Here is a 133,187-nt window from a genome sequence, read left to right as displayed (position 1 = left end):
TTCATAGGAGACGCCAGTGGTCCTCCCAAGAGTCTGCTCTGACTTCCGTTCCCTGCAGTCAACAACAGTGCTTTTTCCTCTCCATTCTCGCAATAATGTGACGTTTGGATCTTTTTTTATGTTGCGCGTCTGAAGAGCAAAAATGAGAACAAAACTGTTTGCCGTTTGTTTATTTGATTGTTGGTGATATTTATTTTCCTTTCATACTTTTATTGATTGACTTTATTTCTTCTGTGAATGTACCGGTTGTAATTTTGTCTGGTTTGCTTTTTGTTCGGTTGGTTGTACTTTATAGAAACTCTTCATCCATTTGGGATAGTAACCCCTCGTTAAGTATGTATGTGGTAAATATGTTTCCCTGATCTGTTTTCCAATTTCATTTGTGGGGTCTTTCAACACTAAGGCTTTTTAATTTTTACGTGTCAGATCGGTTGTTTTTCTTTATGGTGTTTGCGAGCTGTGGCAAGCATAGGAAAGACATTTCTATTTTGAATTTTTTTTAATTGTATTCAGGTACTTCTATTGTTTCGGTGTTTGTTTTTACTTCACCTGAAATTTATTTTTGTGTTGGTAGAAACGTATCCTTATATATTTTCAAAATGGGAAACCAGTCATTCTGTATTGCTTGAATACAAACACAACTTTCATCAAATGCTGAATTCCTGACTTATCACATCCTCGCTGTGGTTCTAACCATCAGTTCCCACCCCCCTTCCACCATGTTTTAATGATGGTAGCTTTACAGTGTGTTTTGGTACCTGCTAGGGAGCAATCCGCTGGTGTTATTCTCAATCAAAATATCTGTGTCTATTCTCCACCATTGAGATGAGATGGTTGGATGGCATCACCGACTCAGTGAACGTGAGTTTGAGTAAGCTCTGGGAGTTGGTGGTGGACAGGGAAGCCTGGTGTGCTGCAGTTCGTGGGGTCGCAAAGAGTCGGACATGACTGAGCGACTGAACTGAACTGAGTTCCACAATTATTCTTACTGTTGGACTTTAGAACTGGCTCACTGATTTTTAAAAATATTTACTTATTTGGCTGCGCTGGGTCTGAGCTGCGGCACTCTGGACCTTTAGTTGCGACTTACAGACTCTTAGTTGCAGTATGTGGGTTCTAGCTTCCTGACCAGGGGTCGAACCCAGGCCCCCTGCATTGGGAGCTTGGAGTCTCAGCCACGGGACCACCAGGGAAGTCCAAAATTATTCCTTTGATGTTGTGCTTGTAATTTTATGGAGTACGTGGGTTCACTTGAGGGGAATTGATGTCTTTGCTGCTGTGTCCGTTCATTAGGTTGTGCTATATTTTATCCTCACAGATCTTGTACATTCCATGTTAAGTTTATTCCTGGGGCTTTCAATAGAACTGTTATCGAGATTGTCAGTGCTTCTGCCATTTTGTATTCTCAATCATTACTGCCTGTATAGAAGAAAACCTGCTGAGTTTTGCCTAGCCTGCTTGTATTCGATCACAGGTTAACTCTTGTACCAGTTCTAATAGTCCTTCAGTTCATCTTGAGCTTGTTTTTTTTTTTTTTTTTTTAAAGTAAACTAGCCCATCACCTGCAAAAACCAATTTTATCTCATTTTTCCTAACACTCACACTCTTCCCCCCATTTTGTGTCATGGGCTTGAATCTGTAGCATATATTAAATAGTAAAAGTAAGCGTGGGAACCCTGGCCTCTAAAATGGTTTTGCCTTTAAATGTGAAGCATGCTGTAAGTTTCAGGAGATACTGTTCATTGAGTTGAGGATGTTTCTTTAGTTAATTAACTTAGTAACAGGCTGGATATTTGCTTTCTTTAATCAGAAATAAGTGCTGAATTTACATTGCTGTCCTGTTAAATTTTGTTTCAAAAATAGTATGTGCATTCCTTAAACACAACCATGACCCAAAAGTTCTACTGCTGAATTAAAAGAATGCTGGACCCAGTGCAGTACGGGTTACCTTCCTACTTAGATTCTCTACGTAGGGAGATGAGGGCTCGATAAAGGACAGAAATGGTATGGACCTAACAGAAGCAGAAGATATTAAGAAGAGGTGGCAAGAATACACAGAAGAACTGTACAAAAAAGAGCTTCACGACCCAGATAATCATGATAGTGTGATCACTCACCTAGAGCCAGACATCCTGGAATGTGAAGTCAAGTGGGCCTTAGAGAGCATCACTATGAACAAAGCTAGTGGAGGTGATGGAATTCCAGTGGAGCAATTTCAAATCCTGAAAGATGATGCTGTGAAAGTGCTGCACTCAATATGCCAGCAAATTGGGAAAACTCAACAGTGGCCACAGGACTGGAAAAGGTCAGTTTTCATTCCAATCCCAAAGAACGGCAATGCCAAAGAATGCTCAAACTACTGCACAATTGCACTCATCTCACACGCTAGCAAAGTAATGCTCAAAATTCTCCAAGCCAGGCTTCAGCAATACATGAACCGTGAACTTCCTGATGTTCAAGCTGGTTTTAGAAAAGGCAGAGGAACCAGAGATCAAATTGCCAATATCCACTGGATCATTGAAAAAGCAAGAGAGTTCCAGAAAAACATCTATTTCTGCTTTATTGACTATGCCAAAGCCTTTGACTGTGTGGATCACAATAAACTGTGGAAAATTCTGAAAGAGATGGGCATACCAGACCACCTGACCTGCCTCTTGAGAAATCTGTGTGCAGGTCAGGAAGCAACAGTTAGAACTGGACATGGAACAACGACTGGTTCCAAATAGGAAAAGGAGTACGTCAAGGCTGTATATTATCACCCTGCTTATTTAACTTATATGCAGAGTACATCAAGAGAAACGCTGGACTGGAAGAAACACAAGCTGTAATCAATATTGCCGGGAGAAATATCAATAACCTCAGATATGCAGATGACACCACCCTTATGGCAGAAAGTGAAGAGGAACTACAAAGCCTCTTGATGAAAATGAAAGTGGAGAGTGAAAAAGTTGGCTTAAAGCTCAGCATTCAGAAAACAAAGATCATGGCATCCGGTCCCATCACTTCATGGGAAATAGATGGGAAAACAGTGTCAGACTTTATTTTTTGGGGCTCCAAAATCACTGCAGATGGTGATTGCAGCCATGAAATTAAAAGACACTTACTCCTTGGAAGGAAAGTTATGACCAACCTAGATAGCATATTCAAAAGCAGAGACATTACTTTGCCAACAAAGGTCCGTCTAGTCAAGGTTATGGTTTTTCCTGTGGTCATGTATGGATGTGAGAGTTGGACTGTGAAGAAGGCTGAGAGCCGAAGAATTGATGCTTTTGAACTGTGGTGTTGGAGAAGACTCTTGAGAGTCCCTTGGACTGCAAGGAGATCCAACCAGTCCATTCTGAAGGAGATCAGCCCTGGAATTTCTTTGGAGGGAATGATACTGAAGCTGAAACTCCAGTACTTTGGCCACCTCATGCGAAGAGTTGACTCATTAGAAAAGACTCTGATGCTGGGAGGGATTGGGGGCAGGAGGAGAAGGGGACGACAGAGGGAGATGGCTGGATGGCATCACTGACTTGATGGACGTGAGTCTGAGTGAACTCCGGGAGTTGGTGATGGACAGGGAGGCCTGGCGTGCTGCGATTCATGGGGTCACGAAGAGTCGGACATGACTGAGCGACTGAACTGAACTGAGGATTCTTGTCATCATAAACTCTGACAGTGAAATCTGGGTGCTTTTTTTGTTCTTCTGAGATTTTTAAGGGTATGTTTTGTTATGGTAGGACACAGAGGCTGACTCAATGAGGGGCAAGCATTATGGGATGAGTCCAGGCCTCTGGCTTGTGAAGAAATCTACCTAATTGAGAACATTGCGGGGGACCAGGTCTGCAAGGACCTGGGAGCAGTTTCGATGGAAGATGCTGAGTCTGAGGAGGCTGTGGGACACTCAAGCTGAGAAGCATCCAGGAGGCAGAATGTGTATAAATCCAGAGCCCAAAAAAAGAGGTCAGGAAGGAAATAGGGATGCAAGGGCCCTGGGTGGTTGTCCGAGTGCACAGTGTGGGTCAGAAGCAGAGAGAGTGGAAGAGCACTGGGGGCTGCGGGGGGACCTCAGACTAGACGGGATGGGACCTTGTTAGACTTGACCCCAGAAGTTTCAGGGAGAGATGGGGGTGGAGGGGGAGGGCTCCCCCCACCAAGTCCCAGCGTGTGAAACAGGGCTTGGCAGACAGGTGCTTGATGGCCACTGTTGGACAAACAGATGCAAGATGGACAGATGGATGGATGATGGATGGATGGATGGATGTTGGATCGATGGATGGACAAACAGATGTACAGAAAGACAGTGATCTGACAGCAGAGAATGTTGATCGAAGAGAACAAACTGAACTGCGTCTCCGTGGGTGGAGAAACAGGGCAGGTTCCCCACTTGGGGCCTGAGGAATAGCCCGGTGTCCACAGCCCCAGGAAGGAAGCTGCCTGGCTGGACTGTGAGGAACTGTGGGGAAGGAACACCCAGCGGCCTTACAGTGAGGCCAGGAGCGGTCGGGCAGGTCCGAGCCAGGCCGGTACTCCTCTACCGCTCCACGTCTCCATCAGCGCTGAGGCGTCAGTGGTGGCCAGGACAGCCTCCGAGTGAGGGGGCACTGGGTGAGCCCGAGGCGTGTGTGGCCACTGCCTCAGCCAGGGGGCTGGACACGGGGCATCTCCAGCACACAAGTTGCCCCAGCCTCTGGAAGGCTGGCTCCACAGCACCCCTCAGCCCAAGGACACAGCCCCGCCGACTGCAGCCCTGCGCCCGCCACGCCCAGCAGGTGCCCGCTCGGCCCAGCCCCCCCGGGGGACAGGCCCCAGGCGCTGGCCTGGCGGGTTTTGGTCCGAGGCTCAGTCTCTGTGTCTCGTCTTAGGTGGCGGGACCTGGCTCACCGTCCTGGGTAAGTGGCTCCCGCCCCTACCCCAGCCTGTCTCACCCTCTGCTCTCTCAGGAAAGTCACTTCTCTTGCTCTGGGGGCGGCTTCCTCTCTGTCCCCCCGGCCTTAAGGGCCGATCCCCACCTTTCTCCGTGGGGCTGGGAGGGGAGGCGGGTTGGTCTTGGGGTAACCAGCAGGAGCGTCCAGAGGCCGACCGTCCAATGGGGCCAGTTGGGGTGCCGGGGCTGGTGTTTGGTCGAGGAATGCAGGGACTTGTTCCCCTCTTGCAGGGCAGACACTGGGGTGCGGGCCAGAGGCTGGTGCTGACTAGAGGCATCTCCAAGCCCCGGGCTCCATGCTGTGAGCTCCATGCCCTGGCTGGGAGGGCCAGACAGGAGCTTAGGGGCTCGGCGGGGGCTATGACCAGGCCCCAGGAACACAGAGGGCAGCCTGAGGGAAGGCCCTGGACGTCAGAGAGAGAGGGGTCTCACCCACTCTGGGCTGAGGGGCCGGGTGGACACAGCTGAGACAGGGCGAGCTGACCAGAGGATCTCAGGACAGCGGTCAGAAAGAAGCGGGTCCCCTGGGGCAGAAACTTGTCAGTCCGGAAGACCTGATCCCCTGGGACCCAGGGGTCACACCTGTCCGAGGGTCGGCCTCTGCTGGCCTCGAAGCGAGCATTAGACTTAGGAGATATGAAGAGGGCTCTGACCCCCACAAAATCGGGGTCTTCGGAGGTGCTGTGTGGGGGCACCGTCCCCTGAAGGCAGGTGAGGCGAGGGGCCCTGCACTCAGGCAGGGGGGACGGTAGACAGGCAGGGTCTCAGAGGAGCCCCAAGCCTTGGCCAGGAGAGCTGAGGCTGGGCTGGGCGAGGAGAGGGAGGCCCGGGCCCAGCTCCACACATGCCCCTGGCCCGCTTGTCCCCACATCTCCCATTAGGACCGTCCTGGCAGGTGGGCAGGGGAACCCGGGTTCACGGAGGAGGCACCTGGGCTGCATGAGCGGAAGGTCACGGAGGGGTCTGGCAGGGGCTGAGGGCTCAAGGGGTCAGGGCCAAGAGCAGACACAGACTCCCGGGGCCAGGAGGATGGAGGAGAGCAGCCCTGGTCGCAGTCGGGGACTCTGAGGCCACGCTTGGCTGGTCACTGGGAGAGTGGCATGCAACGGCTTCTGAGGGGCTGTCTGCCACCCAGGGGCTGAGAGCAAGGGTCGGGGGGCACAGAGAAAGCAAGCAGGGCTACCGTGGGGACAAGGTCAGAACCTCCCCAGCGTCTTACACCCCCTCCTCCATCCACACAGGTCAGCCCAAGTCCGCACCCTCGGTCACCCTGTTCCCGCCCTCCACAGAGGAGCTCAGCGTCAACAAGGCCACCCTGGTGTGTCTCATCAGCGACTTCTACCCGGGTAGCGTGACCGTGGCCAGGAAGGCAGACGGCAGCACCATCACCCGGAACGTGGAGACCACCCGGGCCTCCAAACAGAGCAACAGCAAGTACGCGGCCAGCAGCTACCTGAGCCTGACGGGCACCGACTGGAAATCGAAAGGCAGTTACAGCTGCGAGGTCACGCACGAGGGGAGCACCGTGACGAAGACAGTGAAGCCCTCAGAGTGTTCTTAGGGCCCTGGACCCCCACCCTCGGGGGCCCTCTGGCCCACACCCCATCCCCCAGCTCGCCATGGACCCCTGAGCCCCACCCAGGTCGCCTCACACCAGGGACCACTTCTCCCTCCCTATTCCTGCTTCTCCTGAATAAAGACCTTCTCATTTATCAGCCAACCTGTCTGAAGTGCTTTCTGGGTCTGGCCAAGTGTCGGGGTTTAGGGTCAGTTCCTTAGGGAAGGGACAGGTGTGACCTAAGAGTCCATCCACTTCTCATCACCCCAACCCATCCCCAGGGACCAGGGAGCTCTGAGAGCCAGGGGAGTGGTGACCCACAGCAGGACATTGTGAGTGGCGCAGGCTCGGCGGGGCAAGCTTGCCCTCCCACACGCCCCATCCCCCCGGGAAGGGACAGGGCCTGTGAAAGGGGCAAGGGATGCCTATGGGGTTGGTGGCTGGGGATTGGGGAGAAATGAGGAGGGTTCCAGGTGAGACTGAGCCTCACACAGCAGGCTTGGGGCCTAGTGGGGAGCAGGGCCTCCCGCAGGAGGACTGTAGGCATCTGAAGCTAGGCCAGGGGTGGACTTAGCTCTGGGGGGAGTCTGCAGGGACCAGGTGCCATCTTCCTGTATGGTGGGGGGGTGGGAGGTGGTCAGGAGAGCCGGGTCAGCGGAAAAGGACACCACCGGGGATAAAGAGGCCATCCAGTGATGGCCGCATGGAGAGAGTCCATTGGAATTCAGGAGGAGAGTCAGACCGATGAACCCAGCTCTTGCCAGGCTTAGAGTGTGGGCAGAGTGCTCCCAGAAGGCCGGGCTCTCGGAGGAGTCAGAGGGCCCGATCCCTGCCCAGGGTGCCCTCCCCCATAATGTAGTCGCTCACCTGAGCGCACCTGCAGCTGGACATATGAGCTCAGGGCCCGGGGCGAGGGGCCACCCGCTCAGAGCTGCAGCCCCACTGCCTCTGTCGTCCTCAGGACCCCGGCCTCGCAGCCCGTCTGTGCCTCCAGCTTCAGCCTCCAGCAGACCGCCGGGTCAGCCCAGGGACAAAGTCCACATGGACAGAGGACTCTGCGGCCTCCCTGCAGCTGATGAGACGCCCCCCCCACCAAGGTCTTCATCCCTGGTACCCCAAACCAAAATCACAGACGAGGAGGTGAGAGAAGCCAGGGTTGCGGTGTTCCATGGCTGCTGCCTGATCCCATTTCCATGATGAAAACTAAGACCCCAAGGGAGAAGGGGACCACCCAGGTCACCCTCATCTTGATGGCCCTGCTGGGCACAATGCCATCGTGTCCCCCACCCAGAGTTGTGCCCGCCCAAATCTAACTCCCCTGTATTGTCATACGTTTTCATCATGAAGAACCGAGAACAAGACATGAGAAGGCAGAGGAATAATAATACCCCCAGTTCTTGTCATCTGGATTCCAAGTCATCATTCAGGGGTGCTGCCAACTCCTGCCCACAACAGAATCCCTCTGCCCCAGTGGGGGCCTCGGCCATCCATCCCCCACTATGTCGTGTCATCTGAAAATATGGAGCTCAAGGCCTGGAAAGAAAGAACCTAAACTGTAACTAAATTATCATGAGCAAACCCAAACAGAAATTGTCCAGAATTCCTGAAGACCGGAAAACAGCTGCTCATGAAACGACTCACAATTGTCATACTATATTTACTTGGTTGTGTTTTGTTTTCATTCATTTTTTTTAATATCTTTTTTCTTCTGTTATCATGTTAATAGTGATCAGTTTTTAAAGTCTTCCTTTATTTTTCTTATTCATTTTTGGTGTCTCTGGGTCTTCACTGCTTCCCAGGTTTTTCTCTGGTTGCAGAGAGCACGGCCTTCTCTGTCCTTGCAGTGTGCAGGCTGCTCATTTCAGTGGCTCCTCCTGTTGCAGAGCACAGGCTCTGAGCCCAGGCTCAACCGCTGTGCTGTGAGGACTTAGGCGCTATGAGGCCCGTGGGACCTTCTCAGACCCGGGAAGATCAAATCCAGGTCTCCTGTACCGGCAGGCGGACTCTTAACCACTGGACCACCAAGAAAACCCTGTGTTCACTCATTTTTATTGAGCTACGGTTGACTTACAGTGTTGGATTACTTTCTGCTGCACAACAAAGCGAATCAGATATATATATATATATATATATATACACGCACATGCACCCCCACTTTTTAGATTCCTTTTCCATCCAAGTCATCACAGAGGACTGCCTCGCCTCCTCTGTGCTGTGTAGTAGCTTCTCATTAGTCGTCTACTTTATACATAGACCTTACAAGGGCAGCATGTGTATGTCAATCTTGATCTTCCAGTTTATCCCTCCCCTTTCGTCCCCCTTGGTAACCAGAATTTTGTTTCCTACATCTGTGACTTCATTTCTGTTTTGTAAATCAGTCCCTCTGACCATCTTCTTAGATTCCACATTTAAGCCGTATCGAGAGCTCTTTGTCCTTTGCTATCTGACTTCACTCTGGATGACAAGCTCCAGGTCCATCCATGTCTCTACACATGGCATTGCTTCATTCTTCTTTACGGGTGACGCATATTCCCTTGCATATATGTACCACATCCTCTTTGTCCAGTCATCTGTCGACGGACATTTCACTGTTTCCACGCCCCGGCTATTGTAAACAGTGCTGCAATGAACGCTGGAGTTCACGTGTCTCTTTGAACAGTGGTTTTCTCAGGGTGTATGCTCAGTGCTGGGATTGCTGGATCATATACAGTAGCTCTGTTTTTGGATTTTAAGGAAGCTTCATGCTCTTCTCCCTAGGGCCTGCACCAGTTGACACTCCTGCAAGCAGCACAAGAGTGTTCCCTTTTCATCACACCCTCTCCAGCAATCACTCTTCGTAGACATTTTGATGTTGGCCATTCTGACCATTTGGAGGTGTACTCACTGTAGCTTTGATTTACATTTCTCTAATAATTAGTGATGTTGAGCATCTTTCCATGTGCCTCTTGGTTACTTGGTTGTGTTTTGGGCACTGTTTGATTTGGTGTATTTTGTGTTCTTTCCAAGAGGGTGGAAAGCCTTGAGCCTTTGATTGGTGGGTGTGTCTAGGGCCTGGTGGGTCCTTCAGTCTCTCTCAAATCGCTCTGGCCTTTTCTGGCTAGAAGAGGCTGCCAGAGTGCGGTTGCTGGTGCTGGACTCCCCCAGGGTTGGGGTGCAGCCCCCAGCCCCTCCACCACAAGCTGTATCTGGGAAGTTCTCACTGCTCTACGTGCCTGCAAAGTGGTTCTAGCTAGAAAGCGCTAGCAGGTTTCTGGGGGATAATTTGGCCAGAGGCAATCCTAGGACCGTTGGCCATTTCCCTCCACAGTGCCCTTTTGGGATCATCGGTCATTTATCCAAGCTATCTTCCTTGGACGCTCCAATCCCAGCTCCCTCAGGTGGGATGGGAAGCCAGGGGCAATTGTAGTTCTGTCCTCCTTGACCTAGTGAAAGCAGTAAGTGAAAGAAAGTGAAGGCGCTCAGCCCTGTCTGACTCTTTGGGACTCCATGGACTATAGCCTACCAGGCTCCTCTACCCATGGGATTTTCCAGGCAAAGCTTCTGGAGTGGGTTGCCATTTCCTTCTCCAGGAGTGAAAGCAGTAATTGGTCCACAAAGGGAGGCCCTTGAGATGCTCTTCACGTCTCCAGGAGTAGGTTTCGGGTCTTATTTCTGTCCTTTCGTGGAGCACTTTTACAAAATAATGAGTGGTCTCTGCCATCTTCTGAAGAACAGTCCGTCTTATCACGGGGAAGTCTAGGGTACGTGCAGGCGATGTTTGAATCCGCCCTGGTTATACTCTCTTGGTGCTGGAGTTCCCACCTTTGTCCAGGGCAGCCTCCGCTGGTGGCCCCAGGTCCTCCTGCTCAGGCACAGGAGACCTCACAACTTCCTGCTTTCTGTGGGGACCATGTGTTCCAGGCCCATCTGGTGCCTGGCCCGACTCAGGCCTGGGATGGCCCATGTAGCCCAGCAGCCTGATTCTCTTTAAAGAGATGCTGTCTCAGGACCACAGCGAGGGGCTTGCTCACATCTCTGTTCTGAATAAGATGCTTCCAGATGCATCCAAACGTCAGATGAGAACCTGAGGTCTGGCCAGGACACTGTCAAGTTCCCCTTGCAGAAGGAGGCCGGACTTGGACAGCAACCAGCCCAAGCCTCACTAGAGATGCCCGTTTGAAGCTGGGTAACCCCGGGGAACTGGGGGTGAGCCCCTGGAGACCAAGTTAGGGTCAGATGGAATACGATAGCGGCAAATCCATTCCACCCGTGTCCGTGAGGGGATGGGGACGCCCCTGCCCTCAGCCTGTGCTCTCTCCACGGGGTCAGGCTGCTGCCAACTCCTCAGAGAAGAGAAGGGGCTTTCTCGTCCCGGATACTTCACTCTTGGGGCGGTTAAGACCCCGCCCCACCCCCCCAATATTCCATTCCCACCCTTGGCCACCTGGTGGAAAGAGTGCATCCAACACGCCACCTGTTTAGAGAACCTGCCTTCCAAGGCTCCTGCTGCTTGTCACAGGTTCCCTGTCCTGTCATCTGCTAAAGGGGAGGGTGCTGAAGCCCCTCTGTGAGCAGACGCCAGCCTGGGGCAGTGACCCACGTCCTCCAGCGCAGCTGCAGATGGGGCTGGGGCGGGCCTTCCAGGGAGGGGTTTTTGTGCCAGCCTGTGTCACTGTGTGATTATTTCGGCGGCGGGACCCGGCTGACCGTCCTGGGTGAGTCTCCCTCCTGCCTTCTCTCCCTCTTCTTTCCCCCAGGTTTGTACACTTTTCTGTCACTCTGCTCTTTTCTGTGCCCGGTGTCAGCCTGTGTCAAGCCTTCAACCAGGACCCACCTCTGGGGCCCTGACCTCCTCCCTTCCCCTGACCCCAGGCTTGTCCTACTTGGCACTGAGGTCAACACCACAGCCTCCCCTCTGACCCCACAGGCAGGGGAATGAGCAGGCCGACCTACTGACTTGTGTGTCTGGCTCCCGGACCTCGCTATCTGCTGTCCCACCAACCCCCAGTCTGGGCTCTATGCCACCCAGCTTTGTCTCTGAGGGTCACTTGGGGTCCCCATCTCATGGTGAAGAGGGAACTAGACTGCAGATGAGGGACCATGGGGAGACATCAGAGGGACACAGAACCCTCAGGGCTGGGGACCAGAGTCAGAGGGCCAGGAAGGGCTGGGGACCTTAGGTCTAGGGATCCGGGTCAGGGACTAGGCAGAGGAGGAGGGGCTCCCCCAGGCCTCAGTGGGGCTGCCATGCAGATCCTGGGCCGGCCAGGGACCCAGGGAAAGTGCAAGGGGAAGACGGGGGAGGAGAAGGTGCTGAACTCAGAACTGGGGAAAGAGATAGGAGGTCAGGACACAGGGGACGCAGATGCCTGAGTCTGCAGGACACACTCCTCAGAAGCAGGAGTCCCTGAGGAAGCAGAGAGACAGGTACCAGGGTAGGAAACCTCCAGACCCAAGAAGAATCAGAGAGGAACCTGAACTCAGATCTACGGATGGGGGAACCGAGGACAGGCAGACAGGCTCCCCCTCGACCCAGGACAGAGCCTCCAAGGGACACAGACTTGGAGACCAACGGACCCCTTCAGGCAAAGGCGCGAACAGACATGTCAGCTCAAAATAAACCTGGACTGATTCACAGGAGGCCAGGGAGGCCACATCATCCACTCAGGGGACAGACAGACTGCCAGCCCCAGGCAGACCCCCATCAACCGTCAGACAGGCAGGCAAGGACAGTGAAGGTCAGATGTCTGTGTGGGAAACCAAGACCCAGGGGGACTCAGGACAGCGCTGGCAGGGGTCCAGGCTCAGGCTTTCCCAGGAAGATGGGGAGGTGCCTGAGAAAACCCCACCCACCTTCCCTGGCACAGACCCTCTGGCTCACAGTGGTGCCTGGACTCCGGGTCCTGCTGGGCTCCCAAAGGATCCTGTGTCCCCCTGTGACACAGACTCAGGGGCTCCCATGACAGGCACTGGACCTCTGATTGAGTGATCTTCTTCCCCTCCCCCACTTTGCAGGTCAGCCCAAGTCCGCACCCTCGGTCACCCTGTTCCCGCCCTCCACGGAGGAGCTCAGCGCCAACAAGGCCACCCTGGTGTGTCTCATCAGCGACTTCTACCTGGGTAGCGTGACTGTGGCCAGGAAGGCAGACGGCATCCCCATCACCCGGAACGTGGAGACCACCCGGGCCTCCAAACAGAGCAACAGCAAGTACGCGGCCAGCAGCTACCTGAGCCTGACGGGCACCGACTGGAAATCGAAAGGCAGTTACAGCTGCGAGGTCACGCACGAGGGGAGCACCGTGACGAAGACAGTGAAGCCCTCAGAGTGTTCTTAGGGCCCTGGACCCCCACCCTCGGGGGCCCTCTGGCCCACAAACACTCCCCCAACTCTCCATGGACCCCTGAGCCCCACCCAGGTCGCCTCACACCAGGGTCCTCTCCTTCCTCCCTGTTCCTGCTTCTCCTGAATAAAGACCTTCTCATTTATCAGCCGACATGTCTGAAGTGCTTTCTGCGTCTGGCCGAGTGTCGGGGTTAAGGGTCAGTTCCTTAAGGAAGGGACAGGTGTGACCTGAGAGTCCATCCACTTATCATCACCCCAACCCATCCCCAGGGACCACGGAGCTCTGAGAGCCAGGGGAGCAGTGATCCAGAGCAGGACATTGTGAGTGGCACAGGCTCGGGGGGGCAGGCTTGCCCTCCCACACACCCCGTCCCCCCGGGAAGGGACAAGGGCCAGTAAAAGGGGCAAGGGATGTCTCTGGGGTTGGGGGCTGAGGATCAGGGACAAATGAGGAGGGGTCCAGGTAAGACTGAGCCTCACACAGAAGGCTTAGGGCCTAGTGGGGAGCTGGGCCTCCCGCAGGAGGACTGTAGGCATCTGAAGCTAGGCCAGGGGTGGACTTAGCTCTGGGGGGAGTCTGCAGGGACCAGGTGCCATCTTCCTGTATGGTGGGGGGGTGGGAGGTGGTAGGAGAGCCAGGTCAGTGGAAAAGGACACCACCGGGGATAAAGAGGCCATCCAGTGATGGCCGCATGGAGAGAGTCCATTGGAATTCAGGAGGAGAGTCAGACCGACGAACCCAGCTCTTGCCAGGCTTAGAGTGTGGGCAGAGTGCTCCCAGAAGGCTGGGCTCTCGGAGGAGTCAGCAGGCCCGATCCCTGCCCAGGGTGCCCTTCCCCATAATGTAGTCGCTCACCTGAGCGCACCTGCAGCTGGACACACGAGCTCAGGGCCCGGGGCGAGGGGCCACCCGCTCAGAGCTGCAGCCCCACTGCCTCTGTCGTCCTTAGGACCCCGGCCTCGCAGCCCGTCTGTGCCTCCAGCTTCAGCCTCCAGCAGACCGCCGGGTCAGCCCAGGGACAAAGTCCACATGGACAGAGGACTCTGCGGCCTCCCTGCGGCTGATGAGACGCCCCCCCCACCAAGGTCTTCATCCCTGGTACCCCGACCCAAAATCACAGACGAGGAGGTGAGAGAAGCCAGGGTTGCGGTGTTCCATGGCTGCTGCCTGATCCCATTTCCATGATGAAAACTAAGACCCCAAGGGAGAAGGGGACCACCCAGGTCACCCTCATCTTGATGGCCCTGCTGGGCACAATGCCATCGTGTCCCCCACCCAGAGTTGTGCCCGCCCAAATCTAACTCCCCTGTATTGCCATACGTTTTCATCATGAAGAACTGAGAACAAGACATGAGAAGGCAGAGGAATAATAATACCCCCAGTTCTTGTCGCCTGGATCCCAGGTCATCAATTCAGGGGTGCTGCCAACTCCTCCCCACAACAGAATCCCTCCTCCCCAGTGGGGGCCTCTGCCGCCCATCTCCCACTACGTCGTCTCCTCTGAAAATATGTCACTCGTGGCCTGGAAAGAAAGAACCTAAACTGTAACTAAATTATCATGAGCAAACCCAAACAAAATCATCCATAATTCCTGAAGACCGAAAAATAGCTTTTCCTGAAGTGACTCACAATTGTCATAGAATACTTACTTGGTTGTATTTTGTTTTCATTCTTTTTTTTTTTTAATCTCTCTTTTTTCTGGTAATTTTTCATGTTAATAGTGATCAGTTTTTAAAGTCTTCCTTTATTTTATCGTATTCATTTTTGTGTTCCTGGGTCTTCACTGCTTCCTAGGTTTTTCTCTGGTTGCAGAGAGCACGGCCTGCTCTGTCCTTGCGGTGTGCAGGCTGCTCGTTCCAGTGGCTCCTCCTGTTGCAGAGCACAGGCTCTGAGCCCAGGCTCAACCGCTGTGCTGTGAGGACTTAGGCGCTCCGAGGCCCGTGGGACCTCCTCAGACCAGGGAAGATCAAACCCGTGCCTCCTGCACCGGCAGGTGGATTCTTAACCACTGGACCTCCAGGAAAACCCTGTGTTCACTCATTTTTATTGAGCTACGGTTGACTTACAGTGTTGGATTACTTTCTGCTGCACAACAAAGCGAATCAGATATATATATATATATATACACTCACATGTACCCCCACTTTTTAGATTCCTTTTCCATCCAAGTCATCACAGAGGACTGCCTCGCCTCCTCTGTGCTGTGTAGTAGCTTCTCATTAGTCGTCTACTTTATACATAGACCTTACAAGGGCAGCATATGTATGTCAATCTCGATCTTCCAGTTTATCCCTCCCCTTCTGTCCCCCTTGGTAACCAGAATTTTGTTTCCTACATGTGACTTCATTTCTGTTTTGTAAATCAGTCCCTCTGACCACCTTCTTAGATTCCACATTTAAGCCGTTTCGAGAGCTACTTGTCCTTTGCTATCTGACTTCACTCAGGATGACAAGCTCCAGGTCCAACCATGTCTCTGCACATGGCATTGCTTCATTCTTCTTTACGGGTGACGCATATTCCCTTGCATGTATGAACCACATCCTCTTTGTCCAGTCATCTGTCGACGGACATTTCAGCTGTTTCCACGCCCCGGCTATTGTAAACAGTGCTGCAATGAACGCTGGAGTTCACGTGTCTCTTTGAACTGTGGTTTTCTCAGGGTGTATGCCCAGTGCTGGGATTGCTGGATCGCATATGGTATGTTAAGGAGCCTTCATGCTCTTCTCCCTAGGGCCTGCACCAGTTGACATTCCTGCAAGCAGCACAAGAGTGTTCCCTTTTCATCACACCCTCTCCAGCATTCACTCTTCGTAGACATTTTGATGTTGGCCATTCTGACAATTTGGAGGTGTACTCACTGTAGCTTTGATTTACATTTCTCTAATAATTAGTGATGTTAAGCTTTCCATGTGCCTCTTGGTTACTTGGTTGTGTTTTGGGCACTGTTTGATTTGGTGTATTTTGTGTTCTTTCCAAGAGGGTTGGAAAGCCTTGAGCCTTTGATTGGTGGGTGTGTCTAGGGCCTGGTGGGTCCTTCAGTCTCTCCCAAATCGCTCTGGCCTTTTCTGGCTAGAAGAGGCTGCAAGAGTGCAGTTGCTGATGCAGGACTCCCCCAGGGTTGGGGTGCAGCCCCCAGCCCCTCCACCACAAGCTGTATCTGGGAAGTTCTCACTGCTCTACGTGCCTACAAAGTGGTTCTAGCTAGAAAGCGCTAGCAGGTTTCTGGGGGATAATTTGGCCAGAGGCAATCCTAGGACCGTTGGCCATTTCCCTCCACAGTGCCCTTTTGGGATCATCGGTCATTTATCCAAGCTATCTTCCTTGGACTCTCCAATCCCAGGTCCCTCAGGTGGGATGGGAAGCCAAGGGCAATTGTAGTTCTGTCCTCCTTGACCTAGTGAAAGCAGTAAGTGAAAGAAAGTGAAGGCACTCAGCCCTGTCTGACTCTTTGGGACTCCATGGACTATAGCCTACCAGGCTCCTCTACCCATGGGATTTTCCGGGCAAAGCTACGGGAGTGGGTTGCCATTTCCTTCTCCAGGAGTGAAAGCAGTAATTGGTCCACAAAGGGAGGCCCTTCAGACGCTCTTCACTTCTCCAGGACTAGCTTTCAGGTCTTATTTTTGTCCTTTAGTGGAGCACTTTTACAAAATAATGAGTGGTCTCTGCCATCTTCTGAAGGAGAACAGTCCTTTGTATCGCGGGTAAGTCTAGGGTACGTGCAGGCGATGTTTGAATACACCCTGGTTATACTCTCTTGGTGCTGGAGTTCCCACCTTTGTCCAGGGCAGCCTCCGCTGGTGGCCCCAGGTCCTCCTGCTCAGGCACAGGAGACCTCACAACTTCCTGCGTTCTGTGGAGACCATGTGTTCCAAGCCGATCTGGTGCCTGGCCCGACTCAGGCCTGGGATGGCCCATGTAGCCAGCAGCCTGATTCTCTTTAAAGCGATGCTGTCTGTCTCAGGACCACAGTGAGGGGCTTGCTCGCAACTCTGTTCTGAATAAGATGCTCCCAGGTGCACCCAAACGTCAGATGAGACCCTGAGGGCTGGCCAGGACACTGTCCAGTCCTCCCTGCAGATGGAGGCCGGACTTGGATGGCAACCAGCCCAAGCCTCACTACAGATGCCCATTTGAAGCCAGGAGAACCCCGGGGAACTGGGGGTGAGCCCCTGGAGCCCCAGTTAGGGTCAGATGGAAGATGTTCGTGGCAAATCCATTCCAGCCCTGTCCGTGGGAGGATGGGAACACCCCTGCCCTCAGCCTGTGCTCTCACCACGCAGTCAGGCTGCTGCCAACTCCACAGAGAAGAGAAGCGGCTTTCTCCTCCGAGGCACTTCGCTCTTGGGGCGGTGAAGGCCCCCGCCCCCCTATTATTCCATTCCCACCCCTTGCTGCCTGGTGGGAAGACGGCATCCAAAACAAAAACCTGCTTAGGGAACCTGCCTTCCAAGGCTCCTGCTGCTTGGCATGGGGTCCCTGTCCTGTCGTCTGCTGTGGGGGAGGGTGCTGAAGCCCCTCTGTGAGCAGACGCCAGCCTGGGGCGGTGACCCACGTCCTCCAGCACAGCTGCAGGTGGGGGCTGGGGCGGGCCTCCCAGGAGGGGGTTTTTGTGCCAGCCTGTGTCACTGTGTGGTGTTTTCGGCAGCGGGACCCGGCTGACCGTCCTGGGTGAGTCTCCCTCCTGCCTTCTCTCCCTCTTCTTCCCCCCGGTTTGGACACTTTTCTGTCACTCTGCTCTTTTCTGTGCCCAGTGTCAGCCTGTGGTCAACCCTTCAACCAGGACCCACCTCTAGGGCCCTGACCCCAGACCTCTCCTACTTGTCTGAGGTCCCAACAGAGCCTCCCCTCTGACCCCAGAGGCAGTAGAATGAGCAGGCTGACCTACTGACTTTCTGTCTGGCTCCCGGACCTCGCTCTCCTCTGTCCCCCCAACCCCCAGTCTGGGCTCTATGCTGACCCAACTTTGTCTCTGAGGGTCACTTGGGGTCCCCATCTCATGGGGAAGCAGGAACCAGACTACAGATGAGGGACCCTAGGGAGACATCAGAGGGACACAGAACCCTCAGAACTGGGGACTGGAGTCAGAGGGCCAGGACAGGCTAGGGACCTTGGGTCTAGGGATCCAGGTCAGGGACTCGGCAGAGGTGGAGGGGCTCCCCCAGGCCTCCATGGGGCTGCCGTGCAGATCCTGGGCCGGCCAGGGACCCAGGGAAAGTGCAAGGGGAAGACGGGGGAGGAGAAGGTGCTGAACTCAGAACTGGGGAAAGAGATAGGAGGTCAGGACACAGGGGACGCAGACGCCTGAGTCTGCAGGACACACTCCTCAGAAGCAGGAGTCTCTGAAGAAGCAGAGAGACAGGTACCAGGGTAGGAAACCTCCACCCAAGAAGAATCAGAGAGGAACCTGAACTCAGATCTGCGGATGGGGGCACTGAGGACAGGCAGACAGGCTCCCCCTCGACCCAGCACAGAGCCTCCAAGGGACACAGACTTGGAGACCAACGGACCCCTTCGGGCAAAGGCGCAAACAGACATGTCAGCTCAAAATATACCTGAACTGACTCACAGGCAACCAGGGAGGCCACATCATCCACTCAGGGGACAGACAGACTGCCAGCCCCAGGCAGACCCCCATCAACCGTCAGACAGGCAGGCAAGGACAGTGAGGGTCAGATGTCTGTGTGGGAAACCAAGACCCAGGGGGACTCAGGACAGCGCTGGCAGGGGTCCAGGCTCAGGCTTTCCCAGGAAGATGGGGAGGTGCCTGAGAAAACCCCACCCACCTTCCCTGGCACAGACCCTCTGGCTCACAGTGATGCCTGGACTCCGGGTCCTGCTGGGCTCCCAAAGGATCCTGTGTCCCCCTGTGACACAGACTCAGGGGCTCCCATGACAGGCACTGGACCTCTGATTGAGTGATCTTCTTCCCCTCCCCCACTTTGCAGGTCAGCCCAAGTCCGCACCCTCGGTCACCCTGTTCCCGCCCTCCACGGAGGAGCTCAACGCCAACAAGGCCACCCTGGTGTGTCTCATCAGCGACTTCTACCCGGGTAGTGTGACCGTGACCTGGAAGGCAGATGGCAGCACCATCACCCGGAACGTGGAGACCACCCGGGCCTCCAAACAGAGCAACAGCAAGTACGCGGCCAGCAGCTACCTGAGCCTGACGAGCACCGACTGGAAATCGAAAGGCAGTTACAGCTGCGAGGTCACGCACGAGGGGAGCACCGTGACGAAGACAGTGAAGCCCTCAGAGTGTTCTTAGGGCCCTGGACCCCACCCCGGAAAGTTCTACCCTCCCACCCTGGTTCCCCCACCCTGGTTCCCCCTAGCCCTTCCTCCTGCATGCAATCAGCTCTTAATAAAATGTCCTCATTGTCATTCAGAAATGAATGCTCTCTGCTCATTTTTGTTGATACCTTTGGTGCCCTGAGCTCAGTTATCCTCAAAGGAAACAAATCCTCTTAGCCTTTGGGAATCAGGAGAGAGGGCGGAAGCTTGGGGGTTTGGGGAGGGATGATTTCACTGTCATCCAGAATCCCCCAGAGAACATTCTGGAACAGGGGATGGGGCCACTGCAGGAGTGGAAGTCTGTCCACCCTCCCCATCAGCCACCATGCTTCCTCCTCTGTGTGGGCCGTGTCCAGCTCTGATGGTCCAGGTCACACACTCTGGTTGCCACGGCCCCAGGGCAGTATCTAGGCTCCCTCCACTGGGTGCTCAGCAATCACATCTGGAAGCTGCTCCTGCTCAAGCGGCCCTCTGTCCACTTAGATGATGACCCCCCTGAAGTCATGCGTGTTTTGGCTGAAACCCCACCCTGGTGATTCCCAGTCGTCACAGCCAAGACTCCCCCCGTCTCGACCTTTCCAAGGCCACTGCCCTCTGCCCCTCCCCCAGGCCTCTCCCTCACATTCTTCAGGGGACCGGCAAGCCCCCAACCCTGGTCACTCATCTCACAGTCCCCCCAGGTCGCCCTCCTCCCACTTGTGTGTCAGGAGGGTCCCAGCTGCCTTCGAGGTCTCTGACCAGCCCAGCTCTGCTCTCTGCAACCCCTTAGAACTCAGCCCACCACGGAGCCCAGCACTATCTCAGGTCCAAGTGCCCATTTCAGTTGATGTGTTCCGCGAGCTCAAGCCAAGAATCAGGTTAGGGAGGTCGTGGTGTGTTCATCTCTGACCTTGGGCCCTTTCTTAGGAGCTCAGAATGGGATCTGAGACCCGGATAGACTGTGCTAGGCACTCACACGGGACCACACGTGAGCACCGTTACACACACACACACACACACACACACACACACGAGTCCCTGCTAACACGGCCATGGTGGTTGGATGCATCTCTAGGACCAGAGGCATTTCCAGAATCCGCCATGGCCTCACTCTGCGGAGACCACAGCTCCATCCACTCCGGGCTGTAAACCGTCTCCTCACCCTCCCACCGGGGTGACCCCCAAAGCTGCTTACGAGGAGCCCCCACCTCCTCCAGGAGAAGTTCCCTGGGACCCGGTGTGACACCCAGCCGTCCCTCCTGCCCCTCCCCCGCCTGGAGATGGCCGGCGCCCCATTTCCCAGGGGTGAACTCACAGGACGGGAGGGGTCGCTCCCCTCACCCGCCCGGAGGGTCAAGCAGCCCCTCTGATGTGGGGGGGGGGGAGGCGGCCCTGGGGCTCCGAGTGCAGCTGCAGGCGGGCCCCCGGGGGTGGCAGGGCTGGCAGCAGGGTTTATGCTCGGGGCTGTGTCACTGTGTGTGTTTGCTCGGTGGAGGGACCCAGCCGGCCATCGGGGTGAGTCTCCCCTTTCCAGCTTTCCGGAGTCAGGAGTGACAACTGGGTAGATTCTTGTGTTTTTCTTACCCATCTGGGGCTGAGGTCTCCGCCGCCCTAGGCCTGTAACCCTCCCCCTTTTAGCCTGTTCCCTCTGGGCTTCTTCACGTTTCCTTGAGGGACAGTTTCACTGTCACCCAGCAAAGCCCAGAGAATACCCAGATGGGGCAGGCAATATGGGACGGCAGGCTAGTCCACCGCCAGCCCCCCGGGCCCTCTCACCCTGGGCTCCCCGCGGCCTCCAGATAATGTCTGAGCTGCCTCCCTGGATGCTTCCCCTTCTGAGACTGTGAGGCAAGAAACCCCCTCCCCAAAAGGGAGGAGACCCGACCCCAGTGCAGATGACCGTGCTGTGTGGGGACCCTGAGGGTAAGTGGGGTCTGGGGGGGACCGTGGTCACTGCAGACTGATGCCCCAGGAAGGGTGAGAGGTCGTGGCCGCCGATGCCAGCAGCTGCAGGGAGCACAGGCCGGGGGCAAGTTATGCAGACAGCACAGGACGTGAGACCCTGAAGAGTCAGAGTGACGCAGAGGGGGAGCCCGGAGCTCCCGAGATTAGGGCTTGGGTCCTAACAGGATCCAGGAGGGTCCACAGGCCCACCCCAGCCCTCTCCCTGCACCCAAGAACTTGCAATAAAACGTCCTCATTGTCATTCAGAAACCCTGCTCTCCGCTCATGTTTTTCCTTGTCCCGTATTTAATCGTCAACCTCTCCAGGATTCTGGAACTGGGGTGGGGAAACCCAGGCACCAAGGAGGAAAATACCCCAAGGGGAGCAGCTTACAGTGTCGGGGTAGGGGGCAGCGTCTCTGGGAGACTGGTTGGGACCCACCCCCACCCGCCCTCTCCTCCTCCAGCTCAGGGCCTTGCCCACCCCGCCCCCTTTCTGGACTGGTGCCGTCCAGATGAGCCCTCCCTCCCTGCCCTGCTCGAGACCCTCTAGACGGCGACCCCGCCACCGCCACCACTGTGTCATCTCTTTCCTGCCCCGGCCCTGCCCCTGGAACGCCCCCCTCCCTCGCCGCGCAGTTCATCTCCTGCCCACCCCCACGTCTTCCTTGTCACTCCCAAGGGCTGGATCACCCGCGGGGGCCAGGCCACTCCAGTACTGTCAGCGCCATAGGCTCTTAAATCTAGGGTGTGTCTCAGTTCTCCACCCGACAACAGGCTCAGGGGTGCAAGAGGCTGGAAGGAAGCCAGGAAGGAAAACGATTGCATGAAAGACCCACCTGGAGGAGGCTTGAGCCCGCGACAGAGATGAGCTCTGAGCTCCTCAGGAAGGCGGCAAGAGGTGCCTCGGAAGCTCCGAGATTCGCAACAAAGCCTTCGCTGGAGGGAAACTGGTGTCTCTGTGCCGAAGCCAGGCACCTTGTACCGCAGTTAAAAGTAGGGTCATGTTTTACCAGAGACCTCAGCCCTGCCGGGAGCCAGGCTCTGACACACACACACACACACACACACAGGTGATGGTCCGGCAGCCTCGGGATGGGGCCAAGACCGTGAGCTGGCACGGCTGCCCCTGCACAGGGAGCCCGCCGTGTTCCTGTCTCAGGTACCATCTGGGGCCAGGCGACGGCTACATAGTAATGGTCCCTGGGTTTGGCCCCTGGGAGGTGCACCAGGTAAGCTCCTGCCTCTGGACCCAGGGTGGACCCTTGGAACAAAAACCCACCACCCTGCACACATCGCACACCTAAGGCCTCTCCCACCCCTGCCTGAGACCCCTTGGGTGTCCCCGGGCCCCCAAGCTGTCCCCCAACTCACCACCCAGCTCTGCCAGGTGGGAGCAAAGAGGAAAGGGCTGCTCTCCCAGGCCTGAGGCCCAGGAAGGCACCTGCCACCTCCCCGGGGCTTGTCCACTGGCCACTTGCTCCCTTCCACTATGACGTCAGGACTCACTCCCTCTGTGAGGCCCCCAGGGTCGGGGGGTCCAGGGGCTCTGACGACAAGGGGTGTGATGAGCCCCAAACAAGCCCTCCATGCTGGGGCCCTGGGTGGTGCCCCCCTCCCACTGCACTTGGGGGCTAGAAAGGTAGGCTGTGGTCAGGGCTCGGGATGTCCCTTGGTGACTCTGTCCCTTGGCTCTTGCATTAGCGGCTATAATGAGTCACCCAAACACAGAGGCTTTAAGCAATCAATACACATTTATTCTTACAGGTCAGGGGGCAGAAGTACAAAATGAGTCCTACAGGAGAAATTCAAGGTATCTCAGGCTGAGCTCCTTCCGGGGGTTTTTTCCAGCCTCTGTTGTTTGTTGTTCAGTCGCTAAGTCGTGTCCAACTCTTTGCAAACCCATGAACTGCAGCAGGACAGGCCCGCCTGTCCTTCACCATCTCCTGGAGTTTGATCAAATTAATGTCCATTGAGTCGGTGATGCCATCTAACCATCTCATCCTCTGGCGTCCCCTTCTCCCCCTGCCCTCAATCTTTCCCAGCGTCAGGGTCTTTTCCAATGAGTCAGTTCTTTGCATCAGGTGGCCAAAGTATTGGAGCTTCAGCATCAGTCCTTCCAATGAATATCCAGGCTTGATTTCCTTTAGGATTGACTGGCTTGATCTCCTTGCTGTCCAACAGACTCTCAAGAGTCTTCTGCAGCACCACAACTTAAAAGCATCAGTTCTTTGGCTCTCAGCCTTCTTTGTGGTCCAGCTCTCACATCCGTACATGACTACTGGAAAACCATGGCACTGACTATACTGATCTTTGTCAGCAAAGTGATGTCTCTGCTTTTTAATACACTGTCTAGGTTTGCTACAGCTTTCCTTTCACAGAGCAAGCGTCTTTTAATTTCATGGCTGCAGTCACTCGCCACAGTGATTTTGGAGCCCGCCCTAAAAAAAAGAATCTATCACTGCTTCCACTTTTTCCCCTTCTATTTGCCATCAAGTGATGGGACCGGATACCATGATCTTAGATTTTTGAATGTTAAGCTTTAAGCCAGTTTTTCCACTCTTCTCGTTCACCCTCCTGAAGAGGCTCTTTAGTTCCTCTTCACTTTCTGCCATTAAAGTGGCTCCCAATAATCTTAATTCCAGCTTGTGATTCATTCAACCCAGAATGTCACATAATGTACTCTGCATATAAGTTAAATAAGCAGGGTGACAATATACAGCCTTGACATACTCCTTTCCCAATTTGGAGCCAGTCCATTGTTCCATGTCCGGTTCTAACTGTTGCTTCTCGACCTGCATACAGGTTTCTCAGAAGGCAGGTAAGATGGCCCAGTACTCCCATCTCTTTAATAAGAATTTTTTACAGTTTGTTGTGACCCACACAGTCAAAGGCTTTGGCATAGTCAGTGAAGCAGAAGTATTAAATTATGTCCTTTTGGAATTCCCTTGCTTTCTCTATGATCCAATGGATGTTGGCAATTTGATCTCTGGTTCCTCTGCTTTTTCTAAATCCAGCTTGTACATCTGGAAGTTCTCGGTTCACATACTGCTGAAGGCTAGCTTGAAGTAGTAGGAAACATTACTATGAACAAAGCTAGTGGAGGTGACGGAATTCCAGCTGAACTATTCAAAATCCTCACAGATGATGCTTTTAACATGCTGCACTCGAGAAGTGAAAGTTGCTCAGTCGTGTCTGACTCTTTGCAACCCCATGGTCTATACAGTCCATGGAATTCTCTAGGCCAGAACACTGGAGTGGGTAGCCCTTCTCCTCTCCAGGGGATCTGCCCAACCCAGGGACTGAACCCAGGTCTCCCGCATTGCAGGTGGGTTCTTTACCAGCTGAGCCACAAGGGGAGCCCATACTGCTGCACTCAATGTCAGCAAATTTGAGAAACTCAGCAGGGGCCGCAGGACTGGAAATGGTCAGCTTTCATTGGATTGGTCAGTGTCAGTGTCCAATCCCAAAGAAGGGCAACGCCAAAGACTATTCAAACTATCATACAATTGCGACCGTGCTGGTAAGCTGTGCTGAGAATCCTTCAGGCTGGGCTTCAGCAATCGTGAACTGAGAACCGAGACCTTCCAGCATCCAGATGAGTCCAGTCCTCCGCTCAACCCTCCCCCTCTGCTTCTGCAGCAGCTTCTCACCTCTCTCCTTTCCCCTTTGACCTCTGCCCCCAACTCACCCCTCAAGGAGGTGTTATAGCCATGCGTTCCAGGAAACAAACTCACTCAGAAGGACAATGCAGATAGTGGAGTGCAGTTTATTACACCGGCAGGCCCAAGGCAGAGTCTCCTCTTAGCCAAGGACCCCGACCAGCATTTGTGAAAATCTTTTATACCCACGTGTACGTGTCTGAACTCAACACCCCAATTTCCTTGAGACTTACATAAACAAAGGAAGGGTAAATACAATCGCAATAACCCCATCATTCGAGTGTTAGGTGGTCAAACAGTTAATAATCAATAAGCCTGCACTCCCATAGACACAGAAAGAATTTATGACCTGTTTGGAGGCAGGGGTGATTAGAGTATGTTTTCTCTTAGGCGATGAGTAACCTGGATGTGATCTTCAAGATTCCCCTGTCCAGAGGGGGTCTTATCCTCCTACTGAGGTTTCCACAGGCTCTAAACACAGAGTTCAGAGTCCGTTGGAGAGGTGGCCGAGCATGAGCAGCACAAACAGGCCTGAGATGGGCTCCAGGCCCTGTGAATCCCTTCTTCAGAGGCTCCAGGTCCATCAGGGCTGCCGTTGCCCACTTCAGAGGTGTCAGCTACAAACTGGCGCTTGCCGTGGGCACTCGCCACCTGCTCCTACAGGATTAAAGCACATGCTGCTGCAGCTGCCGACCGTCAACACCCGCCGAAAGGAGTTCAGGGCAGAAAGCAGAACGGAGGCCCTCTGTGTGGGAGCAGGGGGTCTTCAGAGAGTTAGACATTCTCAGGAGCTGACTTTAGGAGCCCAATTCTTGTATGTCCTCATATCTAGAAAAGCACCAAATCCTTCATGGTGATGATTGCTCCTCGTGCCTGGCAAAAGCTTCACAAGACTGGTAGAAATCTGGAAAGATACGTGCTCGGCTGCATGTCTTCCCCTTCACCGAAATCACACATATACTGGCCTTTCTCCCCTGCCTCTTCGGGGCAGTTTCTCAGAGCTATCTGAGGGGCTATCTCCTGGGCCACAGTCCTCATATTGTCCCAGATGAAACTTGCAACTCTCACGCTGTGCTTTTTTTTTTAAGTTGACAGAGGGCACATTGACCAAGTTCAAACACACCAGGCTTGCCCTGCTCAGCCAAGCGCTGGCGCAGCCTCTGAGGACTGAAGGCCCCAGAGCGCTGGCTTGAGCGGTCCCAGCTCATGGCCCCTGGAGGAACAGAGAAGACGGTCAGGTCAGAAGAGGGGGCTTGGCCTGGCCCTGCCCTGCCTCGCTGAGCCACGCTGGGCAGCACCCTTGGCCCGGCCTTGCTTGCTGAGGCCAAGGCAGGGAGAGGCGATTGCGTTGGGTGGGGGAGGGGGGCTGTGACTTCCTCCACTGCCGGAAAGAGGCCTAGAATAGCCTCGGGCTGTGGGGGCAGGGGGGAGGGGAAGCGACTGCTGGGCCCTGGGGCAGGCCCAGGAGTTTCTACCTTGCTGAGCTGGGTGCCTCTCCCGACTGCCCAACCCCCTGAGAGTCAACGGGAGAGCGCAGCCTGGCCAAACCTGGGCAGGGCACACGTGTCCTTCACCCCGCAGTGGTTACCGAGCCCAGCATGGTCCCTGCGTCTGGCGGGAAACACAGACCCTCACACCCCGCACAAGGGTCTAAACCCAGGTTTCCGGCCGCTTTGAAATTACAGCAGCCGTGCCCTCTGGGCCAGTGACCCGGACACAGAGAGATGAAGTCCGCGTCTCTCAGAGCGCGCTGTCCTCCGCCCAGTCAGGCCCGGGTCCCCGGCCCGTCTGTGGCTGTGACGGGGCATCGTCAGCCTCCTCCCTGCAGCTCCTGAGCAGGACGCATGGGAGGAACTGGCCAGGTCTCCAGGGCCCCTGGCAACACACACAGGAGCATCACCCACCAGCACCCGCGGCCAGGCTGCTCCGCCACACTGCCAGGCAGGAGCCTTTTTGAAAGGCTTCGAGGGGCCGCACGCTCCTGGGGTGGCCAGGGATCCCCTGCTTCTCTGAGGTCACCTGGAGGGATTGCACGTGGGTCTCGGGGACACAGGTTCAGTGATGTGACAGAGGGTAGTGGGTCCCGGCAGGGCCGGTCTTTGGACCCGTTTTTCTGAAAAGCCAGTTGGTGACCTGGGGTCACAGCAAAGCTGATCCTGTTTGGCCAGGAGTCTCCCAGTGACGGCCTCCCCCAGAACGTTGGGCCCAGTGGGGGCTCCAGGGGGTAGACTTGCCTCCTGTATTTCCCCTACATTCCCAGCTCATGCCTGTGTCTTGACAAGTCCATGATTTGGTAAAATTAATTTGTGTTGGAGTGTAGTTGATTTACAGTGTTATGTGGGTTTCTGCTGTACAGCAAAGTGAATCAGTTACGCATATACATGTATCCAGCTCTTCTTAAGATTCTGTTCCCATATAGGTCATTATGGAGTATCAGGCAGCGTTTCCTGTGCTACGCAGTAGGGCCTTATTCAGTTCAGCTCAGTCGTGTCCGACTCCTTGTGACCCCATGGACTGCAGCACGCCAGGCTCCCCTGTCCATCACCAACTCTTGGAGCTTATTCAAACTCATGTCCATCGAGTCGGTGATGCCATCCAACCATCTCATCCTCTGTCGTCCCCTTCTCCTCCTGCCTTCAGTCTTTCCCAGTATCCCCTAGAGAAGGGAATGGCAAACCACTTCGGTATTCTTGCCCTGAGAACCCCATGAACAGTACGGAAAGTCCTTATTAGTTTTCTATTTTATATATAGCAGTGCGCACGTGTCAGCCCCAATCTCGCAATTTATCACCACCCCGCCCCGCCGCCGATTGGTAGTCATAAGTTTGTTTTCTACATCTGCGACTCTATTTCTGTTTTGTAAACAAGTTCATTTACACCACTTTTTTAGATTCTGCACATACGTGACAAGCCCACAGCCAACATGCTCAATGGTGAAAGACTGAAAGCATTTCCTCTAAGATCAAAAACAAGACGAGGATGTCCACTCACTCCGTTTTTACTCAACACAGCCCTGAACGTCCTAGCCATGGCAATCAGAGAAGAGAAAGAAATTAAGGAATCCAAATTGGAAAAGAAGAAGTAAAGCTGTCAGTGTTTGCAAATGACATGACACTCATACACAGAAAGTCCTAGAGATGCTACCAGATAACTACTAGAGCTCATCAGTGAATTTGTTGCAGGATACAAAATTAATACACAGAAATCTCCTGCATTCCTATAGACTGACAACGAAAGATCTGAGAGAGAAATTAAGGAAACCATCCCACGGCATCCAAAAGAGTAAAATACCTAGGAATAAGTCTACCTAAAGAGGCAAAAGACCTGTACTCAGAAAACTATAAAATACTGACAAAAGAAATCAGACGGCACAGAGAGAGAGAGATACCAGGCTCTTGGATTAGAAGAATCAATAGTGTGACAATGAGTATACTACCCAGAGAAACATATAGATTCAGCACAGCCCCTATCAAATTCCCAATGGCATTTTTCACAGAATCAGAATTAGAACAAAAAGTTTTACAAGTTGCAGGGAAACAAGAAAGATCCTAAAGAGCCAAAGCAATCTTGAGAAAGAAAAATGGAGCTGGAAGAGTCAGGCTCCCTGAGTTCAGACTATGTATACAAAGCTGGCATGATTTTTAGCAGCGGGGGTGCAGAGAGGGTGGGTGGGGCGGGCTTCCCTGGTGGCTCCGCTGGTAAAGAATCCTCCTGCAATGCAGGAGACCTGTGTTCGATCCCTAGGCTGGGAAGATCCCCTGGAGAAGGGAAAGGCTACCCACTCCAGTATTCTGGCCTGGAAAATTCCAAGGACCATATAGTCCATGGGTTTGCAAAGAGTCGGACACGACTGAGCGACTTCCAATCCTGGAAATGTCCCATTGTGGACGGTGAACTGGGGTTGTCCAAGCTCAGGGTAACCGTTTGCTGAGTGACTGACACTCCTTCTCATGGGTTAAAATGTGGGGCCCAAGGCCAGGACCAGACCCGCAGTCAGCCGGGCAGACCCTGTGCAGCCCCATCGAGTGTGTGGCCGCCATGGGGTTCCTGGCCCCCGTGGGCCTTGACTGGAGCCCCTGGAGTGAGCCCACCCGCTCCCAGCCCGTGAGAGACCTGGGTGCAGCCCTAACCATTTCCCACCCAGTGACAGATCTGCCTGTGTGGAAACCTGCTCTTGTCCCCAGGGGACCTGGCAGGACTCAGGGAGAATGTCTCAGGGCAGCCACAGATCAGGGGCCCAGGGGGCAGGGCTGGGTCCAGCAGAGGCCCTGTGCCCACTCCCGGGAAAAAGCAGCTGACGGTCAGCACGACCCACCAGGGCACCGAAGCGTGCTTCCACACAGGCCACCCCTCATGGTGACACTCTTTTCCTGTGGCCACATTACACCCCCCCAGGTCCCTCCTGCTCCCCAGCTCCTGGCCTGGGAACCTCTTCTCCCGCCCTGGGGACATCAGGGCTGGCGTCCACTGAGCACCCCGTGCCCGGGACTGTGCTGGTCACCAGCGCCTGCACCCACTCTCGGGTCTCACCAGGACAGGCAACTCCTGCCCATCCAGCACCCGGCCTCCTGGGTACACATCGGGGGAGGAGGGAGAAGCCTGGGCCAGACCCCCAGTGGGCTCCCTAAGGAGGACAGAAAGGCTGCTGTGGGCCGGCCGAGAGCAGCTCTCTGAGAGACGGGGACCCCAGACCACCTGTGAGCCACCCGCAGCGTCTCTGCTCACACAGGCCGCCAGCCCAGCACTGGTGTGGACGAGGGCGAGTGGGTGAGGCCCGGGTAGACCAGGGTGAGGGGGTGAGGCCCAGGTAGACCAGGGCCCATGTGGGTGAGGCCCGGGTGGACCAGGGCCCATGTGGGTGAGGCCCGGGTGGACCAGGGCCCATGTGGGTGAGGCCCGGGTGGACCAGGGCCCATGTGGGTGAGGCCCGGGTGGACCAGGGCCCATGTGGGTGAGGCCCGGGTGGACCAGGGCCCATGTGGGTGATGCCCGGGTGGACCAGGGGGAGTGGGTGAGGCTCGGGAGGACCAGGGCGAGTGGGTGAGGCCCGGGTGGACCAGGGTGAGTGGGTGAGGCCCGGGTAGACCAGGGCCCATGTGGGTGAGGCCCGGGTGGACCAGGGTGAGTGGGTGAGGCCCAGGTGGACCAGGCCCCATGTGGGTGAGGCCCGGGTGGGCCAGGATGAGTGGGTGAGGCCCGGGTGGACAGGGTGAGTGGATGAGGCCCGGGTGGACCAGGGCGAGTGGGTGAGGCTCGGGAAGACCAGGGCGAGTGGGTGAGGCCCAGGTGGACCAGGCCCCATGTGGGTGAGGCCCGGGTGGGCCAGGATGAGTGGGTGAGGCCCGGGTGGACAGGGTGAGTGGATGAGGCCCGGGTGGACCAGGGCGAGTGGGTGAGGCTCGGGAAGACCAGGGCGAGTGGGTGAGTGGGTGAGGCTCGGGAAGACCAGGGCGAGTGGGTGAGGCCCAGGTGGACAGGGTGAGTGGGTGAGGCCCAGGTGGACAGGGTGAGTGGGTGAGGCCCAGGTAGACCAGGGCGAGTGGGTGAGGCCCGGGTGGACCAGGGTGAGTGGGTGAGGCCCGGGTAGACCAGGGCCCATGTGGGTGAGGCCCAGGTGGACCAGGGCAAGTGGGTGAGGCCCAGGTGGACAGGGTGAGTGGGTGAGGCCCAGGTGGACAGGGTGAGTGGGTGAGGCCCGGGTAGACCAGGGCCCATGTGGGTGAGGCCTGGGTGGACCAGGGCCCATGTGGGTGAGGCCCAGGTGGACCAGGGCAAGTGGGTGAGGCCCGGGTAGACCAGGGCTCATGTGGGTGAGGCCCGGGTGGACCAGGGCGAGTGGGTAAGGCCTGGGTAGACCAGGGCGAGTGGGTGAGGCCTGGGTAGACCAGGGCCCATGTGGGTGAGGCCCGGGTGGACCAGGGTCAGTGGGTGAGGCCCGGGTAGACCAGGGCCCATGTGGGTGAGGCCTGGGTGGACCAGGGCGAGTGGGTAAGGCCTGGGTAGACCAGGGGGAGTGGGTGAGGCCTGGGTAGACCAGGGCCCATGTGGGTGAGGCCCGGGTGGACCAGGGTCAGTGGGTGAGGCCTGGGTAGACCAGGGCGAGTGGGTGAGGCCTGGGTGGACCATGGCCCATGTGGGTGAGGCCCAGGTGGACCAGGGTGAGCTGGTGAGGCCCGGGTGGACCGGGGCCCAGTGCAAAGCCCCAGCTCAGCAGTGATTTCCTGAGTGCCCACTGCTTGCAGGGACCTCGGCGATGGCAAGGCAGCCCTGTTGGGGGCTCCCGACTGGGGACAGGGGCCAGGGGACAGCATGCGGAAAGCGAGCGGTGCCCTGGAGAAACAGCCAGGGGATTGCCGGGTGCCCTGCCAGGCTGCCCCAGGGGCCACAGCTGAGCCCAGAGGCGGCCAGGGGCTGGGACAGCCCTGATTCTGGGTTGGGGGCTGGGGGCCAGGGTGCCCTCTGTGCAGCTGGGCCGGTGACAGTGGAACCTCGCTCCCTGGGGCCTGGGAGGGACGGTCAGGTGGAAAATGGACGTTTGTGGGTCTCTGGAGTTGATAGTTGTTGCCGTTGGCACTGGGCTGTTTGGGCCCAGCAGCCTCAGGCCAGCACCCCTGGGGCTCCCCGAAGGCCCCACACCCTCACCCCACGCAGCTGGCCTGGCGAAACCAAGAGGCCCTGACGCCCGAAATAGCCAGGAAACCCCGACCGACCGCCCAGCCCTGGCAGCAGGTGCCTCCCTCTCCCTGGGGTTGGGGGAGGGGTTGCTCCAGTTCTGGAAGCTTCCACCAGCCCAGCTGGAGAAGGGCCCACATCCCAGCACCCAGGCCGCCCAGGCCCCTGTGTCCAGGCTGGCCACCTGAGACCACGTCCATCAGAAGCAGCATCTCTTGTCCCACGATCATGTGTCTGGGATCCTGGAGGTCGTGGCCCCTCTCGGGGCCCCAAGAGCCCATCTAAGTGCCAGGCTCAGAGCTGAGGCTGCCGCGGGACCCAGCGGAGCTGGGGCTGGCCTGGGGCACCACGGTCACACTTCCCCTGCCGCCCCTCACTTGGGACTCTTTGTGGGGAGGGACTGAGCCAAGTATGGGGATGGGGAGGAAAATGGGGACTCTCATGATCGCTGCCCTGGGAGCCCTGGTGTGTCTGGAGTAACAATGCGGTGACTCGAAGCACAGCTGTTCCCCACGAGGCCTCACAGGGTCCTTCTCCAGGGGACAGGACCTCAGATGGGCCAGTCACTCATCCATTCCCCACGAGGCCTCACAGGGTCCTTCTTCAGGGGACAGGACCTCAGATGGGCCAGTCACTCATCCATTCCCCACGAGGCCTCACAGCGTCCTTCTTCAGCAGACAGGACCTCAGATGGGCCAGTCACTCATCCATTCCCCACGAGGCCTCACAGCGTCCTTCTTCAGCAGACAGGACCTCAGATGGGCCAGTCACTCATCCATTCCCCACGAGGCCTCACAGCGTCCTTCTTCAGCAGACAGGACCTCAGATGGGCCAGTCACTCATCCATTCCCCATGAGGCCTCACAGCGTCCTTCTTCAGAGGACAGGACCTCAGATGGGCCAGTCACTCATCCATACCCCACGAGGCCTCACAGGGTCCTTCTCCAGGGGACGGGACCTCAGATGGGCCAGTCACTCATCCATCCGTCTGTCCGCCCATCTGTCCAACCATCACCCTTCCCTCCATCTATCTGAAAGCTTCCCTGAGGCCTCCCCGGGGGCCCAGCCTGCATGCAGCTCTCAGCTGCTCATCCAGGCCAGTCAGGCCCAGCACAGTCAAGGCCAAAGTCAGACCTGGAAGGTGCCTGCTTCACCACTGGAGGAGGGGGGCTGTGGACACAGGGTGCCCCATGCCCTGCCCAGCCTGCCCCCCGTGCTCGGCCGAGATGCTGAGGGCAACGCGGGGGCAGGAGGTGGGACAGACAGGCCAGCGTGGGGGGGCCAGCTGCCCCCCTGGCTGCGGGTGAGCAGACTGCCCACCTAACCCCAGTTACAGGCCTCCCTGATGCCACCTGCCCTCCTCGCCTCCCTGTCCGGCTCCAATCAGAGAGGTCCCGGGACATTCCAGGGCTCCGTGGTCCTCATGGGAGTAAAAGGTGGGGAACAAGTACCCGGCACGCTCTCCTGAGCCCACCCCCAAACACACACACAAAAAAATCCCTCCACCGGTGGGACTTCACCAGCTCGTTCTCAGGGGAGCTGCCAGGGGGTCCCCCAGCCCCAGGAAGCCAGGGGCCAGGCCTGCAAGTCCACAGCCATAACACCATGTCAGCTGACACAGAGAGACACAGTGTCCGGTGGACAGGTGCCCCCACCCGCGAGCCTGGAGACTATGGCCCTCGCCCGCCCCAGCCGCGGTCAGTCGGCTCAGCAACCACTGTCCACTCCCAGTACCCTGCCCTCCCCTGTGGGCCCAGGTCAAGTCCTGGGGGTCAAGCTAAGTCAGGGAGCCTCATCCATGCCCAGCCCGGAGCCCACGGCGCCGTCAAGAAATGCTTCTTCCCTCCGTCAGGAAACATTAGTGGGAAAGACAAGAGCCGGGGGGTTCTGGGGTCCTGGGGGATCAGATTAGGGGGTCTGGGAGCAGCAGCAGCCTCAGGCACCCCAAAACAAGGCCCAGGAGCTGGACTCCCAGGGCTGAGGGGCAGAGGGAAGGAGGGCCTCCTGGGGGGTTGGCATGAGCATAGGCACCCGGGTGGGGGCTGAGCACCCCTCAGCTGGCACATAGAGGCCCCCACTGCAGCACCCTTCCCCCTCGGAGACCCTGGGCTCCCGTCTCCCGCCTGGCCTGCCATCCTGCTCACCACCCAGAAATCCCTGAGTGCGGTGCCATGTGACTGGGCCCTGCCCTGGGGAGGAAGGCGATTCAGACAGACAGGATGCCAGGGCAGAGAGGGGTGAGCAGAGGATGCTGGGAGGGGGCCCGTGGAGGCCTGGGGGGCAGGGGCAGGAGTTCTCCAGGGTGGACGGCGCTGTGCTGTGCTCGGTGAGCACAGAGGCCCCGGATGTCCCAGGCCTGGGAACCCAGCAGAGGGGCAGCGACGGGGCTCCAAGGACCCGAAGGCCGAGCCCTGACCAGACCTGTGGGTCCAGAAGGCAGCTGCGCCCTGAGGCCACTGAGCGGCCCCCTGTCCCGAACCACCTCTGAAACGTGGGACACACGCTCCCAGGCGGAGCCACTCGTGCCTTCCGGGAGGCTCCCAGCGGGCTCATCGCTCCATCCCACAGGGAGGGAAACCGAGGCCCAGATGACGAACATCCCGGTGAGCGGGTCAGAGCCAGCCCCTGGGGTCCCTCCTCCCGGCCTGGGGTCTCCCCTCTGTGGGGTGGGAAACCGAGGCCACACAGGGGCTCCACGGGGGCTGCCCTTTGCCAGGCCCTGGACACCCCGTGGGTGACCCCCGCCTCTATCATCCCAGCCCTGGGGGGCAGAGGGGAGGCCCAAGGGTGGACCCCCTGGCCACCCCCAACCCCACAGCTGGGAGGAGCCGGGAGCTGGTGGACAAGGGCCTAGAGGAGCCCAGACCCCAGGGTGGTGGGGGGGGTGTCCCCCACCCACAGCCCTTCTCAGACTTGACCTGGGGCCACTTCCCTTCCTCTAAGTTCAGTTCCCTCTTCACAAGGGGCAGGGGGTGCGGTTAGTGAGTCTCCCTGAAGGGGGGCCTGGGGATTAAGGGAGATGATGCCCGTGATGTGCTTGGACCCCAGTGACCCTCACCCACCCCAGTCACTCCGTCCCCTCCTGGGCTCCTTGTCCAGGGCCTGCCTCTGCCGTGCTGTGTGACCCTGGGCAAAACGCTTCCCCTCTCTGGGCCTCAGCCTTCCCCTCTGCTTGGGGAGAAGCGGGTGGGGGGACTTGCAGGCCAGAAGCAGCAGGAAGACCGTTAGATTCCTGGGTCAGGGAGCCGGGCAGCCAGGCCCTGGGCCTGAAGGGGCAGTGGGGCCGGAGGTAGGAGCAGGGAGGGGACCGGGTTGGGTGGAGGCTCTGCCTGCAGCTGGCTGCCCCTGGGAATCCCCAGGCTAAAGTTAACCCTGCCCTGGCTGAAACCAGAACTGCGGGTGCCAGCCGGGAGCCGTAAGGGGAAGAGAAACCGAGCCGCGGTCGGCGGGGCGTGGGACGGGGCACAAACAGTGCCAGGTGTGGCCCGCGCGGCGGGACAGGCCAGTTTCAGGGCTGACGTTGTCGGATGTTTGTGCAGCTCGCAGGTGGGGGTGCGCAGACCCCCCCACCTGCCTGCGCCCAGCCCCTGCCCAGCCCCGGTCTGGGCCTGATGCCGCCCCCTAGCTGCCTCCTCAACATCCTTGACATCCTGGGTCCTGGGATCCTGGAGGGCTGGACCCCAGGGGAATCTCAGAACTGGCCGGGGTGGCCCCCGCGGTCAGCAGGGCCCCAGGGAGGGGGCGGCAGGGTCACCTAGCCCGTCAGCACAGCAGGGAGGGGCTCCGGCCCCGGCGTCCCAGCCCCGGGCCCTCCTGGCTGCAAAGTGAGCCATGGGTGGGCAAGGGGGTGAGCAGAGGCCTCCCCACTGCCCATGACTCCAACGGGCCCCAGGGGGAGACAGTCTAGCCCTTCAGCAGGAAATGTATCCCCTTGTCCATGGCCTGGGGACGCACTGCCCTTTGGCCCAGCAGCCCTGCTCCTGGGAGCTCCTCACTGGCCCAGGACCCAGGGGCAACGTGGTGCCCAGCCCTGGGTCCCCACCAGCAGTACGTCCACACAGCCTAATGTCCACAGCCCCAAAGGGCCTTGGAGACAGGCCATGGGTGGGTTCCGTTGTAGGGAACGGGGACAGGGACGGGGGATGGGAGGCGGTCTTGTCTGAGCCCACCTTCGGGAAAAGGGCATGACTGTCACAGAGAAAAGACTGCCAGCGTGCACACCAAGTGCCCCCTGGAAGCAAGGCCACGTGTTTACTTTCTTCCTTATGCGCCCCTGTTCCTTCTCATATCTCGAAGAACGTGACACTTTCAAAATCAGAAAACACAGCACTGAACTGATTTACGATGAACGACCCTCTAAAAATGGTGTGGTAGAAGGTTTGAATGGCATCGTGAAAATAACATCATCCCCAAGAGGTCACAAGACAAGACCCAGCATATGCGAGCGTGTGTCTCTGTATCTACACGCCCATCCGTGTCCACACCTCTTACCTGGGGCTACCCGGGCCGGTGGACGTACCGGGAATGGTGGTTTTCACTTGGCCCTTGCCACTTTTCTGATTTTTTTCTACAATGATTATATGTTTACCGTATAATTATAAAACCACATGTTTTTAAGTGTTTTTTTTTTCACTTGTGTTATTTCAATTCACTTAACATTCAACAAATATTTATTGCTTACCTGCTACATCCATGACAGGCCGGGTGCAAGTTTGGGACTGACCACGCTGATGACAAGAGAGAGAACCATCTCTCTTGATCAGTGGTCCAGGGTGGTGGGGGTGGTTGTTGGAAAGAGGTCATTACAGCGCTAAGATGGAGTCTTACCTCTACGTCTTAGGTCATGTCAGAATCCACGAAACTCTCTTACAACCCCAGCTCCACGGCCAGGCAGAAAGGCTACTGAGCCCCTAAGAACAGACAGAAGGTATTGCAGGGGTGCTGAATCCCTACCAGCAGGCAGGGAGCAAAGAGGATTGGAGAGAAGCAACCCCTTTCAGAAGCTCTCTGGTGGTTCAACCTTGCCGTCCAGTGCAAGGGGTGTGGGTTGGACCCCTGGTAGGGGAGCTAAACCCATAGGCCTCATGGCCAGACCAGCAGAAAATAAAACAGAAATGATGCTACAAGTTTAATAAAGACTTTAAAAACGGTCCACGTCCAAAAAGCTTTAAAAACAAAGAAAAGCAACCCCTTTTAATACAGCTAAAACCATAAGAGTGAGCCATTGCACACCAAAAGTGGAAGCAATTTCTGCAGAGTTTAAAAAAAAAAAAAGACCAAAAAAACCTTCCCACAAATAAAGTAGACGGGCCTGGGACAAAGTCCAGGATTGGCGGAACTTATAAAGGAAAGAGGCACTTTTGGAAGCAGACCAGAATACGCTTCAGGAGCGTTTAACCAGTTCTTCGGACGGGAAGGATTACGTGGTAGACGAAAGCACAGTCTGTGTGGGTGGAAGACCTAGGCTGACAAACTTCCCTGCCACAGAGGAGACAGTGCGTCTCAGCAATTCTCTCTCCCTGGGTCTGACCTGGTCGATGGTGGTAGTATTCGAGGCCACCTCACAGCTCCATCCTGAGGAATGCAGAAGAGGAGGTAACTACGCCCTCTCACAGGATACCTGGCTCAGTGAGTGAAAGAAACAGATTAGCAATAATTACTGGCAACTCACTCACATAGGGCTTGTTAATTCTAATCGTAGTTACAGGAGCTGAAGGATCTTGTATAGACGTGCTTTCTTTCTCTTATACTCCTAAACACTCTATTTAGATCCTCCACTTAAGGGGCTTCCCTGGTGGCTCAGACAAGAAAGAAGCTGCCTGCAATGCGGGAGACTCAGGTTTGATTCTTGGGTCAGGAAGATCCCCTGGAGACGAGAATGGCTACCCACTCTAGTATTCTTGCCTGGAGAATTCCACGGACAGAGGAGCCTGGCGGGTTACAGTCCATGAAGTCGTAAAGAGTCGGACACGACTGAGCAACGAGCACAACACACACAAAGTCACTGCAGATGACATGAGCACGCCTCAGTCGCTCATTCTACACTCTCTCCCCAGAAAAATATGAGTATTTAGCCCAATTCAGTGAGTCTGGCACTGTGACTGCGAGTCCAAACGGGCTGGAAGTCAACAGCCATCTCTCCAGCCTGCCTGTCTCCTGCCTCAGCTCCCACTCCTCGACCCCCTCCACAAAGGAGGAGGCCCAGCGCCCTCCCTGGGCGTCTCACCCCCAGCCCCGTGCCTGACCACTTCAAGGCTCTCGGCAAAGAGTTTGAACGAGGGTGGGAAGGAAGGAAGGGAGATGTGACGGGCGGGCGGATGAGTGGGTGGGTGCACGGTTGTGTGGGTAGTTGGGTGGGTGAGTGGATGAATGGCTAGCTGGGTGGGCAGGTGAATGGATGGGATAGTAGGTGAACGACTGCTGGATATGTAGGTGGATGGGTAGGTGTGTGGTTAGATGGATGGATGGTGGCTGTGAGGGTGGATGGGTCAGTGGTTGGGTGGGTAGATGAGTTATTGGACTGGGGGTTCATGAGCAGGTTAGTAGTCAGATGGGTGACTGGATAGTTGAGTTTGTGGGTAGGCCCTAGTCATGAAGAACACAGACCCTTAGCACCGGGCCGCTCTGTAGAAAGGGGCTGAACTCAACACGCAGGTTCCAAACCCAGCTCTGATCCTGACTTGGTGTGACCTTGGCCATTTCCTTAGTGCCTCGAAGCCTTGCCCCTTGCAGGCCAAAAGGACCCCAGCCCCTGCCCTGCCCACCTCACAGGCTGGCAGGAAGGACAGACTGCATGGAGATGCTTTAGAAGCCCGAGAGACTCTTCAGGCACACTCAGGCCCTTTAAGGGAGTTGAGCCGACAACCCTGCACCCCGACCCCGGGCTTGGATCACATCTGCAGTGGGAAGAGTCTGCGCTTGGGGCCCAGACAGACCTGGGTTCCAGCCCTGGCTCCACCCTTTTCCAAGTATGTGACCTTGGGCAGATGACAGTCCTCCTCTGGGAGGTGGACACGATGACTGCTCAGGGCTGTGGGAGGATTCAGGGGGATCGTTCGGGAAGGCACTTAGCACAGCGCCCACCAAGGGCACAGGGATGGATCTGGGGTCCCGAAGAAGAGGCCCAATCCCGCCTCTCGGCAGCAAGGAGCCCTGGAGACCGGGAAGTGTTCCAGGACACTGACCCAGGGGTTCGAGAAACCCCCAAGTATGTCTGTGAAGATGTGTTTTGTGGGGGGACAGGTCCAGAGCTTTGAGCAGAAAAGCGGCCATGGCCTGTGGAGGGCTAACCACGCTGATCTTTTTTAAAAGATTTTTTTTTTTGATGTGGACCATTTTTAAAGTCTTCATTGAATTTGCTACAATATTGCTTCTGGTTTATGCTCTGGTTTTTTCGGCTGCAAGGTTTGTGTGATCGAATCTCCTCAATCAGGGACTGAACCCACAGCCCCTGCATTGGAAGGCGAAGTCTTAACCACCAGACCGCCAGGGACGTCCCTCCCCTCACTGATCTAATCCAAGACCCTCATTAAGGAAAAACCGAGATTCAAAGCTCCCCCAGGAGGACTCGGTGGGGAGGAGAGAGCCAAGCACACAGCACTCAGTCCAGCACAGCGCCCTCCCTGCCCACGAGCAGGGGCGCCCCCGACCCCAGGACGAGGGCACGGCTGAAGGACCGCAGGAGACCTTGTCGGATTCAGCAGTAGGATTGTGAGGCATTTCAACTTACTTTTTAAATCTGTCTCTCAAGGCTGTTACAAGAGGACTTTACCAGTAACTTAAAAGTTGAAAGGGACTTCCCAGGTACACCTGTGGTAAAGAACCCGCCGGCTGGTTTTAGAGATGTGGGTTCGATCCCTGGTTCAGGAAGATTCCCCTGGAGAAGGAAATGGCAACCCACTTCAGTATTCTTGCCTGGAAAGCCTCACGGACAGAGGAGCCTGGCGGGCTACAGTTAACGGGCTCGCACACGACTGAATCGACTTAGCTTCAAGTTGAGACAGGAAGAGGCAGTGACTGGTGGCTAAACACCGCACCCACGCTCCCAGGGGACCTGCAGTGCTCTGGTTCATGAGCTGTGCTAACAAAAATCAACCCAACAAGAGGCCCAGACAGAGGGCAACTGAGTTTATCAAACATGGGCGTGATGTGGAGGAGATAATCCAGGAAGGGACCTGCCAAGCCCGTGACAGACCGGTGTCCTGTCTCAGGGCTGTCCTGGCAGAACTCCAGACCTGGCTGGGGGCTACAGGGTGGGGCTGAGCTGCAAGGACTCTGCTGTGAGCCCCACGTCAGGGAGAATCACTTTGTTTGTTTTCTGAGTTTCTCTTAAAATAGCCTTTATGGGTCCTGGTCTTTGGTTTTAAAATAACAACTGTTCTCCGTAAACAACGTGAAAAGAAACAAACAAGAGGAAAACACGCAGCCCGGGTATTTCACCCAGAAGAGCCGCCTCTAACACTTTGATGGGTTGCCTTCTATTTTAATCCTATTTTCATTGTAAACTCTAAAAACCACATCATAAATAAATTAAAGGTCTCTGTGAAGTTTAAAAAGTAAGCATGGCGGTGGCGATGGCGGTGCCGCGCTGTGAACGCTCGTTTCAAAATAAATTCTAGGGACTCCCCGGTGGTCCCAGTGGCTGAGATTTTGCTTCCATTGCAGGAGCCTTGGGTTTGATCCCTGGTTGGGGAACTAAGATCCCACATGCCATAGGGAGTGGCCAAAAAGAATTTTTTGTAAATGGTGAGTTTTAGGTGATATGAATTTCCCATTGATTCACTTCACAGGCTCAGAATGCAGCCAGGCCCTCAGGAAGCCCAAGTCCACTGTTCCTTTACTTTTCCTTAGAGTTTCATGTCTTCTGTATCTGCTCTTAAACCCACCATGTTTCAGCTTCATCTGACTTTATAATAAAGTTAGACTGTGTTTCAGGAAACTTTGCTCAGTATTCTGTAATAATCTAAATGGAAAGAATTTGAAAAAAGAACAGACACTTGTACATGCATAACTGAATCACTTTGCTATACACCTGAAACTCGAGTGCAGTCGCTCAGTCGTGTCCGACTCTGCGACCCCATGGACTGCAGCACACCAGGCTTCCCTGCCCATCACCAACTCCCGGAGTTCACTCAAACACATGTCCGTCGACTCGGTGATGCCGTCCAACCGTCTCATCCTCTGTCGTCCCCTTCTCCTCCCACCTTCAATCTTTCCCAGCATCAGGGTCTTTTCCAAGGAGTCAGTTCTTCACATCAGGGGGCCAAAGTATTGGAGTTTCAGCTTCAGCACCAGCCCTTCCAACAACCCCCCACACCTGAAGCTAACACAGTGCTAATCCACTATGCTCCAACATGAAAGAAAAACACATTTTTTAAGTGTAGACTGTGTGTGTCTTCCTTCTCTCAACACTGCGTCTGACGCCCACCCACGCTGCCCAGCGCTGCATTCACTGTGGACGGGAGGCCCCCTGCCCCACAGCTGCGTGCCCGGCCGGTCACCGCCGAGCAGGCCTGCCCCCCAGAGCAGGGCCCCCGACACTGGGGACAAGGCAGGGGCTCCTCCAGGGCCAGTCACTGTCCACTGTTCCTACTGGTTTTGTTTTCAAAAGTGGAGGCAGTGTAATATTTCCCTGATTATAAAAAGAAGTACACAGGTTCTCCACAAATAAAACAGGGGAAAAGTATAAAGAACAGAAGTTCCCAGCACAGCCTGGAGATCACGCCGGGTGCACCTGGGGTGTCCTTCCAGGCTGGACCTCACATTCCACGCAGACATCAGAAGGCTGTGAGATCTACCCAGAAGGCTGGGTAGATGGGGGATAGGTCGATGACAGACAGTAGACAGAGAGATATACAGACAGATGATGGATAGAAAGACGCTAAGACACTGAGCGAGGGGACAGACGGACGGGAGACACCGTCCTTTGTCACTGGCTGCACACCCACACGGGTGTGGTGAGCCGGCTGTCACACTTGTGAACCTGCTGCTCTCACAACACCAGCTGGGTCCCTCCAGCCCCAGCGTCCCACACAGCAGACTCCCGGCTCCATCCCCAGGCAGGAATCCCACTGAACCCTCCCCGCAGGAAGGTCGTGCTGTCTAAGGCCTCCAGAGCAAGTTACAGACCTTCTGGGAAGACAGCACACAACCGCCTACCCCGCAGAGCCCAGGAGGACCCCCGAGTCCTAGGGAAGGGACTGCACGGCCTGGACGGTGAGCGGCCCAGGGCGCTGCCCCCAACCTGTCCCACCTGACTCCTGCTCTGCTCTCAGGCGGGGCGCAGAGAGGGGCCCCGAGGCCTCTTCCCAGTTCTTGGGAGCACCCGCTGGGTGCTCCAGGCCGGGAGCCCCCTCCTCAAGGTGTCCCCGGACCACTCCCCTCCACCTCTGGTTGCTCTGTCTCCTGGCAGCAGGGAGCCCCAGTGAGAAGATAGAGCTCCAGGCTGTGATCTCGGTCCCTGGCAGCTCTGGGAGTGTGGGGGGGGGTGGTCACTGGGAGGCCATGAGTGTGGGGGCGGGGCTGTGGAGGCAGCTCGAGGTCAGTGTGCGGTCGGTCAGGCTCTGTGAGGTCCGCACGGGTGGAGCTGTGCCAGGAAACAGGAGGCCCGGTCAGTGGTCCCCAGAGTCGGGGCCAAAGGAAGGGGTTCGGGCCCCTCTGGTTCCTCAGCTTCTGAGGCCGGGGACCCCAGTCTGGCCTTGGTAGGGTGGGATTGGTGGGGAGGCCCCCAGCCCCAGGACCTCCAGGAGCGGGACCTGGTTCCCCAACCCACCGGGCCCTGATCTCAGAGTCTGGGCTCGGCAGGTCCATCGACGGTCCCGGCTACTCTCTCTGGCTGACTCAGAAGTCAATGGGCAGGTGGGGGTTACCAAGGGACCAGGAAGGGAGGCTTAGAGATCAGGGGCCACCACCCAGCTTTCACAGGAGAAACGGAGGCCCACAGGGTGCAAGGGACTCACCAGGGTCACACTGTGAGCCCAGCTGCTGGACTCAAGGCCCAGGGCTGTCCCCCACCCATGATGGCCCTGAGTGCCCCCTCAACTCGGACAGGGTCAAGCCCCCTGACCTGCACCCCCAAGACTCAGGCTTGGCCGTTCTAAGCTGAGGAGCCCTCAGGGTCTGCAGTCAAGGCCACAGGGCCCAGCCGCCCCACTCCGTGCAGGCCTCTGGCCAGGCTCCTGTCCGCTCAGTGGGCCAGGGCCTGGCTGGGTTCCTGTAGGCCTCGCTCCGTCTTCTTCCTCTGCAGCCCCGGTGTGACAGCCCTGTAGCTGAGGCTCCGGCCTCCCCGAGCAGGCAGCTCCCACCGGGGCCACAGGCATGGGGCACTGTGCTTACCCACCACAACTGCGAGGGTATGCGATGCCAGAGAGGAGGGGCCTGCCAGGCCTCCAGGAGCAGAGTGAGCCCCCCAGACCGAGGTCCCCTCTCACAGGCCGGGGCCTGGGCGCCTCAGTCCACACCTGGGGCCTAGAGCTGGGCCTGTCGGGAGCCGGCCCCGGGGGCAGGATGGCTGAGCTCAGGAGCCCAGCCAGGCAGTCACGATGCACCACGTTCGCGGGGGGAGGGTGGGTCACCCACACAGCGGAGCCACGACCCTCACCTGACGGTACTCGTGGGCCACGTGGAGGTGTCCCGGCTGCATTCCTGACCACGTACCCGCGGCCCCGCACCGTGCGCCCCCCACAGATGCACACACGTGTGCGTACACGCTCACATACGTGCACGCACATAGGGCCCGGCGGACAGCGCCCTCTAGCGGCCACAGAGCTAGAGTCACAAAGCTCGCAGGCACGTCTGTAAAGACCAGGATGCCCGAGTCTGGGAAGACTGTTCTCTCCTTTCACAGCCTGGGGGGTGTGACCTGGCTAAGGTCACACAGCAGGTAAGCAGCGCGGCCCTGACCCCTGACCCCGCGTGCGTGCATGGTAAGTCGCTTCAGTCGTGTCCGACTCCTTGCCACCCCAGAGACTGTAGCCCACCAGGCTCCTCTGTCCAAGGGATTCTTCAGTCAAGAATACTGGGGTGGGTTGCCATGCCCTCCTCTAGGGGATCTTCCCGACCCAGGGATCGAACCCGCATCTCTTATGCCTCCTGCATGGGCAGGCGGGTTCTTTACCAACAGGGAAGCCCCCACTGGCCCAGATTCCAGCTCATTCCAGCTCCCAAGGTGCTGCCAGAGCCCCCTGGGACAGAAAAGCTGGGGGTCTTGAAAAGCCTCCACCCTTCTCACACACGGTGCCTGCCTGCCCCAGGAGGGGGAAGTCACGTGCGGAGAGGAATCTCAGGACCCAAGCCCAGTCTCCTCTGTGCTGATGGGATGGGGTATCAGGAGGGGAGGGGCTGGGTTCACAGAAACCCCGAAATGCCAAGATGACGGACACAGACGGGACACACCTGCCACACAGGAGCAAGACACGCTGACCTGTGTCCACTCGCTCGGCTCCTCTCCCGAGGGAGGAGATCTGGTCACACCAGGTCCCCTTGACCCCAGGCCCAGGTCTCTCCTTCCCCAGAAGAAGCAAGCACCATCCACTCCACACACATAGTCCCTGATCAGACTCGCAGCCCAGCACTGCTCTGGGCCCTGGGGACATGGCAGGGGCCTCAGAGACCAAGACCTGCAGCAAAGTCCCAGGAGGTGAAGCAGGCAGACAAGCAACACATTACATTCTAATGGGAGGTGTGATGAGCTCTTTAGGAAAGGAAGCGGTTGGGGTAACAACTGCTGGTTTAAACTAAGATCATGGCATCCAGTCCCCTCACTTCATAGCAAATAGAAGGGGAAAAAGTGGAAACAGTGGCAGATTTTATTTTCTTGGGCTCCAAAATCACTATGGATGGTTACTGCAGCCAGGAAATTAAAAGATGTTTGCTCTTTGGAAGGAAAGCTACGACAAACCTAGATGGTGTATTAAAAAGCAGGGCCAATGAAGGCCCATCACTTTGCCAGTGAAGGTCCATCTAATCAAAGCTATGGGTTTTCCAATAGTCATGTACCGATGTGAGAGCTGGGCTATAAAGAAACCTGAGCACTGAAGAATTGATGCTCCCCAACTGTGGTGCTGGAGAAGACTCTTGAGAGTCCTCTGGACAGGAAGGAGATCCAACCAGTCAATTCTAAGGGAAATCAACCCTGAATATTCACTGGAAGGACTGATTCTGAAGCTCCAGTACTTTGGCCTCCTGATGCAGAGAGCTGACTCACTGGAAAAGACCCTGATGCTGGGAAAGATTGAGAGCAGGAGAAGTGGGCAGCAAAGGATGAGATGGTTGGATAGCATCATTGACTCAATGGACATGAGTTTGAGCAAACTCCAGGAGCTAGTGAAGGACAAGGAAGCCTGGCGTGCTGCAGTCCATGGGGTTGCAAAGACTGGGCACAACTGAGCCACTGAACAACAAGAGAGGCCACCCCCGAATGAAGAAGGGGAACCCCAGCAAGAGCCTGGGGAGGAGCAGTCCTGGCAGAAGGGACAGCAAGTGCAAAGGCCCTGGGGTCAGGCGTGTCTGACAAGCCGCAGGAACAGCAAGGCGGTCAGTGTGGCCGAATTCAAGGCAGGGGTCCAGGGAGGGGGCCGGCCCTTGGGGCCTCACAGAGCGGGCTGAGCCCCCTGAGGTTTGTCCAGGTTCTCAGATGACGCTGAATGGCACCGTGTCACCACACCTGCCCCTTCTAACTTCCTGCATTCTCAGGTCCTGGGTGTATGTCAAGCAAGGGGAGCCAGATGGCTCAGCGTGTGGACACACGGCGGGTGCCTGCCGGTCAGTGAGGACGGACATGGCGCGGTTCCGGCCCTTCCATCGAAGACATGGCTGGGGGAGCCCTGTGCCTCCCCGGTGCACAGGTCAGCACTTCTGGGGGGCACAGGCCCACCTGGAGCCGCAGAGTGGGGCGTCTCTGTGAGGGTCACTGCGACCTGCTGCCGCCTCTGCAAAGCAGCTGGACTCACGCCCCGGGACAGGCCGAGCCCGGGCCTACATCGCGCCCCTGCTCGGACTGTGGCCCCTGGACACTGTGCCCAGCGCACCCCCGCGGTGTCAAATGAGAACCGGGGGGAGGCCCCTGACCCCGCCCCCGGGCCCCCACTGCCCCTGCCTGGGGTGCTCCGGCGCTCGGAGTCCCAGGGTGTCACTCGGAGGCTCCGAGTCCCTCCGTCTGGGGCCCTTCCTCCGGGTCAGCGCTCTGGGGCCCTCAGCACTTCCAGCGGGGGGACAGCGACGCCTTGCGGCCGCGGAGGGCACGGCCGGCCCCGGAGCCAGGTGCGAGCGCCCAGGTAGAGGGGGCGGGGCGGGCAACTCGGCTGAAACAGGGGCGGCTGTGCCCGCGGGGCCCCTCCAGGCTGCCTCCTAGGCGGCGGGCAGGACGCCCAGCTTCTGAGTCCTTGGGACGGAGAGGGAGACTTCTGAGTGCGCGACACAGGGAACCAAGTCCTTCTGGTCGTGGCCTCGAAACTGCCCAGGCAACCGGGAGCAAGAAGGCTGCTCTCCCGCAGGAGGACCTGAGCTTCTCTCAACCAGAATCGGCTCCTTGGCTTCTGTCTCTTAAAAAAAAGGTAAAGGGAATTTTGCGCCTTGAACAGCTCCTGGGGAATTTACCAATCAGTTTGGGGGAAACTGGCAACTTGACCACATTGAATCTTTCAATCCATGAATATCCTGGCACTCTCTCCCTTTAATAGGTTTAATAATTCTCAGTGAAGCTGTGTGTGGAATTTTCCTCATAAACGAATGTCTTGGGCATCTCTGTAGATTCATCGCTAGTAAACTTATACATTTGAAAGTGAAAGTGTTAGTCGCTGGGTTATGTCCGACTCATTGCAATCCTCTACCCATGGGATCCTCCAGACAAGAATACTGGGGTGCAAGAAACGGAGTGGGTTGCCATCTCCATCTCCAGGAAACTTGTATATTTGGGGGGGTGGATTCTATTGAAATATCGATTTACAATGTTGTGTTAATTTCTTCTGTACAGCAAAGTGACTCAAGTACGTATGTATATATATACTTTTTCTCAGTCTTGTCAGTTATGGTCTCTCACAAGCTACTGAGTATAGTTCCCGGTGCCACACAGTAGGACATTGTTGTTTATCCTTTTTATCCATCTTCTATATAACAGCTCGCTTCTGCTGATCCCAAATGCCCACTCTGTCCCTACCCACCCTCTCCCCGGGAACAAGTCTGTTCTCTACAAGCTGATATTTTTTATGCAATGGTAAAATATATCCTCGTAAATATTATTCTCTATTCATTTGCTATTCTATTCATATACTGTGCTGTTGGAGAAGACTCTTGAGAGTCCCTTGGACTGCAAAGAGATCCAACCAGTCCATCCTAAAGGAAATCAGTCCTGAATATTCATCAGAAGGACTGATGCTGAAGCTGAAACTCCAATACTTGGACCACCTGATGCAAAGAACTGACTCACTGGGAAAGACCCTGATGCTGGGAAAGATTGAAGGCAGGAGGAGAAGGGGACGCCAGAGGATGAGATGACTGGATGGCATCACTGACTCGATGGACGTGAGTTTGAGTGAACTCTGGGAGTTGGTGATGGACAGAGAGGCCTGGCGTGCTGCGGTTCATGGGGTCTCAAAGAGTCGGACACGACTGAGTGACTGAACTGAACTGAGACCCAGTAAGTTTTTATACTTGAAATCGCACCTGGTAAATTTGCTACACTATTTTTAATAGACTATATTAATCTGTCTACATTCTGCAGGACTTGCTACACACTCGAGCACACCCTCTGTGAAGAATGGCAGCTCTGTTGCTACCTTCCCGATGCTTATGCCTTCCATCGCTTTCCCAGTCATTTCAAAAGCCGGTTTGGGAGGGGAGAGCTCCACTTCAGGAACAGTAGCACGAAGACGTCCACAAACACACCCCCAAGCCAAAGGGCTTAAAATTATTTTTTAATTTATGTTTATAACAATATTTAAATACATTTATCATATGTTTCTAATTATTTATAATATCTGAATATGTTTATAAATATATATATACAATATATAAGTAAATTTATTTATATACATGTGTTAGTCACTCTGTTGTATACAGCTCTTTGCGACCCCATGGACTGTAACCTGCCAGGCTCCTCTGTCCCTGGAATTCTCCAGGCAAACGTGTTGGAGTTGGTTGCCATTCCCTTCTCCAGGGAATTTTCCCAAACCAGGGATCGAACCCGGTCTCCTGTACTGCAGGCAGATTCTTTACTGTCTGAGCCACCAGGAAAGCCCAAAGTTACTTCTACTTATAATTATGTTTATAATAATATATACTTGCTTATAAATACATTATAAAGTATTATAAATATAACATATACTTGCTTATAATTATGCATTTATAATATAAATATATGCTTATAATTGCATGTATTTGTTTTATATATTAATTTTAAATTTATGTATCAGTTCAGTTCAGTCACTCAGTCATGTCCGACTCTTTGCGACCCCATGAACCGCAGCATGCCAGGCCTCCCTGTCCATCACCAACTCCCGGAGTTCACTCAGACTCACGTCCATCGAGTCAGTGATGCAATCCAGCCATCTCATCCTCTGTTGTCTCCTTCTCCTCCCACCTTCAATCTTTCCCAGCATCAGGATCTTTTCCAATGAGTCAGCTCTTCGCATTAGGTAGCCAAAGTACTGGAGTTTCAGCTTCAACATCAGTCCTTCCAATGAACACCCAGGACTGATCTCCTTTACGATGGACTGGTTGGATCTCCTTGCAGTCCAAGGGACTCTCGAGAGTCTTCTCCAACACCACAGTTCAAAAGCATCACTTCTTCGGTGCTCAGCTTTCTTTATAGTCCAACTCTCACATCCATACATGACCACTGGAAAAACCACAGCCTTGACTAGATGGACCTTTGTTGGCAAAGTAGTGTCTCTGCTTTTTAATATGCTGTCTAGGTTGGTCATAACTTTCCTTCCAAGAAGTAAGCGTCTTTTAATTTCATGGCTGCAGTCACCATCTGCAGTGATTTTGGAGCCCCAAAAAATAAAGTCTGACACTGTCTCAACTGTTTCCCCATCTATTTCCATGAAGTGATGGGACCAGATGCCATGATCTTCGTTTTCCAAATGTTGAGCTTTAAGCCAACTTTTTCACTCTCCTCTTTCACCTTCATCAGGAGGCTTTTGAGTTCCTCTTCACTTTCTGCCATAAGGGTGGTGTCATCTGCATATCTGAGGTTATTGATATTTCTCCCAGTAATCTTGATTCCAGCTTGTGTTTCTTCCAGTCCAGCGTTTCTCATGATGTACTCTGCATATAAGTTAAATAAGCAGGGTGACAATATACAGCCTTGACGTCCTCTTTTTCCTATTTGGAACCAGTCTGCTGTTCCATGTCCAGTTCTAACTGTTCCTTTTATACAGGCTATAAATAATATTTTTATATAAATATTTAAAGTCTTTCAATATATTTAAAGTGTCTGGAAATAGACCTAAGGGCATACCAAAAAATGGAATATTTATTAAAGACAATCTTCTGAAATTTGGCAAGAGCAGGGACAGTCTGTCTAGAGCCTCTCAATCATGACCTGTTTCCTTCCTCCCGTTCCCAGCCCAACATGAGGCACGTCCACTCCAAGCAGTTGCGGAAAGAACACAGGGCACCCTCTCCACCGAGCTCCGGGTCAAGGTCGCATCTTCTCGACATTGTCCCCAGGGGAACTGCTGAGAGGTGAGATCTCCGAGACAAGGATGGGGACATGCAAGCCGGACCCCGAGGTTTGGCCAGCGGGTGTAATGCCGCCTTCTGCCGGCAGACGGTGCTAGAGGAACGCGAAACACAAAAGCGGCCATAAAGCGCCTTTGCTTTCCTGGCTTCCCTTCCTTCTATCGAGCACAGGAGCCAGTGATGATGGGCCCGTGCCTGCTCAGCAGCCCTGACGGACCAGTTCAGCAGGCACTCAGGCCCCACTCTGTCCGCCAGGCGACCCCTTCTGCAGTAGACCAGCCCTGGGCTCCCACACCTTCTGACCAGTTGGGGGCCGCTTCTGAGCACCCGCCCGGGCCACGCCCTCCACGCTGTCTAGCCCGGGGCCAGGTAGGTTTTTCCTGCACCCTAGGACCTGGAATCGGCCCCCTGTCCTAAGACTTCACCTGATTTTATGTGTCACCCCAGATCTCAGCACCGATGCCCCCACCTTTGGTAGGGTAGGTGGGGGTGAGGGCGGCCCCTGAGATGGTGAAACTGCGGGTCGTGATCAGTCAAATCCATCCCGCCTCCCTGCACTAATCAAGGGTGTTTTAAGACTTGAACGTCCTCCAGTCACGAAGCCAAAACAATAAAATACCCGCCCGGAGTGTTCTCTAGAAAGCCGGACTCTGCGGCGTCTAGTTGGAGCTGAACTGTTAGGACTGGATGGACCGCTGACCCTCCCACTGGGCGCGGCCGCGTGTCCCTGGAAGCTCCGCCTCCAACTCGCGCTGGAGGTCCCGCACCTCGTCCATCGCTTTCCCAGGCTCCCCACGCCCCACGCCCCCTGCTGCTCGGTCTTCATTCGTGAGCGCCCAGCCCGTGCCGCAGGGGGGCAGATTCCAGAGCGTTCTCTGGTCTCCCTGCCTGGTTGCCTTGTGGATGAACCCGCTCTTTGCTGCAAACCTGGCATCTCAGTATTTTGGCCTGCTGTTTGTAGGGGGGAAAAAATGTTCCCTAACAATAGTAAAACCATTACATGTAGCATTCAGAATCCCCTCACCGCCGAATCCCCCACAGATTGCTGACCACCCTAGTTTTGTCTTTGACTCCCTGCAATGGTGAATCTTCTAGAAAAGTTTGGTCTAGCCCAGGCCTCTGAAAGGACCCCAAAACAGCCCCTTTTCCAGGTCACTTCACTGCTGACCAGCAAACCTGGGCGGAGGACAGTGCTGAGATGCCTCAATACATCCTTTAGGGTCGCCCCTACATCTGATGAGGCCGCTGCACAAGTCCACAACCAAGAGGGCAACGCTGGACACTGACCTGGGAGGGACAGTGGGCCAGAGACTGGGGGAAGCCCATGTCAGGACAGCCCACAGCTGACCCGGCCCAGGGGGACGCGATGCCTGTGGGCGCGATGCAGGCTAATAGCTCGGCCCCTGAGCCGACACGCCCCAAACGTGCCTCCTGGTAAAGGACCATCGTCGTCACGCGAGCATCATCACTAATAAAATACAGCCCAATGACTGGGAACACCAGGCGGAGATCTTTCCACACTAGAGGGCGCCAGAGACCGCGGGGTCGCACCCGGGCTCCCGGGGCTGCCGCGCAGAGTCTGTCCGCCAGGGGGCGCTAGCTCTGGCCATGGGCTGGCCCTTCTGGTCAGCTGTGATGGGCAGAGAAGGGTCTAGTCCCAAGGGTTAGCTCTCGAGGTTAGGGGTGCTCCTCACCCCAGAGGGCTCAGAAAGTTAGGAGTCAAGAAACAAAGGCTTTGGTGCATGAACTAATGAGTGACCAGCAAAAAATATATATTTTAAAAATAAGGTTAGATTTGAAGATTAGGCAGTATTTGGGACATACTTAGACTAAAATTATTCACTGGGCATTCTGTGTTTTATCTGCCATCCTACTCATGAGAGATGAACAAAACAGAACTGCGAGGACTCTGTCTTTTTTCTTTGCTCCTTATTGTTGTATGCCTTTGTATTTATCAACCACGTTCTTTTCTTCTCAGTATTGCTTTATGTAGGAGTTGTCAGAAGTTAGCAGAATGTTCCGTGGAACTGTGAGTGGACTTGAGCAGGAATTAACACAGTTAATTGATTGTGATTATAATGACTCTTGGGAGCAGGTGTCCTTCATTTTGGACGGAGAGGGGGGGCACCCAAACGGACACCGAGGTTTCTGTGCAGCGGGTGCCATGCCGGGCTCTGCCAGCAGATGGCGATGGAGGAACGCGCAAGGCCACCGCGGCCAGAAAGCGCTTTTCCCGCTTTCCTTCCTTTTATTGAGCACAGGGGCCAGTGGCGGTGTGAGGGTGGCCCCGGGTCCGCTCAGCAGCAGCGCTGACCGACGGTCTAGGGCACGTGTGGCCCCGATCTCAGCACCTTTGGCAGGATAGGTGGGTGGGAGGGCGGCCCCTGAGATGGTGAAACTGCGGGTCGTGATCAGTCAAATCCATTCCGCCTGCCCGCACTAATCAAGGCCCTTGATTAGATTTAACCAAGTGTTAAAAAAGACTCGGGTGTCCTACAGTCACGAAGTCAAAACAATAAAATACTCGCCGGGGTTGCTCTCTAGAAAGCCGGACTCAGCTGCGTCTAGTTGGAGCTGAGCTGTTAGGACTGGATGGACCGCTGACCCTCCCACTGGGCGTGGCCGCGTGTCCCTGGAAGCTCCGCCTCCAACTCGCGCTGGAGGTCCCCTACCTCGTCCATCGCTTCCCCAGGCTCCCCACGCCCCACGCCCCCTGCTGCTCGGTCTTCATTCGTGAGCGCCCAGCCCGTGCCCGCAGGGGGGCAGATTCCAGAGCGTTCTCTGGCCTCCCTGCCTGGTTGCCTTGTGGATGAACCCGCTCTTTGCGGCTAACCTCAGCATCTCGGTGTTTGGGTCTGCTTCTTGAAGGGGGAAACAAATCAAAACTGGTCCAGTAGCAACAGTAAAACCGTTACACGTAGAACTCACCCCTCCATCCCCCACAGATTACTGACCACCTAAGTTTATCTTCGAATCCCTTCAATAAAGAATCTTGCAGGAAGCTTCCATCTAGCCCAGGCCTCCGTTTTCCAGATCCCTGGAGGGGCAGTGGGGGAAAGATTATAATTCAAACAGAAGTCCCGGGTCCAGGAAGAACCCAATCACCATTCACTACGGGGAGGAATTCACATAGCAGATCAGGCTGATCGCCTGGGGTGGCCTCTATTGAAGGTTTCATGGGAAACTGCCTTCCAGGGACACAGCCCAGTATTTTGCCTCTGGCCCCTCGAGACTCCGGGGGCTCACCTCCCCGCTCCATTCCCGTCCTCTGGACTCTGATGGGGCTTCTCCTGGCCAGGGCCCCACACCTGCAGACAACCAGCGGCCCAGGGAACAGCAGGAGGCAGGTGGGGACCCCAGGCCGGCCCACCCACACGGGGTTAGACCAGAGGGGAGGGGCCAGCCGTGAGGACACAGGCAGCTGCTCTGGGATGGCCTTGGGTGCGGGGGTAGCAAACGTGGGTGAGTCTCCAGCGCTCAGCCCCACTGGAGTCCTGGAGGCTGGGTGTGTGGCCTGTGGTGTGGGAGACACCCCGCTCAGCACCCCCAGACCACCTTCTGACTTGGTTTTCTCGTTATCAGACACTGAAGATGGGGTCCCCCAAAAGAAAGGGGCTGCCTTTCCCCACCCCTTACCCCCGAAGGTGGTGCATGTCCATGGCGCACACATCCAGATACCCGTGATCCCAGCGAAACTCTGCGTGGCCCCAGGAGCCGCGCAAGAGGCCATTTGGTTTCCACCTGGGCTGAGGTGACTGAACCCCCTTGTCACCTCTGAGAAGTCCCAGCAGCTGTAGTGGGGGCTCCTGCCTCCCACTGAACTGTCCCCCCGACCCCGCGGTGGCCGGCTGAGCTGATCCGAGACCACTACACCCGCGGTAAGCTCCTGCCCTCGCGTCCCTCCTGCCACGGGAGCCGCCAGGGCGACCCCCTTCTTGAGCCTCTGCAGCTGTGACGCTGGCCGGCCCCCGCCACAGGAGGCCAGGGGAGAGAGCGGGCAGGTGAGGGGACCATCCTGGGACAGACAGATGGGAGAGGGTCCCCGTCGCCCACGCCTGTGTGGGCTCCCTCACGCAGGCGGCCTGACCTGTGAGGTCTAGTTCTTTGCTGCATCTCGTGGTGTCTGCTGAAACTTTTCTAAAAAGTAATAAAGCACTACGTAGCATTCTAGCTTATGTTGAACGGCCTTTGGAGTTAGGGCAGAAAATCAAAGGAATATTTCAAAATGCTGACAGTGTGAGAAGCACCTGTGCCCTCAGTCTGCCGGGCAGGTGTGCACCCTTTAGTCCTCCAAGCCCCACGGGGCTGGGCAGCGCCATCACAGCCGAGGTCGCTGAAGCACCAGCCTGTGACGTCAGGAGTGGACTCAGGACAGAGCCCGGCACTGACCAGGCCGGGAGGAGGGGCAGGTGTGCCTGATGGTGGGTCTCTCGTCGGCCTAGACGGGGCGCTCCACACTCGGACAATAACTCACAGAGATGGGGCGGGGATAAGCATGACCTTTGGGGGTTAACCGACCCAATACATACTAAGCTGGAAGTAAATCATGCCTCACTCTAAACAGTACTGTTACTAATAGGAGAACTTCTTATGTAAGAAGAATTACAGAAAGAATCAGAAAGCAAAATCCAATAATTTGCTGTTTATAAGTTACAGATATATAGCAAAAATATATACACAAATTTTAAAAATAAAATGCCGAGCTAAATAAACTCTCATGCAAATGCAAATTAAAAAAAAAAAAAAGCAAGGGGTTTCCATTATGACGTTTGGAAAAGAGAAGCTGAAGCTAGAAGCATTAGAAGAGGCAAAGAGGCGTGCAAAGGCACGGGTTCTCAGTTCATCTCTGTTAAATAGACATCTGCTCCAAATACGGTAATCACTTGATCACGTATATACCCTGTCTATCGAGATAACGGCATGACTAGCAAAGCGTAAACGGCACTCATAGAACAGAATAGAAACCAAGGCAAAACAGAAACACGTCAGGGAAAAACACACAAAATCAGACCGTGGTGTGACCAGGTAAACGAGCACTCCTAACTACCATGGGGCCACAGGCCCTTCGAGGGCCACAGGCTTCCTCCCAGAACAGCCCATCCGTGCACAGGTCCACACGACTTTGCTCGGCCCCTGGGCCCACGACCCCGGACCCCGGCATGCTCACAGGCTGCCAGGCGTCCTCACACCCTGAAGGGAGGACAAGTCAGAGCAAGTGCGGACTGGAGCAAAATAACATAAAGACTGAGGTAACAAACCAAACTGACGGAGTGAAAACACATTTCTTGAGAGTACACAAATGCTGTATAAAAACTGATAATATATTCAGGCTCAGAGAATGTCTATGGACACTTAAAAGTACTGACACCAGCAAGTACAGTAAGTAACAGCAATGACGGAAGCAGCCATCACTGGGGCTAGGATTAGGGTTAATTAAAAAATACTAATTTTTTAATTAGTATTAAAAAATACTAATTAAAATAATAATAATGGGGTCAAAGGGAAATTCCTAAGAGCAAAAAAAAAAGCCAGACATCAACAGTATAGAGCAGAAAAAGCTCTAACTACAAGAAAACAAACACAAAGTACCCACATTTACTAGAAATATTAAAAATTATTAATTACCTAAAAAATTAATCTTAGAAATGTAAAGTGTTAATATTAGGCAACAAAAAAGATAAAGAAAAGAGCAGAATACAGGTACTTTGACAAAACAATTCGATTAGTAAACAGAACCAAGAACTGGGGCTTTACGACAGTCAACAACGTCTGCTAAAAGAAGGGAAAACGTAAGACAATAAAACAAAATCCAACAACGAAACTCGAGGACAATTCAAATGCTACCAGGACGGCCTCTTCCAACGTCGCTGTCTGGGAGCCTAAGTCAAAGGACTTAGAACATAAGAAAACAAGGAAAGAGCGTGAACTGAAGACTAAGTTCCGCTCACACTTCTGAAAAAAAGCACTTGCCTGGTCTGACCACGGTTTTGTGCGAGTCTGTCAACCCTTCAGGAGAGGAGTCTTACCCGCCATGTTACATAAATCATCAGAAAAGAAAGGAGACGGAGGTGGGGGGAAGAAGGTGTGCGTTTAGAAGCTTCAGGCGAGCATGAAGTAGCTGGGAGGGGCGGGGCTCGGCAGGCTTGCTGGGCTTGGGGGGCAACCCAGGTTGGCTGAAACGGGCGGTTTACGTGCAGGAGACTCCAGAAGGGTGGTTTTAAGGAGAGTGGTGACGTGTGCAAAGTGATGCTTGGAAAAAAATAAAGCAATTTGGCTGGGAGCACGGCACGTGGAGGAGACAGCAAAGGTTGGAAGTGGATGACTGCCCTGCCCAGTAAGGACAGTCCTGGCCAAGGCTGAGGGGGTCCCGGGGGTGGGGCAAGGAGGTAGATCTTAGGGGGCCCTGTCCCCCTGCACCGAGCGGGGGTGTCAGCATTCTCTCAGTTCTCACAAGTGACGGGCAATCCTCCAGGCGGGCTGCCACTCAGACAGGCACACACAGGGGCTGATTTAGTGCCCCCACGGACAGCAGAGGGGCTGCACAGAGCTGGTCTCCCCAGACCAGCAGACCTGTCCTTTCAACATTCCCAGCTGCCAAGCCCGCTGATGGAGGAACAGCTCTGGCCTTCCCATTTTTATTCAGGACCATCCTAGCTGCCGAGCCGAGCCCCATCCGCTGAAATAACCAGCGTGACCCTAACCGGCTCATGGGACTACGGCCACAGCCGTGCAAAACTTCAAAATCAGCTCAGCCCACCTCCTCCCCAAGCGGTGCTAAGGGGACCTGCGAGGGCCAGTACCAGAGACCGCTACCAACTCCCAGAGGCCAGGGACAGACGCTTGTGGGGCAGCCAGATGCGGCCCTGCCTGAGCCCATTCCTGGGCCGGGGGCAGGGGACTGAACTGGGATGGCCACCTTCAAGCCTTGCTGGGTCACAGTGGGCAGGCCTGCACCTAGGCGATGCCAGGGGGCTGCCTGGGAGCTGGGCCCCTGCCTGATACTGGTGGGAGGAGGGGGAGCTCTGGAAACACGGCACCCTCAGAGCCCCACCCTGGGGATGCCCAGCTGACCTGGCCCTGGGAACCGGAAAGGGTCGCTGTGCAGGGCGCTGTAGCCCCAGGCACCACACCCAGGGCGCAAGCTGGAGGGGGAGGGGCCCTGCCATCTTGGGAAACAGACGGGCCTGTGTCTCCCCTGCTGGGGGGCCGGGGGAGAAGGTGTCACCCTGGGTCTCCATCCTCACTTGCCAGTTGCCAAAGCTCGTGAGTGCCCGGTCCCAGCCTGAATGGGAGCCTTGCACACACACACACCCCAGGGGAATGTGGCATTCCCAACGTCCCCACCTCCCGGAGAGGGAAACAGAGCCTTGGGGCTTCCTCCAGGACACCAAGGCAGGAGGGGCCAGAGCTGGACCCTGAACCCAGCCCTTCAGACCGGAACCCCTTCATCCCCAGAGGACAGGGCGCAGGCTGCCCAGCCGCAGAACAGAGGCCCCGCTGGCGCCCCAGCCTGGACCCTGGGTCTGGCGGAGGGCTACTCCTGGTGGCAGGGTCCTGTGCCTGGCTGAGCTGGGCAGCGCCTCCACCTCCGCTGGAGGGCCTACAGCCAGGCCCGCCCTCAGCCAACCCAGGCCGAGGGCTGAGAGGTGCGGGGTCCTTGCCCGCCACCCCAAGCCCGGGCCGAGCCCTCCTGCACCCCCTCCGCCCCACCGCCGAGCGACCCTGCAGTGGCCAAGGCAACCCTCGACTTTGGACTCATCTTCCCTGGGTTGTATGGGCTGCGAGCCCGCTTCACTTCTGCAAGTGTCTGAGGTTAGAGCTCGCCGGACGTCTCCCGGGGGCTTAACCCCACTTCATCCCTCTGACGTGTATTCGTCTGCACTTTAGAAAAAGCTAATAGAGGGCAAAACCAAACCCCCGGGGTCACAGCAGAGAAGAGACCGCCGGCAGGGCGCCGGCTCCAACCCGGCGTGGGGATCCCGCCGTCCAGCCGGCCCCCCAGGTCCACCCACTGGGCCAGGGGCACCAGGGCCGGCGTGCCCTCGCCCCAGGCGGACCCTAGAGCTTGTCCGCCGCGTGGACCTTCTGGTGGCGGAGGAGGTGCGAGCTGCCCCGGAAGGCCTTGCCACAGCGGTTGCACTCATAGGGCCGCTCGCGCGTGTGTGTCTTGTAGTGCTCGATGAGCGCTGAGCGGTGGCGGAAGGCCTTGCCGCACTCGTTGCACACGTAGGGCTTGCGGCCCGTGTGGATGCGCTGGTGCTGGATGAGCGCCGAGCTGTGGCAGAAGGCCTTGCCGCACTGGCCGCACTCGTAGGGCTTCTCGCCCGTGTGGATGCGCTGGTGCTCGATGAGCGACGAGCTCTGGCTGAAGGCCTTGCCACACTTGTGGCACCGGTAGGGCTTCTCGCCCGTGTGCGTCTTGCGGTGCTCGATGAGGTTTGAGCTCTGGCTGAAGGCCTTGCCGCAGTCCGCGCAGGCGTACGGCTTCTTGCCCGTGTGGACGCGCTGGTGCCGCAGCAGGTGCGAGCGGTGGCAGAAGGCCTTCCCGCACAGCTCGCAGGCGTGCGGCCTCTGCAGCGAGTGGATCTTGCGGTGCTGGCTCAGGCCCGAGCTCTGGTTGAAGGCCTTGCCGCACTCCTGGCACGCGTAGGGCTTCTCCCCGGTGTGGATGCGCTCGTGCTTGCGGAGGCTGGAGCTGCGGCCGAAGTCCTTGCCGCACTCGCGGCAGGCGTACGGCCGCCTCCCGCTGTGCGTCTTCCCGTGCTGCGCCAGGGCCGAGCTCTGCCGGAAGGCCTTGCCGCACTCGCCGCACTCATATGGCTTCTCCCCAGTGTGGATGGCCTGGTGCCGCAGCAGGTGCGAGCTCTGGCTGAAGGCCCTGCCGCACTCACCGCACTCGTATGGCTTCTCCCCGGTGTGAATCACCAGGTGCCGGAGCAGGTGCGAGCTCTGGCTGAAGGCCTTGCCGCACTCCCGACACACATAGGGCTTGGCGGGCTGCGCGGTCCTGGGCGACCCCTCCAGCCCCGAGTCGCCCCTGCCCACCGCCTCCCCGGCGGGCGGATCGGCGGCTTCCCTGCTGCCCGTGATCCGGTACACAGTCAGGTCTGATTTCTGGAGGAAGGTTGGGCCGAAGGGCTCATCGTCCTGGGTCCTGTCTCCCGGGGGGACGTTCTGAGGCAGAACGGGGCTGGAGCACAGATCAAAGTCCCCCCGGTAATCGTCCTGCTCCCCGCCTTGCTCCCCGAGAGGGATCTCCTTGTAGATGACGGCCATCTGCTCCAGAGCCCTCCCCTGAAGAAAGGGGGCCCCCAGGTCCTCCTCCGCGAACAGGTCTGTCTGCATGTCCAGCCCGCCAGCAAACATGAAAGCCTCACCCAGCTTGGCGGCTGGGGGGATCTCCACTGAGGGGCCAGTCATCCCAGCGGCTGGGTCTGTCTGGGACACACACAGCTGCTCTCGGATTCTGAAAAGAAAACAAGAGACACTGTCACGTCAGCAGGTCAAGCACCGAGGAGCCGAAGCCCAAAGGAGATGGAACCAAGGACACAACCTTGCCCTCGAAGACGGTCCTGGGTGAGTCAGAGACAAGCCAGAGACTTCCCAGAAACAAGTGCAAGGCAGATGCTGGTGTCCAGACTCTAAAGGTTCAGGGCGCCGGAAAGATGGGTGAGGACATGAAGGGGAGCCATTCTGGAAGAGGTGCAGGAGTCCGGCCCCGGAGGATGCTGGGGCTGGGGTCTTGCTGGGAGAGGGCACCTGTTTGCCTCCTGTGCTCAGTGGGCGGCACCCCTCCAGCCCGGAGCCCCGGCCGGAACCCGGGGGTCAGATCTTCCCAACACCTGCCCCATCCACGTCCTGAGGGTCCACTGACGGGATCTCTGCCTCTCTCCAGGCTGACTCCCGATGGATGCCCATCTCCAGCTCCCCCGCCCCACATCTGTTCTCTACGTGGACACCAGGGTCAAACACCTGCACCCAGTCCTGATGGCGGCGTCCCCCTTCTCAGGAGCCTGCAGCAGCCCGCGCCCTCCATGGCCGGCCCTGCAGCCCCGTCCCTGGCCTCTTCCACACACCCTCATGCTTCCAGCTCCACAACTCTGTATGAGCCGCTCTTTCCTCCGCCTGACTGGTCCCCCCACCACTGGCTTCTCACGTGGCCACACGCTCATTTTTCCAGACTCAGTCCAAATGCCTCCTCCTCTCTGCACCCTCAGACCCGAACAATCTTGGGCACGTGGCCCCAGTGGCCGCAGGTGCGGGACACGCTTCTGTCCCAGCACTGGGCACTCGCAGGGCAGGCGTCCTGGCAGGACCTCCGCAGCACTGCCCGTGAACTCCCCGAGGGCAGGTCCGGGTTCCTCTGAAGTGGAAGCCCCAGCTCCCAGCACAACCGCTCCGTCTCCACATGCACAATCCGCTGAATAAATAAATGACTCAACGGAGGAAAAGCCATTTGCTTTTGTGTTAGTACTGCTCGCCACACTTTTATTTTTTGCCAAAGAACTTTGTATTCAATCAAGTCGGTTATCTCTGAGCCAAGGTTTTCGCAGTAGTCATGTACAGATGTGAGAGTTGGATCATAAAGAAGGCTGAGTGCCGAAGAATTGATGCTTTTGAACTGTGGTGTTGAAGACTCTTGAGAGTCCCTGGGACTGCAAGGAGATCAAGTCACTCAATCCTAAAAGAAATCAACCCTGAATATTCATTGGAAGGACTGATACTGAAGCTGAAGCTCCAATACTTGGCCACCTGAGTCAAAGAGCTGACTCATTGGAAAAGACCCTGATGCTGGGAAAGACTGAGGTCAAAAGGAGAAGGGGATGACAGAGGACGAGATGGTTGGAGCATCAGCAACTCAATGGACAGGAGTTTGAGCAAGCTCTGGGAGATGGTGAAGGCAGAAGGCCTGGTGTGCTGCAGTCCATGGGGTCGGAGAGTTGGACACAACTGAGCGACTGAACAACAATCTAGGAGATATAAACAAACACAAGAGACAAAAACAGAGCTGCTCGGGTGGAAGGGGGTGTTCCAGAGGGACAAGCAAAGGAGGGGGGAACACCCCCACTCAGCCCCCCAATCCCACTGTGGGAGCCCCAAGGGAGCCCCGCAGGACCCCATTCAGAAATTGTGCAAGCTCCAAGGAGACTCTTGAGGTACCATAATGGTGACAACTCGAGGTTATTGAGCATCTGCCGCGTGCAAGGCACTACTAGGCTTTCTACAAGCGCGTCTTATTCACTCCTCAGGACTCCATACAAAGGTACGCTTCCCCAAACATGGGAGTTCAAAGAGGAACGGCCTCAAGAAGACACGGGAAACTCATCAGGATAGTCACGGCAGAACTCATTCCCAGTTGGAATGTTTTTACTAAAATGTTTACTGGAGTCTAGCTGATCTACAATGTTGTGTTTGGGGTTTTTTAACTTGTACTTGATCTTTAATTGGAGGATAATTACATACTGTGTTGCTTTCTGCCATACATCCACATGAATCGCCCATAGGCACACGCGCGTCCCCTCCCTCTTGAGCCTCCCTCCCACCCCTCTAGGCTGTCACAGAGCAAGGGTTGTTTTGTTTTCAGTGAATTTTCAGCCAGGTGTGAAAAAAAGCACAGAACTGCAGTATCCTCAAGACGTCTATGCTCACTCCCATTCCTCACAACCCCCATCTCCACTGCCCCGCCTCCTCAAACCTCCCACCCCATTTCCACCCTGGCCCACCCCTTCCCAGTTAAGCTTAGACCTTCCCTACTCAGGCCTTCTCCAGCGGGTCCACCGATGGGCATCACTCCAACCAGCTCTCTGACCAGCCTCAGGTTCCTCACCTTCCTGCCCTGCTGCAACCGCCCACGAACTACCGCCTCCCCCTCCAGCTCCTCCTAAGATGCTGAACGTCGCCAAGGAAAATCATAGGCCTTATGGCTGGGACGGAGACAGATTTCGAGTTTCCAGTTTCGGCTGGTGCTTCAGCTCCAGCGTCCAGTGACCTCCTTGCGGCGAGCCAAGCCCTCTCTTCTGGGTCCTCACTTCCTGCGCCCCCCCCCCCTCCAATTCTGACAGGCACCCCAAGACCTCCTTCTCAAAAAACCCTCCGTTTCAGAGACTGCAAATGGGCAGCCTGGAGACCCTGTCACAGACGCCTTGTGCCTGGCTCTCAAAGGGTCGGGCTTTTCCTTATTGTTTGACTCAGCTGCCACAGTATTTAAAACTCTAGGTTTTCTAGCGAAGAGCTGGAAGATGTGACAAAAAGGGGCCCAGCCTTCGCTCACTCACGGGGCAGGGGGCGGCTGCTGGATAACCAACCTCAAGCCTCGTTTCATTCCCTTGGTTTCTGAAAGCTCCTCTCGCCACTAATCTTCCCGCCCCGCTGACCCCTCTTTCTCAGGATCTGGGCAGCTGGGACCTCCACCCACCTGCTAAAGCCTGGTTTTTCCATTCCCCCTAGGTGCCAGCTACCTGCTAAGTCTCTGCCGTGTTGAAAAACTTGGCGATGCTTTTATCTGTGCCCAGCAACGTTTTCACCGATGCTTTGGGGCTGAAATGTCCAAGGTCTGGAACCCCGTGCTTCCCACCTCTCTCGGGCCTTCCCGGCTCCTCCGGCCTCTGTCACTCTGTCCTCCGGGGCTCCCAGGGCCTGGGCACCGGGCCGGCCCCCGGGGCCCGTCCTCCGGGCTGGAGGCTCACGAGCGGCCGCGGCCCCGCACCTGCTCCCAGCGCCGGGGGCCGCCCACACCTGCGCCCCCAGAGGGACAGGTGGCCGCTCCCCCGGGCGGGGCGGGGCCGCTCTCCCGGGCGGGGCGGGGCCGCAGCTCAGCGCCTCCAGCCCCGCGGCCGTGGCCTCGCTCGCTGGCGGCTGCTGACGCGAAGCCCGCGGCCCCGCCCCCGCCCGCGGCACTTCCGGGGCCGCTCTAGGCCGCGCGGAGGCCCGCGTCTCGGTGGTCCCGCCGCCTGCAAGCCGGGCCCCTGGATGCAGGACTCGGGGTCGGAGGGGGGGTGGAGGCCCGTCCCGTGGGCGCGCGGCTCTCGGGACGGTCCCCGAGCGCGTCCCGGCCGGCTGGGCGGGCTGGGTACCTGTCCTGCGGGTGGGGCCGGCCGGAGGCCGAGGGGGGCGCTGGGGTCCCCGGGAGAAGGGCAGGCGTGCCCATCACGCCTGTTGGGATTTTCCACCCGCCGCCTTCGTGGGGAGCCCGGGACCCGCCTGCCCATCTCGTCCCTCAAAGACCGATGAGAGCCCAGGAGATGGCTTGGCGCCTGGGCGGGACCCTCTCATGCATCTGATGGGTGGTCCCCCTGTTCATGTGGCGCCTCTTAGAGGAACCGGGAGAGAAGAGAGCTGTGTTCTTCAACCCCTCCACCCCCCTCCCAGGGCTAAGTTCTGCTTCTGGTGGCAAGACTGCATCTCCACCCCAGGAGGGCTGCTGCCCATGCCTCCCCTGCCCTCTGCCCACCTGCCTTCAGGTGCCTCTGAGTGTCTGCACCCCACACCACTCACACCTGCCCCCTTGCCCCACCCAGGAGCAGGCAGGGGCTCCCGAAGACCCGGTCCAGCCCCCTCGTTGAGTGTTGGAACCCAACCAGCCATGCAGAGCCAGGACCAGCAAAGGCTGGTTCCTTTTTCTCTCACTCCAGCTCCTCCCGTCACAGGAAGACAAGAGCCACCAGTCTGGGCCCCTGGGGGCTGGTGGGGAGGCTGGGCCCCACGCCAAGGGTCTCAGGTGCTTCCTCTTCTGCAGTAATCCCCAGGACCATCCCTACCCCCACACCCCCAGCCACAGGGATCTCATGACCCTCAGAGCAGTTATTGTTGACATGGTGAGTGTTATTAACCCATTTCACAGAGGAGGAAAACTGAGGCTCAGAGAGAGGGTCCCAAGGTCAGGAGTAGAAGTGGCAGGCAGATGGAAGGCACTCATCCCACACCCCTAGAATAAGTTGCCCACAAAGCAGTAATAATCGGCGTCATCTTCGGGCTGCACAGGGCTGATGGTCAGGATGCAGGTGTTGTGGGCTGCATCCGCAGCTGCGGAGAAGCGGTCCGGGATGCCGGGGGCCCGGTGTTGGTGCTCCTCTGAGCGGTAGTAGAGGAGCAGGCGGGGGGCGCTGCCTGCTCGCTGCTGATACCAGGACACGCCGAGGTCCCCGACGATGGCGTAATGGGGGCTGATCGTGCAGGACAGTTGGGCCACTTGGCCTGGGAAGACCAGCAGTGCTTCTGGCTTGGTCAGGGCTGGCTGGGAGGCTGAGAGACACACACTCAGGTCTGGCCTGGGCCCCTTCCCTCCAGCCCCTGCCCCTCTAAGCCTGGGTCAGACTCCCCGGGAGAATCTGCTCCCAAAGCTCACAGCCGGTGCTGTGGAATCAGCACTGTGTGGGCCACAGAGTGGGCGACCCTTAAGCCCCGTCTTCCCAAGGAGCCACGTGCAGCTAAGCGTCCAGAATTCAGAGGGTGGGCTGGTGGGCTCTGGGTCCTCCTGCTGCCCACCCTCATCCCTTGCCCTGCAGACCCCCATCACTTAGGTCACTCCGGCTCGTCCAAAACCTGGCTACAGGCTGACCACCCCCAAGAGGCCGCCTGGGCTGTTACTATATCCATCGGCTCAGCCTCCGGCCACTGACTGCTGGAGACCTCCTCAGGGATAGCTTGTCCCTGAGGCCCTGCGGGGCAGTGACGAGGCCACACCAGCTTCCCCTCTGAAAAACTGAGTAGGAGACCGGTCTCTGAGAGCCCCCCAGAGTCAGAGTCCAAAGGGACCCTGGCTATCTGGCCACTCACCAGTGGGGAAACTGAGGCCAGGTCTCCTCTCCCCCTCACGGCCCCTTTGAAAACCGTCCCCCCTGCCCACTGCGATTTACTTCCCTGCAGGGGTCTTCTAGAGCCCCGTGCTGTCTTACACACCCCCAGGTGATCCAGGCCTTGGGAGGGCTCACCTGCCAGGAGGGCCCCGAGCAGAAAGAGGGCCAGAGGCGGGCAGGCCATGGCCGGAGGCAGGGAGGCAGGCGGGAGTCCGCTGTTCTGCCGGCGGTGCTCCAGGTGCTTCGGGACCTCCACGCAAGGGAGGCCGCTGGACCGACAGGGCATGCAAATCATCAGCCCCCACCTCCCCCCACAGCGGGGGCGGGCGGGCGTCAGCCAGCGGGCCGCAGGGCCGCCTGAGGGCAGGAGCTGGAAATCCACAGGTGCAGTCAGAGCAGGTGGCTGCTTTCCACCGAGGTCTCATGTGTACAGTCACGTGCACAGACTTCACACGTGTGGCTCGAGGGTTTTACACACACACACACACACACATATATCTCTGTAGCCTGTACCCAGACCAAATTTTAGAACATCTCCATCGCCCTAGAAGGCTCCCTCAAGTGCCTCCCTGACCTGTTACAGCCCTCCGCACCAATGTTATAAAGCTCCCACTGTGGGCCCCTCTTTATGGCACTTCCGTGACACTGCAGACAAAAGACCCCCTCCTCGGCGGCTCGGAAGACAAAAACCCCTTGACAAACAGGGGTGGTGGCTGGAGCCAAGGGTGCAGGCCGGAATCTGGCCACAGCCGCTCCCGACCGTGCTGCAGGACTCGGGTCCCCAGACACAGTGGCGTCCTGGGGAGAAAGCACTGGCCTGTGAGTCTGGGGAATGCTGCCCCGGGGCCACCTCTGAGCACCTGCTGCCGTCGAAGGGCGTCCTCCAGGTGGGGCTGCGGCCAGCGCTCCTTGCCCTTTCTCCAGCTGTGAATGCCGAGGGAAGCAGAGCGATGCTGGCGGGCTGCACTGGGATCTGGGCCTCCTCCCACCTCCGGCGCTGAGGTCTGCCCCCAGAAGGGCACAGACGGCCTGACCACCCGGCGGGGAGGGCCGCTGAGAAGGAGGTTTCCTGAGTCTAGAGGCCTGGCCACCAGCAGATGCACAGAGGGGCCGTGACACGGTGCAGCACGCTGAGAACACCGGCAGCTCCTTAGAAACAGAAGCATACTCTCCCCGGACAGCCCGGCACCCCACTCCCAGGATCTGCCCTCAAGAAGGAGAAATAAATACCTGTTCACCCAGAGACCTGCTGGCGAGTGTCTGTACTGGCCTTCTTCATCACCCCACACGGGAAACAACCCAAAGAGCAGGCAGTGAGCAGATCCACGGGCACCTCCAGGCAGGGGGACCCACCTGGCATGAGAGGAAGGAGCCACCAACACGGTGACGACCCCGGTGGACCCCACACGCAGGGAGTGCAAGGCCCTGCCCCGTCGGCCGCCTCCCTCTTCGTGACAGCCTGGCTGGGAGTTTGGGGAGGACGAGGGACATGTTCTGTATCCTTAGTGTGGAGAACACTCCAAACGGTGGCTGTGAACTGTATACCAATCATACTTCAACAAGAACAGGGGACAGAAGACGGGGAGGCCGGGAGTGCGCCTGTGAAGGGGGCCTGCAAGGTTGAGGATGCTCCCCCTCCAGGAACCTCCCCCACTCCCCGCCTGGGAGCTCTGTCTCTCCTTGTGGGCGGCGGCGGTGGGAGGGCACTGGTCTCTGGACAGCTCTGGGCCTGAGGCTCCAGCCCCCACTAGAGCCCTGCACCAGGAATGCCCGGACCCTCCACAAACCCCGTTACCTGGATACTGGCCGCTCAGACCTCTTGGCAGCTCCCACTGCCATGGAGACCAGCTTGGAAGCTGGGGGGGGGGGGGTGCAGGGGAGGGAACCTCAGTCTTCTCTGATCCAGTGAGCGGGAGAAGGCTGAGGATCCTGGACTAGCTGCAGGGACCCCCTAGCCTGAGCAAGGAGCTCTGCTTGAGCCCACCCACCCATCACCCCCTCTACCCGTACACCTCCCGCAGGGTCCCACCCTGCAGTCGAGCTCCACCCCAGCTCCTTCCCCAGGTCAGAAGTTGGGGGTCGGAGGGGTCTGTCCCCACCACGGCCATGTTTATCACGGTGATGTTTGGAGGTAAGTAGGGTCCCCTGTCCTAGCAGACAGGTGGGGGTACGTTCCCTCTGCCTTGGAGGGGGAGAACGAGGAGGTGGTGTGGGGAAGGGGGTGTCCATGGGATGACACCCATGGGGAGTTGCTTGAGGGAAACCCCGCCCCCAAGCTGGGTCCTGGGCGAAGCAGGCGGGCTCCTCTGGGCCACACAGCTGCTGTGCCGCTGCTGGGGGAGCGTGTGTTCCAACTGCCCCATCTCTTCGCTGGTCAGGGGTCCTGCAGCTTCGGGGAGGGGGGGGACAGGGCACCTGAGCTTGGCGGGGCTGCATGGTGGAGGCAAGAGTCCTTCAGATGTCTGGGGAGATTGGCGGGAGGGAGGCAGAGCATCCTGGTCTGGGGGGAAGGCGGGTGCCATGCGCCCACCTCCGCCCCTCTCCCACAGCCAGCTGCTGGGAGCTGGTGAACACCTGGTGTGGCCTCGGGACCCTCACTGCCCACCTGAGGCAGAGGGGCCAGGTGCCCCCTGACGGTGAGGGGGCAGCGAGGGTGCTGGAGGACTGGCTGAGGGCCCCCCCGCCCGAGCGGGGGTCGTACCAGCCCTGCCCTGCCTCCCTCTCTGCCCTCCCAGCGAGCGTCGCCCTGCTGGCTGAGGATGGGCACCTGGTGAGCCTCGCCGAGGGGCTGGAGGAGGGGCCTTCCACGGCGCCCTCCGTGGCCAGCCCCCCGCTGCAGGAACGGGGGACCTATGTCCTGATGCAGATCATCAGTAAGTGGGGTCCAAGATCTGCGCTCCCTGCAGTGACGTTGGAATATAAGAAGAGACAGGGGCACCCATGCCCTGCAGAGCCCCCAGCCTGGCCAGGACCCAGCCCTGTCCTTCCCTCCAACGCCCTGTCCTGAGCCCAGGCGGGGGGAGTAAACACATCCAGAGTCGGGGGGGCGGGTACGGACTACCAGCCTGCCAGTGATCAGACTCCCTCCCTCCGCAGAGGGGGAGGGAGGGGACCCCACCCGCTATGAGTGCCTCCTGGAGAACCCTGATGGGTGGCATCCAGAGCTGGCCGGTGAGTGTCACTCACACAGGAGAGCCTGGGGGCGGGGGCACCTGCCCACCCGCACCCTCAGGCAGGGTTTCCTGGGCCTCACAGAGGAGCCACGCTGGTGGTCGGGCCTGCTCCCTCAGGGCGACGGCCGGAGGCAGCGCCTGGGCACTCGGCGTGGCCACCAGGAGCAAGGCCCTCCTCCACGGCCCCAAAGGGTGGGCTCCCTGCTGTCCAGGACCCAGGAGCCGGGGCCTTGAGCCAGGTAAGGAGGAGACACGGACCCCAGGGGGCTGCTCGCACCCAGAAACGGGACCCCCTTCCCAGGGGACAGATGTTTGTGCTGAGAGGTGGACCGCAATGCCAGCCTCCCTCGGAGACACACGTAAAGTCACGTGACGGGACACAGTGTACCCGAGGGCAGGTCCCCACCAGCCCTGGGGGCTCGGTGACTGGGGAACGTGGAATAGGGCCTGGTACACAGTGGGTGCTCTGTGCATAGACACTGAGTGAACTCAGTGGAGGCAGCAGCTCCAAGTGCGCGATGGCATTGAAGGGCCTGCTCCTCTGTGCCGGCAGGCCCTGTGACCTGGCACGTCACGGCCAAGTGGCCGAGCTGGACTGAAATCCAAGGGGGCTGGCCGTGACCTCTGCTCATGCAGTCAGGTGCAAAGGCCCGAAGCATTCCTCCTGCTGAATCTGCGATTACGGGGAAATTGCATCAGCAAGAGGGGCAAGGTCACCGACAGACCGTGAGGCCACCGAGGGGCCCACAGAGACGAGAAGGGTGGAGCGGCGGGGGTCCTTGAGAGGAGGCGGCACGCTCCTCCAGGGTCTCCAGCTGGCCGGAGTCGGACGCCCTTGAGGCTTGAGGTCAGCAGTTAGTGCCTCACCATCCGGTCTGCGCTGCCCGTCGGATTACGCAGGATGACAAGATCGCCCTCCCCACAGGGGACAGCAGCTGAAGGGGTGGCACCCCACCCCGCAGTAGGACTTCCATCTCCCTCCCCCCCGACCCCCGCAGACAGTCCAACAAGAGGGGACACAGCAGGTTCGGCTAAAATAAAGGCTTTTAATTGCACGTTTTCATCCCAGGTCATCTGTGGGGTGAGGGACCCCCTCCTCACTCTGGGTCCCAGCTCGGTGGGTACAATCTGACGTCATGGTCCGGCTGTCGGTGGGAGGGGGGTGCAGGTGGGTGCAGGGCTGGCCACCCAATCTGCTCTGGTCTCTTAGGGCAGGGAGCTCAGACCTGTAGAGGGAGGAGGTCAGGCCAAAGGTACAGGAGCAGCCGGGAGGAACAGGAGCACCAGGGAGAAGTGGGAGCACCTGGGAGGCATAGGAGCAGCCAGGAGGAGCGGGAGCACCAGGGAGAATCGGGAGCACATAGGAAGTGCAGGAGCACCTGGGAATAGCGGGAGCACCCGGAAGGAGTGGGAGCAGTGGCCCGCCCCTCCCACCCTGGCGCCAGTCGGGCAGCAGCCGCTCACCGTGGTTGTACTTGCACTGCTTCAGGGCCTCGCTGAAGCCCTCACACAGGGTCAGGTCGCTCTGGGTGGTGGAGCAGTCCAGGAACTGCCTGATCTCATAGGCGCAGGGCCCCATCTGCAGGGGCTGCGGGGCGGCGCGCTCCGGGGCCTGGGGCACAGCGTGGGAGGCAGCCGGGTCAGCTCGGGCTGGGCACCCGGGAGGACTCCAAAGCTAGGGGTGGCGGCTGCCCCTCCGCAGAGCCCCCGGCCCTGGTGCCTCAGGGGTCCCTAGCGGGCAGTGCGCCCCAGGTCTCAGCGGCTCCATCCCTGAAATAGGGTGAGCCCACAGCCCTCTCGAAGCCCCTGCCGCTGCTGGTGGGGGGTGCGGGAACAGGGGCAGGTGGGGCAGGAGGCGGGACATGGGTCTAGAAAAGCACAGGGCACTGCTGGTATGAACTCCAGGCCGACAGGTTCTAACACCTTCCTGGCTCAGCCACACTGATCCTCATGATCCCTGACCCCGTCGCTAAGCCCAAATGTGGCTCAGGACTGGTGGGGTGCCCAGTGGGGTACAGGTCAGCAGGCCCAAAGTCACTGACTACCAGTCACCCTTGGGCTCAGGAAGGGGCCTCCTGGGGGGTGGGAGAGCGGGCACTCAGGAACTCCAACAGCCCTCCCTTCTACTAGGGTTGGGCGACATAGGGCTATCTCCGACCCCTAAGCGCCTTGGTTTCCCCATCTTTAAAGGGCTGGTTGGTGTCTGCCCACGGGGTTCTAGGGACCTTGGCCTCAGGGGATGGGTTGGGAGAGCCCGCCTGTGATGACCCCAGGCCAACAGCCGAGTGACCAGTAGGATCCTTCTTGCTGCGGCTCTGTGTCGAGCCTCAGTTTCCCCTGAGCCCTTGCTCACCTGCTGGACCGCAGGCTGGGCGGGCTCTGAGCTGCCCCCACTGAAGGCTCCGGTCAGAGCGCTGCCCACGACGTGGCCCACAGCCGAGCCCACGGCCACTCCGGCGGCGGTGGTCGCCATCTGCGCCATCAGGCCGGGCTGGCCCGACGGGGCGGGCGCCGGGGCCGCGGCCGAGGGCGGCGGGTGCGCAGGTGGGTGCGCGGCAGAGGGCGCGGCGGGGCGGCTGCGGGATGCGGGGAGAGGCAGGGTCATTCCCGGCCGGACCCCAGGCCGGGCGACCACCGTCCTAGACGCGCGGCGGCAGCCCCCGCCCCGCCCCCGCCAAGATGGCGCGGCCGTCACCAAGGTCACGCCGCCGCGTCCTTGCGGGGCCGCGCTGCCCCCGCGCCCGCCCCCGGCGCCCGTGCCGGCTCCTACCTGGCTGGCCGCGAGGCCACGCTGCGGCTCCCCCGGGGCATGGCGGCGGCGGCGGCGGCGGCGCGGCGGGGCCGGACGAGCCGAGTCGGAGACGGCGACGGCGGCGCTGGCTGTGGCTCAGGGACGGCGGCGGCGGCGCCGGTCCCCGCCGGCGGGGCGGGGCCGGGGCGGGACTGCGGAGACACGCCCCCGGCGGGAGGCCGGGGGCCCGGTCACGCGGCACCCCCGCGGGTCCCTGGCTTCTCCTGCGGCAGCTCCGGGGGTCGGTGAGCCTGCGCCCTCCGGGCCGCCGGCCCGAGCTCTGTGCGCCCTGGGGAATCGGAGCCGCTGTGGCAGCACGCGGAGGGCGCGCGCAGGGGCCACGGGACGGACCTTCAAAGGCCGCGGCGGAGCGCGGCGAGCCGAACCGAGGGCGGTCCGGCGATCGGCCGAGCCTGCTCCCCCCTCCCGCGTGGCCGCAGGGTCGCGGGTGTACTGGGGCGGGTACAAAGCACTCACCCCCTTCCCGCCCCCAGAAAGCCTCCCAGGACTCTCACAGAGCACCCGCCAGGAGGCATCCGGTTCCCCGCCTGGGCTCAGTTCAGTTGCTCAGTCGTATCCAACTCTTTGCGACCCCATGGACTGCAGCACCCCAGGCTTCCCTGTCCATCACCAACTCCCGGAGTTTACTCAAACTCATCTATTGAGTCAGTGATGCCATCCAACCATCTCATCCTCTGTTGTCCCCTTCTCCTCCCACTTTCAATCTTTCCCAGCATCAGGGTCTTTTCCTATGAGCCAGTTCTTCACATCAGGTGGTCAGAGTATTGGAGTTTCAGCTTCAGCATCAGTCCTTCAATTTCCTTTATGATGGACTGGCTGGATGCAGCGCCAGACCCCGACCACGTTTACTCCATGTGTCCTTTCCAATGGCTGTCCCCTGCGGGCCTAGCGGCATTGGTGCGGGTTTGAATCCTGTGGCCTTGAATTTTACCCCTTGGTTCCAGGTCCAGGGCAGGGCCATCCGGATTCAGGATGCTTCCCAGCCCTTCAGGAATGGCAGGTTTTCATGGTCCTTTCTGAATGAGTTCTGAGTGGTCATATCAGTGCCCTTGGCAGGGAGGGCTCCTGACTTTCCTATCTTCACATCACTGTCCCCAATCCCCAAGAGAGGCCTTTTGGCCCAGGGACTGCAGGAAGGATGAAGTCAGGAGCAGAAGCATGGGGTGGGGGGCTCAGGTGGGCAGAGGAGGCCCCTCTGTGAGGAGGAACGGCAAGCGAGGAGGGAACAGGGGCACTGGCAGTGCCTGGCAAGCTGGGTGATGTCCCGACTACGTCCCGACCACACAGTCCTCTCAGCCAGCCTGAGAGGCAGGGCCCTCCCCTGACCCCCATCTGGGCCTGGGCTTCAGTTTTCTCCTCCCTGCAGTGGGGTGACTGTTTGCCTCCAGGAGAGGGGAGCATGTAAAGGTGGCCACTCTCTTCTGGCAGACATGCCAGGCCTGGGCCAGCCTCCACCCCTTTGCTCCTGCAGCCCCTGCTGACCTGCCCCTGTTTGCCACACCGGCCCCTCCTGGGCTGATCAGGGGCCCCCTCCTGCAGGAAGCCCTCTGGGACAAGCCCAGCTTGCTGTAACTGTGGCTTGTGACCTGCAACGTGGGAGGCTGTTACTTAAAACTCCCATGACTGGTGGATTGCCGGTCCCCAAAACAAGGCTACGCATCCCTGGAGGCACTCGAGACCACTTAAGGTAGTTAAACATTTTTACTTTATGCATTTTCATGTGTATCAGAAAGAAAAAAAAATGTATCATCAGTTCATAAAATCCATGATTTCTTGACCAATATTGCTAAGATGAGGCTGAAATAGGCATTTCCATTTTTAAAAAAGTGAATCACTCTGAAGAAACAGATGGCAGGCTTCCCTGGTGGTCCGGTGGTTAAGAGTCCATGCTTCCAGTGCCGGGGGCATGGGTTCGATCCCTGAAAATTTTAAAAAGGAAGAAAAAGATGGCTCTCCCGTCCCTGGGATTCTCCAGGCAAGAACACTGGAGTGGGTTGCCATTTCCTTCTCCAATGCATGAAAGTGAAAAGTTAAAGTGAAATCGCTCAGTCGTGTCCGACTCTTAGTGACCCCATGGACTGCAGCCTACCAGGGTCCTCCATCCATGGGATTTTCCAGGCAAGAGTACTGGAGTGGGGTGCCATTCGGCCTAGGGAGTAAGAAATCACGGCTGTCTTCCCTCTTCTCGCCCTCTAGGGGTCTCTGTGGAGCCTCCCTGGAGAGGCCGCGGCGGCTCCGGGGACTGGAGGGGGAGAGGGGGTTGAGTCAGCCGGTGGCCCTCCCCTCGCTGCCCGTCTCCTCCCTTTTTAGGCACAAGCTGGGCGCCCTTTTTAGGCGCAGCCTCACCCTGCGGCGGCTCAGGAGCCAGCCCGCCGGGACGGGGGCCACTGCCCGTGTTTCGGCTCCCCGGAGATAAAACAGATTGCCTGCACCCCGGGTCATCACAAGGATTGTATGACCGTTTCCCAGTGTGCTCACCACCCTCCCTCTGATTCTCAGAAACGCGTCCTCGCCTCAGGAGGCTGCTCGTCCCAGGCCAAGGGGCGGCGTGGGGTCCCCAGCGCCCCGCACAGACACTGCCTTCTGACCGCCTCCTCCCAACAGCTTACCTGCCAAGAAGGCCTCCTGACCCCTCATCCTGCCCGGTGGTTTGGAAAAAGCCTCATCTGGCCCCTCCTTCTCGGGGCCTCAGTTTCCTCCTCTGTGAATTGGCGGATTCTGCCAAGCTGACGTCCTGGCCAGCCGCCTCCCCGTGGCTCAGTGTCCCCCGGGACACAGCTGAATGTCCCTGCTCGGGATACACCTTCCCAAGTTGGCCTGTCAGGAGGCGGGGGCGAGCAGGGAAACCCGACTCCTCTCAGACGGCCCATCGCGATGGGGACACTGACGCCCGGAGCAGCGGCACCCTCCAGGCCAGGGTCACCCTCCCGCCCTCCCCGTCCCTCCGGGCCTCCGAGACCGCAGCCCGGCCCGCCCCGGGAAGGACCGGATCTGCGGGCCGGGCCACCCCCCTTCCCTGGCCGCGGGCGCGGGGCGAGTGCAGAACAAAAGCGGGGGGCGGGGCCGGGGCGGGGGCGGGGCGGAGGCTATAAGGGGCGGCGGCCGGCGGCAGCCCAGCAGGCCCTGCAGCCCCGGGGCGGATGGCTCGGGCAGCCGGGCTCCGCGGCGCGGCCTCGCGCGCCCTCCTGCTCCCGCTGCTGCTGCTGCTGCTGCTGCTGCTCCCGCCGCCGCCGCTGCTGCTGGCCCGGGCCCCGCGGCCGCCGGTGAGTGCCCGCCGTCCGCCAGCCCCCCCGCCCCGCCCCGCCCTCCACGCCGAGGGGCGCCGGCTCGCAGAGGTGGATCCAAGGGGGTGCCCGGGAGTGGCCCGGCGCGGCCCGTTACCCCGAAACGCTGTCTGGGTGCCCCGGGGGCGTGGTGGATAGTGAGCTTCCCGTCCCTGGAGGTATGCAAGTGGAGCCGGCGCCGGGATCGCTCGGGCTGGCTGGTGAGCGGGCGGGACTCGGTCGGGCGCTAGACGCACGCCGCCAGCCCCCCAGCTCCCAGACCTGCCCCCTCCGCGCCCGCCCGGCCGCTATCCCGGGTGTGTGTGTGTGTTGCAGGGGAGGGACAGCGGGAGTGGCTACAGGGCTCCCGACTCACCGCAGGGACAAAGACCCGCGGGTCCCCAGCTGGCGTCAGCCGCCAGGTGTGTGGCCTCGGTGAGCACACCTCCAGGCGGGAGGGTTGAGGGAAGCGCTGTGGGGAGGGCATGCGGGGTCTGAGCCTGGAGGAGACAGATGCCACCGCCTGGGACCTGTGAGTGGCGGGATTGGGAGGTTATGGAATCAGGAGGCAGCCTAAGCGTGAGAGCTCCGGTGTGGCCTGGCGGGGGTGGGAGGGGGGACGCCCCTGTGTGTGCCAGCCTTCGTGTGCCCTAAAGGCTGTGCCCTCCCCCACTGCTGGGGCTTCGGGGGACCAGTCACAGCCTAGGCTACTGCAGGCGCATAGCTCGCCAGGAGCCCGGCCCACGCGGGCCTGCCGCTGAGCCTCCAGCCTGTCGGGGCAGGGGTGAGGGGCAGGGATGGTGTCGTTAGCGGGGGTGGGGGCAGAGGCCCAGGCAGACTCTCTGGGCACAGCTCCGGTGACAAGGGAGGTCTGGCCAGCCTGGGCCCCTTCTGTCCAGCCACGCCAGCTCTGCCCTGGCCAGTCTTGCCCCCTGGCAGCACTGGGGAAGGAAGGGGTAGCGGGTACCTCAGTCTGGGGGCCCTGCCTCCTCCCCAGCCCCGCCCGGCCCCCTAGGCCTAGGGCAGAGTCTAGGGGTCACCCTGGGGAGCTGCTGAATCCTTGGGTTTAGGAACCGGAGGGACCTGGGCTTTTGAACCACGTGGCCCTAGGTGAGCCCTCCGGCGCCTCGGTAGCCCTCACCCCCAGCCTTGTCCAGGTGGGCGGGTGGGAGGCGACAGTGCCCACTGCTGGGCTGAACAGCGTCTGCAGGGAGGCCAGGAGAGCTGGACACACGGACACGTTCCATCACCTGGAGCTGCCACTGTGCCACTTGTGCGGGGTCAGGCGGGGTCTGAGCCGGGCTGTCATCTGTCACGCCACAGATATGCAGGGGGCACTCGGGGTCGCCTCGGACGTGCTTATCCCTGGACGGCTGTTGGCAGGGCCGGGAAGGCTCTGTAAATATTTATCCATCCCAGCTCACAGCTTTCAGGGTTGATGAAAGCCCCGCCGCCCGCCTGCTGTGGGGGACCCCGCCTTCCCTTCTGGAGCCAGCGGGGTGAGGGGGTGGGGGAGATGGACCTGCCTGCCCAGGAGCAGGCGGTGTGACTCGGGCAGGTCACTTGACCTCTCTGAGCCTCAGGGAGGCCCGGGATGGTGTGCGGATGCTCTCTGCCTTCCTCCCAGCCTGACCAGTGTCCTCCCCTCGGGGTCGCCTCTTGCCCACCGCAGAGGGGGTGGCTATGGGGACCTGGGCCAATGGCAAGCAGGCCGGAGAGGGCACGCCCGGCCCAGCCGTGCCCAGCACTTCCCAGTCCAGGGGCCCCCTCCACTCCCAGCCGCTGGCTGCCTCCCATTTTCCCGATTGCAGGTTGGCCCCGAGGCTGACCGGAGCCTCTGGCTCAGCTGGGAGACTGAATTCCCCAAGCGATTCCTCAAGGATGTGTGAGGCTGTGGTGTGGTGCCTGTCCGGGAGAGGTGGGGTGAGCGGACTGGGCACCCCCGCCCAGGGCAGGCCCAGGGAGACGCTGGCTGACGAGCAGGCAGGCCTGCAAGGAGGACGAGCAGCCATCTCTCAGGAATGTGGGTTTTGGAGACAAGCCACAGCTGGGGGGGTGGGGGGGGCCATGGGTGGGGAGGCCTGATCCTCAGGTCTAGGTCCAGCTCTGGGCTCCCTCACCGTGTGACCCTGGGCCAAGACCTGGACCTCTCTGGGCCCCGTCTCTTCCCCTGGGAGGTGGGGCGATGCCTGCTCCCCAACCCCCCAGGGTGTGGATGAGGCAGGCAAGGTGTGTGCTCATCCCCACCTCACTGCCTTCCAGCAGCCCCGGGCGGGGTAGAGGGGGGACTGGCGCACCCAGGTGAGGATCAGGCCTTGGAGCTAGGGAGGGCCCCCCAGCCCCAGGCCGGAAAGGACATGGGGAGACAGAATGCAGGAGGGCGGCAGAGCAGGGACCAGCGGTGGGGAAACTGAGGCCAAGAGCCTGTGCACGGTGCACTCCAGGAAAGGACCTCGCTGCCCGGGGCCCGGATCCTAGAGCCTCCAGGAGCGGTGACCATGACGTGGGCAGGGAACCGGAGGCCCCGGCTTGCAGGTGGACCCGGTACGAGTCACTCTTCCTCTCTGGCCCTGAGAGCTTCCTTCCAGCTGCCGCTCCTGCGTTCTGATGTCAAGTCTGGAGGCCTGGGGGGGAGGTGGGGGCTGACTGCCAGGTGGGGGAGGGCAGGAATTTGGCAGAGCAGCGTCCCAGAGTGGGAGAAGCCAGCCCATGGAGGGGACTCTCTCCATGCCTGCTGCCCCCCCAAAGGGCGTTACAGAGAGAGGTCGATTACCCCTTCGCCACAGCCCCTTTCCCATTGAACAGATGGGAAAGTGGAGGCTGAGAGAAGGCTGTGACTTGCCCAGGGTCTCCGTGGCATGGAACTGCGCCTTCTGAATCTCAGGCCAGGGATCTCGCTGCTGCACTGAGCACGCCAGGATGCAGGGGTCTGGGCCTGGACCTAGCGCCTCATGGGGGCAAGAGAGGAAGGCACGCTGGGCCTGCCTGTCACCCTCCACCCCACCGTGGCTTGCTGCTCAGGCCTCCCTGGGGGCAGAGAAGAGGGAGATTTCGCTCGCTGGCAGGCTAGGCCCTGGGCTCTCTGGGGCTCCGGGGGAACAATGCAGCTCTGGCCTTTCTGAGGAGGGTCCTCGGACCCCCGCCAGGGTTGAGGAAAGGATTTCTGTTCCTCCTGGAGGTCACGGAGACGATGTGGGGAGGAGCAAGGGTAGGCCTGGGGCCCACGTCCCCAGTGTGAGACCTGGACGTGTGTCCTCCCACCTGACGCTGGAGGGGGGGGGACGGGGGGCAGGGGGGGATCCAGTGAACCCTGCCCCCAAAGTGTCTGGAAGACAGCGGGTACTTGGTCATTTCCCCTTCCTCCTCTTCGTTTGCCCTGGTGGGGACAGTCCCTCCCCTGGGGAAGGGGGACCCCAGCCTGAAGGACAGAGCAGAGCTGGGGTCGGGGGTGTGCTGGGAGTGCAGAGAGCCTCCTGCTCTGCCTGCTGGTCATTCCTGGTGGCTCTGGAGTCGGCAGCTGGTGGGGAGTTGCTGGGATGCTCGTCTGAGCTCTGGGGTGCCCAGGGCCTGGGAGAGTTGCCAGAGGCTGAGGCCGAGGGTGGGGCCCTGGCAGCCCGGCTCCTGCCCCAAATATGGCTCGGGAAGGCCACAGTGGCATTGAGCAGACAGGCCGGGCCAGACGGGCGCTGAGGCTCCGGGCCTCTCCCTCAGCTCCGCTGTGACCCTCACCTGCGGCCCGGGGTGCCAGGGCCCCCGCTTGGCTCCACCATGTCCTTGCAGGCTGATCCCGCGGGCTCTCCCTGCCTCTCTGAGCTTCCGCCTTTTCCAGGCAGGGGAACCGCGATCTCCAGGCTGGGACGCGGGGAGGGTGGGTGCGCCAGGTCAGAATCACCCCTCCACCGGGCGAGCGTGGTCCAGGGGCCCTGGCAGGGTGGGCGCCGGGCGTCTGGGAACTGCCAGCCACCCCCACCCGTGCGGAGGGGACATACAGACCACACGGAGGCCGTGCCTCCGCTGCAGCAACTGGAGAACACCCAGCCGCGGCCAAACATAAATAACTAAATAATAAAAGTTTTAAAGATCGTTACTTAAAAAAAACAAGCGTGCCCCAGTGATCGGACCCCAGTTCCCAGTGCCCTGAGTGTGCCGGCCCCGTGCTGAGCATGGCCTGGTTGGTTCACCCCCAGATCCACGCTAAAGGGAGGGATCACCCCTACTTGTCAGGTGCGCAGACGCAGGCGGGGAAGGGCGGCAGCCCCTCCATGCTGGCGGGTGGCCGCGGGGGGCGTCCTGGGCAGGAGCCAGCTCACGGAGCTGGAGAGGACAGACCTGGGGGCTGGGGGCGCCCAGGAAGAAACGCAGGGGGAGAGGTGTCTGCTGGGGGTGGGGGTCCCTTCGAGGCTGTGCGTGAAGAGGGCAGGCGGGCCTGCAGCCCCACCTACCCATCCCCGGCCCAAACGGCGGGAGTAAGTGACCCTGGGCACCTGGGGCCCTCCAGGAGGGGGTGGGAAGCCTTGGGATCAGCATCTGGACGCCAGTCAGCCCGCGCCAGAGCACCATGCTCCCTGACGGCCTCCGCTGGAGTGAGGCTGCGCTGACGCCCACACCGCTGACCCGGGGCCTCTCTCCCGCTCAGGACGCCCCCCGCCGCCACCCCGTGAGCAGAGGGCCACAGCCCTGGCCCGATGCCCCTCCCGACAGCGACGCCCCCGCCCTGGCCACCCAGGAGGCCCTCCCGCTTGCTGGCCGCCCCAGACCTCCCCGCTGCGGCGTGCCCGACCCGCCCGATGGGCCGAGTGCCCACAACCGACAGAAGCGGTTCGTGCTGTCAGGCGGGCGCTGGGAGAAGACGGACCTCACCTACAGGTAGGGCCGGTGGCCACGAGCTGGCCTTTGACCTCCACCTGCTGTCTGAGACACGCTGTAGCTGGGGGGAGGGCAGATCCCTATGGCCAACAGGCTGGAGTGTCCCCCGACTCCCATGCCCGCTGCTCAACACCCCAAACCCCCACTTAGATGCACTCCCATGCCCTCCCTTGGGAGCACGGTCTCCACACCCGCCTGGCCGCCCCACACACCCGTGGGGCACGGCCGTCAGTCACCCACGCAACCTCTGCGGGCACCGTCCTGCGGACCAGGCCCTGGGACTCTCGGTGAGGGAGGCAGACACGGCCCCTCCTCCGGGGGAGCGAGGTGCTCCCCACGCCCGGTTCAGCTCTCGCACCGCACTTGGGATCCTCACAGGGAGGGACCCGCTGGGGCAGGCCAGGTGACGGCTCGGGTGACCTCGGCCCCTGGCGCTGAGACTTACACATTCTGCAGTGGGGCGGCGAATACGGGTGTGGTGTCCCATGTCATTGCAGCTGGGACTCCTGGGGGCCCCGGAAGTGTCCTGGGTGGGGAGCCTGGGGAGCAGGAGGAGCAGGTCTTGGGGTCCAAGGCCTCCCCACGGTCAGGTCTGGGAAAGGGCCTCGGGGCTCCTGGGTCCTTTCCGCCCAGTGCAGACCCTTGCGGCCACCTAAGAGCACACAGACCGCACAAAGCTGTGCCCATGCGGTGTGGGGCACGGTGCGCACCCTCGGAGCACACTGGGCCCACATCATGCACACTGCCCCCCCACTGTGCATCTGGGGAAACTCCTGGCCCCGACAGCCAGCGGGGCTGACACTACCCCATGAGCCAGACCCAGGCCCCCCCCTCACCGCCCCTGTCCTCCCCAGGATCCTCCGGTTCCCATGGCAGCTGCTGCGGGAACAGGTGCGGCAGACGGTGGCGGAGGCCCTCCAGGTGTGGAGCGATGTCACACCGCTCACCTTCACCGAGGTGCACGAGGGCCACGCCGACATCGTGATCGACTTCACCAGGTGAGCCGGGGGGCCTGAGGGCACCCCCCCAACCGCGGGAAGGAAACCCATCTGCCGGCAGCCACTGACTCTGCCCCTACCCCCCCACCCCCCTACAGGTACTGGCATGGGGACAACCTGCCCTTTGATGGACCTGGGGGAATCCTGGCCCACGCCTTCTTCCCCAAGACCCACCGAGAAGGGGATGTCCACTTCGACTATGATGAGACCTGGACCATCGGGGACAACCAGGGTAGGGGCTGGGGCCCCACTTTCCGGAGGGGCCCTGTTGAGGCCCCAGAGCCGGGCCCGGGCTCTGCGTCCCGCTGCGGGAGCTCGCGCATTGCCGGGCTGTCTCCCTCTTCCAGGCACAGATCTCCTGCAGGTGGCGGCGCACGAATTTGGCCACGTGCTCGGGCTGCAGCACACGACAGCTGCGAAGGCCCTGATGTCCCCCTTCTACACCTTCCGCTACCCACTGAGCCTCAGCCCAGACGACCGCAGGGGCATCCAGCAGCTGTACGGCCGGCCTCGGCTAGCTCCCACGTCCAGGCCTCCGGACCTGGGCCCTGGCACCGGGGCGGACACCAACGAGATCGCGCCGCTGGAGGTGAGGCCCTGCTCCCCCTGCCCACGGCTGCCTCTGCGGCTCCAACATGGGCTCCTCCTAACCCTTTGCTCTCACCCCAGCCGGACGCCCCACCGGATGCCTGCCAGGTCTCCTTTGACGCAGCCGCCACCATCCGTGGCGAGCTCTTCTTCTTCAAGGCAGGCTTTGTGTGGCGGCTGCGCGGGGGCCGGCTGCAGCCTGGCTACCCTGCGCTGGCCTCTCGCCACTGGCAGGGGCTGCCCAGCCCTGTGGACGCAGCCTTCGAGGACGCCCAGGGCCACATCTGGTTCTTCCAAGGTGAGTGGGGGCCGGGTCACACTCAGGAGACTGCTGGGAGCCAGGAACGTCATGGCCAAGGGTAGGGACAGACAGACGTGATGAGCAGATGGACAGACGGAGGGGGCCCCGGAGTTTTGGGGCCCAGGAAGAGCGTGACTCACTCCTCTGGGCACAGCTGAGAGGCTTCCTGGAGGAGGCGGTTCTCGAGGCTGGAGTAAGATAGAAGGTATTGCACCCCATGAAGCACGTGTGATCCTTGCCCCTAGAGACAAGGCTCCGGGGCTCAGAGGTGGTGAAGTGACACACATGAGGGCAGAGCTTGGAGAAGGTCGGGAGGGATGTGAGCTCAGTGTGCCAGAGATGGGAGCCTGGAGCATGCCAAGGGGCAGGGCCTGCTGCCTGAGGGCTGGCACTGTGGTGGGCAGCCAAGTGCGGGGAGGGAGCGGGCGCCCAGGTGGCCTCTTTGCTGCTCAGAACGACCTTTCCCACGTGTACCTCCCAGTGCCGCTGGCATTGCCCAGTGTCCTTCTTGGGGGCAGGGGTACCAAGCAGGCGTTATTACTGGCCTTTTGTGCTCTATTGACAAGGAAACTGAGGCTGGGAAGGTGGTGTTGGTGGTGGAAGGTGGCCGCTGGGCAGCCCTGTTGCAGCACACGCCCCCCACCCCCCGTTTCTCCAACAGGAGCTCAGTACTGGGTGTACGACGGTGAGAAGCCGGTCCTGGGCCCCGCGCCCCTCTCCGAGCTGGGCCTGCGGGGGTCCCCAATCCATGCTGCCCTGGTGTGGGGCTCCGAGAAGAACAAGATTTACTTCTTCCGAAGTGGGGACTACTGGCGCTTCCAGCCCAGCGCCCGCCGGGTGGACAGCCCCGTGCCGCGCCGGGTCACCGACTGGCGAGGGGTGCCTTCGGAGATCGACGCGGCCTTCCAGGATGCTGAAGGTGTGCGGGGGGCGGGCCTCTGCCCGGCCCCCTCCCACTCCTCCCCTCCTCCTGCCAAGGACTGTGCTAACTCTCTGTGCTCCATCTTTGTGGCTGTGGGCACCAGGCACGGCATGGAGACTGAGGCCCGTGCCCAGGTCCCTCGGGTGTGGCTAGTGAAATCAGTCCGAGGCTCCGGCCTCTGTCAGGCTGGGTGGCAGCTCAGACCAGACCCTGAGGGCAGGCGGAAGGGCTCACCCAAGGGTAGGAAGACCCTGGGGCTTCCTTGGTGGCTCAGATGGTAAAGCGTCTGCCTGCAATGCAGGAGACCTGGATTCGATCCCTGGGTCAGGGAGATCCCCTGGAGAAGGAAATGGCAATGCCCTCCAGTACTGTTGCCTGGAAAATTCCATGAACGGAGCAGCCTGGAAGCTCCATGGGGTCGCGAAGAGTCAGACACGACGGAGCGACTTCACTTTCTTAAGGGCCACCTGAGGTCCTCGGGTTTCAAGGAACCCAGCAGTGGCCAAGGCCTGTGCCCATCCTTCTGTCCACTTACCAGGCCCTGACCCTCCTGTCTCCTCAGGCTTCGCCTACTTCCTGCGTGGCCGCCTCTACTGGAAGTTTGACCCCGTGAAGGTGAAAGCCCTGGAGGGCTTCCCCCGCCTCGTGGGCCCTGACTTCTTCAGCTGTACTGAGGCTGCCAACACTTTTCGCTGATCACTGCCTGGCTGTCCTCAGGCCCTGACACCTCCACACAGGAGACCGTGGCCGTGCCTGTGGCTGTAGGTACCAGGCAGGGCACGGAGTCGCGGCTGCTATGGGGGCAAGGCAGGGCGCTGCCACCAGGACTGCAGGGAGGGCCACGCGGGTCGTGGCCACTGCCAGCGACTGTCTAAGACTGGGCAGGGGGGCTCTGGCATGGAGGCTGAGGGTGGTCTTGGGCTGGCTCCACCCAGCCTGTGCAGGTCACATGGAACCCATCTGCCCATGGTCTCCGTCCACACCCCTCAGGGTCGGGCCTCAGCAGGGCTGGGGGAGCTGGAGCCCTCACCGTCCTCGCTGTGGGGTCCCATAGGGGGCTGGCACGTGGTTGTCAGGGTCCTGCGCCTCCTGCCTCCCACAGGGGTTGGCTCTGCGTAGGTGCTGCCTTCCAGTTTGGTAGTTCTGGAGACCTGTTCCCCAAGATCCTGGCCAAAAGGCCAGGTCAGCTGGTGGGGGTGCTTCCTGCCAGAGACCCTGCACCCTGGGGGCCCCAGCATACCTCAGTCCTATCACGGGTCAGATCCTCCAAAGCCATGTAAATGTGTACAGTATGTATAAAGCTGTTTTGTTTTTCATTTTTTAACCAACTGTCATTAAACACGGTCATTTTCTACCTGCCTGCCTGGGGTGTCTCTGTGAGTGCAAGGCCAGGATAGGGGTGGAACTGGACCAGGGAGTTGGGAGGCTTGGCTGGGGACCCGCTCAGTCCCCTGGTCCTCGGGGCTGGGTGTCACACTTAGGGCTCCCCCTGCTCCATCTCATCCTGCTTGAATGCCTACAGTGGCTTCACAGTCTGCTCCCCATCTCCCCAGCGGCCTCTTAGACCGTCGTCCACCAAGTGCTGCTCACGTTTCCCGATCCAGCCGCTGTCAGGACACAGAACCGAACTCAAGGTTACCGTGGCTGACTCCTCACTCTCTGGGGTCTACTTGCCTGCCACCCTCAGAGAGCCAAGGATCCGCCTGTGATGCAGGAGTGAGTGGTCGCTCAGCCAAGTCCGACTCTTTGCAACCCCATAGGCTGTAGCCTACCAGGCTCCTCTGTCTATGGGATTTTTCAGGCAAGAGTACTGGAGTGGGTTGCCATTTCCTTCTCCAGGAGATCTTCCCAACCCTGGTCTCCCGCATAGCAGGCAGACTCTTTACCGTCTGAGCCACCAGGCAATGCAGGAGACCTAGGTTCAGTCTCTGGGTGGGGAAGATCCCCTGGAGAAGGGAATGACAACCTGCTCCAGTATTCCTGATTGGGGAATCCCATTGACAAAGGAGCCTGGAGGGCTACAGCCCACAGGGTGCAAAGAGACACGACTGAGCAAGTCACACACGCAGAGCCCTACGTGGATGCTCATGGCGGCACCTCACAGCTGCCATGTATCAGGTGTTGGCATGGGCAGCCACCAGCAGGGGCCGTTTCTGACCTACTGCCTTGTTCCACCGGATACATGGGTGCCTTCCTGGGTGTCGGGCCCACTCGGCTGTCAGCGCCCAAGGGCAGCGCTGTCAGGAGGCACAGGGCACAGAGTTAAGGAGGGGATGGGGACGTTAGCTCCTCCCCAGTTCTCAGCGGATGCAGCAGGCAAAACAAACGCCGGCTGGGCCTAGGGATCCTGCCAAGCCCGGTAGTCTCTGCCCATGCTCGCCCCATACCCAGAGCCACAGGAACGGGAGCTGGGGGGGTGGCCCGGAGCTGGGATACTGGTTCCTGGGCCCGCCCATGTGCTCGGCCGCACAGCGTCCTCCGGGCGGGGAAACTGAGGCACGGGCGCCTCCGGCTTCCTCCCGGCCTCCCGGGCCTCGCCTCGTTCCTCCTCATCAGGGCAGTATTCCAGCCCCGGCTGTGAGACGGAGAAGGGCGCCGCTCGAGTCAGGGCCGCGGCTGCTATTTCTGCCCGGGAGCGGCCTTCCCTGGTACCTCCACTTGGGAGGCGGCCGGGAAGGCCGAGAAACGGGCCGAGGCTCCTTTAAGGGGCTCGTGGGGGCGCGCCCGGCCCTTTTGTCCGGGCGGCGGCGGCGGCGACGCGCGCGTCAGCGTCAACGCCCGCGCCTGCGCACTGAGGGCGGCCTGCTTGTCGTCTGCGGCGGCGGCGGCGGCGGAGAAGCCCAGCGGCGGCGCGAGCGCCCCCGGCCCGGCCCGCCCTTCGCCTCCCGCGTCGGCTTCCCCGGGCTAGGAGCGTCCCCGGCCCCGCCTCGGCCCTTCCGATCCTCGCAGCCCGGCCGTGGCCGCTCGCTTCTGCCGCCGCAATGATGATGATGGCGCTGAGCAAGACCTTCGGGCAGAAGCCCGTCAAGTTCCAGCTGGAAGACGACGGCGAGTTCTACATGATCGGCTCTGAGGTAGCCCGCGGCACGTCCTTGCCCTCCGGGCCTCCCGGCCGGCCTGGTTCCCGCGGGAGCCTCGGGGCGGGTCTGCGCGCCGGGAACGCGCGTCTCCATTCATCGCGGAGGGCCTGCGTGCGCGTGCGCGGCCGGAGTACCGGGGGGGCGTGGCCTGTTGGGGCGTGGCCGAGCCGCCCCCGCCCCGGCCGTCTGGGCACGCCCACCCGTGTCCTGGGGCGTGGCCTATCGGGGCGTGGCCGGGAAGGCCCCGCCCCGCGTCCAGCAGTTTGGGGACGCTCACCCGTGTCCCGGCAGCGGGGATGCGCCGCGCGACCAGGGTCCCGGGGGTCGCGGTGGCCCCCGGTCCGCGCTGAGTTCCACAACCCCAGCCGGACGTACAGAAACGGGGTGTTGGGTTATCCCTTGCTGCACACGGGGCGAGGTGTTGCACCCCTCGCACGCTCCCTCCCTCCCTCCCTCATTGCCCCAGCTGGAATCCTGAAACCGCTTATTCGAAACACCGAGCTTAGTGGGGACTCACCCGCTTGGTGTTCTTTGACTTTGAGGTGGGCGGGTGGGCGTTCTGATCTTCCATTATCAGTGAGAAGACAGGTTGGGAGAACGATGCTTGATTTTTGGATGGCTAGGGCCCAGCCATCCCTGAGCTAGATCCATCAGCAAATGGGAGGCATCTGGCACTTCGGATATTTCGGACTAACTCTGAGTTAGTGCAAGTGAACGAGCCCAGAACCCCTTCATCCTTACCTAAAAGGTGACCTTTCGGCACTCGGTTGAATCAGCTGGGTGACTGAGTGTCACTGGCAGCATGCACCAAGGATATTAAGTTCTTCCAGTGTCCCTCAACCTTTGGCAGTCTCTGGCTTGTGCTGTGTCCACACACACATTTTTAAATTACAAATCCGCAGTTCGGATGTGCAAGTACCGAGCAGCAGTGCCTCCCTTTTGTAGCGAGGTGAGTGTGGGTCTTGGGGAGTTAAAAGCAGTTACAAATGCCAATGCTTGCTTTCCTAGCAGCAGTTTTCAGTATTGCACATTTCACTCTTTTTTTCTTTATTTTTTACAATTTTTTCCCCTCTTTACGATTGAATACACTGTGAATAAATTAAGCCCCATGATGGTCACACTTGATGAGGCTATTGAGATTCCCTGTGACTCCCTGTGGTTTGTCTGACTTGTATTGAGTTATGAGACCCGTGCTGTCTGTCGCATCAGAACTTTGTGTGTTTCCTTTCCTCACCGGTGTTTATGAAACATGGGGCCGGATGCAGTGTATTTTCACATTATCACAGAAAGGCTCCCCTTGACAGCTGGCCGTACTGAAGAGAGGCGCCGCTGCCTGCCACGTGCCGTAGCTCAGAAAGGTCTTCGCCAGCCTGTGGGCACAGAGGCGGCATGTGGTGACCGGCAGATTGATTAAAGAAACCTTCACCCAATCTAATGGGCAGGAAAAGCGGTCGGTTTAGCGTTGGCTCTGAGTCGGTGGTACTTTTGAAAATCAAGCCTGCGTTTACTGGGTGGAACCCAGTGCCAGGTGGGCAGAACGTGAGGAGCTCTGGCTTCAGCTTGGCGTCCACAGCTCTTGTCTCAGGCATCTGATGAGATGCTTAGGCCAGACAGTTTCTGCGATTTGCCCTGCAGCACACCTTAGATTTGAGAAAGATAACTGCAGTCTTCTGTTTCAGCCCTGGTGAGTGAGAAGATTTGTCCTGAGATGCAGTTTATGGAGACCAGACAGCAGGAGGGAGAGGCAGTTGCTGTCCGGGGCCTGACTTTACAATGTTCAGACCTCAGGAGGCCTGGGCAGGGTTCAGGGCTAGACTGGCGTCTACTCACAGCCAGCAGCTCCTCTGACGGCAGTGGTGCTTGGCCCCCGGGCCGGTTGCCCTGGGCAGACAGCAGGCGCTGGTTTCCAAGAGGTGCGCTGGGCAGAGCAGTGCCCACAGCGCCCCACACCACTCAGGGGTAGCAGCCTTGGGAGGGTGTCCGCAGCTGCCCCAGTCCTGCCCCCCCGACAGGCAGCCGTCATCACCATGCAGAGGCACAGCTGAGAGGAGCCCAGGGAGCTTCCATACCCACACCTTCGTTTTCCATTTGGGAAACCTGGGTCCAGAGGGGGCAAAAGCTGGTGCAGGGAAAACCCAGGGGGGTAGACCGAGTCCCCTAAGTTCCGAAGGGACCTCGGGAAGGGCCTAGGAGGCTGGGAGGCCTGCAGGACCTGCACGGTGGTAGTGGGGGCATTAGGGTCAGTGTCTTGTCAAAAACCTCCTGGAAACTCGGTGTTTACGCCCTGATGGTAACCACGCTCAAGCCAGATAACTCGCAAGGGCCTGCCCCTGCGGCAAGGCGCAGGAGGGGCCTTGTGGCCACCTCTCTCATGCTGTTCAGCAGCCCTGGCTGTGTAAACCTCTAAATTCATGAAAAATGCAGAAACTGTAAAAAAGAAAACTACTATAATGGGGTAGGTACGTGAGAAAACAGCAGAAGTGGGTCCTTCGTGGGGTGAACTTTACAGCTGATGAACATTTGTCAAGAGGAGTAGGGAGGCCGAGAAGAGGGCAGAGTTGCCCGGTCACAGAAGGAGCCAGCACCCAGTCCAGCGACGGTCCCCTGCCACATGATCCGAGTGGTTGTTTCTGAAAAGTTGGCGGAAGAGTGGAGTTTCTTTGTAAAAACATTAAGACTAGATTTGTTTTCGTCAAGTAAGTTGTACTTTGAGTATCTGGCACAGGCAGGCTATTGTTTGGGGCAGTGATGATGTATGCAGCAATCTAGTGATTGCTGATAAGCGCTTTTGAAACTCTTTGGAAAATTCCTTTGGTATTTCTGGTTTGAGTTTTGTTACTAAACAAAGCAGCAAGGGCTACGGGGGAAATTATCCTACATCTGTCTGAAATTAAAAGCCCTTTTTGGTGTTTATTACATCGTAAAAATATCAAAGTCTTAAGATAAAAGGAAGAGAGGCCTTACATTTTTGGACCGTGCCAGAGATCTTTAGTGCAAAGTCAGAGCTTCTCGGGGAGCTCACGGGGGCCGTGTCTCACCAGCGTCTGCGTGGCCCTTCCTGAACTTGGTGCTGTCCTCGGGAGGCAGAGCTTACCCCCTGCCAGTGGGCCAGGTGTGGGCCAGACCTTCGCTGCTGCGGAACCCCTGATGTCAGCAGATCGGGCTTTGCCTGCTTTCGGAGCCCGGTGCCTGCAGGCCGCGCGTGGTCTGCGTGTCACTGAGGTGGCAGAGCCTCTGCGCCAGGGCCCTGCCCTTCCCCGAGGAGCTCCGGCCCTCGTAATGAGCCTTCTCGCTTTACCCCTAGGTGGGAAACTACCTCCGTATGTTCCGAGGTTCTCTGTACAAGAGATACCCCTCGCTCTGGAGGCGACTAGCCACTGTGGAAGAGAGGAAGAAAATAGTTGCATCGTCACATGGTAAAAAAACAAAACCTAACACTAAGGGTGCGTCTTCACGAGGGTTTGTAAACCTGTTTCAAAACCACTCGCTTATGTCATGAAGATAAAACGTTTTCACCCCGGCGCGTCCTCACGGCAGTCCTGACCTTAGCGTGGCGGAGCGTCCCCGGGGTGGGGGTGGGCTCCCCGGTGCGGGTGGGGGTCCGCGGTCAGGGCGGGCGGAGGGCCGGGCGGGGCGCACGCGCGGTGAAGACGCACCGGTCTGAAAACGTTTTAGGATTGCTGTGATGCTGTGCCATCCGCGGGCGTGCGCCATCCTCACCCTCCATGCGCCCGGGCGGTGGGGCGGCCCCGGCCCCGCCCCGCTCCGGGCTTCACCGCTTCGCTCCCGCCCCTCCCCATCCCCGCCCCAATCCATCGCGTGGCACCTGGTCTGGCAGCCAGTCCGCTAGCGCTCGCTCTGTGCATGTTTGCTCCGTGCTGTGTGCGCCCGGGGCCACCGGGCGCCGCCTCCGGGCCGGGGCGCCGCCTCCAGGCGCCCTGGGGGAACCGGCCCGCGCCCCATGTGTGTGTGCGTGTGTGTGTGCGCGCGCACGCGTGCACTCCACAGTCCGTCCAGTATGAGTGTGTCCGTGGCGCTGCCGTGGTCTGTCCACCGCGTTCTTTTAACGCAGGAGCCGGAGCCTCTTGTCCACGCACTGCTGTGGCCTTTCAGCCCCTCCCTGGCCCTCCTGCGCCGGGTGCAGTGCCGGTCACTAACCCTGCGCCCCTAGCTGCACTTGTCCCTGGCGAGCCTTGGCGACCCCGGGCCTCGCGCTCCCTGGGGAGCCGCCTTCCCCTAACCCCCCGTCTCCACCCGGCTCCCTAGGCAAGCTGTGGTCGGATTGCCGAGAACTCGGGCTCCCAGCGCTGCTGGCACCGGGGCCAGGAGTTCATGTTGTGTGTGCAGCAGCTCTTTCCAACTCTCTGGGCTCTTGTTTTAAAAGAAAAGTGTTTCTCATTCCTCATCCCATCTCCACCTCGCTTCGTGTCGTGGACTGCAGCGGTGTCAGACCTCTTCCCGCCGGCCGGCTCACTCTGGAGCCCTCCTGTCCCAAGAGGCCCTATGGCTGGAGCCTGTGCGGATGGCCCGGCAGGGCCTCTGGAGAAAGCCAGGTTCCGGGCCGGCCCTTTGGAAGAGGCCCGCATCGGGCAGTCATGAGGTCCACAGCCGCTTCCCCCACCTCCTGCATGTGAGGACCTCGGTGTGCTGCGTCTCCTGGCTGCTCCTGCCTGCCGCCCACCCGCAGGCTGACCGCAGCCCCGTCTCTGGGTGCAGATCATGGATACACGACCCTGGCCACCAGCGTGACCCTGCTGAAAGCCTCCGAGGTGGAGGAGATCCTGGACGGCAACGATGAGAAGTACAAGGCCGTGTCCATCAGCACCGAGCCCCCCACCTACCTCAGGTACCCCGGCCCCCGCTGTGCTCACAGGCCTTCTTCGTCAGGTTTCCAAGTGTCTGTCTTTGGAATTTCTAGAAACGTAAGCCAAGCCCTAGGTTCTGGAGAGTTGTTAAGAATGCTTTGAAAGGCAGAACAACGAGTGGCCTAGGTTCACTCCCAAAAGAAACATACAACGGTTTTGAACATAGAAACTTAGGTCCTTTGAAAGCACATTTACGTTCCCAGTTGAACAGGCGAGGGTCATGGGGACGTTGCTGCTTGTGGGTAGTGTTCGTTCATTCAGACTTATCAGCAAAACTTGGACACGCTAATAGATAAGTAGATAAAGGGTGTAGAGCAGACACACAGGGGGAACGGTGTTTGTCCTTCGGTATCATTTCTAAAATGCAGAGTAAAAATAGACATAGCCACGAGCATAAAGAAGCAGGGAGGGAGGGAGCTCGCTGGGCCGCTCTGCACCATGGCTGCCCTGCGCCAGGTGCTGCGGCGGCCTCAGCCTCGTTTGGATCTCTGGCCCATTCGTCTCAGCCCCAGGAAGCACTTTACACCGTCAACGAGGGCCATCCTGAACCCAGAGACGCCCTTGGTGTTGTGGGAAGAGTCCTGCCTGGGGGAGGCGGGTGGCAGCAGAGAGCTGGGGCTGCGTCTGTGTGCTGGGCAGGCAGACCAGCAGCGAGCCCAGGCCACGCGAGCGAGGCGGGCAGCGGGCCTGCTGGCACCTTCAGCTCTCCGGGCACGAGACCTGGAGCACTGGTGGTGGGGGAGGAGGGGGAGGGGGCAGCCGTGTGGACAATCCCCTTCCAGGTTTTCTCCCAACTGCACCATTGGATTGTTTTTCTAACCACCCCCCGCCCCCACAACCTCCCGAAGAAGGTGGTGTGCTCACGGCCTGGCCCATTGTAGACGTGAGCGCTGGAGATGGCTTTTCTCGCCCTGGTGGTGCGGTGAGGATGGCGGGATAGCCGGGCTTCCCTAGAGAAGTTACCGGAGATTACATGCACGTGGATGGGGCTTTGAGATCCGCATGCAGCAGCCGGGAACCCTGTGTGGGGCCGTGAACGCTCCTGGTTGAGTCCATCACACGAGGGAGAGAGCTAGGCCAGTAGCCTCCTGTTACTGGGCAGTGAGAACTGCTGTGCGGCAGTGGGGCTGCAGGAAGGCCACTAGTGGGCTCTACTCTTAGGAGGCACCTGCCCAGCGCCCAGCCAGCCCCCCAGGAGGGGTGGCACACCCCTTCTCCCACACCGGCCAGGTCGGGCAGGGGCTGGATGGCCCCCGGGGCTCTTGGACAGACCTCTCTGCAGCGGAAGGGAGGCTGAGTGGTGGGACTCGGATACCCAAACCCCGCGTGGCGCTGCTCGTCCCCCTCGCGTGCTGCAACGTGACTTGCATTGTCCACTCGAGGCCATCAGGCAGGAGGGGTCGGCCGGGCAGCCTCGGCCTGGATACGAGAGGCTGCTGCAAGGCGGGGGGGCTGGCCTGGGGGGACCCGGGGGACAGCTCTGGCTGGAGACTCAATGGGGAAAGGTGTGGTGGTCCACGCCCATGCTGCCCACACAGGCCCAGCAAGCCAGCTTTGCCCGTGGAAGTGACAAAGGATCCAACCTTGTAGGCCCTCCCTGGAGACGGGAGGCGCCTGATCTGAGTGGGGCACCTTTTCCCTCTTGGCCTGCAGGCCAGGAGTAGAAACTGCCAGCCAGATGGCCTGTGGCGGGGACCCCGTCTCGTCGCCTCAGTTCTTGGTCCTGCCCGCATCAGCCCCAGTCCCCCGTTTCCCCAGGTCTCTGGTATCAGGGCAGGGCAGGAGACTTGGGGGGGTCCTGGCTCCCCTTGGTGTGTGGATCCCTCCCTGCCCCACCCCAAGGGGTGCTCCTGGGCCCGGGCATGGGGTGCAAGGGGCCCCAGCTGCAGAAGAGGAGTGAGAAGGCCAAGGCCTCTCCCTCCGCCCCTCATCCTGGAAGGGCGCTGTTTTAGCGGGAAACCGGGCAGTGGTCAGGTTCTCCAGGCAGGCGGGCATCACCGATGGTGACATGCTGCGGGGCGGGGCTGCAGGGGTGTGCTGTGCAGTCGCTGCGCTGATTGCTCCCTGGGCCACCAGGGATGTGGCCCAGGGATGACGAGCAGGCTCACAAACGGACAGCCCGGCCCAGGAGCCTCAGCTCAAAACGGCCTTTGGTATTTCCCTCGTAGTAAATGCCCCATGTAAATTGGAGAGAAGGGCTCCCCTCTGTGGGACACGAGTTCCTTGAGTTACTTTGAGTCCTGCTTTCTAGAGTATCTTTCCATCCCTGAAGGCCCGGAGGCCAGAGGCATTACCTGTCTCAGGCTGGACCAAGCGTCTGAAATAACAGCCTGATCGAACGTGTGCAAACCCCCAGGGACTCCCAGCCACCCGCTGAGGGCACCCCCCTGTCGGGACCCTCTCTGTGTCTCCAGCCCTGGCCCCCTGCCCAACCATTGACCTGAGCCTCCTCTCTGCTGCCCTCGGGCTCTCCTGGAAATCTGCCCGCCACCCGCCGTGAACCCTGACCCTCTTCCCTGAGTGCCCAGCCCGGCACCTAGCACGGGTGACAGCTCACGAACTGGGCTGGGGCCCCTGCCCTCTCCTCCTCCCCTAAACCCGCGACCCCGAGCAGGTGCCGCTTGGAGCCTGGGGAATAACCACCGCGGAGCTGGGCGCACAGAGGTCCCCATGGGGGCCTGGGCCCAGCAGGGGCTTGGCGGGCGTCCACTGGCCACGACCTGGCGGCTGGGGCCCCTGCCCTCTCCTCCTCCCCTAAACCCGCGACCCTGAGCAGGTGCTGCTTGGAGCCTGGGGAATAACCACCGCGGAGCTGGGCGCACAGAGGTCCCCATGGGGGCCTGGGCCCAGCAGGGGCTCGGCAGGCGTCCACTGGCCACGACCTGGAGGCTGGGGGGCGGCTTTTGGCCCATAGGCTGAGCGGACGCGTGTCCGTGTCTCCCAGGGAACAGAAGGCCAAGAGGAACAGCCAGTGGGTGCCCACCCTGCCCAACAGCTCGCACCACCTGGACGCCGTGCCCTGCTCCACCACCATCAACAGGAACCGCATGGGCCGCGACAAGAAGCGGACCTTCCCGCTCTGGTGAGGGGCCTCGGCCACCGGGCCTCCCGCCTGCAGGCTGCTGCCCGTTGTTCATCATCGGCGCCCCTGCGTTCTTGGAAAGCGGTTCTCACCCCCAGGTCTAAGCGGGGCGTGCCTGGTTTCCTTGCCCCCCGCAGCCCCCGTCTCTTCCCTCTTCCCCATCCTAAAGGGCAGGTGTGAGTGCGGAGCTGCCTTGCTCTCCATCCTCTGGGGCTCCCTCAGGGTCCAGGCTGCAGGTGGGGAGGCCTGGGCACTTGGCCACCGAGGCTCCCCAGCACCCCCCAGCCCTCCTTCACTGCTCCCCCAGTGGCTCCTCAACCCTCCTGCCCCTCGGCCTTTGTTCCAGGGTTTCTTCTTCTGGACATACCCTTTCTTCCCCAGAGCTGCTGGGAGAATCCTGCCTGCTCTGGGGCTTAAACCTCTCTTCCTGCGGGGAACGTCTGAGCTTGTCCCGCTGCCGAGTCAGCAGCTCCCCTCCCGCCCCGCGTGGACCCCCGCCAGCCCTGTTTCTGCTGGCCCAGCCCATAGTGGACAGGTCCTCTCTGGGCAGGTCTCAGTGACCAGTGGTGCAGAGAGGGAGGCCCTGGGCACAGGGACCCAGCCCACTTTGCTGAGCACGCGGCTGCTTCCCTTCCAGCTTCGACGACCACGACCCAGCCGTGATCCACGAGAACGCGTCCCAGCCCGAGGTGCTGGTCCCCATCCGACTGGACATGGAGATTGACGGGCAGAAGCTGCGGGACGCCTTTACCTGGAACATGAATGGTCCGTCCACCGCCCCAGCTGGCGTGCACTCAGCTCTGTCTGCGTGGTGTCGGGGGGTCCTGTCGTCACCCGGGGCGGGTGGCAGAGGAGGCAAGGCTGGGGGAGGCCGGGGCTGAGCGCGCTGACCGTAGGCCCTGCGGTCCACTGGGGGTTCCCCCTCCGTCATCATTTCAGAGAAGCTGATGACCCCGGAGATGTTCTCAGAGATTCTCTGTGACGACCTGGATCTGAACCCGCTGACGTTCGTGCCAGCCATTGCCTCCGCCATCAGACAGCAGATCGAGTCCTACCCCACGGACAGCATCCTGGAAGACCAGTCAGACCAGCGCGTCATTATCAAGGTAGGGGCTCCTCACCCGCAGCGGGCCTGCCTTGTCCTCTGGGCTTGCGAGGTGCGGAGGTGCGTGGAGGCCTCGACAGGAGCCTTTCTGGGGTCCGTGTTGTGGGGCAGGGCTCTGGAAGACTGTCTCTTGGGCAGCTTGTCCCAGGAAGGGCACAGGCCGACTTCTGAGAAGGGCATCACGTTCTGGGCGTGTCTGGGTGCTGCTGCGGCCTTGCCAGGCATGGAGCGGAAGCTGGGTGGTCCCCGGGGTGGCCCAGCTGGTGGGCAGAGCAGGGAAGGGCGCAGCGAGGCGAGCACACTGCCACTCTTGTCATGGGCAGGCTGGGCCAAGCACACCCCATGCTGTCTCAGCAGCCCCTGCAGTCCTGGGGGGCATTACGAGAGAAGAGGGCGCCACCTGCCCCGAGCCCCCCTCAAGAAGGCCTGCCTGGTGGTGGACAGTATCTCACTGTGGTTTTGATTTGCATTTCCCTGTTGATTTGTTATTGTTCAGTCGCTCGGTCCAAAAATTTGGGACCCACGGACTGCAGCACGCCAGGCTTCCCTGTCCTTCATTCTCTCCCGGAGCTTGCCCAAGCTTATGTCCATGGAGTCGGTGATGCCATCCAACCATCTCATCCTCTATCATTCCTTCTCCTCCTGCCTTCAATCTTTCCCAGCATCAGGGTCTTTGCCAATGAGTCAGTTCTTCGCATCAGGTGGCCAAAGTATTGGAGCTTCAGCATCAGTCCTTCAGTGACTATTCAGGACTGATCTCCTTCAGAGTGGACTGGTTTGATTTTGCAGTCCAAGGGACTCTCAAGAGTCTTCTCCAACACCACAGTTCAATCAATTCTTCGGCACTCAGCCTTCTTTACAATCCAGCTCTCTTCCCTACACGACCACTGGAAAAACCACAGCCTTGGATACGGGCCTTTGCGGGCCTTGCTTGCTGATTAGTGACCTGCTGGCGGCTTGTTTGTCTCCTGTGTCTGCTGGAGTCCTTCCCATTTTTGAGTCCGGGTTTTGCTGTTTTCTTGTTTTCATCGGTTCCCTGTATCTCACAGGCAGTGGTCTGTTTCCAGACCCTGTGACTTGCAGATGTTTCTTCCTTTCCATGGGCTGCCTTCTTATGTTGTCGATAGTGTCCTTGGACGCATAGAAGTGTTTTATTTTGGTGAAGTCCAGTTTATCTTTTCGCTCATCACCTACGCCTTTGACGTCATATCTGAGAAATCACTGCCAAATCCAATGTCATAAAGCTTTGCTCTGTTTTTCTGAGCATTTTATGGCTTGAGCTCTTAGGCTCGTATGTTCCATCTGTTTTGAGTTGATTTCTGTAGATGGGGCTGGGTAAGGGTCCCACTTCATTCTTTCGCATGTGTGTTCTTTTTTCCCAAAACCGTTGGTTGCAAACACTAGCCTTCACTGAGTGGTCTTGGCATCTCTGTTGAAAATCATTTGCCTGCTTATTTGAGAGTTTATTTCTGGGCTGTCCCGTTGGCCCGAGTGTCTGCTTTTACGTCAGTCCCACAGCGTTTTCATTATTGTATCTTTGCAGTAAGTTCTGAAATCAGGAAGTGTGAGTCTTCCAGCTTTGTTGTTCTTTTCGTCATTGTTTTGACCAGACATCCTTTCCTTTTCCTTAGATTCCATATGAATTTTAAGATATTTTTTCCTGTTTCTGCAGAAATGCTATTGGGATTTTGATAGGGATTACATTTGGCTTTGTAGATTGCTTTGGGTATTCATGTTCAGTTCAGTTCAGTTCAGTCGCTCAGTCCTGTCCGACTCCTCACAACCCCATGAACCACAGCACGCCAGGCCTCCCTGTCCATCACCAACGGCCAGAGTCCACCCAAACCCATGTCCATTGAGTCGGTGATGCCATCCAACCATCACATCCTCTGCCGTCCCCTTCCCCTCCCGCCCTCAATCTTACCCAGCATCAGGGTCTTTTCAAATGAGTCAGCTCTTCGCATCAGGTGGCCAAAGTATTGGAGTTTCAGTTTTAACATCATTCCTTCCAAAGAACACCCAGGACTTATCTCCTTTAGGACGGACTGGTTGGATCTCCTTGCAATCCAAGGGACTCTCAAGACTTCTCCAACACCACAGTTCAAAAGCATCACTTCTTCGGCGCTCAGCTTTCTTTATAGTCCAACTCTCACATCCATACATGACCACTGGAAAAACCAGAGCCTTGACAACTTAATAATTTTAAGTCTTCCAATCCATGGACGTAGGATGTTTTTCCATTTATTTATATCTTTAATTTCTTTCAGTATGTTTTATATTGTTCATTGTACAAGTCTTTCATCTCCTTGGTTAAGTTAATTTCTAAGGATTTTATTCTTATGTTATTGTAATTTGTTCATCCTTTCTTTTTCAGATTGTGCAGTGTTAGCATGTAGAAATGCGGCTGGTTTTTGCACGTTGACTTTGTATCCTGCTACCTTGCTGAATTCATTCATTAGTTCTAATAGTATTTTGTTAGCATCTTAAATTCTGCATATAAGATTGTAACATCTCAGACCAGAAATAGTTTTACTTCTTCCATTCCAGGTGGATACCTTTTATTTATTTTTCTTGCCTAACTGCTGGGAGGGATTGGAGGCAGGAGGAGAAGGGGACGACAGAGGACGAGATGGCTGGATGGCATCACTGACTCAGTGCACATGAGTCTGGGTGAACTCCGGGAGTTGGTGATGGACAGGGAGGCCTGGTGTGCTGCGATCCATGGGGTCACGGAGAGTCGGACACGACTGAGCGGCTGACCTGCACTGCACTGCACTGAGCAGAAATTCCAACGCTATATTGAACAAAAGTGGCGAGACTGGGTATCCTTGGCTAGTTCCTGATCTTAGAGGAAAAGTTATCAGGCTTCTGCCATCGTGGGTGGTACTTGCAGTGGTTTTTTGACTGAATTCATCTTGTTGACGTGGTTTCCATCTGATCGTAGTTTATTGAGCGCTTTTGTCGTGAAAGCACATTGAAGATTGCCTACTGATTTTCCTCCGATTATCGAGATGACTGTGTGGTTTTTGTCCTTCACTCTGTTCAAGTGGTTCATGGCATTGACCAGTTTTCTTACTGAGCCGTCCTTACATCGCCGGAGTAAGTCCCACCGTTTATAACTGATTTTGTCATCACATCCTTTATAACGGTGTATGAGTCTTCTGATGCGCTGTTGAATGTAGTTTTGCTTGTGTCTGCTGAGGTTTCACATCAATGTTCACAATAAGTGTTGGTCTGCACTTTTCCTTTCTTGTAGTATCTTTGTCTGGCTTTGGTATCAAGGCAGTGAGTTATGATGTGTTCCTTCCTTTTCAGTTTTTTGGCAGGATTTGGTAAGGATTGGTGTTAGTTCTTGAAATGTTTGGTAGAATTCACCAGTAAAGCCATCAGATCCAAGCTTTCTTTGTAGGGAGTTTTCCAATTACCAACACATCTTCTTTGGTAGTTAATCCCTTTTCAGAGAGATAGGGGTTGCTTTCCTTACCCCAAGTAGCAGCACAGGGGCGCGGCCAAGAATGAGGCGGGGATGTTCCGGGGAGAGGGGGCGGTGAGGGTGCAGCCTGGCCCCAGAGCGGGGCCGCTCCAGCTCATGTCTGTGCTCCCGGGCCAGCTGAACATCCATGTGGGGAACATCTCTTTGGTGGACCAGTTCGAGTGGGACATGTCGGAGAAGGAGAACTCGCCCGAGAAGTTCGCCCTGAAGCTGTGCTCCGAGCTGGGGCTGGGTGGGGAGTTCGTCACCACCATCGCCTACAGCATCCGGGGACAGCTGAGCTGGCATCAGAAGACCTACGCCTTCAGGTAGGGGCTCGGACTGGTGGTCGCCCCCTGCCCCCCTCTGCGGGGATGCCTCCGGGACTGCCTGGGGCCTCGGTGCCAGCTGACTGAGGGCTGCCCCGCGCGCTCAGCGGCCTCTGTCGCCTCCTCCCGTCCCCTGTCCCGGTGGGGACATTACTGAGACCCTTGCTCATCCCCTGGACTTGTGCTCAGTCTGGGACAGGTCTGCCCTCCCCCGAGGGGGTCTGGAGGCCACTGCCGCCTCTTGTTCAGTCCACGAGCAGGCGGTGGGCGCCCCCGTGGGAAAGGGGGTGGCGTTCAGGCCACCCACAGATCGGGGAGGGGATCTGGTCCCAGGTGCTGGTGGCGGTGACGCGGGCGGGCTCCTCGCGACCCCCGACCCGGTGGAGCTCGCCCTGGGCAGCCCCGTCCCCCGGGCCCTCTTCCACCGCGGGAGGCTTCTGGATGTCAGGCTTTACGCGGCTGCTCGAGCTGCCACTGTCCCTGTGTGGAGGCCGTCACCAAGGGGCCACCCGTGACAGGGAGCAGCTGAGGGAGGGCCACCCGTGACAGGGAACAGCTGAGGGAGCGCGTGGGGCTGTTTGCGTCTCAGCTGCTTCTCCAGAAACCCCGGGAGGCAGCGCCCACCATGTTCCTAGGACTCTGAGCAAGAGAGGGAACAGCCGCCACATGGGGCCCCCCACGACCACCGGCGGCCCCGGGGTCCAGGCCACAGACAGGGGTCCAGGCCACGCCCCGAGTCCTGTGGGAGGCCTGCTTGCGGCACCTGTCCACGCACGGTTCATGAGCTGAGGCCAGCGGGCCTGGGGCCAGCCTGGGGGGCCTCGCATCCCAGAGCAGATCCTGAGGTCCTGGGAGTGATGTCGACACCAAGTCCCTCATCCCTGGAGGCTGACTCAGAACGCACCTCTCACTGCTGTGCAGCAGGGGACTCGGAGAGGGTCCCCTCACAGGCCTGGGCCGAGTCCTTCCTGCTCTGACACTGGGCACCTGGAGATTTTTCTACTCAGGTGGCGCTACTGGTAAAGAACCCGCCTGCCAGTGCACGAGGGACAGAGGTTCGATCCCTGGGTTGGGAAGATCCCCTGGAGGAGGGCATGGCAAGCCACTCCAGTATTCTTGCCTAGAGAATCCCATGGGCAGAGGAGCCTGGCAGGCTACCGTCCATGGGGTTGCAAAGAGCCGGACACGACTGAGTGACTAACACTTTGACTTTTCAGGAGTTCGTTATACATTCCAGATACAGGTCCCTTACCACGTATCTGAAGATACATAGGCTTTTTGTGGGTTTTCTGTGGGTTGTAGTTCGCTTACGCGACAGTGTCCGGTTTATCTGTTTTTTCTCGGGCTGCTTGTGCTGTTGATGTTGTAGCTGAGAACCCGTGGCCTGCCGGGCCCTGTCCCAGCACCGCGCGTTGCCAGGGCTGCCCTTTCCCCATCGGGTGGGCTGCGCCCCTCGTCCAGAGTCAGTTGATCTTAAGCAGGAGGGCGACACCGACTCGTGTCCCCTCCTGGTTGGGGAAGTGCGGGGGGATCACTCCCTGCAGTTTTGTTCTCATCTACCAGGAGGGCACAGTCGTGCCTCCCAGCTGGCCTGCTGCACCTGTAAGGTTGTAAAAGTGAGGTCACGTCAAAGACGACCCTCCAGGCCCTCTGCGTCCTCCGACACGGCCTCCCTGCTTACACCTGGCGGGTGCTGGGAATGCAGGGTCCCAGGCGGCCTTGAGGCCCAGGAAGCTGAGTGCACGGGAGGGTGGGCTCCTGGCTCCAGGCCCCTCCTTCCAGGCCTGGCCCGAGCAGCCCTTGGTTTAGAACAGCCCCCTGGGATGCAATCTTCCCGGACCCACAGGGAGGCAAACACAGGGCCTCCCGGACGCGCGCTTGTTTAAGAGGAAGACGTGTTCGCTCCCGTCGGTGTGGGCTTGGTGACTTTCACGTCTGCCGCCCCCAAGGAAGGCAGTTGGGAGCCTGCAACGTGAGAAGCGACATTTGGGTCTGCAGCACTGGCTTCTGGGTTGCCGCAGTGCCGCCCGGCTGGGAAGCAGCTGTCAGCAGCGTGGCTGGGGCGGCCCAGCCGCCGGCCTGGGACTCGGGGGCACCGGCTCGGGCCCGAACCCCCACACAGTGGGTGTGTGCTGGATGTTGCGTGGCAGTGGTCCTCTGAAACCCCTCGCAGCAAGGACACTGTCCCCATTTTCCAGATGAGGAGTTAAAACTAAGGCCAGGGGTCTGTTTGTTCCTGTGCTGTTCCCCCGGGACCCCCTCCTCCCTCTGGGGGCTGACTCTGCAGGGCTCCTGGCAGGCCGACTGCTGGAGCCGAGCACCAGTGGCCCAGCAGGAGGCCAGAGGAGAGGACCCAGAGGCCAGCGTGGTGGCCGCGGGCAGGGTGGGTGAGGGCGTGGCTGAGGCTCGCCGGCAGGCTGGGCCTGGCTCTCCTGGCAGAGGCAGCGGCTCGGCCAGGAGTCCCCAGCCTTTGCGGCCTCGCCGAGGCTGACGCCCAGCCCTGAGTCCACTTCGCCAGAGGGTGTGCAGGTGGCCCTCGGATGGAGTCTGGGCGCATCTTTGAGGGGCCCTGGGGTGGAGCAGTCAGTGCTTATGGATTCTGGGCCCCTGTGACGTGGGCCGAGGGGCCCCTGCGGGCTGGTCAGGGCAGGGGCCCTGGGACTCCACTCCTGGGTGGATGGACTCCTTTGCTCTCCTTTCTCCTGGACACTGAGCGGGGCAGACGGCCCTCCTCCTCCCAGCAGGTCCACTGGGAATGGCTGGACCCGCAGCACTGTCCTGTGGACCCCTCCCCACGTACAGACACGGAGATGCTGTGTTGGCAGCATACCTGGCCGCCCTGTGTCAGGAGCCAGGCACAGAAACCAGGCTCCACGTCCTATCTGCCCGCAGAGGGTGGACATTGCCTTCTGGGGGCCTTGCCCGCAGCGGGGTGGACACTGCCTTCTGGGGGCCTCCCCTGCAGCTGCTCTGTGAGCCGTCTGCCTCTCCTGTCTTCCACAGTGAGAACCCACTGCCCACGGTGGAGATCGCCATCCGGAACACGGGTGACGCTGATCAGTGGTGCCCGCTGCTGGAGACCCTGACGGATGCGGAGATGGAGAAGAAGATCCGGGACCAGGACCGGAACACAAGGTGCTGCCCCAGCCCCCTTCCAGGCAGGACAGGGCCCCAGGCGAGGGGTCCCAGGCTAGCCCTCAGGCAGGTCTGACCACAGCCCAGAACAGGCTCACTCTCCCTGGGGAGGGGGGCGAGACAGAGGGTGACTTCAGGGCCCCACGCAGCAGAGAGGCTGAGGGAGGGGCAGGGGGCTCCTGCCTCCTCACTCGGTTGCCTGAGAGATCCGGGGGTCGCTGCCCTCCCCCTCCCGCAGGCGGATGAGGCGTCTGGCCAACACGGCCCCAGCCTGGTGACCACCCCATGGCGCTTGGCTCCCAGGGAGCATCTGGAGATCGGCCCACCTCTCCTCCATCTTCTGGCTTGGAGGGGACCAGGGGCAGCCCGGCCATCCTGAGGAGCAGGCCAGGGGCCTCCTGGTCCCCCGCCGCCCGGGGACACATTCCGTCTGCTGAGCCCCAGTCCCCACCGCCCGTTTCTGGTCAGGAGAGGCCATGTTGAGCTGTGTTTCTTTTTTGTATAGAAGCCCCAGGCAGGGCAAGCAACACTTTCTAAATAAAAAGGCAACAGGTTCTGTTTCTTCAAAGTGGTAGCATGGAGCTGAGAACGGGGGACAGCATGGCACAGGCTGGCCCCTCACCCTCCTGCGTGCATGTCCCAGCTGAGCCTCAGCAGGGCTAGGGCACCACTGGACCCCCCCCACCCCCACAACCATGAGCAGGGCCAGGGCTCCACTCAGCCCTGCGGACCGCCCCCTCCTGCCCCCACGAGCAATTTGACTCCCCTCGGCGTCCCACCTGCCCAGCTCAGCAAGTCCGTGGAGTCCCGGGTGGGTGGGAAGTGGTGGGGCGCAGAGGGCAGGGCCGCCTATCAGTCCCGCCCAGCCCCCAGCCAGGAGCATGGCTTCTCTGGCCCTTGCAGGCACCCCGTCCTGTGCGGGCACTGCTGGCGGGCCTGTGCCCACCTGTTCTGCTGCAGCTCTGGCAGGGCCCGGTGCCAGCTCACCAGGTGACCCTGCGTCTTCTGTGACATGGACGGGTCCCCACGTGACCTGGACGTGGCACCCAGGAGGGTGGCACCTGGGTTTTCCTCCTGGGACCAGGCCCCACAGGTGACCCAGGCCCAGTTGCGTTAAGCCCGTGGGCCCAGGCCCTGCACCTTCCGTTGCTGGCAGGGCTGAGGGTCGCACAGCGGGGCCTCACACCGCGAGGGGCAGAGCTCCAAGGGTTTCCAGTTGGGGGGTGGGCTGAGATGGGCCTCACCCCTGGGCTCAGGGGTCTTGCAAGCACATCCTAGGAACTCGCGCTCCAGCCTCTGCCCTCCATACAGGGCAAGGGGACACCGGGGCTTCAGAGAGGAAGGTTCCAGGCCCAGCTGGCCTCACAGACACTGGGCTCCACCATTGGGGAGATTTTCCGGCCACAGCAGGAGGTGGCCTGAGCCCTAGAGCCAGTGGGGGATGACACTGCCTGCCTTCCCTGTTGGCCAGGCGGCACCTGCCTGGGAGAGGCCCGGGGAGGGGCCTTCACCTGCCACCCACTGCGGAGCCCGCTGCTGGGCCAGAGGTTTCATGACAACATAAAGGTCCGACTCCAGAGCGAGTACTTTTATCCTCTGTGAAAGTGACAGCCGACGGCGGCTGATGCTGACCCAGGAGTAAACCACCGTGTGGACTGGTCCTCCGATGCCCATGAGCTGGGGGCCAGGTGAGGCTCCGGCCAGCCTCAGCTGCAAACGGCAGGAGCAGAGCTTCCCAGAGGCCTCTGCCTCAGCCACTGGACTCTGCAAACACTGACACTTGAGGCTTCGGAGTCACAGAAAGGGCCTGGCCCTCTTCTGCATCTGGCCCGTCATTCAGTGGCCTGGCTGGGAAATGAGGCAGAGGTCCCCTTGGGGGTTGCTAGTTCGGGACAGGAGGGCCCTAGGGAGGCGTCAACGGAGGGCCCCCACGGCCAAAGCTCAGCACAACCCAGCATCCCAGTCCCAGCCCCGCCCCCGAGATGTGAGCCCATCAGTGGAAGCTGCATTACGGCACAGGCAGGGCGGGAATGAGAACCCCGCAGGGCTGCCCTCTGTGCTCAGTGTTCTGCTGGCGACCGGGCAGGTTCTGGACCCTCTCTGGGCCTCCGGCTGTGCCACCTGTGCTGGGTCGGAGAGCAGGTCAGGCTTGGTGGCCCTGGCTCTCGGCCAGCAGCACCTGCCCCGCGTGGAGAGGCCGGCCGCGGCAGGACAGCCAGTGCTGTGGCGAACAGGCTGCAGGTCACTTGTTTATTCAGGGCGGGGCCCTGGGCCCAGGCCCGGCCTCCAGGACAGGGAGCTGCGCTGCAGGCCAGGGGTGGGGGTGGGGTCCTCACTGCTGCAGGGGTCCTGGCTGCTCCTCGGGGAGGGGCAGGTAATTGGGGTCCTCCTCTGGGGCATCCAGTAGCAGCTTCCTGTGGGGAGGAGCCCACGCTGAGCTGCAGCCGGCAGGGTCCCCCCATGGGGTAGAGAGCCATCTGGGGAGGGGGTGGGGAAGGCTGTCAGCACTCACAGGAAGCCAGGGGTCAGCAGCAGCCTCTTGCCTCCAGGCTGGTTGGGGAAGACGTCCTCCAGGAAGTAGTAGACGTGGCCCACCGCAATCCCTGTGGGAGAGGCGCCAATACCGAGGCCACCCTCCACAGCCCTGAAGCCCCCAGAGCATGGGGGTCTGAGGCCCTGCACGGCCGGCCAGCCCAGCGTGGGGCCAGGATTGGCCCAGAAGTGGGCAGAACGTGGGAGGAGGTCAGGCCTGAGAACATCAGAAGAACTGGAGCTGTGAAGCAGGCACCCTGAGCCACCCATCCCTACCCGGTCGGGCCCCACACAAGCATCAGCGAATGGGTCAGGCCCGAAGAAGTAAAACCTATAGGCTGGCTTGTTAGAGGGGCTGGAAGGATGGAGGCGCCAGGAGTGGGGAAGAAGGGTCGGGGGCGGGGAGAGGACAAGGGCTCTGGCCCAGCACACCCAGCTTGGGGCGGGCTCCCTGGACAGCAGGCTCACCCAGCAGGTCCACCAGGATGGAGTTGCCCAGCAGCATTGAGAAGCCCATGAGCGCCCAGGGCAGGAACGGCGCCTGGAAGGTGACGAGGCCAAAGAAGTTGACCCTCACCCCAGGGCTGCGGCGGCTCCACACGTACACCAGCATGGCCGTGAGGGCCTGGCCCAGGAAGAAGAGGCTACCCAGGAGCCCCAGTAGCTGGGCCAGAGTCAAGGTCTTGTGCCCTGCCCAGGGCCCCTCTGACTTCCTAAACCCCTGAAACCCTCAAGCTGGTTGGTTTCACTTCCCACTCTTAAGACCAAACCGTGGCCTCCAGGGGCCCCCTGATCCGCCCTGCCTCTCCACTTCACCCCAGCTCCCGGGTCCAGCCCTAGATCCTCCTGGCTACCTGCATTCAGGACTCAGCCCCTGGACACCCTGCCCTGTGGTATTTTGGATGTAGCCCTGGAGTTCGACAGGGGCACCTGCAGCTGAGCACGTGATGTAGACTCAAAAACACCCTCAACTCGGGGGCGCAACTCTCCCTCTGCGGCATGCGCTCAAGCAGGGCCTCAGGGCCAGCAGAGGCCCGGACCCATAGGTCCCCGAGCCCGGGAAGGATACAGTCATCAGGACGCCCCCGAAGAGAAACATGAAGACGAAGTCGGCCGTGCGGCCGCGGAAGGAGCCCTCCTCCAGCATGCGGCAGTAGCGGAACCTGCGGCTTTGGTATAGGAAGCGTGCCCCTTGGAGGGTCTCAGCTTCCCGGGGCCGCTGCCTCCCGCCCGGTCCCCCGCCCCGCCCCCCTCCCGCCTCCACCACGGCGCAGGATACACGAAGAGCATGTTGAAGAAGAAGCTGAATCCCAGGGGCCCAAAGAAGAGGAAGTTGGTGATGAGCCTCCAAACCTGCGTGGGGTGCGGCGGGGTGGGGGGAGGTCAGGCCAGCGCTGGGCGGGAGGGGTTGGGCCAGCAAGTGCAAGGGGCGGGGCGGCCTCACCTGGAACTTCCGGAACACGAGGTGCGGGTTGAAGTAGAGCTGGAAGGGACTGAGGAGTTCCAGCTGCTGCGGAACCAGGAGATCTTAGAAACTGCCCCCCGACCCACCCACCCTAGGGGAGCAGGGTGGGGGTGGGGAAGGGTCCAATCGTAACCTTGGCAACCCCCGGGGGCGGTTACCACTGCGGCGCTCCCCCACCACCGCCCCCGGCTCACCACGGCGGCGGTGGTGAGGACACAGGCCGCGGTGTACGTCCGCGTCACCGCCGGCACCTGCAGGAATTCGTTCGCCAGCCCCTGCCACGCCATGGACGCTTCCCAGGCATCGTGGTCGCACTGCCGCGCACTCTTAACACGCCTCCAAGCCCCGCCCATCCGCCTTCAGCCAATCCGCATCTGCGGTGGAGCGCGCCCGCGGCTGGAGGGAGGGGCCCTGGGGCAGATAGCCAATAGGAAGAGATAGCGGAGGGCCGGAGGGCGGGGCGGGGCGTGGGCGGGCCGTGACCCGGGGCCAATGAGCAGGCCCCACGATGGAGCACGTGGCGCGTGTTGTGGTGCCCTCGGCGGTGGCGCGGGAGAAGGTGTGGCCAATAAGGAACTGAGCCCTTAGGGGACTTAGGGGCGGCAGGTAGCGGGGACACCTTGGCCCACCCTGCGGGCGAGGCTGAGGCTACGAGCACTTGTTAAAGGGGGCACCCCCGCCCCCGAGAGACTGAGGGGTGCGACCTCGCAGCCTCCCGCCCGGCCCTCCACCCCAGGTCCCGCAGCTTCCTGGCCTCCACCCACGCAGCGTGGGTGGGGCATGAGCGGGGCGGAGCCTGGAGTTAGACCGCCCTGCTCAGCCAACCCACCTGTGCTGGCTGGGGTCCCAGACTGTCCTTCTCTCTGAGAACCAGAGCAGCAAAGGAGACTCTCGGCGGCTGCGTGTCCAAATCTCCCTTCAAGCCCAGGCCCCGCTGAAACTGCCGGTTCCTCTGGGAAGCCCCAACGAGGGCCGCCATGGGAGGGGCAGACTGGGGACCTGCAGCACTGGTGGGAAGAGAGGGTGCCGAGACCGGCTGGCGCAAGTGGACGGGCTGGAGAGAGCCTCGTTACTTGGGTGGAAAAGAGAAACTCCATGTATTCCTTCTAATGAACACAGTCCATAGTTTATTGAGCATGGACTGTGTGCCAGGCACTGCTGTGGATGCTTGGAGACACGGTGGCCAACAAAAGATGCTCTCTCTCCTGGTGCAGCCAAGGAGACCGGGGGGCTCAGGGGCTTCTGCTAAGATGAGAACTAGTGTTTGCAGGACCGTGCGCTGATGGAGATAAGAGCCAAGTGGAGGCTGGAGGGTTGGGTAGCGGGCCCCCTGCCAGATGCGATGATCTGGGAAGGCTCTGTGAAGAAGTGATGCTTGACTGTCACTTTAAAAAGATGCCTGTGGCTGCTGTGAGGACAGCAGAAGGCCAGAGAAATCCGGGGGCAGGCGGAGGATGCCAGGGATGCTGGTGGCTTGGGCAGGGCAGAACCTGGAGGACCAGGAGGGACGGGATGGAGGTTTTGCCAGCAGACTAGATGGAGCTGTGAGACAGGAGTCAAGGGTGACTTCAGGGACTGAGCCATAGGGGAGATGGAAGGCAGTGGCCTGTCCTGAGCTGGAGAACGCCTGGGGGGAGGGCAGGCGGATGGAGCGTCCTGTTCTGGCCTCACTGAGTCTGGGCAATCTATGTGACATTCGCGTGGAAAAATCCACGTGGCAGAGAGGCCAGGCAGGCGGCTCAAGTGTGGGTACCAGTCTTCAGAAGACCAATGGCCTTTGTAGCCTTGGGCCCGCGCGAGATGCCCGAGGCGCGAGGCCAGGCCCGGCCAGCTCGACCTTCATGAGCTAGAGAGAGAAGGTGGACAAGCAGGGAGGCTGCAACAGAGCCAGGACAGGGCTGCAGGGGCCAGGCGGTGGGAGGCCCTGGGACACGTGGCCTGGGAAGTCTCTGAGATGCGCAGCCGTGCCAAGGGCCCCGGATAACAGTGGCCACAAGGGAGAGGAAGTGTTCAGACCTTTACCAAATGGGAGCTCAACCTCGGACTCAAGTGTAACAGGTGAGGGAAGCCCTGGGTGGGGCCCTGAGTCCCCCCAAGGAGACCAGAGTGGAGACAACCAGCCAAAACGGTTATCTCCAATGGATCATGGGAGGCCTAAGAGGAGTCCCTGGGGAGTGCTCTTGGAGGTCCACTTGGGAAGGGAGGTGGGGAGGAAGAGGCGTGGATGAAGGGGGATTGTGCATTTGGTTCAGGCATGAGGAGAGGTCAGTCTGATACAGCAGGAGTCAGATCAAGGAGATGGGAGGCTAGGCGGTGGGAGCAGGCTGAAAAACCCCTCCCTCAGGCAGCCTCCATTTCCCAGGTGACCAGAGCTAGGTCAGGCTGGAGGTGAACCTGGAGGAGCAGAGCCCACCCAGCTGAAGGTGTGGCTGCAGGCCAGGGATCCAGGGCCTCAGACACCCTGGCGGGTGTCCGCCAGGCTTGAAGGAGCCAGCGAGAGGGGTCGAGGTTCCTGTGTGCGTGGGGAAGGGGAGGCATTCCAGCCTGCCAGCCGTCAGCAGCAGGCGCTGGCTGGCCCTCTGCAGGGGTCAGGCTGGGGCTAATGGAAGGGCCATCATGGGATAGAGGGCCTGTCTCTCCCCTTCGACGGACGGGGCCAGTCAGGCAGGAGCCTGGTTTGGGGCTGAGGAAGCACACTCCTGGGAGGCTGGGAGCCCCGGGTGGGGGCAGGACGTGCCAGGGACAGCGCAGGTTCTACTGCAGACCTTCCGTCCTGCCTGGAGGGTCCTCTCCCAGAGAGTCCGGGGGGGTCCCCAGGTGGGGACTCAGGCCCTGTAGGAGGCAGAGCAGGGCCTGGGGCGGGCCATCGCCGCGTGTCCGGGCTTTCCCGCCCAGAATCAGTCCCAGGACAGGCCGCTCTGGAGGCACCAGATCCGCGGCTCCCACCCCCAGCACCTCCAGACGGTTCATTACAGAAAGAGGCCCCGGGCTCCACACATTCCCGGGAGCCTGGCTGACCCAGGAAGGTGGTGTGCTGGATGTTGACAGCTTCTACTCTGTATGTCTGTCCTGAGCAGCAGGGCCGCCTCCTCTCTCTTGGGCTGAGGACTGTGGGGGAGGGGCCTGTGGTCCCTTGCTGGCCTGGGGCTCCTGCCTGCTGCAGAGCAAGGAGCTCAGGGTGCCCAAGTATGGAGAACCCCAGCTTCCTCCCCTGTCCTACAGGGGGGACAGCACCCTCTGCCTGCCCACAGAGCCCGCCTTCCTCTCAGGGCTTACACCAGGAGAGACCCTCGCGAGCCCCCAGCAACAACTCCAAAACCGGGGGCCATCCCTACCCTCCTCCCACAGGGAACCCTCCAGCCCTCCCCCCACCCCTTAGTCAGCGTTCCTCTCCTGGGACGGCCCAGATCTGACTCCTCCGTTCACTCACTTCTTTCCCTACCATCCTCGGTGTTCTGTTAAAAGAGATAGAGGGAGGGTGCTGGAAATGCCCCCCACTCCAGGAAGCCTCCCTGAAGGGACCAGAGCTCACCTACCTTCTCTTAGGGCCCCGTGCACTCAATTTTTAAATGTTAGTTTATTCCGAATGCAGCACAGGCCTGAAGCAGAGACACGGTGAGTGCTGGGGGTGTGGAGTCTTCCTGTGGATGACGGGGTATCCTCACGGGGTCTTCCCTCCACCCCCACTGCTGTGGATGGGCCTCACTGCAGCTCCAGCCCGCGCCCCCAGGAGCAGCTGGGTCCCCGGTGGCCCTTCCTCTCTGGGTCACGGGATATTTTTAGCACTGATTCCGGAACTCACTGTGCAGCAGCTGCTCGTGGCAGGAGGGTAAGACGGACACACAGTCCAGGTGGGCTGCGTCAGGGCTGCCCAGCAGAGGGGGCGACCGGGGCCTTCCGAGCCTGGTAGCAGACTCGACCTTCCGGGAGTTTGAGGGTCTCCAAGTGGGCTGGGGAAGGCAGGGGGGCTGTCAGGGTGGAGGAGGAGGACAGAGAGCTCGTGCAAAGGTCCTGAGGCGGCCGGAGGAACAGAGGCGGGGGGGGGGGGGCTGGGAGGGGGGATGCACGTGCTGAGAGGCTGGCCCACTGGGCCCTGCAGGCTGTGTTCTCTGTTCTGCGGGCAGCAAGGTGCCTCAGTGGGGTGAGGTCAGATGGCGGCTGGCTCTTTGGAGGAAGCTGAGGGTCAGAGGAGAAGATGGCCACAGCCTGCAGTGATGGGCACTAGACAGAGAGGGTGGAAGGTCCAGGAGGCAGGAGGCACAGACCTCAGTAAGCACCTGGCCCGGTGAGGGAGCTGAGCTGGGGAGGGCCAGGCCCAGTTCAGAGACTGAGCTGCCCTGCCGCCTCCAGGCTCCCATCACGGAGTCCTGACAAGCAGCTCTGCACCCAGCCTGCTCCCTGGCTGAGCAGTGTGGCCTGGGGCTCCCCACCTGGCCCTCGGTTGGCTGGATGAAGTGTTCCCTCCCCAGCTGCCGGGCCAGCCTGACCCTCCGTGCCCGGCTGTCACGACCCTCGGCAAGTGCCCCGCACTCCTGTTCACCACTGTGACCGCCGCCTCCAGCTGGCACCCGGAGCAGCTGGCGGGGCCTCCCCCTCTCCGCCCAGGGCTATGTTCGGGTTCAGTGTGGCTGCGGGGCCATGTTTTGGAAGATTATCTGCTTGGCCAAGTCAGCCAAGTGGCAGGGCTGGGGATGCGAGTTCCTGGAGACACCTGTGTCCCCGCGTGGGTCTGCCCCGCCGCCCCCCGCCGCCCACTGGGCTGCATGTGGGATCTGGTCCAAATGAGACCTAAGACCATGCTGTCCCATGGCCTTCCTTAGCCATTGCTGGCCAGCCAGGTCATCAGACAGTTCCGGCCTGTGGTCTGGCAGCGACCTGGAAAGCCAGGGCCACCACTCTGGGAGCCTTCGCCCAGAACCAGTGACTCAGAGCTCAGAGAGGCTGGGAGAGGCCCGGGGTACCACACCTCCCTCCTGGCTTGTCCCCCAGACAGCCCTGCTCCCACACCCGGGAAAGGGAGCCCCAGGCCGGGTGCGGGAACAGTAACCCCGTGCCCTCAGGCCCCCTGGAGACACCACCGCAAGACCTGCAGCCAGTTTACTCAAGACCTTCTCCCAGCCTCGCCTGCCCTTCACTTGTGTGAGGTATCACAGCCTCTTTAAAAAAAAAAAGCAAAATTACAGATCTAAGATTAGATATGAAAGTACCTCGTTTGCTTAGTACGGATCAACAAAACAAGCGACAAGTTCGTTAAAGGTAATAAATAGCACTTCATATCACAGCCAGACAAAATCCCCTCCCTGGTCAGAAGCCGCGCCCAGGTCAAGCAGGGGCTGGTGAGAGAGGAGCCCCAGTTAACCAGGCCCCCGGGGAAACAGGCTGGGGTGTGGGGAAGGCACTGGGGGCGGATGGGCCCAGGAAGGGGTGGGCTCCCTGTTCAGCTCCGTCCCAGACCTGCCCAGGTGGCCTGGCCACAGGGGACTGGCTGCTTTGGTGTTCTCCCCCTCCCCCGCTCCACAAGCCCTGCTGGGAGGGGGCCTCCCCCAGCAAGGAATGCGGGTGTCAGCGCTACAGACTGCCATCCCCACCGCCCCACAACCCCACCCCGACCCTTGCCTCCAGATGTGGGCACAGCTGTATTTTTAGAACAGCCAGCCACAAGGACATTCTTTCCTTCTAATTAAAATGGCTTTAAATCTCTGGTCCACAATTGCACTTGGCTCCACTGCTCAGTCCTCGAATATCAGAGGGTCGTCGGGAGGGCTGCTCACCCGGGGGTTGCTTGTGGTTTTCTTTCTTTCTTTCTTCTGAGCTAAGTTGGAAATGTGTCCCAGAACTGGAGTGGACGCCAGCTCAGAGGGGAGGGGCGGGGAGGAGGGCGGAGCTGGGTCTTGGGGTAGGGTCTGCCTCTGGCCGGCCAGGTCCACAGGTGGGCCAGGTGTGTCTGGAGATAAAGACAGGGCGGGGTACCTGCCCTCAGGACGCTGGGTGCAGGCAGTCAGTAGATACACGCGGGGCCTGAGGATGCAGCGCCTGTGCAGGGGGCGGGTCGGTTATTATGATGTCCCCATTTCACAGGTGAGCAGACAGAGGCTGGGAGACGGGAAGTAAGTGCTGGGATTGCAGGGGCTCCGTCGGGATCCACCATAACCGGGCCCATCGCCGGCCTGCTGAGCTTGGTGGTAGCTCACTGCCCACCTTGGCAGCCTGGTGGCCAAGGTCAGCTGGCCTCTGAGCTCCGCCCAGTGCCCACTCTGGAGGCTCCTGGTGTGGAGTAGAGATGCCAGCCCAAGTGGGAAGGCTACAAGGAGGAGGAGCCTTCGAGCAGCCCGGAAAAGCTCCTGAGCCCTTTAGGGAAGGCACCGCTGACCGGGAAGGACACTGAGGTCAGAGAGGGGGCAGTCAGGTCAAAGGCATTCGGCCCACCGGTGGTCAGGGGCAGTAGGGGCCCAGCCACCACTCCACCCCAAGATGGGCACCCAGCTGACGGGCTGAAGGACAGACTGGGGCCTCTGGGGTCCAGCCTGGGCCCTGGTTCCAGGCCTTAGGCCTCTGCCCAGACTCCTGTCCCACGACCTCATGGATCAGAGAGGGAAGGCGCGCAGCAAGGCAGAGGCAGGGTGGGCTGGATAGCAGACCTCCCACGCCCCCTCCAAGGCCCTGGCTCAAGGACTGGGCGCGGTCTGGGCGCGCAGGACAGAGGAAGCGAAATCACCAGGGGATCGCGGAACCGGGGATGCCCAAACTCGGCCAGGAGCTGCGGAGGCAGCTCCTGCTGGAGGGGCCTGCGCCTGGCGGGACGCCGGCTCAAGCCTCTTTGTCTCCGCCCGCGGAGCCCCGGTAGGTCCCGCGCGGGCGGGTCCCTGGGAGCTAGCGCCCGGGGCGGGCTGGACGGGTCACCCGCGGGTCTGGAGGCCGCATCTCTGTGGAGGGCCTCGAGCCCGGGTAGTGATGGAGGCCTCATCTGGGGGCGGGCTCCGGTCGACCAGGCGGCCCCGCCGCTTCTGCGGGTCTGGGAGTAGCCAGCGGCTTTTGGGGGCGCGGACCCGGTGGAGCCCTCCAGGCGGCTTTGCGGTATCGATCGCCAGCGGTGCGAGCGTTGCTGCTCCCGCCTCCGGTTGAATGCTGGGCGCGGGCCTCCCCAGCCTCCGCCCTCCCCGCCGCTCTGGGTCTCAGTTTCCCAAAATGCAGAATAAGAGGTTCCGGCGTGTAGGAGCGAGCGCGGGCCTGGCTCCCAGGGCTGGGAAGGGGCGCCACCACCCACGCTGGCCGCGGGCGCGGAGGTCCTGAGCACTGTAGCCGTGGGCAGGCCGCCCCTCCTCCCCTGCTGCCTTCTCCGCCTTCCCACCCGTGAAACCTAGACTGGGTAGGACTCCACGCGGGAAGGCCCGCGGGGGAGGCGGCTGTCCACGCTCCCCCGACTCGGGCGTGGTTTGGAGGCCCCGTCGCGCAGGGTCCGCGGCGCCACGCTTGAGATCTGACAGCCCAGCCCGGACTTCCCAGCACGACCGCGGGGCACAGGGTGCGAGCTCCACCTTGTGGCGTCTCAGGGACTCCTCCGCAAGGGAGGCTGAAGCCACCCCGTGTGGGGTGTTGAGAGGATTCGTCATCAAACACTCACAACCTTGACTTGCACATGCTGAAGGTTAAACTCCCGGTTAATGTTTGCCGAAGAGAAACCTCAAGCTTCCTTGCTCAAGGATAATAATTAGTGTCTGGGGAGCCCACGCACTGAGGGGGGAGGGGGGAGGAGCTGACTCCAGCAAGGTGTCCAGGCAGCATGGGGGCGGAGGGGGTGCTGCTAGAGCAGTGGGTCATCCCGAGAGATGCAGAAAGGCGAGCACGTAGCAACTGCTAATATTTTATCTTGCGTATTTTTCCTTAAAAATACATGACGCTCCAAACGTTCAGAGCAACGAAAATAAAACCCAAGCAGGAGCAAGAGGAATGCTGCATTGTCACTTGCGGTCTGTGTCCTGTCGCCGTCGTCGCTCAGATGACTTCCTAGGGTGACTTTCAGGTCTATATTTCCATGACCACAAATAGCATCTTTGGCAGGTCTGGTTTCGATTTGACCTTAATCGACCTCCTGGATTCACGCAGGACCTGAGACGCCCTAAGAAATGAAAGATTAATCCGGCCCAGCGGACCCGCTAGTTGCTCACCTCACAAAGTCCGCTGGACTGGACTCATCTTGTTTCCGGGGCCAGCGCGGCCTCGCACACTATGTATGCTTGGGCTGCAACCCGAGACCCGCTCTCCCATCCGGGTTCCTACTCCGCGGCTCTGCGGGAGACGGACAGATGAGAGCGCTCCGGAGACTGGTGGGTCGGCCTTGCATCCCGCCGAATCCTGCCCCTCCCCAGGGGGAAGGGCGGAGACACCTGGGCTGGAGGAGCGTGGGGATGTCCGCGCAGAATCAAGGGCTCGGCCTCAGAGTGCCCGGGGACGGGGCCCTCCCGGAGACAGGGGTCTCCCAGAACCCGACAGAGGGCGGGGGCGCCAGATGGAGGTGAGAGGCGGCCCCGAAGAGGGGCCGGAAGGGGCGGCGGCGGAGATCCAAAGAAGGGCGCGGCAAGGACCGGCAGAAAGTCGGTCCGAAGGCCGCAGAGGAGCGATGCACGGGGAACCAGGGCCGGGATTTCGGGCGAGTCCAAGCTCGTTGATCAGAGCCGCCCGCCAAGACCTGCGGGGGGCGGAGGCAGGCTGTTTGTTGGGCGAGAAGTCCCCGGATCGGAGCTCCCTTCCGGTCTGCAGAGGTGGGCCCGGGCTGGTCTTCGGAGCTGCAGAAACGGGGGGATGGAGGATGCGCGCGAGCCGCCTCATCCCCAGTATAGCCTCGGATCCTGGAGACCAGCTCGCGGGCCCCCCCACCCCCCTCACTCCCTGTGCGCCTGCGCGCGCGTTAAGGTGCGTCTTGCTCCAGCCTTCGAAAGCGCCCACCGCACATGCGTCTCGCCTTCCCCTCGGGTCCGCTTCGGGCGAAGGTCTGGCTGGGGCGCAGGGTGCTGGACCTGTCCCCCACCAGCATCACTTAGGTTCTCGTGCGGGCCGGACAGCGCCCCCAGACTCAGCAGCCCCTGGCCACTGCACCCGCCCCTCTTCCTGTCCGGGGCCTGTTTCCCACCTTCGTCTCCTCCACGCTCCCCCTAAACTCCGTCTCCATTCACCTCCTGTTTCACCCAGGGAGCCAGGCATCCGGAAGCGCAGGTCCACAACGCCCACCACCCCATCCCTGGGGGGCTCCCCGCCAGGGCCAACCCCCCGCGGAGTCCTTTCAGACCCCTGCACGGCGCCTCCCCTCATCTCCTTGGTCTTCATGCGGGTGCCCCCCTCAACTCCGGGCGCCTTCCCTGACCACACCCCAGACCCCGGCCCCTCCCCTTCCCCTTTCTGTCTCTGAGTGTCTGCACCCGCTGACACTCTACGTGTTCTCCTTGTTCATTTGTTACTGCCTGTCACTCCCCCGCTGGAAGGAAAGTTCCTGAGATCCCGGATTTCGTCTCTTTGGTTCACTGCTGTATCCCCAGCACCTAGAACCGTAGATTTATTGCCCAGAATGGGAAGGCAAGCCATCTTTACTCACTGAATGACTCCTCCCTACCATAGCTAATGTTTGAAGGCTTTCATGACGTTGCAGCAGGCCTAGGTGGTCTCCATGCACGGTCTCAGGGAATTAAGTAATTTATGCTGCCTTGGCGACCTGCCAGCCTCCTCCCTGCCACATGGGCTCAGTTCTCACCAGGTGACTTGCCGCTTCCTGCGGATCTGCGCACCCAGTGGGACTCTCACCGGCAGGCAGCCCATTAGGGAGCTTTCTCGTGACTCCAGCGGGATCGGACTCCCGGGTTCCCACCTGGCTTCCCTCTGTGGCTTCCCGCTTGGGAGGAAGTCACTTAGCCTTATAGGAACTTGGCGGCCGGCCACGGTGCCCGGCACAGAGCTGCCCGCAGACTGGTGGCAACATCCTCGGCAGGGTCCTGCCCTGGGAGCCTATTCCCCCACCTCCCCACCCCAGCGCAGTTTCTCACCATCCGGTGGAAGCAGGTCTGTGTCCACCCCTCCATCGCCCCTACCCGCCCCTCGTATCTGCCCCCCAGCTCAGTTCCTGGCTGGGTCAGGCACTCGGTATTCCACAGATGAATGAGTAAGTAGCCTTCAGGTTCTGGAAATTTTTCAAAGTCCTGAGCCAAACATCCTTCTGCCATGAAACTTGTATTTAAATATTAAAAAAGTAATAAATATGACATCGTACTTTATAGCTGGGGGACAATTTTCCAGAACATGAAAGGTAGTATAGAGTTATTGGGAAAAGATCAACAATCCAATTTTTGTACAGTTAACCGCTTTGTGAGTGTCTCGTCAAACATCTGAGGGAAGCAGGTCACTGCTCTCTGGCAGAGTGGAGAACCTTCAGTGTGTACTGAGCTTTCAAAAGATTTAATGAGCATGTGTGTGCATGTATGCATGCTAAGTTGCTTCAGTCGTATCCGACTCTGTGCAACCCCACGGACTGTGGCTCACCAGGCTCCTCTGTCCATGGGATTCTCCAGGCAAGAATACTGGAGTGGGTTGCCATGCCCTCCTCCCGGGAATTTTCCTGACCCAGGGATCGAACCCAGGTCTCCTGCATCTCCTGCAGTACATGCGGATTCTTTACCGCTGCACCAGCAGGGAAGCCCCTTAATGAACATACTCTTTTGTAATCAAAAATGACAAGACGGGGACGTCCCTGGTGGCCCAGTGGTTAAGACTTTGCCTTCCAACACAGGAGGTGCTGGTTTGATCCCTGGTCCTGGGAGCTAAGATCCACATGCCTCTCAGCCGGGAAAAAAAAAAAAAAAAAAAACCCAAAACATAAAACAGAAGCAATGTTGTAACAAATTTAATAAATACTTTAAAGAAATGACCCACACCAAAAAAATCTTTAAGTGGGGGGTGGGAGGGAGACTCAAGAGGGAGGGGATATAGGTATACTTAGAGCTGATTCCCACTGTTGTACAGCAGAAACCAACACAACATTGTAAGGTAATTGTTCTCCAATTAAAAATAAATTTTAAAAAGTGTAAAAAAAATCTTAAAAAAAAAATATATATATAAGAGGCAAACTCTAAATAGATGGTGAATCCCTAGGAAAACTTACCAACCTAACGACGGGGCATCAGGGCTCTGAGCCTCCTGGGGGTGCCTTGGGGAGTCGCCCGCCTGTCTAGGGGTGCCGCTCCAGGACGAGAAGATGCCCTCTTGTTGTACCAGCTGTGTGCGCGCCGGCTGCTCCCAGCCTGGAGGTCGCCACCAGCATCAGCGGGCCTCCGGCTGCTCTCTGCGGCTCAAGGTGCCTCCAGGTCCCCACACATGTAGGTCCACGTGGCCCCTTCTCTTAACAGAGGAGGGTGTGCGGCCAGTCTGTGGAGAAGCTTCACTCCCCTGGGGCCCCAGCTCAGGGTGTTGTCCCCTGAGCCACAGCAGGCGTGCCCAGGGGGCAGCTGGGCAAGGGTAGGCGTAGGGGACCGGGAATGGCTGTCCATCTCAGGAAAATGCTGTCAGGGCCGAGGGGCAGTGGGATCCCGGGCTCAGAACAGAAGGCGGGGGTCACTTCTGCTACCTGCTCCATGCTGTGTGACCGAGGCAACTTTTCTCTGCCTCTGTTTCTTCATCTGCAAAGCAGGGACATCACCACGGCCAGCTTCAGACAGATCGCCATGCTGGGACTGGTGGGCTGCAGCCCCGCGGAGGGAGGTAGGGGGCTGCCGTCAGCCACTGGGTCCTCTCCTTTCTCCTCAGGCTCAGGGCAGGGTCCTGCTCCTGACCATCTGTGCGGCTGGTATTGGTGGAACTTTCCAGTTCGGCTACAACCTCTCCATTATCAATGCCCCGACCTTGGTACGTACCCTGCGTGCCCACTATCACCACCCCAGTGTCAACAGCGGCCCATGTCGCATCTTCAGGCCGCCATCCGCTTGGTGGAGCTTCCTCCCACGCCTCCACCTCCACTGGGCTATTCCCCAGGCCCTGCGAGTTCAAATCCAGCTCTGCACTCTCCCCTGAAACTCACATGTGCTCCCGTGTCTCTGATGTCAGCAGATAACTCCCCCTGTCCGCGCAGGGAGGAGGTCCATCCTGACTCTGCCCTCCCTCCTGGAAAAACACCAAGTCCTTCCTGAGTATCTCTGGCTTCCAGCCATTTTTCCTTGGGTCTCTGCCATGATCCTAGTTCAGACCCATCTTTCCTGCCTGGATCGCTCGCCCCACCTCCCCACTGGCCTCCCTGCCTTCAGCCTCTCCCCATGTAGGTCCTCTCAAGTCTGATCAAACCACTGCCCTGCTCAGAAACCTTCTGTGACTCCCAGTGCCCATAGGAGTAAGGACAGACTCATCTACCTGAGGGCTTCCCTGGGGGTTCAGATGATAAAGAATCTGTCTGCACTATGGGAGACCCAGGTTCAATCCCTGAGTCAGGAAGATCTCCCGGAGAGGGGAATGCCAACACACTCCAGTCTTCTTAGCTGGAGAATTCCATGGACAGAAGAGCCTGGCGGGCTACAGTCCATGTGGTCTCAAAGAGTCAGACATGACTGAGAAACTAATACACACACACACACACACACACACACACACATCTACCTGAAGTCCAAGGCTTCCTGGGGTCCGAACTTGTCCACCTGTCTCCCGCCTTGATTCCCGCAACTCTGTGCCCAGAGCAGTTAGACGCCCCCCCCCCCCCCTGTGGGCCAAGCCCTCCCTGCCTCTCCTGCAGAAGCCCCTCAAGAGCCACCCAGATGCCATCACCTGCCTGAAGCCTTCCTTCAGCAAGCTCCCAGCTGGACTCAGCCTCCTGCTGGTCCCCTCTCAGGGTCCTGTTGTCTCTGAGTCCCCAGCAAGCTCGCCAGACCTGTGCCCATGCTCAGCGAGTGCCCGTGGAAAGGCGGCATCTCTCAGCCCCAGTGATAGAAGCCGCCTCTAACCCACCTGACTGAGAAGGTCACGTGTCCTGTCACACAGCTGGGGCTGCAGGAAAAAAGGTCCCAGGACGGAACTGGGGCCCTCCCATCCCTTTGGGGTTAGGGTTAGGGTGCAAGAGGGCAGCTGTCAGCGGACTCACTTCCCATCCAGGAATGGAGCCCGGGGGACAAACGCCCCTCCGGCCTCCTCTGATACCCTGCTGATGCTCGCCGACGGCCAAGTCGATCAGAAAGCTGGCCCGTGGGGGAGCCCGCTGATGTGGGCCAGGTGGGATTGGGGGAGAGACGGGGCTGATCCTGGGCTCGGAGGGGCCACATAGACACTGGCCGGCTCTGAGCTCCAGGATGGCACACTGCGACAAAGACAGCACCCGGGAGCTCCGTCCCCCCAACAGCGGGCAGGCTGGCTGCGGAGGCTTGCCTGCCCTGCAGAGGCAGAGCCTGGGGAAGAAGGCCTGTTGTGGGGAGCCCCCACCCAGGAGTGGTGGGGGTGCTGACCAGCATCTGTATCCACAGTACATTCAGGAATTCACCAATGAGACGTGGCGGATGCGAACCGGCCAGCCGCTGCCCGACCACCTGGTCCTGCTCGTGTGGTCCCTCATCGTGTCCCTGTATCCCCTCGGGGGCCTCCTGGGAGCGCTGCTTGCTGGGCCCCTGGCTGTCACGCTGGGAAGGTGAGTGCTTCCCATGGACCCCCAAGTGCCTCTCAACAAGGGGCACCCCGGTCCATGGGCTGAGGGGTGGGGGCAGGTCACCCGGCAGGCCGAGGCCCGGGTCAGCTCTGCACCGGCCCCTGGCTCTGCCTGCCGCATCACCAAGAAGCCCACATTTCCCAGGGATGTGGTAGAGGGAAGAGTCTGTGCTGGGAGGGAGAGAGGACCCACGTCTGACAGTGGAACGCAGCGCCACACAGCGCCACGCAGCGCGGCGCTCAGCAGTGTCCAGGCCTCCCTGCCCATCACCAACTCCCGGCATTTGTGCAAACTCACGTCCATCGAGTCAGTGATGCCGTCCAACCATCTCATCCTCTGTTGCCCCCTTCTCCTCTCACCTTCAACTTTTCCCAGCATCAGGGTCTTTCCCAATGAGTCAACTCTTTGCATCAGGTGGCCAAAGTATTGGAGTTTCAGCTTCAGCATCAGTCCTTCCAAAGAACACCTAGGACTGATCTCCTTTAGGATGGACTGGTTGGATCTCCTTGCAGTCCAAGAGACTCTGAAGACTGAGTCTTCTCCAACACCACAGTTCAAAAGCATCGATTCCTCGGCGTCCAGCCTTCCCCATGGTCCAACTCTCACGTCCACACATGACTCATGGAAAGACCATGGGTTTGACTAGACGTGACCATGAACAGGTGCTTTCTCCCCAAGGCCCCCTTTGTAGCCACCTGAGGCAGCCACCTGAGGCAGTTCTTGGGTCGAAAGCAGGAGACAGACTCTGACTGAGGAAAGGAACGCTGTGAGAGCATGGAGGGTCCTGAGGCAGCTCACCGGACGGAAGGAGGTGCTCTAAAGCCTGGCCTGGGGAGGGCGGGCCTGCAGCCTGGGCTCTCCTGGAGGGGTTGGGGGCGGGCGTCACCTTGAGCGCATCAGCTCCGGGCTCTCCTGGAGGGGTTGGGGCAGGCATCACCTTGAGTGCATCAGCTCCGGGCTCTCCTGGAGGGGTTGGGGGCAGGCATCACCTTGAGTGCATCAGCTCCGGGCTCTCCTGGAGGGGTTGGGGCGGGGGTCACCTTGAGCGCATCAGCTCCGGGCTCTCCTGGAGGGGTTGGGGCGGGCATCACCTTGAGCGCATCAGCTCCAGCCGCGCTGCGACTGCAGCGTCTGCACTCGGGCTCAGAGTCCTGGGAGACAGCCTGTTACTGGCCGAGACGGCGGAGAGAAGGCAGGCCAGGCTCCCACCATCCCCTCCTTGGCCGGCCGCCCAGCACCCGTCAGCACCGTTCTCCTGTATCTTCGGCTCCCCACGTGTGCCGCCTCACGGTGCCCAGTCCCGCTCTTCCTGAGCCCGCCCAGGGCACTGCCTCGCCACGGCCACCAGCACTGACACTACCGAGCTGAGCTGCCCGCACGCAGGGTTTCCACGAGGCAGCCCGCGTGCCAGCCCTGCGGCCCTCTCAATATCCCGCCGTCTACACGCTGACGGTAAACTTAACTGCCCTCGAGACCTCTCGTGGGAAGAGAGACGAAGAAAGAGAACAGACAGACTAATCAAGGGAAAGGAAGCTAGCGGGTGAGTTTAGTTTAGAGCACAGGACCCCGAGCCTTGGAAACAAGGGAGGGGTCTGCTCCGGGGTCTTGGAGCCGCTCACGCTGTCGCCCGCCTCGCTGACGTCCATGCTCCGGTCTCCCAGTCCGGCATCGGGTCAGTGCTTCCAGGGGCTGCAGCTCTTTGCCCACCGGGGTGACCCCAGTCTTTGCGCTGAGTGGGTGCCACAGTCCTGCAGGCCTGGGTCCTTTAGCAGGCTCTACCCTCTGAGGTCACCAGCTCCTGCATCACAAGGCTCCTGAGATGACGCCGGGCGCCGTGGGCTCTCGTCCGCCGTTACTGAGGTAACCTCCACTGTCAGAAGCAGAAGTGCACGAGACGGCGTGTATTTAACAGAAGCATCCGCTGCAAGCAACAGAAAACCAGGACTCAGCTGGCTAAAACAATAGCCAGACCCCCCAGTCTGATGTTTCTCCGCTACCAGGGCAAGGCGACCAGTCAGGAGTTATTTCAGGTTAAGAAGATAATGCTCTTGCCTGGAAAGTCCCATGGACGGAGGAGCCTGCTGGGCTGCAGTCCATGGGGTCTCGAAGAGTCGGACACGACTGAGCGACTTCCCTTCATTTTTCACTTTCACGCATTGCACAAGGAAATGGCAACCCACTCCAGTGTTCTTGCCTGGAGAATCCCAGGGACGGGGGAGCCTAGTGGGCTGCCGTCTATGGGGTCACACAGAGTCAGACATGACTGAAGCGACTTAGCAGCAGCAGAAGACAATTCACTGAAGTTGTGGCTTTGCTCCAAAGTCCAAGGTCTTGCATTCTGATTCTCTGGAGGCACCCTCAGCACTACACTCTTCCCGGTCTAAAGGGTCAAAGGGCAGAGCATCTGGCAGTTGGTCTGGACCCAGTAGAAAACACTCCCCTCACAGGACCAGGTTTGCAGATCACCCGGGGTAGGTGTCAGGTCACGACACTCACCGTGGAACGGGCTGCCTCCAAACTGGAAAGAAGAGATTTTCCCATCCTTTTCTTTTTTTTTGAATTACAAGCCGCCTCTGGCCCGTTTCCCCATCAGGACCTGACCTGCAGGATCTCCTGCCAGCTCTCCTGGTGACCTCAGGATGGCGCCTCCGAGCGCAGTGTCAGGAGCCCAGAGCTGACGCCTCCTATCGGAGGAGCTGCCGCCATGCCCAGCGCCCCCTGCCCAGTTCGGCAGTCTGTCCGCTGAACCAGCTGGGCAGGGGCCGTCCAGATGTCCTGTTCTGGGCAGTGACTGTAATGAATGGAGGACATGGGAGGTTACCTGGCTTCCCTTCCTTTCCTTGCCAGGGTTTCACTGGGTCTGAGGAATCAGGTATTAGGCACTTGGCTTTACAAAGGACTCTGAGGAGAACGGTGCTCAGTCTGTAGGGATAAACCCATAAAATATGAGTTCTGTCCATTCAAGCTGTGGTGGAGGCAGAAAGGACAGTAATCTGGGGGTATACTGGAGACGTGGGGCTTCCCTGGTGGCTCAGATGGAAGAATCTGCCTGCAGCGCGGAAGACTAGGGTTCAATCCCTGGGTCAGGAAGATGCCCTGGAGGAGGGCATGGCAACCCACTCCAGAACTCTTGCCTAAAGAATCCCATGGACAGAGGGGCCTGGCGGGCCACAATCCACGGGGTTGCAAAGAGTCAGACACGACTGAAGCAACTTAGCAGGCACCCACTGGGGCTGGGGGTGGGGGTTGGCTCCTGGGGGCATCCCATGGGCGACCCCAGCTGCAGTGGCCGGCGTCAGTTCTGTGCAGGCAACTCACACTCCACACACACACAGGGGCATGATCAGGGCTGGCTGTGGATGCAGGGAAGGGTCCCTGGGTGGGGGGGTCATCCTTGGCACTGAACCTGAGCCTGCCTCGCCTGTGTTCCACTTCCCCAAGGAAGAAGTCCCTGCTGGTGAACAACGTCTTCATGCTGGCTGCCGCAGCGCTGTTTGGCTTCAGCCGCAGAGCAGGCTCCTTCGAGATGATCATGCTGGGAAGACTGCTCGTGGGCATCAGTGCAGGTACGGAGTGGGCCTGGGAGTCCCCTTTCCTTCCCGTTGCTCCTTATTCCTTTCACTCATTGATCTCTTTTCCAGGCGTGCTTGACTTAGTCATGATTTATCTTAAAAGGCTCATATAACTAGACAGTTGAAGTGGATCTAGAAAAAATGGAAACACTCTGCAGGGCTGGGAGGACAGACATCCCCAGAAGGCTAAGCCGGGAGCTTCCTGGCGGTCCAAGTGGAGAGGCATGTAAGAGGAGACCTCTGGTCATCCCTACAGAAGCCGAGGAGCCTGCCAGGGACCTGGGGCTCCTGCAGGGGTGGGGGGTGGAGCAGAATCTTGAGCGTGTCCACCTGGGCTTTTAGGGGCGCCATCTTCAGTCCCCTTGACGCCCTACTGTGTATGCAGCCGGCGCCGACATCTTTACTAGGCGTCTGTTCCTGTGACAGAAAGCGCTGCACAGTGCAATGGCTTAAAGCCAGCAGCTGATTCACTTACGGTCTCCAGGGCTGAGGAGCCCAGAGTGTCTTAGCTGGAGGGTCCCGGCCTGGGGCCGCTCCGGAAGCTGTGACGTGTCAGGCGGGGCTGCGGTGAGCTGAGGTTCGGCAGTGGCTGCTGGGCCTGCTGCTGAGATGCTGTCCCCCCGTGTGCTGTTTCCCGGGGGCTGCGCTCCCAGCCTGCGCGGGTCTCCCAGCAGGGCTGCTGAGTGTCCGCGCAGCACAGCGGCTGGCTTCCTCCAGGGGAAGTGATGGGTGACAGAGAGCCCGTGTATGTGTGTGTGGTGTGCGCGCCTGTGTGTGTGTGTGTGTGCGCGCACGCGCGCGCACCTGTGTGTGGGCCCATGAGGAGTGAGTCCCGGGAGGCTTATGGCCTGATCTCAGGAGTCACACACCATCAGCTTTGCCACAAAGCGAGTCACTAACAACAGCCCACACTCAGGGACCTCAGGGACAGAGGGGCCAGGTCAGACGGTGCCTTTGTGCCCCAAGTTCCTGGCACAGAAGGAACCCCTCCCTCAGTGTCTGCAGGAAGAGCGAGGGTACCTCTGAGAATTTCTGGCCATCAGCGCAACCCTGCTCCTCTCAGCTCCCACAGCCAGTGCTCAGAGAGGCAGGGCCTGTTTCCCTGACCCGAGGGCAGGGAGGGGCTGCAAGAGCCCTGCAGGAGCGCTCCAGCCTTGTTTCGTGTTCCCGGGGCAGATGAACGGTGCCTCGGCACAGCCAGCTGTCGCCCTCTGGGGTGGGCGGTGGGGGGCGGGGGGGGGCGGTGCCTGCCCGTCCCAGTGCCCCACAGGGTGCTTGGGCACCAGATGCCTCCCTGGGGCAGGTGGGAGGGGGACAGCCTACAGCTGATGGGTGCCGGCTCCCTCCCGCCCCTCCCACTCCCCAAGGGCGACCAGGGCTTCTCTCCCAGGAGTACTGTGGGAGGACTGGAGTCCTGCCTGCCCGACGGCGGGGAGGGGTGCAGGGGGAAGCCCCACAGCGCTCAGGCTGAGGGAGCAGCACTCGGGGCCCGTGGATGGGAACCCGGGGCGCCAACAGGGGCGGGGGAGCCTGCCCCGCCACTGACCGTCACCCTGCACGGCCAGGTGTAGGCATGAACGTCCAGCCCATGTACCTGGGGGAGAGTGCCCCCAAGGAGCTCCGAGGGGCTGTGGCCATGACCTCCGCCATCTTCACCGCCCTGGGGCTCGTGATGGGTCAGGTGGTCGGACTCAGGTACACGCCCCCCACACACACACACTGAGTGGTTAAAGGGCAGCCTAAACTTCCCCCTACCCCCAAGTAGGTTCAGACGCGGCTTCCTTGAACGAAGGCGTTAAAAGCCGTCTGTGGGCTTCTGGCCAGCGTACTGTCTGTCAGCCTCTTCCAGCCCCGAAGGACCAGGCAGCAGGGACAAGTCTAGACAGAGGACGGGGGCAGGTTTGGGCTTTGAAAGGGAGCATGTACTATTTGTCCCAGAAAAGAGAGGCGAGGGCAGAACCTGGTGGCCTGGGGAGAGCCCTGGAGAGAGGAGTTGCCAGGGATAAGGGGAGGCCATGGCCCTGCCCTGCCATGAGTCCCTAGCTGGGTGTCCGACCCAGAGCTGGCTAGGAGGAGGCACAGGGGAATGGGGACACTGCCCTCGGGCGCGGGAGGGAACAGGGTTCTGGCCAGGTGGCGCTGGCCCAGCCTCTCCTGTCTCCCCAGGGAGCTCCTGGGTGGCCCGCAGGCCTGGCCCCTGCTGCTGGCCAGCTGCCTGGTGCCCGGGGTGCTCCAGCTGGCCTCCCTGCCCCTGCTCCCCGAAAGCCCGCGCTACCTGCTCATTGACTGTGGAGACCCTGCAGCCTGTCGGGCAGGTGAGCCTCTGGCTTGGGCCCCCGGACCACTCTTGGCCATGGGGCACATGTGGCCAGAGCACGCGGGTCCTCCTTTCTCATGTAGGAAAAGCTGTTGCTCTCTCTGCGCCTTAATTTCATGATCCATCCGTCCCTTTGACGCTCTTTATCAGGAGCCTGTCCTGAGTGGCAGGGCAGTGGGCGGGAACAGACCCAGCCCCTGCCATCTGGGAAACCCCAGGGGAGTGTGAAGAAACAGCCTGCCGCCCCTCCACAGGCAAGATGATGAAACCCCGAGCAAGGGCTCAAGGGCCTAATGCCAGCTAGGCTGGTGGGCTCACCTGCTAGCCAAGGCCACAGTAGGGATGCCCAAGGAACAATCCCCAAACCTCCAGCTTAAAACAGCAATCCTTTACGGCGGCCTCCTCTACTCATTCACTTGGGCTGGGCTGCACGACCCTGCTGATTTCAGGGTCAGCGGGGACGAGCCAGTCCAGCCTGCTTTTGCTGGCAGTTTTGCTCATCTTGGTCACTGTCGAAGGTCAGCGGGGCATCGGCTGATCTAGGACCGTCCTAGCTGGGCTAACCCTGCGGCCTTGAGTGAGTCAGGGGGCAGAGCCAAGGGGCGGTACACACATGCCCACTTGGTGGGAGCAGCTGCCAAATCCCGCAACCCCAGGGGTGGCGTGGGCACGGGGACCCCTGGAGAGCCGGGGGCGGCAGTGGCAACCGGCCACAGTTGTGTCCCGTGTGAGGCACCCGCAGACCACCAGGGTTCTTAAAGCCTTCGTAGTCCGTGGGGCTGTGAAGTGACCCGGAGCGGGGTGTGGGGAGCTCACTATGGGGGCCACCTAGAGGCTGGGGACTCAGCCCAGTGCCCTCTGCCCCTCCTCCTCCCCCGTCCCTCCCCTACCCCATCCTTTCCCTACCCTCCCCTCCCCCTCCCCAGCGCTGCAGCGGCTGCGGGGCCCCGCGGATCTGGCCGGGGAGCTGGCCGAGCTGGAGCAGGAGCGCGCCGTCTGCCGGGGCGGGCGCGCGCGGCGCCCGTGGGAGCTGTTCCGGGAGCGCGCGCTGCGGCGGCAGGTGGCCAGCCTCGTGGTGCTGGGCGGAGCCATGGAGCTGTGCGGGAACGACGTGGTGAGACGGCCGCGCGGGGCCGGGGAATGCGAGCGGGCGGGGAAGGCGGGGAGCCCGGGCAGCCGCGGCCGGGCGTGATGGGAGCCGGCGCGCAGCGGCCCTTCTCCGCGCAGATTTACGCCTACGCGTCGGCCGTGTTCAGCCAGGCAGGGATCCCGCAGGACAAGATCCAATACGCGGCCATCGGGACCGGGGGCTGCGAGCTGCTGGCGACGCTGCTCAGCGTGAGTCTGCTGGGGCTGACCCCCAGCGCCTAGCCCTGCGGCAGACCCTCGGGGTGCTCACCTTGGGGATGCCGACCGTCGGGGTGCTCACCTTGGGGGTGCAGCCAATCGGGGTGGAGACCCTCGGGGTGCTAAGGCTCCAGGCACCACAGGCCTCCAAGCTAAGGCACTTCCACTTCAGGTTGCTGTGTTAAAATGCAGGGAGCGAGCGAGCATTTATTGAGCACCTACTATTTGCCAGTTGCTCACACCGCCATTTTGAGATGGAGAAACCCAATGGGTGTTGAGTGACCGCGACCCTCTGCGAAATTAATAATGTCTTAATACACGAAGTGGCAAGCCGCGCCCACCGCCCTCCCCAGCTTCTGCATGATGCCCCTGCCCACTGCGGGCCGGCGGCCTAGGGGACCTTGACCGGGGCTGCAGCGGTGAGTCAGCCAGGGCTCCTTCCCTTCGCAGTGCCTGGCGATTGAGAGGGCGGGCCGGCGGGTGCTGCTGACGGGGGGCTACGGCCTGATGACCTGCTGGGGGAGCGTCTTCACGGTGGCCCTGTGCCTCCAGGTAGCTGGGCCCTTTGGCAAGGCGGGTGAGGGCGTGGGGGTGGGGGTGGGGGAGGCTGGGCCCCGCCCACTTTCCCTTCACCCCTCCCCCTGCCCCTCCCTCAGGGCTCCTTCTCCTGGATGCCCTACCTGGCCATGGCCTGCATCTTCGCCTTCATCCTCAGCTTTGGCATCGGCCCTGGTGAGTTGGGGCCCTGGGGGCTCCCTCCTCTGGGCCTGGCTGAAGAACCAGGGGTGTCTGGGTGAAGGATGGGTGGGTGTGCCTAACCCTGACACCCTCACCCCTGCCTGGTACAGGCTTCTGGGAGGGCGTGGCTGGAGGAAGGCTGGTGGGGGGCCCACTTTCTTGTCGGGGGTGGGGGGGGGTGTGGTGTGTGTGTGTGTGTGTGTGGCCAAGGTGGGGGTAGGCAGGCCAGGGAGCCCTGACTGGCAGCCCCCCGTCCCTACTCCCTCTTCCAGCCGGAGTGACTGGGATCCTGGCCACGGAGCTGTTTGACCAGATGGCCCGGCCTGCTGCCTACATGGTCTATGGGGCGCTCATGTGGACCATGCTCTTCTTGGTGGGGCTGGTGTTCCCTTTCATCATGGTAGGCCTGCCTGCCCCTGCCCCCCCGGGAGCGGGAGGCGCCCTGCCTTTGTTTTGTCCCTGTCGGTGTGAGAACCCCCTGCCCCGGGGAGGCTCCATCTATCCAGGGAGTGTGACCCTGAATGGGGATGGGGCTCACCTGAGCCAAGAGGGCGGAGGCCCTCACGGGGCATGTACTGGGGCCTCCCGTGCGGTGGGGGCTCCGTGGGCCACAGCAGGCCTCGGGTCTCTTGCAACCCCCAGGAGGGCTTGTCGCACTTCATCTACGTGCCGTTCCTCTGTGTCTGCGTCTGCGCAGCCGTGTACTCGGGCATCTTCCTCCCCGAGACCAGAGGCAAGAGCTTCGTGGAGATATCGGAGGAGCTGCACAGACTCAACTTCCCCGGGAGGAGCCGAGGCCCGGCGTGGGCTGGCCCCGAGGTCGTCCGGTCCACGGAGCTGTAGCTCGGCCAGCACGGCGGGGCCGGCCCTGGGCCCTCCCCCTCCTACGGAGCCCTCGGTGTGCAGGCCGGGTGCTCAGCCTCAGAGAGACAGTTTCAGGGGCCTCTCGGCGCCCCGTGTCTGGAGGCTGTCGGCAGGAAACCAGCAATGACAGACTCAGAGAAACACAGGCGAAGAAAATACAGCTTGGGAAGCCTTTGAGAGGGGCGTGGCCACGAAAGGATTTTCTGAGGAGTTGATTTTTTTTTAATCAAGTTGTTTGAGGTGTAATTTACATACAATAAAGTGAATCCACAGTAAGTGTACATCCGATGAGTTCACAGGAGTGCGTACCTGCGAACCACGACCACGACCACGACCCAGGGAGACCGCTCACCCATCCCTCCTGCCTCTTTGTGATCAGTACCCCCCCCCCCCAACCTCGGACCTGCCTTCTGTCACTGGAGGTTCCTTTTCAGACAGTTTGATAAAATTCCACGCCATGTGTATGCGTCTGTGTTTGGTCTTGCTCCAGATAAAGGCTTTGAGATTCATGCATGTTGTTGCGTGCATTAGTACATATCCCTTTGTGTGGCTGAGTAGCATCTCACTGTATGGATGTACCATAATTTGGTAACCCATTTCTCTGTTTGTGGACATTTGGACTGTTTTTCATTGTTGGCCACAATGAATAAACCTGCTGTGAACATTCCTGCACAAGTTGTGTAGACATGTGCCTTCATTTCTTTTGGGTAAATGAATTGCTGAGTTTAATAACGAATGCATGCTTACCTGTAGAAGAAACTTTTCCAGGGTGATGATACCGTTTTACATTCCCACCAGCCGTCCACGAGACTTCTCGAGGCTCCAAGTCCTCCTCAGCACTTGGCATCTTCAGTCTCTTCAGTCCCGCCACCCCACTGAGTGTAGTGGCACCTCGTGGTGTAACTGTGGGGTTTCCCTGATGGTAACGACGCTGAGCATCTTTTTGTGTACCAATACAAATGGCACGCCATTCACAGATCTCCTTTGGTGAAGAATCTGTTCAAATCTTTTGCCCATTATTTAAAACAAAAAAAATATTTTTTTGAGCAGTTTTAATTCGACAGCAAAATGGAGAGTAAAGTGCAGGCATTTCCCGTGTGCCCCCGGCCCCCACACATGCACAGCCCCTCTCATCAGTGTTCCCCACCAGAGCGGATGTCTCTCACAACGCACAACCCTATGTTGCCGCCTCATTATTATCCAAAGTCCACGGTTTACACTGGGGTTTTCTTCTCAGCATTTTGCATGCTAATTTTTAGCTACTTTTCTTTTTTTTTTTTTAAGGATAAAATAAGTTTTTGTTTATAGTCTTATAGTAAAGGGGAAAGCCTTAACTTGCAAGACAATTCTTCAGCAGTATGTACAACATACTTTTTATTTCCATGGAATGGACTCAAACACGGACTGAGACTACAGAGTATACACTAGAAATCAGCAAATGCCGGGAACAGAGTAGGAAAAATACAAAGAAATGAGGCCTAAACACACAAAACCCTTCACTGGGATCTGCTGACCGCAGCCAGAACCAGGGCTGGATCACATAATGGGGACAGGTTCCAGGACAGTCGGAAGGGGAGGGGCGGGCGAGGGTGGGGAGGGGTCCACACTGAGGTGCGGGTTTAGTACGAGGTGAACCGCTCTTGGTATTTACATACCAAATCAGTTGGCTCTATTTCTTAGAAATACACACGGAAAGAAAGCAAGATTTGATCATTACTTGATGAATCTGTCGCTTTGCAATACCGACATCATCATAGGGACAATTCACTCAGGTTCAAATTTCAGTAGCAGGAAATAAATATCAAAACATCATCACTGGCCCTCAATACAAAACCTCAACTCCACCCAATCCCCCCTCCTCGGCCCACCCACCCCTACCACCCCCTGGCGGCTCCCGCTCCACTGCTGCCGTCCCCTCACGCCACACAAGCGCCACACGGCCTCCCTAAGGCTAGCTGAGAGAAGCAGGAGTGAAACAGGCCGAGACTCTGTGCTGCAAATCTGTCCCCGCTTCCTTTTATACCACAAACTTCTCCAAGGATCTGGTCTTTCAATAGGAGGGATAAATAGCCTTTTAGGGGCGGAAAAAAAATCCTTAAAAAGAAGGGGGAATAATTCTGATTACTCCAAACTGGTCATCTTCTGAAAGTAGAGCAGTCCACAGATTCACAAAGCCTATCAAACAGAAGTGAGGATGGCCCGGAAGGAGAGGCCTGGGTGGGGCAGGAGTCCCCCGGGCACGTGCCCGGCGGGGCTGGAGGAGCTGGTGGGTGGTCAGGACACCATGTGCTCAGAGGTCTGGCCGGCTGTCTGTCCTCCACAGAGAAAGCTGCCAAGTTGGGGTGTTATGGTTTAAAAATTCCTGGTGGGGACAGGGAATCCCTGAAGGGAAACGTTAAAAAAAAAAAAAAAGTGGAAATGGGGAAGGAGAACGAGAGCTGTTGTCCAAGAGCTTCTACGTAAAAATAAAATTTAAAAAAAAGAGAAAGAGGAAAAAAAAACAGAGTCTCTTAAATGGTTCTGAGGGTTCTAAAGATGAACTGAAAGGAGGATAAGACAACGGAGGAGACAGACAGTTTTTATTGCTGGCCTGCCCCGCAGAGCTTAGCTGGCTTCCAACCGGAGCTTCTTCCTGCTTTGGGGCTCTTCAGGCTCCGACTCCGAGCTGGAGTCCGAGCCCCCATCGAAGGCAGAGATGGTGTTGCCCTTGGCGTTGGTGTAGAGGCTGCTGTCTGAGGAGGGGTAGTTGGTCTGCAGTTGGGCACTCGACCTCGCCTTCTCCAGTGCACGGACTTGCTGCTCCAGGAGAGCATTCTGCCACTTGAGGTCATCAATATCTTGCTGGTGTGTGTGGTTTTTCCTTCGCATATACTGGATATACTCTGTGGCTTTGTCTAGGATTTGGGCCCGGGATGCCTTCTCTCCTTGGAGTGAGGGGACTGAGTCCCGCAAACTGTGAAAGCTGTCTTTGATGTGGTCCCTGCGTTTTCGTTCCAGTGCATTATGATGAGCCAGTTTGTCAGCCGCAGATTGAAACCTCGGTTGCTCTTTGTTGCTCTCCACCTCGATGTCATCATTATCGCTCATTTCCTACGGCCCAGGGAGCGGCCACTGCAGCGGAGGCGGGGAAAGGGGAGGGGTGGAGGGGAGGGGGAAGTCACCGACAACAACAAGCCGAGTCCCCCCACACACACACTCACTCACTCGCTCTCTCACTCACACACACACACAACACGGGCGAGAACCACCTCCTCACTGCAGCACCGGATCAACGGCGGCCTTAGCTACTTTTCCATGCTAATATTTTCCATGCTGATTTTCTCTCCTGTACATGCTGTGGGTCTACACAGGTGTATGGTGATGTGCATCCACTCTCTGCTCTGTGTGGTCATCCCTTTCCTGCGCTGCGCACCCCCTGTCGATCACTGATCTTTTTACAGTCTACAACGGTCTCCAGAACGTCAAATAGTTGGAATCCTGCAGTTATGCGGCCTTTTCAGATTGGGTTCCTTCACTTAGTAATGTGCATTTAAGTTTCTTTCCTGTCTTTTTATAGCTTTTAAAAGTTCATTTCTTTTTGCACTGAGTAAAATTCCATTGTCCGGATGTCCCACAGTTTATTTTTGGTTGCTTTTGGAAATTATGAGTGAAGTAGCTATACGCATTGTGTGGACATACATTCTTACCTCCTTTGGGTAAATACCAAGAAGCATGATTGCTGGGTCATAGAGCAAGAGTCTGTTTAGCTTTGTAAGAACCCGCTAAATGCTCTTCTAAAGTGGCTGTGCCATTCTAACTCCCATCAGCAGCGAGGGAGCGTTGCTCCACACCCTCACCAACATTTGCACTTGTCAGTCTTCCGGATTTTGGCTGTTCTGTTAATAACGGTGCGGGTGGTATTCTGTTGCTGAGGTTTGCACTTCCCTGAGTTCACACCTGGAGTGTCTTTTCATACGCTAATTTTCCATCTGTGTATATCTTCTTTGGTGAGTATCCCTTTAAAGTGACCAATTTTTTAAGTATTTTCTTTTTTAAAAAAATTATTTATCTTTGGCTGTGCTGGGTCTTTGTTGCGGCATGGGCTTTTCTCGAGTTGCGGTGCACGGGCTTCTCACCACAGCGGCTTCTCTTGTTGTAGGGCTTGGGCTCCAGGGCGAGCAGCCGTCAGTAGCTGCGGTGCGTGGGCTCAGAAGTTGCGGTCCCCCCGCCCTGCAGCACAGACTCAGTAGTTGTGGCTCCTGCGTTTAGGTGCTCAGCAGCATGTGGAATCTTCCTGGACCAGGGATCAAACCTGTGTCTCCTGCTTTGACATAATTTTTTTTTTTTTTTTTTTTTTACCAGTGAGCCACCAGGGAAGCCCCTGTTTGGTCAATTTTAAAAAATCAAGTTGTTTGCTTTCTTATTGTTGAGCTTTAAGACTTCTTTGTATATTTTGGATAATAGCCTTCAATCAGATGCATCTTTTGCAAATATTTTCTCCCAGTCTGTGGCTTGCCCTTTCATCTTCTTGACAGTGCCTTCCGCAGAGCAGACGTTTTTAATTTTAAAAAAGTTGAGCTCATTGATTCTTTCATGGGTCGTGTGGCATCTAAAAATCGTCACCAAATCCACAGTCGTCTAGATTTTCTCCTAGCATCCACCAATGTTTTCAGCTGAGCCCCACAGCTTGCAGGATCTCAGCTCCCCAACCAGGGGTTGAACCCCGGACTCATGGCAGTGAAAAGGGCCAGGCCCCAACCACTGGGCCACTAGGGAACTCGATTATTCATTTACTGGTAATGGAGGTGCAGTGGTGCCGGTATCGTTCACTGAAAAGACTATTTTCCCTGTTGGATTACCTTGGCACCTAGTACAAAAGCCAGCTGGCCACTGTTGTGTCATGAAGACTTTGTTGGCTTCCACAGGGAGCAGTGACCGCCAGGTTAGCAGAAGCGGTGGGCAGTGGGCTCTTCAGGGAGTGAGAACTCTCTGAGCCGGGCTCAGGGGCGGTCTCCTGGAGAAGTCACCTGGGGCTGGCTTCCTGCGGACAGGCCCCGCTGGGGCTCCCTTGGAGGCAGGAGTGTTGGAGGATGGGAATGAGGGCCTCTGGGTCCAGTCACCGTAGTGCTTTCTGGAAGGCAGGAGTCAGCACTCCGGGAGCCCTCCGTGGGGTCTCCCAGCTTCTCTCTGCCATCCATCCGGTCCAACTTTGCCTCTGCTGACCGGCCTCCCCGGATCCTCCTTGGGCTCCAGGGGGCACTACTGGCCTTGCGATCCCGAGGTGTACAGGCTAGGAGCAGGGCAGGCGTCGGGCTGTGTCTCAGGTCTGGGACTGCATTGGTCACACTTCAGCACGCTGCTCCCCAGCATGGGCCACAGAGATACACCCAGCCCAGGCCCAGCCCAGGCCCAGCCCTTGGGCCATGTCCCGCTTGCCACCCACCCAGCTGAATTGGCTGTGAAATGTGGGCTGGGCGTTGGGAGTCCTTGTTGCCCAAGGAACGCCCCCAGCAGGGTTAGGAGGCAGGGATGGGACCCCGCAGACAGGAGAGGCTGTGCCAGGGGAGGTAGACTGGACGCAGCCTGGCCTTGGCTTTGATGGGATGGGGGCGGGGCAGGGGTGGGGAAGGGACCGGGCCGCTGGGGCGGGAAAGCCCAAGGCCACCATCAGGGTCGGGCGGTCAGTCCGTTTGCTGCTCCAGGGCACGTGGTGGCAATGCGGTAGGTCAGGACGTTTGCTGAGCACCTCCTGCACGCAGGTGCTTTGTGCTGGTACTTTAATCTCTCCCATCTTCACCCACGTCTGCGGGAGAGGAATTCCCCTATTTTGAACTTTTCCGGCTGAGACTCAGAGAGTTCGTTCACAAGGTTCAGCCCAGCTCGCCCCCTCTGAACCGTGTCCCGTCCTGTGGGGAGACCTGGCCAGGCCTGCTAGGGCCCCACCAAGCCTTGGCCCTGCTTTGGTAGCGTGGTGGTCTCCTGGCGGACACCCCTCTTAAAACCCTGTCCCTTCAGCTGGGATGGTGGCCCCCACGTCTCCTTCTGCTATGACTAGAGGGGAGGGGGTTGACTTGGCTGGTCTTTGCCGCACCTTTCACCACACTCAGCAAACAAGAGCACAGGGGCTTGCTGAAGGCTCTGCGCCAGCTGGATCCTTCCACGAGAGATGAACCGTGAGTGCTGGGGGAGGGACACCAGGGAAGGAGGCTGGCAAAGGCGCCCTGGGAGCCGCCGGGCAGTGGGCCGCCCATGGACGGGGACTGGAGGACAGAGTCGCCCTCCCCGGGCACCCCTCACAGCCTGGCTGACTCAGGCCCTGCCCTCGGAGATGTTCAGACCTGGGCCCAGCTGCCAGCCCTCTGGGCATGCTGGGTCCCCCACAGCTGTCCCCCACATCCTGAGGTTTCCTCCCCTCCTGGTCTCTGCCTGCAGCCCTCACCTGTGGGGCACGGCCCCTGGTGGTCCCATCTGACTGCCCATCGGGCAGTCCGGTCCAGGTTCCAAGCAGGGCAGGAGGAAGGGCGCGGGGAGGCGGCCCCATCTGCAGGCAGCTGCTCCCTGCGGAGCCTGCACACCACATGGACACAGCTGCCCGGGGGTGGGGGGCGGTGACAGCGCCCGGTTGCCAGTGGCTCTGGTGGTGAAGGTTCTAAGCAAACACATGCTGCCGGTGAGGAGGGAGAGGATGGTGCGGGGGTCCAAGGCCTCCTGGTGCGCAGGGCCGGTTATTGTTCGGTAGCTAGTTACAGAGCCCCTGGGGACGCAGGGGTGATGCTGTTCTATTGCTCCTAGAACAAATTACCACAAATTGAGCAGCTTGAAACAACACACGTTTATTATCTCACAGTTTCTGCAAGTCATCCGTTGAGTACAAAGTGACTGGCCTTCCGCTTCAGGCAAGTCAAGGCA

The 133,187-nt window shown here is 59.2% G+C and overlaps 11 protein-coding genes, 3 long non-coding RNA genes and 1 gene segment (V, D, J or C); 7 read left to right on the top strand and 8 right to left on the bottom strand.

Annotated features, from left to right (window-relative positions):
- Positions 1-6,629, top strand: part of LOC112582842 (immunoglobulin lambda-1 light chain-like) — a gene marked incomplete in the record, with an annotated part of 281,468 nt that extends 274,839 nt beyond the window's left edge. Inside the window, 1 exon segment of the mRNA XM_045163188.1 lies at positions 6,151-6,629. Within this exon segment, the coding sequence (XP_045019123.1) occupies positions 6,151-6,470 (320 nt within the window).
- Positions 1-19,186, top strand: part of LOC123332164 — a 74,682-nt gene extending 55,496 nt beyond the window's left edge. Inside the window, 2 exon segments of the V gene segment in view lie at positions 17,427-17,461; positions 18,739-19,186. Coding sequence covers positions 17,427-17,461; positions 18,739-19,058 — 355 coding nt within the window.
- Positions 19,187-33,076: 13,890 nt separating this feature from the next.
- On the top strand, positions 33,077-35,961 carry LOC123330040. Its single transcript, XR_006545739.1, has 2 exons — positions 33,077-33,942; positions 35,636-35,961. It is a non-coding gene; the product is annotated as an uncharacterized LOC123330040 (long non-coding RNA).
- A 17,687-nt stretch (positions 35,962-53,648) lies between these two features.
- Positions 53,649-61,892, bottom strand: ZNF70 (zinc finger protein 70). 4 transcript variants are annotated; one of them, XM_006048122.3, is made up of 2 exons: positions 61,437-61,892; positions 53,649-58,487 (listed from the first exon to the last, which is right to left on the bottom strand). In XM_006048122.3, exons 1-2 carry the CDS (start codon positions 61,457-61,459, stop codon positions 57,080-57,082), a joined length of 1,431 nt encoding a protein of 476 aa, XP_006048184.2. In that variant the 5' UTR covers positions 61,460-61,892; the 3' UTR covers positions 53,649-57,079. The 4 variants fall into 4 exon arrangements, 3 of the variants coding, with proteins under 3 accessions (XP_006048184.2, XP_006048185.2, XP_006048186.2); XM_006048123.3 differs by having other exon boundaries at positions 61,480-61,892; XM_006048124.3 differs by having other exon boundaries at positions 61,596-61,892.
- Positions 61,893-62,821: 929 nt separating this feature from the next.
- On the bottom strand, positions 62,822-65,462 carry VPREB3 (V-set pre-B cell surrogate light chain 3). Its single transcript, XM_025267295.2, has 2 exons — positions 63,952-65,462; positions 62,822-63,262 (listed from the first exon to the last, which is right to left on the bottom strand). The coding sequence occupies exons 1-2, from the start codon at positions 64,109-64,111 to the stop codon at positions 62,946-62,948; spliced, it is 477 nt and encodes a 158-aa protein (XP_025123080.1). The 5' UTR covers positions 64,112-65,462; the 3' UTR covers positions 62,822-62,945.
- Positions 65,463-65,922: 460 nt separating this feature from the next.
- Positions 65,923-67,588, top strand: C17H22orf15 (chromosome 17 C22orf15 homolog). The gene is made up of 7 exons (XM_044930662.1): positions 65,923-65,947; positions 66,136-66,189; positions 66,366-66,452; positions 66,552-66,689; positions 66,913-66,987; positions 67,049-67,181; positions 67,543-67,588. The coding sequence occupies exons 1-7, from the start codon at positions 65,923-65,925 to the stop codon at positions 67,586-67,588; spliced, it is 558 nt and encodes a 185-aa protein (XP_044786597.1).
- Positions 67,589-68,015: 427 nt separating this feature from the next.
- On the bottom strand, positions 68,016-69,892 carry CHCHD10 (coiled-coil-helix-coiled-coil-helix domain containing 10). The gene is made up of 4 exons (XM_025267296.2): positions 69,760-69,892; positions 69,343-69,565; positions 68,454-68,601; positions 68,016-68,215 (listed from the first exon to the last, which is right to left on the bottom strand). Exons 1-4 carry the CDS (start codon positions 69,798-69,800, stop codon positions 68,196-68,198), a joined length of 432 nt encoding a protein of 143 aa, XP_025123081.1. The 5' UTR covers positions 69,801-69,892; the 3' UTR covers positions 68,016-68,195.
- A 1,591-nt stretch (positions 69,893-71,483) lies between these two features.
- On the bottom strand, positions 71,484-72,607 carry LOC112579873. The gene is made up of 2 exons (XR_003104164.2): positions 72,411-72,607; positions 71,484-71,720 (listed from the first exon to the last, which is right to left on the bottom strand). It is a non-coding gene; the product is annotated as an uncharacterized LOC112579873 (long non-coding RNA).
- A 325-nt stretch (positions 72,608-72,932) lies between these two features.
- On the top strand, positions 72,933-82,099 carry MMP11 (matrix metallopeptidase 11). The gene is made up of 8 exons (XM_025267292.3): positions 72,933-73,064; positions 77,701-77,930; positions 78,785-78,928; positions 79,027-79,160; positions 79,276-79,517; positions 79,598-79,814; positions 80,479-80,736; positions 81,302-82,099. The coding sequence occupies exons 1-8, from the start codon at positions 72,942-72,944 to the stop codon at positions 81,433-81,435; spliced, it is 1,482 nt and encodes a 493-aa protein (XP_025123077.1). The 5' UTR covers positions 72,933-72,941; the 3' UTR covers positions 81,436-82,099.
- Positions 73,072-75,343, bottom strand: LOC112579872 (wiskott-Aldrich syndrome protein family member 1). 2 transcript variants are annotated; one of them, XM_025267293.2, is made up of 4 exons: positions 74,894-75,343; positions 74,315-74,437; positions 73,441-73,594; positions 73,072-73,282 (listed from the first exon to the last, which is right to left on the bottom strand). In XM_025267293.2, the coding sequence occupies exons 1-4, from the start codon at positions 75,074-75,076 to the stop codon at positions 73,179-73,181; spliced, it is 564 nt and encodes a 187-aa protein (XP_025123078.2). In that variant the 5' UTR covers positions 75,077-75,343; the 3' UTR covers positions 73,072-73,178. The 2 variants fall into 2 exon arrangements, with proteins under 2 accessions (XP_025123078.2, XP_044785815.1); XM_044929880.1 differs by lacking the exon at positions 73,072-73,282 and having other exon boundaries at positions 73,383-73,594; positions 74,206-74,437.
- A 1,425-nt stretch (positions 82,100-83,524) lies between the features above and the next one.
- SMARCB1 (SWI/SNF related, matrix associated, actin dependent regulator of chromatin, subfamily b, member 1) lies at positions 83,525-100,375 on the top strand. 2 transcript variants are annotated; one of them, XM_006048119.2, is made up of 9 exons: positions 83,525-83,813; positions 87,124-87,235; positions 88,536-88,665; positions 91,629-91,766; positions 92,404-92,531; positions 92,706-92,872; positions 96,482-96,672; positions 99,676-99,807; positions 100,046-100,375. In XM_006048119.2, the coding sequence occupies exons 1-9, from the start codon at positions 83,721-83,723 to the stop codon at positions 100,083-100,085; spliced, it is 1,131 nt and encodes a 376-aa protein (XP_006048181.1). In that variant the 5' UTR covers positions 83,525-83,720; the 3' UTR covers positions 100,086-100,375. The 2 variants fall into 2 exon arrangements, with proteins under 2 accessions (XP_006048181.1, XP_006048180.1); XM_006048118.2 differs by having other exon boundaries at positions 87,124-87,262.
- A 1,005-nt stretch (positions 100,376-101,380) lies between these two features.
- On the bottom strand, positions 101,381-104,160 carry DERL3 (derlin 3). Of its 2 annotated transcripts, none has more exons than XM_025267290.2 (7): positions 103,999-104,160; positions 103,784-103,849; positions 103,619-103,692; positions 103,409-103,502; positions 102,808-103,003; positions 102,320-102,410; positions 101,381-102,221 (listed from the first exon to the last, which is right to left on the bottom strand). In XM_025267290.2, exons 1-7 carry the CDS (start codon positions 104,155-104,157, stop codon positions 102,140-102,142), a joined length of 762 nt encoding a protein of 253 aa, XP_025123075.1. In that variant the 5' UTR covers positions 104,158-104,160; the 3' UTR covers positions 101,381-102,139. The 2 variants fall into 2 exon arrangements, with proteins under 2 accessions (XP_025123075.1, XP_025123076.1); XM_025267291.2 differs by having other exon boundaries at positions 103,784-103,846; positions 103,999-104,146.
- Positions 104,161-109,054: 4,894 nt separating this feature from the next.
- Positions 109,055-112,082, bottom strand: LOC123329889. The gene is made up of 2 exons (XR_006545450.1): positions 111,970-112,082; positions 109,055-109,748 (listed from the first exon to the last, which is right to left on the bottom strand). It is a non-coding gene; the product is annotated as an uncharacterized LOC123329889 (long non-coding RNA).
- SLC2A11 (solute carrier family 2 member 11) lies at positions 111,938-126,974 on the top strand. Of its 7 annotated transcripts, none has more exons than XM_044929874.2 (12): positions 111,938-112,128; positions 115,589-115,687; positions 117,283-117,443; positions 120,903-121,027; positions 122,599-122,728; positions 123,200-123,348; positions 124,277-124,464; positions 124,560-124,688; positions 125,148-125,249; positions 125,354-125,429; positions 125,708-125,835; positions 126,133-126,974. In XM_044929874.2, the coding sequence occupies exons 1-12, from the start codon at positions 112,108-112,110 to the stop codon at positions 126,424-126,426; spliced, it is 1,602 nt and encodes a 533-aa protein (XP_044785809.1). In that variant the 5' UTR covers positions 111,938-112,107; the 3' UTR covers positions 126,427-126,974. The 7 variants fall into 7 exon arrangements, with proteins under 7 accessions (XP_044785809.1, XP_025123067.2, XP_044785810.1 ...); XM_025267282.2 differs by having other exon boundaries at positions 126,078-126,414; XM_044929875.2 differs by having other exon boundaries at positions 111,939-112,128; positions 124,578-124,688.
- A 92-nt stretch (positions 126,975-127,066) lies between these two features.
- Positions 127,067-130,313, bottom strand: LOC102403823 (protein max-like). Its single transcript, XM_044929879.1, has one exon. The coding sequence runs from the start codon at positions 129,384-129,386 to the stop codon at positions 128,904-128,906; it is 483 nt and encodes a 160-aa protein (XP_044785814.1). The 5' UTR covers positions 129,387-130,313; the 3' UTR covers positions 127,067-128,903.
- Between the last annotated feature and the right edge of the window lie 2,874 nt (positions 130,314-133,187).

Source organism: Bubalus bubalis, chromosome 17 (assembly GCF_019923935.1).
Source record: "Bubalus bubalis isolate 160015118507 breed Murrah chromosome 17, NDDB_SH_1, whole genome shotgun sequence".
Taxonomy (NCBI): domain Eukaryota; kingdom Metazoa; phylum Chordata; class Mammalia; order Artiodactyla; family Bovidae; genus Bubalus; species Bubalus bubalis.
This window is presented reverse-complemented; position numbering and strand designations above follow the sequence as displayed.

What these genes read in the sequence shown, in the direction of transcription:
- ZNF70 (XM_006048122.3), bottom strand. Translation starts at nt 61,459, where the DNA reads ATGGAAAAACCAGGCTTTAGCAG. An exon ending in GAAAAACCAGGCTTTAGCAG is followed by an intron (nt 58,488 to 61,436) that starts GTGGGTGGAGGT and finishes TTTTCTTTTCAG; the next exon opens with AATCCGAGAGCAGCTGTGTG.
- VPREB3 (XM_025267295.2), bottom strand. Translation starts at nt 64,111, where the DNA reads ATGATTTGCATGCCCTGTCGGTCCAGCGGCCTCCCTTGCGTGGAGGTC. An exon ending in GCTCGGGGCCCTCCTGGCAG is followed by an intron (nt 63,263 to 63,951) that starts GTGAGCCCTCCC and finishes TGTGTCTCTCAG; the next exon opens with CCTCCCAGCCAGCCCTGACC.
- C17H22orf15 (XM_044930662.1), top strand. Translation starts at nt 65,923, where the DNA reads ATGTTTATCACGGTGATGTTTGGAG. An exon ending in ACTGCCCCATCTCTTCGCTG is followed by an intron (nt 66,190 to 66,365) that starts GTCAGGGGTCCT and finishes CCTCTCCCACAG; the next exon opens with CCAGCTGCTGGGAGCTGGTG. An exon ending in GGGCCAGGTGCCCCCTGACG is followed by an intron (nt 66,453 to 66,551) that starts GTGAGGGGGCAG and finishes CTGCCCTCCCAG; the next exon opens with CGAGCGTCGCCCTGCTGGCT.
- CHCHD10 (XM_025267296.2), bottom strand. Translation starts at nt 69,800, where the DNA reads ATGCCCCGGGGGAGCCGCAGCGTGGCCTCGCGGCCAGCCAG. An exon ending in GTGGCCTCGCGGCCAGCCAG is followed by an intron (nt 69,566 to 69,759) that starts GTAGGAGCCGGC and finishes CGCATCCCGCAG; the next exon opens with CCGCCCCGCCGCGCCCTCTG. An exon ending in CCCAGCCTGCGGTCCAGCAG is followed by an intron (nt 68,602 to 69,342) that starts GTGAGCAAGGGC and finishes GCTGTGCCCCAG; the next exon opens with GCCCCGGAGCGCGCCGCCCC.
- MMP11 (XM_025267292.3), top strand. Translation starts at nt 72,942, where the DNA reads ATGGCTCGGGCAGCCGGGCTCCGCGGCGCGGCCTCGCGCGCCCTCCTG. An exon ending in CCCGGGCCCCGCGGCCGCCG is followed by an intron (nt 73,065 to 77,700) that starts GTGAGTGCCCGC and finishes TCTCCCGCTCAG; the next exon opens with GACGCCCCCCGCCGCCACCC. An exon ending in AAGACGGACCTCACCTACAG is followed by an intron (nt 77,931 to 78,784) that starts GTAGGGCCGGTG and finishes TGTCCTCCCCAG; the next exon opens with GATCCTCCGGTTCCCATGGC.
- LOC112579872 (XM_025267293.2), bottom strand. Translation starts at nt 75,076, where the DNA reads ATGGCTGCTCGTCCTCCTTGCAGGCCTGCCTGCTCGTCAGCCAGCGTC. An exon ending in TGGCACAGTGGCAGCTCCAG is followed by an intron (nt 73,595 to 74,314) that starts GTGATGGAACGT and finishes CGCCACTCACAG; the next exon opens with GTCCCAGGCGGTGGCATCTG. An exon ending in CGCGGGTCTTTGTCCCTGCG is followed by an intron (nt 73,283 to 73,440) that starts GTGAGTCGGGAG and finishes CCCGCTCACCAG; the next exon opens with CCAGCCCGAGCGATCCCGGC.
- SMARCB1 (XM_006048118.2), top strand. Translation starts at nt 83,721, where the DNA reads ATGATGATGATGGCGCTGAGCAAGACCTTCGGGCAGAAGCCCGTCAAG. An exon ending in CTTTACCTGGAACATGAATG is followed by an intron (nt 92,532 to 92,705) that starts GTCCGTCCACCG and finishes TCATCATTTCAG; the next exon opens with AGAAGCTGATGACCCCGGAG. An exon ending in ACCAGCGCGTCATTATCAAG is followed by an intron (nt 92,873 to 96,481) that starts GTAGGGGCTCCT and finishes CTCCCGGGCCAG; the next exon opens with CTGAACATCCATGTGGGGAA.
- DERL3 (XM_025267290.2), bottom strand. Translation starts at nt 104,157, where the DNA reads ATGGGCGGGGCTTGGAGGCGTGTTAAGAGTGCGCGGCAGTGCGACCAC. An exon ending in TCCTCACCACCGCCGCCGTG is followed by an intron (nt 103,850 to 103,998) that starts GTGAGCCGGGGG and finishes CTGGTTCCGCAG; the next exon opens with CAGCTGGAACTCCTCAGTCC. An exon ending in TTCTTCAACATGCTCTTCGT is followed by an intron (nt 103,503 to 103,618) that starts GTATCCTGCGCC and finishes CCAAAGCCGCAG; the next exon opens with GTTCCGCTACTGCCGCATGC.
- SLC2A11 (XM_044929874.2), top strand. Translation starts at nt 112,108, where the DNA reads ATGAGAGCGCTCCGGAGACTG. An exon ending in TGAGAGCGCTCCGGAGACTG is followed by an intron (nt 112,129 to 115,588) that starts GTGGGTCGGCCT and finishes CTTTCTCCTCAG; the next exon opens with GCTCAGGGCAGGGTCCTGCT. An exon ending in TTATCAATGCCCCGACCTTG is followed by an intron (nt 115,688 to 117,282) that starts GTACGTACCCTG and finishes CTGTATCCACAG; the next exon opens with TACATTCAGGAATTCACCAA.
- LOC102403823 (XM_044929879.1), bottom strand. Translation starts at nt 129,386, where the DNA reads ATGAGCGATAATGATGACATCGAGGTGGAGAGCAACAAAGAGCAACCG.